This window comes from Juglans regia, chromosome 11 (assembly GCF_001411555.2).
Source record: "Juglans regia cultivar Chandler chromosome 11, Walnut 2.0, whole genome shotgun sequence".
Lineage (NCBI taxonomy): Eukaryota > Viridiplantae > Streptophyta > Magnoliopsida > Fagales > Juglandaceae > Juglans > Juglans regia.
The window spans coordinates 25,591,750-25,713,645 of NC_049911.1; the positions used below are offsets into that span (position 1 = coordinate 25,591,750).

The window sequence follows — 121,896 nt, forward strand, 5'->3', positions numbered from 1 at the left end:
CATAGGGAGGCCCGGTATAAAGCTTTAATTCAATTAATATAATCCCATCCCATCTATTCCAATTTTACCAGCCACAGAAACCATCTAATGTGACAATTATGAATTATTCAAAACGCAAATAACACAGACCATTTGCGGCTCATGCTATTGATGAAACATAACATTAACATTTCCAGTGTATTCATTTATCCTACATTGTTCTTGTCTCCGCACACAAACCAACAAGAACGCGCCCAAACTCGAAACCCCATTACTTACTCTCCGCATTACTAAGAGTCTCCGTCAAAGAAATCTTGAACCCTCCCTTACAAGTATCCTGGCCACCACCGCCATTCTTGCTCTTCTTAGTAGACCCAAGCTTCTCTCCCTCACTGACCTTCCGCTTCCTCGACCCGCTGCCATTCCCTCTAAGTTTTCCTTTCGGCTTCGTTAGCCCTTCATTCTCTTCATCCTCCTCCAAATGCATATCCTCCCCCCCATCCTCAATCACCTCTTCCTCCATATTTTTTCCCCAATCTTCATCGCTAGAATCATCATCACCACCGCCACTAATATCATCAGTCTCCTCTACATTCTCCACCTCCTTATCTTCGACCACCACCTTCGTACCGCGCTGCCGCGACCGCTTATATCCCTTAACACCCTCGTCCTCCTTAACGATCTCTACCTCCTCGTTCAGAACCATCGCCTCCCTCGAATTCGAAGAACCCCGCCGTAACCGCTTGAATTTCTTCTTCACGCTCTCTTCGACCCACTCAATCTTCTCTTTCCCCAGATCCAACAATTCCTCCTCAGCATCATCGTACTGAACTAAATGCTTATTAGCATCTCTGTCGAAGAATTTCACGGAACCCTCGTACCAGGACTTATCCAACGGCCAAAAGACCTTGATCCTCCTCCCCACAGCATCCTCACCGTAGGATTTATTAACGGGGGGAGTTAATGGAGACGAGCCGATGACTAAGAGGGGCTTCTTGAGCTTGGATTGGAGAGGGGAAGGGGTGGTAGGGCTAGGGCAAGGGCAAGGGCTTGGAGTAGAATCGGGATTGGAATTAGGGTTTTTAGGGAAAGAACTGGAAGCGATTTTAGGGCTTCGCTTGGAGTTGGAGAGAGTGGGAGAAGGTGAAGGAGAAGGAGACGCTTTGGAGAAGAAGGAAGTGATTTGACGCTGTGGGTTAACGAGTGGCGACCGGCCACTGCTCTGTCGGCGTGACGGTGCCATTGCTGCTAATCACTCTGTGTGTTTGTGATCGTGCGCGAATGAGAGTGTTCAGGAGAGAGCTTTCTGGGTATAGAATTGTGATTTGTGAATGAGGGGTGGCGGGAAATGCACCTAGAAAGAAATTCCCGGGAAACAGATTTTTGGGGGTCGGAAATGTTGTTTGGCGGGAATTTTGCTGCGTATCGCAGTTCGCATCCCTCTGAAGCCTCTTTTTTATTATTATTATTATTATTATTATTCAAAAACTATATACACAGTAACTTTTGTATTTTTTTTTATGTTGAACCTAATACATATATAAGTTTAGTTTTGCACATTAATTATGTTAAAAAACAGTTTATGCTTTTATTTTTTTAAAATTATAATAGATTACAGTGCTAATTCTCCAATTTATATGTTGCAAAACTTATCTATAATAGTATTATTCATTTTGAGTAAAATTGTAAATCATGCTATTATTGCTATATTCTGTATTTATCTAATTTTGTACTATATTAATAACTTATTATACTAAATATTATTAAAATAATAAATCATTAATGACTTTATGCAACATATGAAAACTCTTAAAATCGAATAAACGATATTTATTTTTCATGAGTTAAATTCGTCTTCTAATCTTGCACTTGCATGTAAATGTTAATAGCTCAATACCATAAAAAATGGTCGAACAGCATGATGAGAGGTCCCGTAGAAGAGCAATAGCATTCAAAGGAAGAGTGTTGCTAGTTAAAAATTTCATATTTTATTTTTTTTCTTTTATTTTTTACATTTTTTTAACATCTTTAAATATATATATTTTTTAAATATATCAATATATTAAAAATAAAATTTTTAACTATTAAATAAAAAAATTAAATACATAGAACCATCAAAATAAACTGACAAACTCGTGAGCGTAGTAACATTTTCCTAAAAGGAGATATGAATGGTGTTGTGTATGGGTGGTGCGTTACAGCGGTCCATGGAATCTCCTTTATGCATGATGTCATCAATTCCGAGAACCTTGAGCTTCCATGATTGCAAAAACAACTGTTTTTTTCTTTGCCAACTCATGGATCATTAGGATGAGAAAACCTGTGGACCAGTCAGGCTTGTTTTAAGCAAATAGTAGCCCACGAATAAGGTTGTGAGATGTAACGATCTACTAAATGTATTGTGTGGAAGTCCTGCAGCAAATTTGGTCTCCCATTTTTTCTACAGATATGTTATGCATTAGCTTATACTCTCCATATATCATAATTTTAAAAAAAAAAAAATTTAACTCAACACATAGACTGATGTAAATAATTTTTATTTTTCCTAATTCCTTTCCATTTCGCAAATAGAACTCTCACCATTTTCGCACTCCCTCCTCTCTCTGGTTTCCCTCCCCCTCTCCCTGATTTCCACTTTGCAAACCCTCACCATTTCGCACCCCCTCTCGCAGCCTCTGCCGCATGTCCCTCGACGCTGCGACTTCCAGTTCTCATCATATTTCGGTTTTACATGAAAATAAGACAATATTCCAGCAATACTAGTCTAGAAACATGACTATTTATTCATTAGCCATTGAGCAAGATCAAAACTTGAAAAGAAGTCTTAAACATGGTGACCGTTGACATCCATATGTGTCTTTCAAACATTTTGTCAAACACCTAATCAGTCATGAACAACCAAAGCATATAATGTAAGAGAAATACATGCGCAACACTAAGGCCACTAGACTCAGCCATGAACAACCATTAGTTTGTGAATGTCGTGGTGGGCGACGGACCGGTAACGATAGAGTGGTGGTGGAACTGAGCTTGCGTAGTGGGCGGAGAACTTGTGGGCTGATCCTTTTGATGTGGGGATGGATGGAATCGGTAGCGGTTGCATAGTGGGGGCAGATAACTTGTGGGCATGATGCACTAGTGGCAGTTGCCCCTGGATGTGGAGGTGAGTTTGGCGTTTTGGAAGCACACGGACCATAAGTCTGAAGTCTAGAAGAGAAACAACTAAAGGAAACAGCTGAAGAAGCACAACCCATTCCATGCGCACGAGTCTACCGTTAGTTTCCTATATTTGCTGAGATGTCAAGACATAAGTGGAGGGCTGTTATTCATCTATTATCAGACCGACCGCTTAGAAGCGGTTCTCCATTAGGATTATGCTTTGACAATCTATTTGATAAAAATAATTTATATAAAGTCTAAATAGACAAGTCACGCACATGATTTTATAAAAAAAGATATATCACCTTAAGAAAATGTAAAAAAAAAAAATATTTTGTATTAGTAGAACCTATTGTTTTATAACAAATTTATACGAAATTTATCTATTTGAGATTTATATCTAACATTACTCATTCATACGATAGTGGTTAACCATTCATAACAAATATTATTGGGTAGGAAAAAATCTGTTTGTCATCATTGTCTTAACGTAAATAATCGATTATATTCAAAATTATAATTAATTAGTAAGTTTTGTTAGGCGGAATGTTAATAACAGAATTAGTTACAAAGTAAAGCAAGGAGAAAGAGACATTAGGTACCAAACATTGTGCTATGAAAAAAAGCCAATTATCTTCACATTTTCAGTGCAACCAATAAATGCATAATAAAATATAAAGAAATGAATCAAACAACTCCCACGAACTAATCCAATGGTTCTTTTTTTCCAATCAAAAATCCAAAAAATATTTAAAAGTGGAGGAATTTCAAGACTACTGCTACATCAGCATGCCAGTAAAGACGATTTGTTCGTTTTGGCATTTGCTTGTGTTAATTAAACAAGGGTTAATGATATTACAATTATAATTCTTCGTAATTATTTTACAGCTCATTTTACAATCAATTAATAAAAATAGGCTCTTTAATTATAAATAAGAAAAATATTTTAATCATAAAATAATTTTACAAAAATAAACTCACGATATGTCATATTGTAAAATTATTTTTATTATAAAATAAATATAATAAATCATATGAGCTACGCAATTTATAAATTTATTTTTATAAAATCTCATAACATTTCTATTAAAATAAATCTCGATTTTATAAAAGGAAAAATTATATTCATCATCTCCATACACTACATTTATTTTTTTCTTACAAAATATATAGTTTATGGATGATATGTAGAAGAATTCAATAAAATTAAGAAGAATAAAATAACAAAAAAATCTAAAAAAATAAAATAAGAAAAAAAATATCGTATGTGGTGTGTGAGGATGATAAGTAACAAAACTCTTATAAAAGTATCCTCTATTTAATATAGGAACGTGCTATACAGAAGTCTTACACTCCTACATATTAATTAAAAATATGTGATTTTATTTTTTTATCTTCATATTTTATATTTCACGTGTTAAAAAATATGAAATATGAGAAAAATAAAATAAAATCACATATTTTTAAATAATGTAGAAGAGCATGATGCTTATCTCTAAAATTTTTCTTTAATATAAAGTTATAAAATAATTATGAACACGGTTATTACTTAGAAAATAAACTTTAAAAAAATTGAACACCGGCCTTTTAGACGGTGCGTCTCTGTCTCACCCGCTGCCGCTATCTCCATTACCAACCACCGCAACCGATCCTCCGCTCTCCCTCTCTCTCTTATATATGGCTACCCGATGGCTCTGTGTCTAAGAAAACCCTCCAAAGCCTCGATCTTACTCAGTCACAGCCGATACCTTAAGCCCCATTCCACCGTAATACCCAATCTCAATGACCACTTCACCACCCAGCTACGCGCTCTCGATCAGGGACGACGACAAGAACGGCGTCGCGGAGAGCAAGTGTGGCTTCCCAGTGGTAGCTCTATGCCCTTGTCTCGTATGCTTCATTCTCCTCCTCATTGTACTCTCTATCGTTCTCCTTATCAAGTTCCATTTATTTTGCCACACTCCACTTCACTCTCTGATCTACAGGAAAAATTGTTAATTCCCAGCTGTAGGATTTTCAATCCTGGAATTGAATCATTTCCCATTATTACTTTACGAGGAATAATGCTAGATTGGAAGCGTAGGAGGTTTTGTAGTCTCACCAAAGAAAATGTGCTGAAAACAAACTCTAGGGTCATTAATGTTAGATTTCCAGAGTTGCTCGTTGGTAGTTTACCAAGAAAAGCGTTGGCTTTTAGCTTTAGGGGGTTTGCTAGTGTGACAGGCAACGGTACAGATTCTGATGCTGATTATGAGAGTGGGGAAGGTGATTATGTTGATGATGACTGTACCAATGGCGATGGGGTTAAGTCATGTGCGAACCCGAATGAGGTTGATAGAGTATGCAAGGTGATCGACGAATTGTTTTCGTTGGATAGAAATATGGAGGCGGTTCTAGATGAATGTGGGGTTGATTTGTCGCACGAGTTGGTTGTAGGTGTGTTGGAACGCTTCAAACATGCTCGAAAACCAGCCTTTCGGTTTTTCTGTTGGGCAGGGAAGAAGCCTGGATTTACCCATGACTCGAGGACTTATAATGCGATGATGAATATATTAGGGAAGACAAGGCAGTTCGAGACCATGGTGTCAATGCTTGAAGAGATGGGTGAGAAAGGCCTGCTGACGATGGAAACTTTTATGATTGCAATTAAAGCTTTTGCTGCTGCAAAGGAAAGTAGGAAAGCTGTTGGGATTTTTGAGCTAATGAAGAAGTATAAATTTAAAGTGGGTGTTGATACGATTAATAGCTTGCTTGATACTCTTGGGAGGGCAAAGCTTGGTAAAGAAGCACATGCACTTTTCGAGAGGTTAAAAGATAGATTTGTGTATAATTTGCAAACTTATACAGTATTGCTTAATGGTTGGTGTCGAGTAAGGAATTTGCTGGAAGCAGGGAGAGTGTGGAATGAGATGGTTGAAAAGGGATTTAAGCCTGATATAGTTGCACATAATATTATGCTTGAAGGGTTGTTGAAGTGTAAGAAGAGGTCCGACGCCATCAAGTTGTTTGAAGTCATGAGGGCCAAGGGTCCATCACCCAACGTTAGGAGCTATACAATTTTGATTCGAGATTTATGCAAGCAAACCAAGATGAAAGAAGCGGTTGAATATTTTGATGAGATGACTGGATCTGGATGCCAGCCTGATGCTGTGGTTTACACGTGTTTGATCACTGGCTTTGGGAACCGGAAGAATATGGACGCTGTATTTGGATTGCTGAAGGATATGAAAGAAAAGGGTTGCCTTCCTGATGGGCATACCTACAATGCCTTGATTAAATTGATGACAAGTCGACGAATGCCAGATGATGCGGTGAGGATATATAAGAACATGATTCAGGGTGGCATTGAACCATCAATCCACACTTACAACATGATAATGAAATCCTACTTCCAAACAAGAAACTATGAAATGGGTTGTGCAGTTTGGGACGAGATGATCAGGAAGGGGTGTTGCCCCGATGATAATTCCTATACGGTTTTCATTGGAGGGCTCATACGTCAAGGAAGATCTGGAGAGGCTTGCAAATATTTAGAGGAAATGATAGAGAAAGGAATGAAAGCACCTCAGCTTGATTATGACAAGTTTGGAGCTGATTTCTCTAGAGCTGGGAAACCAGGCATACTAGAGGAGTTGGCTCGGAAGATGGAGCTTTCTGGTAAGTTTGAAGTCTCCAATGTTATTGCGAGGTGGGCTGAAATGATGAAGAAAAGGGTCAATAGAAAAGAACCTGATGAGCAGTACACCTGAGTTACTTGCCAAGGCCAATGATACTGTGATACTCTGCCCAAGATTCCCACCCCCAAGTGCTTTAATTTTTGGTATAATTTTAGTTTGTTATTTGGGACAGGGCTTGCTTGAGCTGTGTTGTGTTGTGTATTTGTTATAGTTATTACGTTTTGTATTTTCAACTGTTATTATTTACTTGGTTCAGTTTGTAAATGACTTCTTTAATGTTGGGAATTACAAGTCATGATTTCACCTTCCTATTTGCTACTACAAAGGAAAGACATGCTACTTTACTAATTAGAATAAAAAAACCTTAAAAAAAGAAAGAAATAAAAGACATATTTAACTTCAACAAGGAGCCAGAAGACTTGCTTAAAAAACATTTAGGCAATAATTTGCATATTAATGCAGTATCTTTTTGGATCACCAGAGTTTGATTCTTACCCTACTTGCCTATCTTCCATTAAAAAATTGGGGAGAAAACCTAAACACTCAAACCTACTGTCTTTTCAAACTATTAATTCAAAAAATATAAAAACACCCTTTTAACTTAGAAAATTATTATTTTTGTTAGTTTGTACTTTGAGGAGATGATTATCAAAATTGATAGATTATCCAATTGAGAGGTAGTTTAAGGGGTATTTAAATATTTTGTCCAAAAAATAAAAATCACTTTATAATGTGGTAGGAAATACCTGGGAAAAACTCACAACTGTTACTCAGTCACAACAGTGGGAAAAACCACCCCACCATCTAGTAAATTAGTAATCGTTTCGTTGATGGAGCGTGTGTCGTTTGGATTTGAAGATGAGTTGAGATAAGTTGAGATGGGTTGTGAATAATAGTAAGATGAGTTGTGAATAGTAATAAGATTTATAAGTTAAAGTTGATGAATAGTAATAAATAGTAATGAGATGAGTTGAGATGGACACGAGACAATCTCATAATTTTATGAATAGTAGTTAATTGATTTAAATTAAAATATTTTATTGAATTTTAAAAAATAGGAAAGAAAAAATTTGAAAATTTTGTATTGATTTTTATATTTTGTTTATAAGTTTGAGAAAATTGTTTTGAGTTTTGTGTTTAGCTAATGATTAGGTAGTGATTAAATGAAAATTTTGATTTAAAATTAAACTGTATTTTATGTTTAAGTGATATTTAAAAATAAAATTATGAAAAGTTTTTAAAATACCTGAGAATATCTAAATATCATGCTCTAAATATGAAGTTTTATAATATTAAAATTAAATACCTATATTTGACGTGGACAATGCTAGCCTAGCCTACTAGGGGGACCGAGAGTGGTGCTCCCGCATTGTACCAATAGGTGCAATTGCATTTTTCTTTTTGTTCTTTTTTCAAAAAAAATTTTAAATATTTTTTTGTTATAAATTTATTAAAAAATATTTTTTTAATCATTAAGTGAAAAAAAATGTATTCATCAATTTAGAAGCACCATTATCGGTGCCCTAACATCTTCCATTTGACCTCAATAGTCGCTTGATATGCATTTGCAATTGAGTTGTAAGACTATCGGTCCAGACCAATGAAATCAACAGGACCAATAGTCTTATTGGTTAGTCTCAAGGTGAATTTTTTTGGATTGGACTGAGACCGACTTAATGTACGTGTATATATATATATATATTTAAATATTATATATAATATTATTTTATATAATAATTGTATAAGTTAATTATGTCATTTTCATCAAAGAGATCACTATTAATCATATATTCAATGAAATTATTTAATATTTATTTATCACATATAAAATGTTAAAAGAGATCAATTAATTTTAATTTTATTAATTTTTCTGTCAAAAAAAAAGAAGAGGGAGGAAAAAAATGTCCATAGACCAAATTGGATCAATAGATAACAGTCTGATAAAAATAATGGACCGAAATTTTTAATGTATGTCCCTCCTAATCAGACTGATTACACTCCTAACTTGCAGTAGCGGGGAAGGGAAGGAAGGCTTGGCCCATGGCCCTCCCATGCAAAGTTTTGAAACCCCACCGATAAAATTCGTTATAATCCATATTTTCTTTTTCCAAAATATAAAAGTCAAGATTTAGCCTAAAATAAAAATATATGCCTTCATTAAATCTATTCAATCTCCCTTAATCTCGTTAGTTATTTTTCTTTAGATTTATGCTAATATATTTTTTTTTTGTCTTGAACGATATACATAAAATTTTTAAAATAATACTACTCATCATCCTATAATGTGCTATTAAATAATTAAAAATTATTTATTATGTTTTACTTGTAGGCCTATCATTTAATATCATGTACCTTAAGAGTTTAATGATAAAAAAATGAATAATGGATTTTTCCAATTTTTTATATTACTCTCTCTCTCTCTCTCTCTATATATATATATATACACACGCCGGCCTCCCAAAAAATGAAATCTTGGTCTTGCCACTGATTTCTTGAGATGCAAATACACATTATCCACACCAGGATGGACATATCAGTTATATTGTATTGACATTAGCGTTATCATATCAATTTAGTATTGATACAAAACTACAAAATACATGTAGCATGACTCAGACCCGTTAATTTGTAAATGGACGTAGTTTTGAACTACTTTTAGCATTTGAATTATTTTATTCTAAAACTGGTTTATAGATCAGTGCACACTAACCATAATTTAAATAATAAGATTTGATTTGTAACATTCAAAATTTAAAATTTAAATTTATATCATATAAACACTTTACTAAGTGTTATCCACGCCGATTTATAAATAGAAGTTTTCTTAGCATTTATTTCCCATATTTTTAGCTACTCGATCAATTTTGGCAATTAATAACTTCCCTAGATTGGAAACATTACCACGAAATACTAAAGAATCAATTTCTTTAAAGATTTGATTGAAGAATCTCGACTTATTATGGAGAGAGATTTTGATATCTTGGCATGCTTTAATTGAATTAATGGACTTTTTTTGAGTTGAGGGAGGGGAGTTTCGAATAATATTTGGAATACTGTATCGGACGTCGTACTGGTCAAAATACTGGAACAAAATATTTCAGTACTGGTATCGTTTCGAAATAGCGTTTTGGGATAATATTTCTGGATAGTCGATATATAAATAAATTATATATAAATACATATATATAAATTATAAATAATCTAGTCTGAATTGAGAGTTAAAAAATAAGCTTGTAGTTTGAAAAAATGAAAAAAAAAAAAAACTGGCCGAAATATCGGCCGGTACAAGCCGAAATTGAGGCCGGTACGGCTAGTATTTTGGCCGGTACAAAACAGATACTGGCTGGTACGAAAAATTTTAGTCGTACCGACCGGTACGGTACGAAATTCACAACACTGGTTTCAAAGTCCAGACCTCCATTTTAGAGGCTGAAGGTTATACCAATTAAGCCGCAGGGCTTTGGCAATTGAATTAATGCACTCACTATATATATGTATATTAATTCATGCATAACTTCTTTCTCTATACTTTCTCAATGCAGTTAAGGTGCGGCCATTAGCTTTTGGTGATCATTGATCAGTACTCGATCGATCGAAGTCCTGCATCCATGAAGCAACTTCATTCATTTATAGGGTTACGACCTTTGTCCTTTTTCTTTCTTCTGGTAATCCTTCAGCTTTCAATGAATATACTTGTCTTGAGACTGACATGCATGCTTTATTTTCTTATATATTCATAATGTGTTTGGATTTATAAACCCTCATTCCTCAAATATGCAGGCATTTGTAATGATGCTCCTACTTCCCATTCTACTGATCCCATGTTGGTATGCTATGGTCAATCGTGTTGAGCACCAAGTGAAAAACTGGAACTCAAACGAGTTTCATTCCATGCTGATGTCTGAAATTGAGAACAAAGCAAAGTTTCTAAGTCCAATAAATTCATCTGCAACTAATTTAGCAAGAATTTTAGGTTCCTCCCTCAATGGAACTGCACTATCATTCTCTGAGATTGAGACCAAGGTTTGTATCTACACACACACACACACACACGATTCTCTCGTGAACATTCTGATTAAATTATTGGATTAATCATAGTAAGAAACAGCAAAGGATTTTATGTTTAATTTACATGCAGGTGGCTCCTGTATTGTTTCAAGAGTTGTCTACAATTCCATACTTATCTCAAATTTCTTATTTTGGATTAGACGGACTATTTTTCTCATACTATACCGACGGCAATCAAACTCTTGCCATGTACACCAACTCCTCATTCTTCTCTGCTCCAAATGGAAGGGAAAACTACATCTGGCTTATGCAAGATGTGGACATTGAGACAGGAAAATTGTATGGAAAAGCCATTGAATCCCGTCCCTGGACTATGGCAAATGCAAGTTGGTTTCAAGAAGCCTTGAATAATAAACATGGATCTGCCTCGTTGGAAACTGGATGGAACAATGCTCAAGACCTTCTATTCCTTAACTCAGCTAGACTTAATAGAGGAGTTCTCTCTCTCGGGTTTCCAGTTAAAACATTAACTACCATTTTTACTGGTGTAGATTATCACGGCGGGAGCTTGTATTTGGCTACCCAAGATGGGAAAATGCTAGTAGAAGGGCTCCCAAAGACTCATACGCTTCTTGCTTCTAACGTTTCCTGCACCATGAAAGATGGTACGTCGAGAGCTTCTACTTTGACCATTCAAGAAACAGAATACACCTTTTATTGTTTGCCACTTGATATAGTGGGAGTGCAATCGGTACGTTTTAAGTTCATCCCACTATCTTGCATATATGAATTATCTTTATTAGTATTTATCTATATTCAAATAATTCTTCCATCTGTAGACCATTTATTTTTTTGTTGCAATCCTTCTTGTTGCCGTGTACATGGTGTACATGAGATATATCACATGTTTTCTTTCCAATGGTAGAACATAAACTAATCTAGATTTCGCAACCCCCAAGTCCATATACTTCAAGCGTGCAGTACTCATGCTTGCTAAGTTGATGATCATGGACCTCACTTCTGTGCATCTCTCTCTCTCTCTCTCTCTCTCTCTCTGGTATGTTTTAGGCTTGAGAAAGCTATGAAACATTTCTGTTTTCGAACAGGTCAAAGATGAATGCAGGCTTCCCCCACTTCCTTGACAGGCCAAGAGAGAAAAGTGTGCTCTTTTGTATTTGCTAGGCAAAGAATTAGTGCACATACATGGCGGAATGCTCTATGATCATATTTCATACCCATATATGCTAGATAGATTTGTGTCCTTTAGTTTGTAGCCAACTGTCCATATTACTGATCCAAAACTCCAACCATACAATTACTTCTATGTACAATCGATACATAGATTAGTTGGGTCAAACAGTTCATACATAGATTTATTTTTCACTTTATACTTTTTTCCAGGTATATGTGTTGGCTGTCCCGCAAAATAGATTAGTCAGCCTTGTCCACAAGAACAAGAAAGTGGCATTGTTGCTCCTTCTGGTTGTGATCGCTACAATGATTGGTTCCTTCCTAGGTTTTGTGTTTATAATCGTTAGAGCTGCCAGAGGAGAGATGCATTTGTGTGCTGCGCTCATTAAACAAATGGAAGCCACTCAGCAAGCAGAGAGGAAAAGTATGAACAAGAGTCTTGCCTTTGCTAGTGCCAGTCATGATGTTCGTGCTTCACTAGCTGGCCTTACTGGTTTGATAGAGATATGCTATGTTGAAGTTATCCCTGGTTCCGAATTGGCTACAAACTTAAGACAAATGGATACCTGTGCAAAGGACCTACTAGGTAAGTTTGATGACTAATAATTTTTTCATCATATCTTACCAGGAAATTGTTGATGCAAGTATTTAGCATTCTCTTTTACAACTAATATATGTATGCCTATACTTGTTTAGATCTACTGAATTCTATTCTCGATACAAGCAAAATCGAAGTGGGAAAGATGCTGCTTGAAGAAGATGAATTTGATTTGGCCCAACTTCTCGAGGATGTAGTTGATTTGTATCATCCTGTTGGTATGAGAAAAGGAGTAGATGTAGTGTTGGATCCTTATGATGGTTCAATCCTCAAATTTTCCCAAGTGAAAGGTGATAGGGGAAAACTTAAGCAGATATTATGTAATCTACTAAGCAATGCAGTTAAATTTACTTCAGAGGGGTATGTAACTGTTCGAGCTTGGGTTAGGAAAACCAGTTTGCAGAATACGATGATTGCTTCTAAAAGGAACTGCCTGCCGTGCTTGTTTTACAAGAACAGTCAAGCATATAATGATTTTGAAACTATGGATGCTGCCCTAAAAGATCCAAATGTTATGGACTTTGTATTTGAGGTGGACGATACAGGTAAAGGTATTCCAAAAGAGAAGCAAAAATCAGTCTTTGAAAACTATGTTCAAGTCAAAGAAACAGCTATTGGACAAGGAGGCACTGGCTTAGGACTCGGCATTGTTCAGTCTCTGGTACGTGAACCAACTCTGGCACAATCTGTCAAAATCCTTTTGTCCTTGATTAGCTAGAGTTCCAAATAATGAAACTCCAGTGGGTTATGGTATCTAAATTGCCATTTGATAATTTATATATTAAACACTGGATTCACTGGCACTAATAGGATGGAACTATCTATATCTTATACCATGTGGTTTTTTCCCTTTTAGAGCTATTATCCTGTGTTTGGATGGGGCATTTGGAGTGTAAGCTTGATTACATTCATATAATTATGAATAAAACCTTAGCTAAAGTGGCTTGATTATCTTAAATTTAGTGAGTCTTTCTTCATTCTATCGCTCAAGTGATTCCATTATGGTTTTAAATTGTGTGCTAGGTACGTCTGATGCATGGAGATATAGGAATTGTGGACAAGGAGATCGGAGAGGAGGGAACTTGCTTTAGATTCGATGTTCTACTCACTATATGTGAAATCGTCTCTTGCAATAATGTAGAAGCAGAACAGCTTGAAATGGGAGTTGGCACACATCTACTGGGGCTTAGCAGTCAGACCCCTAGCCCTGAGATGACTATTAGAACTCCTAGTCCTGGATTGTGTGCTCGGACTGCTAGTTCAAAGTCGACAATTCACTCCCCTAGCCCCAAGCAGAAGGCATCCCATGTTGTTCTCTTGATTCAAGATAATGAGCGTCGGAGGATGTCACGCAGATTCATGGAGAACTTAGGCATAAAAGTATCAGTTGTTAAGCAATGGCAACATCTTTCTTCTACTCTCGAGACGATCACACATAAGCAAAACCATTCGCATCACAACTCTTTGGTAAAATCATATTTTTATTCTCCAAGTGAATACTTAAGCAGGTCTGCTACTAGTAACTCCATCACTGTAGAAAAGGATGTGCCTTTGAGTACCATGGATGGATCAGACTACATACTATCAGTCTTCAGAAGAACTACTCCTAGATGTGCATCAAGTTTTATATTAGTTGTGATCGATGCCTGTGCCGGACCATTCCCAGAACTGTGTAGAAGTGTGACCGAGTTCAGAAGAGGGCTAAACAATACTTGTTGCAGGGTTGTTTGGTTGGAGAAACCAATGATGCGGATCATCAATTGCAAAGGTATTGCCGAGACCATGATGGAGCCAAATGATATTATCATATCTAAACCATTTCATGGTTCTCGTTTGTATGAAGTGGTAAGACTTCTACCTGAGTTTGGGGGTACACTGCTAGGGAATATGGGAAAAATGAAAGAAAGTCTGTCACAAGTTGGGAAAATGCCTAGAGATCCCAGTTCATCTCAAGGACCAGTAGAGTTACCAGACCATGGTAGCAGCAGTGAGATTCCTAGGAAAAAAATCTTGTCACCCATTGAAAATCTATCTCATTTCAAGCCCAAATCAAGAAGTCCTCTGAATCATGGACACCTACCACAAGAGCAAGAAAGCAAGGAGTTGTTCTTGAGTGGGAAGAAAGTCTTAGTCGCAGACGACCAAGCACTGCTACGCAAGGTGACTGTGTCCCGTCTTTTACGGCTTGGAGCAACTGTTGAGCTCTCAGAAAATGGACAGGAAGCTTTAGAGCTGGTTTGCAAAGGTCTAAGCGATCAAAGCAAATGTGGAACTTCCAAGATTCTTCCCTATGATTATATATTAATGGACTGTGAGGTAAATGAGCTATGATTTTTAAAGACGAGTAATGTTAAGTACAGTTGTGAAAAGTGTAAGTGTCGTGTAGTCGTTTTGAAAAAGAGTGAGATTTACTATTAAAAAATTAATTTTCTTTTAATATGGATCCCGTATTTATTCACTTTTTTCAAAATGATTGCGTGACACTTGCACACTTATAACTGCAACTATCATTTCTCTTTAAAGATAGATATGGGGCATCTTTTCAACATGGTTTGTCTACAATTTTTTTTTCAGTTAAATCATATACGATTTTTTTTTGTTTGACAGATGCCTATCCTGGATGGATATAAAGCAGCAGAGCAAATAAGGAAAATTGAGAAGCATTACGGTGTCCATATTCCAATCATTGCATTAACGGGTCACACAGGAGGTGAGGAAACAAAAAAGATAATCGAGGCTGGAATGGATGTTCATTTAAGTAAACCCCTGGAAAGTGAACATCTGTTGGAAGCCATTAGATACATCGATAATAAATGGAGTTGTGTTTGAGCATATCATACTTCTTTTCTGATCTCTCAAGATAATATATTAATGGTGGCTATTTATGGTAGTTTGGACATTAAACATACATTTTGCAAGGTGAAATCTTGCTTTCTATTACACAAATCTTTCTGCTTTGTGTGTTAGATGCCAGGTGTTGAAGATATTGCTTGACAATATGCAGTCCTGTATAGTTTTATCTGTTCGCCAAGTATTTCAAAGTGGGTCAGCTTTCGTTTGATTATGCAGTTCAAATGAGATGAGATATTTTATTAAAAGTTAAATATAAATATTATTATAATATAATTTTTTAATATATTTTTTATTTTATTTTAAGATTTAAAAAAGTTAAATTGTTTATAATCTTTTACGTAAAAGTTTAAGAAAGTTATAATAATTATATAATATGAGATGATAAGAGATAATTTGATTTTGTTTAATCTAAACCAGATCTGAAAAACAAAAACTTCAGTAATGCTGTTCCTGTATAATTCAAAACAGGACCTGCTGACCAATGCTTGTATCTTACTTGGATACTACAAACTGGGTTGCACATAAAGATCCGGGTCACCTCGAAACTTGAAAGATAATTAGGAAAGTTAGATGCATTGAAGAATTAGCAAAAAATGTGAGCCGGATTCTTTGCTGCAGAATGTGCAAGAAATTGGGTTGTAAATCAAAGCCCATCTTAGAACTTAACGTTATGATCAGAACTTTTGCTTTTGTACCATAAATCAAGAGAAATTGAAAAGAATTGTAGCTGATAATTAAAAACGATCGGATTACATGGTCTTCTCCATGTATAATTTAGACAAGCTTTTACTTTCACAGCCTGTTGGACAATATTTACAGAGTTTCCAGCCTCCTTGGCATTTGGGATGTGATCAAAGTTGTCGAAGAACTTTGATCACATCCCGTTTGGATGTTGAGCTAAGTTGAGTTCTTTTTAAATAATAGTGAGTTGAGATAGTGAAATGAGTTTTGTAGGACTCACCTAAATTGAGTTTAGATGTGTTTGGATGTTAAGATGAATTTAGATATATTTATGAGAAATTAAAAAAGATTCTAGATCTCGCGTGTAAAGAACTGTTGAGTTGAAAAATGTTATGAGTCCTATGTGTAAAGAGGTTTTAAGTTGAGATAAGATGAATTTAGTGATTTAATAGTTAAATATTTGGATTTCAGTTCAGTTCAAGTTCTATTTTAATTGATTAAATGCATGGTTACTTAAAATATACTATATATGTGATAAAATCAAGAATAAAAACATCATTTCTCAAAAACATTAACAATTTTATGCTTAAACACACATTTGTTAAATTTCATTGTTTCACTGGAGCTCACCCACATATTCGTTCCAATAGAGCTCCGATTACAAAAAATAAAAGAATGGACCAAAGCACAGCCGTCCGATTTAAATACCGAGCGGGATTGCCTGCATTTGGTCAACTCAATTATACAATCATCAAGGTTATTGAGTAAACGACAACGTATGCAATTGAAATGAGTTTTTCACTTACAAAAACCTAGCACCAGGAAATGACTGTTTCGCTCTAAATCCACTGACTTCTTCAATTCCGGTTGCACGGTGATACCCGGTGTAAGTCTCCTCCTCTTCTTGACTTAGCTTTCGAGAAAATAAGGTCAATTCACGATTCATTTTCTTGTTACTTTTTTTTCTTTGATTAGTAATAATTTCTTTTAAAATACCTAAGATTTAGGGCTTCTACATGCAAATGTATTAGCTGTCACAGACTCACAAGTACAAAGTTTCTCAGAACTGATGAAGAACTTGTGGTCCCTAAATTTGAACTCATCAAGTAAAAGAAGGTCCTTTCAAATATCAAATTGGGACACACAACTGTTTTGGGTCAATGTGTTAATATAGTTGTTAATTCATCTTTAATTGTTTGTGGATTTAAGCCCATTTGAAAATGCATGTGCATATATGTCCAACTAAAGAGAGAGAAATTTGCCATTGCTGATTAAAATGCAGCATTTGAAGGTTTTCATGGAGGCAATCTCAAGATCCTAGACCTCGGGTTAGAGCCACATTTCGCCTTGAATCAGAAACATATTCTGTCAATGCAAACAAGGGTACTCTTTCTGAGCAATTGATTTCAATGAAAGTAGAAAGTATGGGCATATTGAAGGAATTCATCACCAAACATAATGTTCCTAATGATGTCCCCAATGAACTTGTTGAAAGCTCTTCAGAAGACAATACCGAAACCCCTGAGAAGACCCATGTGAAGTCAAAGAAGACGAAATTAACATAATAGTTAGTACATTAGATGTCATGCAAGATGAAGCACTTGTGCCCTTTTCCATCTAAATTCTCTCTAGTTCTTAAGACTTTGGTTGTCACGGAATCTTTGTTCAAGTCTTTCGGCCGTGTGAATTCTAACCACAGAGGATCAGGAATATTGCTTTTTAAGTGTTTTACCAACTTTGAGGTAAAAGACTCGAGCCAGCAGTTGGGTGTTCACAGCAAGAAGACAATAGAGTTTGTCGCTGGAATTAGCAACTGGTCTCATTGCACATCTGAATGCCAGTTGGTGATTCAGTAACTTGAACGTGAGAGGAGAGGGGAGGAGATTTGATACGGAATGCTTGCAACACATATCAATATAGGGGGAGGTCAGTCTTGAGAGCATTTCCTTGTATAACCTGTTGACACCAAACTAACTCCAATTCTCCATATGAACAATATAAATGGGTGTTTGATAAACTAACTTGAATTCTCTACAGATATCACTGGATTAAACAAGGAGCTCCGGATGTTGAAATCAGAAAACTAGAGTGACTTCCAAAATAAAAAATTGAAAAAAAATGGAGAATGTTATCATAGATTGTAATTAATTTTTGTTACTCATTTCATAAATGAACCATTCTTTTTTTTTTTCAAAGTCAATTGGTTTAAATCAATTCTTTTTCTAACCCCACACAGGCCACGACACTGCAGCCTGAAAAGCTAAAATCAGTGGACTAGAGAATTTAGAGCTCTTCAACCTTGCTCCATTTTCCTCTTCACAAAGTAATGACATCAATCAAATTGACACATATATGCAAGAAGAATAACCGAGGACAACAAACTCGCTTATTTCACCACCTCAGGCATCTCCTTTCCTAAGTCCCAGATACAATGTTGTAACCCCCATCAATCCAATTTTGGAAAACAAAATCCTGCTGTCAGAAATAAGACTTACTACAACCTCGACAATTTCCTTTTAAACCAATCTGACAGGCGCCTCATCTTACCCAGCTCAGGGTGTGAGAAATAAGACTCTGCATTTGACAACATAACCATTATGTCATGCTTCACAGCCTCCAAGCTCCGGTAGTACTCATTCTTTAACCTCGAACAAATCAGTTCCGGGTACAATGGAACTGGAAACCTGAAACCACAAAACCAGGATCACAAATTGTTTAAATCCCAGCTTTACTTGGAACAATGAATTATATAAAAGATTACTACCCCTACAACCCCTGCCTCCTACACAACCAAGATACCCTGTATGATATGCTATTCATACAATGCTAATTTGTCCACAGGCTCTATGATACCCTGTAAGTTGTTGAATGATGGATTATGTCAAGTCATTTATATGGCCTTCTAAGTGATATTTAGGTATAAACAGTCATATGGTTTAGTCCATCCTCATGCTTTCAGCAGGCAACACATTAGTTACTAAGGGATTCGCAGGTAAGCACATATTCGATATAAAGAATAACGACAGCCCACGTCCAGAATTTTTCTACCTATTAGAGAAGTCTGACTTCTGGGCAGCATGATTCAATTTTGCAAGTCCAAAATAATCCTGCAGGATGCACAAGCGAGTTCTGAGTAAGTAGTGTTTCTAAGTGTCTCCCATAATCATAATTTAAGCTCCAACATGCCAAATTTCTACCAAATCAAACACGAACAGGAACGAGAAGTTTGTGACAAAATCACCTTGTTTCCATCCACTGGCCGCTCCAATTTAGCAAAAAGAGACAGGAGCTTATCTCTGCTCTCATCATCAATATGGGGGTGCTCCCATAAAATGTCAGGATCATGCAGTTCCCAAGGACAGTGTAGATGGTTATCTCCAGGATCACTTCTGTAACTAACAGTATATCTTTCCCAAGGACTGTCAGGAAACTCTTGAGATTTGGGCTTTGAAGAAAGAATTCGACCTTCCCACCATTTACCACCTTCCCCATTTGGATTTCTCCACCAAACTAGGCATTTATCCCTATGTGTCCAATTTCTCCTAATAGCAGCATCATACCGTGTTTTCTCAACAACAAAATCAGGGAAATCAATCAGTTCAGGCAGAGTCAATTCGAATGCTTTACCAAACCCAACGGAGGGATTTGAAAATTCAAGTTTGATTTTACAGCAGCTATCCCCTGAGCCTGGTAATGTGGCATAATCAAAACCTTTAACTTTGCAAACTTCCACAGCACTTAAGTTTCTATTGATTGATCTCCAAGGACCTATTTCCGACAAGAGACTTGATTCTATAAACTCTTCATGGCCCTGACAATAATAGAAAAGAATATTACTGTGAACAGAATTACAGAAAGCTGAACTCAAAACTGAATTACAAAAGGACCAGGATCCATTGATTGAAAACAATAGGGCAGTACCTGTCTCAAATATACAACTTCATCACCTAGCTGAGGGATGTAACGGTAGCCCTCCTCATGCTCTGACAACATAAGCCACGACAGTTTTCTTCCGAAATGATTTAATTTCCTCCTAGCAGAAGAATTTGGTTCGTAATCATTATACCCACCATGCTGATTTCTTGTAGACCTTGATCCTTGAAGAAACTGATCAGACAATTCCATGGAGGATTTTTCAGCATTTATAGATGTCCCCATCGATGCACGGCCACTTCGCAACTTGAAGCTATGTTTCACAACGTTTGGCTCCCATGACGTTGCCTTTATCTTAATGGATCTTGTTCTATGTGTTGCATCATTAGAAGCTTCAGGGACAGCAGCTTCCACATCATGATGGTCATTAAAAGTTGCAGTATTTTCTTCCAAATCATTATCAGAACCTTCTAAATCAGTTTTTGCCTTATAGAATTTCTCACTTCCATAAGTAGCATCAGACATCCTCATGTCTGAATACAAATGCTGTGACCTCAAAGAACTTGATGTGCCAATATTTTCACCTCTAGCACTTGACAGGTCCTCCACAGTTGTAGTGAATTTCAGTTTGGAAGGACTTTTAGGGTCTGTTGCTATCCTTTTCTTTGTCCTAATTATTAACTTTGTTGGCTTAAGTGGAGCGTTCTCATTTAGTCTGTTTGAGTGGTTAGCGTCTACGACTTCATATATTTTTAGTGACTTGTCTCTGCATTGATCAGATCTAGACGAATCTTTGTATCCCATGTCAGAATTTCCATCGTATGGGGCTGCAGAAGCATCAGTGCCAAACTGCTCCTCATCCCTGCAAGACAACATAACTCCATGAGAATCGATTAATCAATTAGCATACAACTTTCCATATGTTATCAAATATGTGCTTTTCAAATGTTATCAAGTTTCACATACCCATTCATATCATTCTTGTTTTCCTTTTGAACATCAAAACTTGCAACCGATTCACTAAATGCATCTCTCGGCATGAGATCTCCTGATCTTGAACACTTGGATGCGCATCCATTGACCTCTTCCCACCTATGCTTACTCTCCTCATCACCTGCAGGTGCCTCTGAATGCTCCCTGGCCTTTCCACTTTGCGCTTTGTCCATGCAATCACTCCTGATCTGGTTTTGGGAAAGCTCCACATTAATTATATCAGTGAAAGAGGACATTGGATCTATGGAGCCTTTGTTAGTTCTGTCTTCTTGACTGGTTTCATGAGGTCTAGAGGATGGAAAAACTGGAGCAGCCTGATTCTCACATTTGGATCTTGCGTCTTCTGGAGACACATGCTTCTTAGAATCACGAAGTGAAAACTTCAGGAGTAATCTTCGCTTGCTACCAACATTTGGATGAGGTTCAGAAAGTTCTGGAGGCTTGGGTACATCTGTAAACTCACCTACATATGAAAGTTCCTCTTTACCACTTTGCCACTGCATATTCTGCAAGTTTGCATCAGTCCTGTTGATTTTGAGGTTTGAATCTTGCAGCAGCAACTCACTATCTGAGGAATCATTTTCTGAGTCATTTTCATCTTCTCCATCTGAAGACGTTCCAGTGATTCGAGAAAACATATTTAGCGCATTGAGTGCAGCAACACGCTGGGGTCTCATAGTCTTAGCTTTAGAAGACTTCCTCTTGGAAACTTTCTGACTACTTCTTGATTTCTTCGTTCTGTTACTCCAAGATACAGTGCCATCACACTCATTCAGATTCCTTTTCTTCACTCGCCTCCCTGAAGAAGTCATTGACTCGACCTGAAAAGCAATCAAATCAGTCCACATAGGCAAAAGTACCCCCCCCCCCCTTTCCCAAAAAAAAAAAAAGTAAAGGTGAAGGTTTCACTTACTTCAGTTTTGTGTTTTTTCCTTCTTGATCTGCGAAGGCTATCTCTATGGCTGCGTTCAACCTCACTGTCTTCTGCAGTGGACTCTAGATCACTAGAAGAGCTGGCACTTATACTGGCCTGGTCACCTTCACTGAAATTTTCCTCAGCAACATTGTACTCTGAATCATTATCATCACTTATTATGACTTCATTTTCTGGTTCCCAATACATGGCATCTACAAACTCCGGTAGTGGCTCAATCATTCTTTCCAAATCAGCCAAGGGGAGCATCTGATCATCCTGGCCTAGACCAAAATCCAGACCAACAGCATATTTTACGGATGAAGGCTGCCACTCAATGCCCAATGCACCAAGTCTACGTTTCTGATACATACTCTGATAGGGTTCTGGATATGGCATCATACCTGGCATTTCACGTCAATCTTTGACATTAGTAGTGTTTCTCAGAGATATACTATAAGCAAGATATATAAACAGGAGCCATGAACATACTTGAATCACAAAGAGGATCTTGAATGTTCCTGCGATGTGGGGGAAGTTGTGACTCCTGCATTAGATGTAATATATTTCAGAATACCACACACAAATAAGATAGGCACTGAAGATCTTTGCCCAATAATAAGCCTAGAGATTCAAATATAATGTTTCTGGAATTTAGTTAATGTGTTTTAAATCTGGACAAAAAATGACAAGAATATTAAAAACAAAACTAGTTGCCTCAAATCAAATAGGATTTTCCCAACTATCACATAATGACCACTTCTGACCTTGCACATGATGAAGGTAAGGTATGCATGGCATTTGACCAACTGAATTTCTTCTTATGGAAATGAAAATAAATTTACCAAACAAGAATCAAATAGTAAGGGGTGACTATTACCTGATCAAGAACATTTCCCATGGCATCCCGAATGAGGGGACGATAGTCCCCTAGGAAGAACTGTAGTAGAAATTAGACAACATGGTCATAAGACAATTGCATACTACCAACTTAGGTTGCAAATGAGGGAATAATGAGGTTTATTTTGTATGTAAAATTTTGTGGTACCTGATCCATTTTGGCATCTTTTTGGGACTCGCCTTGACCTGTGTTTAGTAAATATATTTGGCCAACATCATCTGAAAGTACTATTGATGTCCCATCCCTTTGTTTAAAAAATGAATCATCACAAAAATCTAGCAAGAATAAGCAATGGGAAAGCAACATAGGATCTAAATAGCAAAGAATTTTAATATCAAATGCACATAACAAGAATCTTTGGGTAACTGAACTGAAAATTGAAGAACATAATTACAGCTATGTACTGCTGGAAGGAAATCAAGCTACATAGCAGAAATAGCTTAAAAAGATTATTCAGAAAGAAAACTACATGAAGCAGAAATTCCATCAAGCATATGATTTAGAGTGATGACAAATGGGTTAAATAGTTTAAATAGGCAAAAAATGTCAATCAAACCAAAATAATAAAGCAAAAATTGAATACTAGAATAGTCTAGAGGTTACTTACGGGGAAAACTTTCCATCGACCAACTTAAAACGTCCAATATCATATGTCCATATAGGTGTGCCCTCCCAAATCTGGAAACACGAAGAACCAAAGACCTCAATAAACAAAGCAATTTGAACACAACATATCATCATAGAAAAATTAAAATCACAAACTTACATCCCAAACTATAGTCCGCCCATCATACCCAGCACTCATAGCTATCCGCGGATTGAAAGGATGAACATCCAAGACATAAGACTAGCAAGCAGCCAACAATTAAACAGTGATCCATGAAAGCCAAAATAAGAATCACAAACTATTGGATGGCAGATAGGACTTAAGATCAAGAAACCTGGACCTCATGCATGCCAATCATCAATAGGGTTTAAAAATTTATAATTTTTTAAAAACTCAGCTTGATCAAGTGAAAATTTAAGAGTCATGTCAATGTGGAGGACACACCATCTAAACTGTTGATGTGGCAAGACTTGATTTGGAAATTCAAATTTTTAAATTTCTCTCACAAATCAAATCAAATCATGTCATGTCAGCAGTATGTAAAGTGTGTCCTTATCTTCTAAAAAAATCAAGGGAAGCCATGCTAGAAGGCACAAACTTTGTGCGTCAAGTTAGATGAGAAAATGTAATAGCAGAACGCACATCAGAAGAGAATGTTGCTTGAAATGTATCATTTTATCAAGTGTACGTAACAAATTTAGGGAGGGGGGAGCCTTGATAATGATGAGTTTCTACAAGCTTAGAAGGAAAGAGTAACTTCCCCTAGATTGGTTTATTTAAGTCAAGCACAAAAGGGTAATGTCTATGCAATTGATACCATGTTTACTAAAATCTGCCCATGGTAGGTTCAAACATTAGACAATACTTACAGATTCACTATGACCGGTTAAAGAATGTACTAAGCTACCATCAACAGCATTCCAGACACATATTCTGCAATCTGCACAAGCACAAAAAATAAAATAAAATAAAAAAATTGACGATTCATAAGCCAAAATATAAATGATAAGATGCAACATCAGATTCTGTAAATTAAAAGTTGTGTAAATCCTTCATAAATATCCATAACAAGTGATTTGGCCCAGGATAAAGCAAAATGACAAATATTGAGCTAAGATGCAGGAAACTAGGAATACTAAAAATAAGAGAATCCTATATTAATGTAACTTTTCTCCCATAACTACATAGTTAACTACTTTAAGTACTTTACCCATGATAGCTGCAAGCACAAACCGATTATCCAGACTCCATACAATCATATTAACACCACGGGGGGTTGGAAGAAATCTATGACGTGGACCTCCTCGGGGAGGCTGAGGAGGCAGTGGAGGAGGTGGAACTTTTAAATGATAGGCCCGTGTCCAACGTCCAACTTTTCCCTAAAAAATGGGAGAAAGAAGAAAACAGGAAATCAAATTGAACAGGTCGATTACATATTAAACTGCATAAAAAAGGAAGTGCAAAATAACCCGGGAAGAGGAAGTAGAACATGGTATCCACCAAACTTTGGAATATCTAAAGGAATCTCTTGGGAAAGAGCTCACATGGGATCTACGTGATCTTGGAACCCAAATAATTGCACTGCCGTCACGAGAACAGGTGACGATGTTGTCATGACAAAACCTGAGAATATTACAAGTTGAGGTAGGACATTTAACAACATAGGAAAGGTAGGTGTTAAGTACATTTGAGGAGGTGTTAAGCTCATTGCAATGACTATTGTCAAAATATTAATTAGATGATTGAATTTTCCCTCTTCTCATCAACATAAATATGTAGAACAATTGGAGATTTAAAAGGGAATAAAGGTCCTAAGTTCCAATCCAACGTCTGAACTCCACTATCTAGCCCCCACTTCGGTTAAACATTTCTCAAATTGCAACCACTTGTTAAGGGAAGTGTTAGAATATAAATTTAAAAAATCAACTTACCTCTTCCTATAAACTTTAACTTTTAAGACACTCCAAGATTTAACATTCATTAATGGACAGCATCTGACTTCAACTTTAAATATTTAAAGGAAAATAGATCAAGGGATAATATCGTGTTACTTAGTAGCATCTGCTCAAGGTCCGTACACTTTGCGAAAACTCCTCACGTTGATCCCAACGATGATTCTGCTAAGTTGATGGTGCAGTAGTGTTGCGTTGAGTCTAATGGGCTTCACAAGAGAGTTTGTGATAGATTCGAAATTATTCATACTTGTGAAGGAAAGAGATCTGCTACGTATTATAGAGAGAGGGTGGAAGAAAGAGCATGAGCTACTTGTGGAATCAAGCACAGTGATGTGGCTTGGGAAAACACTGGAGGAATGCTTGAGAGGGGAGAAGAGGGAGTTTTATAGCACCACCAGAGAAGGCTATCGTAGCTTTATAGCACAGAGGTGCTTGAATAGCCATGGACGTTACATGGTGGTTGCAGAATATTGTGAGGGAGGAAGAAGAAGCTTTATTTTCATACCAGAAGGGGAGGGGGGGAGGGGATGGAGGAGGCTGAGGGAGGCTTTGTGGGAGTGGATGCAGGTAGGGAGAAATAGGGGAGGCTCTCTCAGAGGAGCCCAACTGAGGCCACAGAAGGAGGTGGAGAGGTCGTATGTGGGGTCCTATAAGGAGGCCCTCATGCTGGCGATGGACCACCATGATACGAGTGGGATGGTGACTGGTTCACTAGCAGAAACATGCGTCAAGCCCCTCTTGGTGTACTAAAAAAGGGCTCTGGCAGGGAGGCTGTCGGGCAGGCTAAGTGGGACGTGTGCAAGGTGTTGGTGGAGATGCAGGGCCAATTAAGGAAATTGCAATTGGAGGTGGCAGAAATCCTCTATCCTGTTGGGAGTAAAAAGGAAGAAGACAGGGTTAAGGGGTTTAAAGGAAAGGGGTCGGGCTTAGAGCGAAGGCCCATTCAGGCCCTTCCTGTGCATTATCGTAAGTCTACGGTGAGGGATCAAAGGGTGGGCTTAGCAAAAGGAATGGGCTTCAATGGAGGAAGGTAAAAGGAATGAAGGCAGATCACTCAGGCCATTTGGTTGGGCCTTAGCCCACGGGTCAATCGGGAAGGAATGTTGGCAAGCAACCCAAGGATGATGGGCTTCAGCCCAGGGCCCAACAGAAGTGGAAAGAATGCCCTTAGGCTTCTTCCAGCGGCGACTCTCGTGCGCATCCACCAGAGACCACGCCGCAACGCTCATGGACAAAGGTGGAACTATCGGCGGGCACACAGAAAACGTCAACGACGACGTTGGAGCACTCTGATGATGGCCTACACGTGGTGGGTACGTGGAAATCGATGGTAGAACACGTGAAGGGCTCTCCGACACCTCTGGGTGGGGTTTCTCCGTCATATGGTGGCCAGATAGTGCCGATGAGGTGCGAGGGTGTAGGTGTGACTCCGACAAACCTTCCAGTTCAATTCCTTGAGGACTCTAAGCCAGATGAGAAGGATGGGGTGAGTTCAGAGGATCTTTCGCACTCTGATAGTGAGGAACTGTTGACCTCTGATGAAGATAAATCCCGAAGACTTTTCCAGACTCTAAGTGAGCATATTGGTTTGGACGAAATTTATTTGGTGGAGGAGACCCAAGGTCCACCAAAGGACTGTAAGGTGGGTGAACCTATCCCCTTGAATTTTATGTTCCCTGTTCATCCTGAGGTTTCAGACTAGGTTTTTGATAAGGTCAAGGAAATGCAAAAATGTGTGGGGTTGGAGTGTGAAGGCTTTGAGGAACAGTTTATGGCTTTGCTTACAACCATTGAAGTGGGGCACCAACAACAAAGAAAAGCTGGATAAAAAAAACAGAGTGAGCTTAAAAGGTTGACGTGATCGATGAATTCTGAGGGCAGTTTCAATAGGGGCAGGTCGAAAGGGAAGGGGCTGGCCATCCCCCAATGAAACCCAAAATAGTGTCGTGGAATGTTCGCGGGCTCAACGAAGCCAATAAACGTCTTCAGATAAGAAACTTGCTTCGTGAATGGAAGGTAAACATTGTTTGTTTACAGGAGACTAAGATGAAATTGATTAATAGGAGAATTGTGCGAAGTTTATGGAGTTGTGTACATGTGGATTGGGTATATATGGCTTCTAATAGGGCGTCAGGAGGGGTAGTGGTGATGTGGGATAGACGGTGGCAGAGAAAATGGAGGAATTCATTGGGATGTACTCAGTTGCATGCTCTTTCAAGAGTGTGCCCGATAAACTTTTTGTGGGCTTTTGCAGGTGTTTATGGACCAAACTTAGATAACAACAGAGTATTATTGAGGGAAGAATTAGCAGGGGTTCATAGTTGGTGGGACCACCCTTGGTGTATTAGGGGAGACTTTAATGTCACAAGATTTCCAAGCGAGTCTTCCAGAAATAGAAGAGTGCGTCCAGCAATAGTAGAGTTCTCGAAATGCATCTTTGATTTGAACTTTGGTGGATTTGCCACTAGCTGGGGGTTCTGCCACGTGGTCTAACAATCAGACATGGACTCGGTTGGACCGATTCTTAATATCTCCAGAATGGGAAAGTCACTTTCCGGATGTTTGGCAAAAGCGAATGCCTCGTCTTTGTTCGGACCATTGGCCTATCATGCTAGATTGTGGTGGTCTCCGAAGAGGTCAACGTTATTTCAAATTTGAAAACATGTGGCTGAAATCTGAAGGTATTGTGGAAAGGGTTAGACAGTGGTGGTCCTCGTATCAGATACAAGGTACCCCTAGCTTCATCTTTGTGGGTAAACTGAAAGCTCTAAAAAAGGATTTTGAAGCTTTGGAATACGCAATCTTTCGGAGATATAAGGGAGAATAAGAAAAGCAAGATGAGGGAGATCCAGGAGTTAGAGAGGCTCCAAGAGGCTCAGTCTCTTACCCGGGAAGAACTACCTCGAAAGACAATGTTGGGTGCGAATCTTGAGAGGATTATTTTATTAGAAGAGATGTCTTGGCGGCAAAAATCAAGAGCTTTGTGGTTAAGGAAAGGAGATCGAAGAACGAAGTTGTTTCATAGAATTGCAAATTCCCATAGGAGAAACAACAACATAGAGATGCTGAAAATTGACGGTGCCGAATGTAGGGAAGAACAGGTAATTCACGACCATGTAGTTGATTTCTATGAGCAACTACTAGCTGAGCCAATGGGGTGGCGGCCTTCCCTTGGTGATCTTGTTTTTTATTCCATTGGGCCAAGTGATGTCTCGGATGGAGAGGGCCTTTGAGGAGGTGGAGGTTTTCGAAGTAGTGAGGAAAATGGTCAAGGACAAGGCACCAGGGCCTACCGGTTTCTCTGTGGGCTTCTTTCAAGAATGCTAGGATGTCTTAAAGGAAGATCTTATGAAGGTGTTTCAGGAGCTTTTCTTGGCTGGAAAATTTGAGAAAAGCCTTAACACTACTTTTCTTGCATTGATACCAAAGAAGGTGGGGACTATGGAGGTTAAGGAGTTTCAGCCCATTAGCTTAGTTATACAAGATAATATCCAAAGTGCTTGCAAACCGTTTAAGTGAGGCAGCGGGGAAGATCATTACAAAACCTCAAAACGCTTTTGTAAAAGGTAGGCAAATTCTTGATGCGGTTCTTATTGCTAATGAATGTCTTGACAGTAGATTGAAGGCTGGCACAGTAGGGATCATTTGCAAGCTAGACATGGAGAAGATGTACAATCATGTTAACTGGGACTTCCTTCTCTACCTTCTTGGGAGGTGCGGTTTTGGAGAGAGGTGGCAATCGTGGATTCGTTGGTACATATCAACGGTGAAATTTTCTGTGTTGATAAATGGTAACCCAGCTGGTTTCTTCCATAGCTCACGAGGCCTAAGACAAGGAGATCCATTGTCGCCATTGATGTTTGTTATTGTTATAGAGGCGCTAAGCAGGATGACCTCGGCCTTGGTTATTAATGGCTTCGTGGATGGATTTTTTATTGGAACCCCAAATAGGGGAATCATTAGTATCTCTCATTTGTTGTTTGTTGTTTGCAGATGACACACTTATTTTTTGAGTCCGATCAAAATCAGGTTCGAGCACTAAAGGCCATGCTTCTTCGTTTTGAAGTAGCATCCGAGTTGAAAGTGAACTTCGACAAATCAAAGATGATATCAGTTGGAGATGTTCCTAATAGACCGACAGCTGGCTAGCACATTGGGGTGTAAGATAGCCTCCCTTCCTTTGACTTACCTGGGACTTCCGTTGGGGGTAGCTGTGAGGACGTCCTCTTTATGGGATACAATGATTGAGAAAGTAGAACGGAGACTGGCGGGATGGAAGATAATGTACTTGTCGAAAGGTGGTAGGATTACCTTGATTAAGAGTACATTATCTAATCTACCAAAATATTTTTTATCCCTCTTCCTTATACCTACAAGCATGACATTTCGAATCGAGAAACTCCAACGTGACTTCTTGTGGGGCGGAGTGGGGGAGGAGTTCAAATTCCATCTAGTCAAGTGGGAGATGGAATGTCGTCCTATCTCTAACGGTGGTTTGGGTATTAAAAATGAGGACTTTTAATCGAGTGTTACTTAGAAAATGGTTGTGGAGATACAATAAGAAACTAGAAGTCCAGTGAAAGTTGGTGATTGAGTGCAAATATGGAGGCTTATAGGGGGGATGGTGTACTAAAGAAGTTAGAGGAGCCCATGGAGTGGGGTTGTGGAAACACATAAGAAGAGGATGGGGGGGCTTTACTTGACATACTCGACTTCATTTGGGTGAGGGTTCTAGGATTAAATTCTGGAAAGACATTTGGTGTAGTGACAACACTCTACAAGATTTATTTCCTTCACTATTCCAAATTGCAAGTGCCAAAGATGTTTTTGTGGCAGAAGTCATGGGGATTTCAGGTGGGCAAATCCATTGGAATATCAATTTTAGTCGGGCAGCACAAGATTAGGAAATGAGTAGCTTTGCTGATTTTTACAACCTTTTGTACTCCATAAAACCAAGCAATCAGCAAGAAGATGGGTTGTGGTGGATACTCGCAGGGAATAGCCCAATAGTCAGTTTCCTTGGAGAAGGCTTTGGAGACATAAGGCGCCCCCCAAAGCTGCATTTTTTGTGTGGACAGCATCGTTAGGTAAGATCCTCACAACCGACAACTTGAGGAAATGGAGGATAATCATAATAGATTGGTGTTGCATGTGTAGAGGAGGGGGCGAGTCGGTGGACCATCTCCTACTACATTGCGAGACAGCAAGGGTATTATGGAATGAGGTGTTTAGTAGATTAGAGATGGATTGAGTTATGCCGGAGACAGTGGTGGCAGCGCTGGCCAGCTGGACAAATATAAGAGGCATGCAACATATTAAAGCGGTTTGGAAGATGATCCCTATATGTATCATATGGTGTTTGTGGCAGGAGCGAAATGAGCGGACGTTTGAAGACAATGAGAGATCATTGGAGGAGCTCAAAGCTTTATTTTATAGAACTCTATGTACTTGGGTCATTGCTATTGACTTTAATGGCATGGACCTACATGATTTTCTTGTCTCTATTGCGCCTTCTTAGTTAGGGCATACAGTTGTTTTCTTCTTGTGTATTGTACTGGGCTATGCCCATTCATTGATCAATAAAATTTGTTTACTTATAAAAATAAAAAAAATCATGTTACTTAAATTTTGAAATGAAAAGAAAATGAAAAAGAGCATATGGTCAGACCAGGAATTTTTGAACTTTGGAATGTTCTCCTCCTTCAATGAGTCAGACATTGAAGTTTTTGAAGCCACAGCACAGCCACTGCACATGGAAGTAACACATAAGATATGAAATATCTGAAAGCAGATTACTTCCTTTTCCTATTCAGTCACTAACTGGAGCTGACTAACCTGAATTGCACATAATTGACATCGTTCTCATGGCCAGATAACACATCCATCTCATGCATTGGTTGATCAGAGTCATCTGGGCTAGATTTAAAAGCATTCCAAACCTGCAAAGTAACTGTTGTTGATGAACATATCCAAAAGATCTATAATAATAGCAACCAATACAAGTAAGCTAAATTTAGGTAGATGAACTATAAGAACTTAATTTTAGGGTGTATGTTTGAATATACCCTCGCAAAAGTGTCAGAACTACCAGTAACAAATACGGTTCCATTGGCATTGTAAGCACAACAAAGTATTTGATGGCTCTGCAGACCATTGCTTGAGGAGGGTCCATTACTCGATGGACCACTGCTCTTCCCTGCAGTAAACTCCACAGTCCTACTTAAGTTCACATCACCCAGATTCAAACGAACTAGATAACAATGTAGAAGCAATCATCTAACCATTTAAGACATCTGAAGGCTTTGGTGTGTATATTCGAGGCTTGCACTGGGAATACCTAGCATCCCAGATTCTACAAGTTCCATCATCCGATGATCTACAAATGTTATAACAGCAGATGTAATATAAAAAGAAAAGAACTCCAGCAAATCATTACTAACACCAGAAAGCTCGCTGGGAGTTAAAAGTTCCTAGAATGAATAAACTACTTTACATGAATACATAAAAGTGGTATTAAATCAGGTTTTTCAGATTAAACAATTATCACAGCCGATCAACTGCACAACTAGAAGGAAGCAACCAGGAGTAATGACTCAGAAAATGGGGCTCACGATAAAAGCTGGTAAACAGCACTTGGCCTGGGACTAAATACAATAGCAGTGACAGCGCCAGTATGCCCCCTTAAAACTGAAATCGGCATTCCATCTGGCAAACGCCACTGGGATAGAACAGAAAGAACTAATCATACGTCACAGAATTTGAAAGAATATGAAATGCAGGATAGGGGTATACTTACAACTCGAATGACAAAGTCATTTGAAGCAGATGCCACCAAAGCGTTATTTGAACTCACAGCCAAGTCAGTAATGTCACCCTTTAATTCAAGAGTAGAGAATAATAATAAGATATGAAATACAAAAAGAGCAACATGCATTATCAAAGTATTACTTTCACTCAAGATATGTACAATCCTAACTCACTTCATGTCCTCGACAACTGGCCAGGGAAAATGCTGTTTCCATTGACCAAATCTTGACAAGTCGATCATCAGAACCCGTGATAACATATCTTCCTAACCTATCAAATATAGCTACAAGAAAGAAGCAAATTTGTTAAAATTGAGAGCTACTTCATGTTGTAGGAAGGTACTTCATATGGCGTAAAATTTTCTCTCCGTACACATGCATTTTTTTCCTGGTCTGTTTCTGGTTTCTTGGTCTGGTTCTTGATTCATTTTGCTTCACCAAATTGGGTTGTTTGGTGTTAGTTAGATGGGTAGTGTTATAGAGCTAGTTATTGAGTCCAAATGCTTCACTATAGCATTAAGTGGAGGTGGTGTTCTGAGAATTACTGAGAGAAGCTGGAAGACAGAAAACTCGGTGTTGCTGGGCTTCTCCTCTATTCATTGGCTTGGGAAGGTGTTAGAGGAGAGCTTGAGCAGAAAAAAGGAGGTTTACTCGGCAACACGTGAGGGGTATTGTAGTTTTATTGCTCAACGTTGTGAAAATAGGAATGGAAGATATGTTGAAATATCAGAGTATAGTCAGGGGGGAAGAAGAAATATGTTATGTATTCCAGAAGGAGAGAATGGGTGGGGATGGAGGAAGATGAGGGAGGCTTTGATAGTGAAAGGGAAAGAAAAAACCAATGAAGGTGGTCTGCATGGAGGAAACAAACCTAGTGAGGGAAGAGGGAAACTGAAACACTATGAGCGATCGTATAAGGATGTCCTTGCCAAGTCGATACCGAGAGTTGCTGGTGCGAAGATGGCTGGTGAGAAAGTTTTGGACAGAGGTAAGGGAAGTTGGCTACGTGAAGGTATGGTGAACCATGCCCATGGCAGGGCCTCTGTCGAGTGTCAGTCATGGGAAATGCAAAGGAAGTTGTTGGAAATGCAGGGGCAGCTACGCGCATTGCAGAAGGATATGGCTACTATAGTAGCATTTGTCGGCTCATTAAAGGAAAGTGAAGGTGCCGAGAAACTAAAGGAAAATGGGCTGAGGTTCACACGGGAGAAGACTCAACAGAAAGGAAAATATTCTAAAGGCTGGAATGTGTGGCGTCGGGCGAAACAACAAGAAACCTTTGGGGCTGGGCCGTCGAAGGTTAAGGCCCAGAACTTCGAAATCCAGTCCAAGGCCCATACAGGCGGGTCGGCATTCAAGACCCAATTAAACGGGTCAGAATCCAGGCCAACAGAACCCGCGAAACCGAGTTCTAGCCCGAGAGGATCCATCGAGCTTCACGGGCTAGGGTTTGTGCCGGAAAGCAAACAGACGGCGCCGATAGAGGTTGAGGGGCCACAGACGACGCCGACGGAGATAGTGGGGGTCGCCGGTGTGGTCTTGCCGGAGTCCTGTGCTCACCCACGGTTAGGCGTAGAAACCCATCTTCATTCGGCGCTGGAGAAGCAAACCTCGAGGATGAGGGAGGCAGTTTCGATGGGTCCAGTGACAGGCTCGGGGAGATCAGTAGAGAACCTCGAGTTGGCTGAGGTTGAAGAAGACTCAGATGACTTCATGCATTCTGTGGAAGATGAACTTTTCATCCCTTGTGGATTGGAGGATTTTTCTATGGGAAGTGAATTTCAGAACCAGAATAATAAGATGGGGAATCCTATTCCATTAAATTATTATTTTCCAGATCAAGCATCAGATTGGGTTATACATAAAGCTAAAGAAATTCAACATGTTGTTGGAATTGAGTGTGTTGGGTATGAGGAGCAGTTTATAGCCTTGTTAACGGCTATGGAAGCTGGCCATCATCAAGAAAAGAGGGGGAGCACAAAGAAGAGTCGGGAATTAAAAAGATTAATGTGGTCGATGAACTCGGAAGCAAGTTCTAGTAGGAATAAGGCCAATGGGAAGGGGCTGAATGTTCTACAATGAAGCCTAAGATTTTATCTTGGAATGTCCGGGGTTTAAACGAGGTAGAGAAGCGTCTTCGGATTCGTCGTCTACTTCGTGAATGGAAAGCGGACATAGTATGTTTACAAGAGACAAAGTTGAAGTTGATTAGTAGGAGGATTATTCGGAGTTTGTGGAGTAATATTTATGTGGATTGGGTATATTTGGCCTCATCAGGGGCTTCGGGAGGAGTAGTGATAATGTGGGATAGAAGGGTAGTAGAGAAGGTGGAGGAGTACATAGGGAGATATATGGTAGCTTGTTCTTTTAAAAGTGTATCAGATGATTTTTTATGGGCATTTGCAGGAGTGTATGGGCCTAACTTAGATGCTGATAGAAGTTTATTATGGGATGAACTTGCAGGGGTACAAAGTTGGTGGGACCTCCCTTGGTGTATTGGGGGGGATTTTAATGTGGTGCGCTTCCAGAGTGAAAGTCTGGGAAATAGAAGATTGAGACCAGCAAGCCTGGAGTTCTCTGAGTTTATCTTTGATTTAAACTTGGTAGATCTCCCATTAGCCGGGGGCCCAGCTACTTGGTCAAATAATCAGACGTGGTCCCGCTTGGATCGTTTTCTGATTTCCCCTGAGTTTGAAAGCCATTTTCCGGACGTATGGCAAAAGCGTTTGAGTCGTATAACTTCGGATCATTGGCCTATTCTACTGGATTGTGGAGGTGTTCGTAACAGCAGAAGGTATTTTAAGTTTGAAAATATGTGGTTGAAGTCAGAAGGATTTGTGGAAAGGGTTAAAAGATGGTGGACTTTGTATCAATTTGAAGGAACACCCAGTTTTATTTTTGCAAACAAACTGAAAGCCTTAAAAAGGGATTTAAAGGAGTAGAATAAACAAGCTTTTGGAAATGTGGAGGAGAACAAAAATGCCAAGTTGATGGAAATTCAGTATTTTGAAAGGCTACAAGAAGGGAGGTCACTTAATGAAGAGGAACAAGCACAAAAAGCTTTATTAGTTGCTGATCTTGAGAGGTTAATTTTACAGGAAGAAATCTCATGGCGCCAAAAATCAAGAGCTCTTTGGTTGAAGGAAGGGGACAGAAGTACGAAGTTTTTCCATAGAATTGCAAACTCACATAGAAGAAATAATAACATTGAAGTGCTGAGAATTGAAGGGGTTGAGAATAGAGAAGAAGAGGTTGTCCAAGACCATGTGGTTGTTTTCTTTAAAAAGCTTCTCACGGAAGAGGTGGGTTGGAGGCCTACGTTAGATGGTTTGGCTTTTGACACTATTGAATCAGGGGATGTTACCAGATTGGAGAGGGCTTTTGAAGAGGAAGAGGTATTTGAAGTGGTAAGAAAGATGGCAAAAGATAAGGCTCCCGGACCGGATGGTTTCTCTATGGGTTTTTTTCAAGAGTGTTGGGAGGTGATCAAAGTGGACCTTTTGAAGGTATTTCAAGAGTTTTTCTTGTTAGGAAAGTTTGAGAAAAGTCTTAACACTACTTTTCTTGCACTAATCCCTAAAAAGGTAGGGGCCATTGAGATCACAGATTTTCGGCCTATAAGCTTAGTGAATGGTGTTTATAAAATCATTGCAAAAGTGCTTGCAAATCGATTAAGTGGGATATTGGGGAAGATTGTCTCCAAACCACAGAATGCTTTTATTAAGGGTAGACAGATTCTTGATGCGGCTCTTATCGCTAATGAATGCTTCGACAGTAGATTGAAGATGGGCAAAGCAGGGATTATGTGCAAATTAGATATGGAAAAGGCGTACGATCATGTTAATTGGGAGTTCCTCCTTTATTTACTGGGTAGGTGTGGTTTTGGTGAGAGGTGGAGGTCATGGATCAGATGGTGTATTTCTACGGTACGGTTCTCGGTGTTGATTAATGGTAGCCCAGCGGGTTTCTTCCCAAGCTCTCGTGGCTTGAGACAAGGGGATCCGTTATCTCCTTTACTTTTTGTCATTGTTATGGAGGCACTGAGTAGGATGATCTCAGCCTTAGTGTCTAATGGTTCCATCAGTGGATTTCAGATTGGAGCACCGAGTAGGGGTATTACAATTGTTTCTCACTTGTTGTTTGCAGACGATACGCTTATCATGTGTGAGGCTGATCACGCTCAGTTGAGGGCGGTGAAGGCTTTGCTGCTGTGTTTTGAAGCAGTATCTGGCTTGAAGGTGAATTATGATAAATCCGAGTTGGTACCGATTGGAGAAGTTCAAGATATAAGGGCTTTGACGGGCATTATGGGGTGTAAAATTGCGTCTTTACCTATGACTTACTTGGGATTGCCGTTGGGTATAGCTCCGAAATCTCGTTTGATATGGGATACAGTGATTGAAAAAGTAGAGAAGAGATTAGCAGGGTGGAAGAGAATGTATTTGTCGAAAGGGGGTCGGACTACTTTAATCAAAAGCACACTTTCCAACCTTCCTACTTACTTTTTATCCTTATTCCCTATACCGGCAAGTGTGGCGTGTAGACTTGAGAAGTTACAGAGAGACTTTTTGTGGGGGGGCTTGGGAGATGAGTTTAGATTCCACTTAGTTAAGTGGGAGATGGTATGTCGGCCTATCTCCAATAGCGGTTTGGGTGTCAGAAATTTGAGAGTTTTTAATCGGGCTTTACTAGGCAAATGGTTGTGGAGATATACCAAAGAACCAGAGGCCTTATGGAAGACTGTGATTGCAAGCAAATATGGTGATTTAGGGGAGGGGTGGTGTTCCAGAGAAGTTAGAGGAACAGCGGGTAAGGGGTTATGGAAATACACTAGATTGCACTTGGGGACAAGTGCCAAGATCAGATTTTGGAAGGATGCATGGTGTAGTACCAGTGTTTTACTCGATCTGTTTCCGTCTCTTTTCTTGATTGCAAGTAACAAAGAGGCCACAGTGGCGGAGGTTATGGAAGTCTCAGTCTCAGGTAGAAACATTCACTGGAACATTAATTTCAACCGGGGGGCACAGGACTGGGAGATGGAAAGTTTTGCAGAATTCTATAGCCTCTTATATTCTGTTAGACCGAATATCCAGCAGGAAGATGAGTTGTGGTGGCATCCTGCAGGAAAAGGGGTATTCTCAGCTCGCTCTTTTTTTAAGGTTCTCACACAAGAACCAGAGATACAGTTTCCTTGGAGAAAGCTTTGGCGTCATAAGACTCCTCCCAAAGCCTCTTTCTTTGTGTGGACAGCGTCTTTGGGGAAGATCCTCACTACGGATAATCTAAGAAAGAGGAGGATAATTATTGTAGATTGGTGTTGTATGTGTAAAAGTGGGGGTGAGTCGGTAAATCATTTACTTTTACACTGTGAGGTAGCTAAGGCTATTTGGGACGCGGTGTTTATAAGGATGGATATGGCGTGGGTGATGCCGGAAACAGTTTTGGATGTATTGGCTTGCTGGAATTCTATCCGTGGGGTGAGACAGATTAAAGCAGTATGGAAGATGATCCCTATCTGTATTATGTGGTGTCTATGGCAGGAACGAAATGAGATGACTTTTGAAGACAAAGAGAGATCTGTGGAGGAGCTTATATTGTTATTTTTTAGAACTCTTTGTACTTGGGCCATAGCTGTAGACTTTAATGGCATGGACTTTCACGAATTCCTAGTTTCCAATATGCCTACATAAACAGGGCATTTTCTTTGTATCGTGTTACTTTGGTGATTTAATAAAGTCTTATTTTTACTTATCAAAAAAAAAAAGCATTAAACTTTGTTCTAAATTTGGCACTATGACAGTATGAAACACAGATTCATATAGAAGAAAATGTCATGAATCATGATGGACGATAGATATGTGGCAATATAATGCGTGTTAAGCAAATCAAGCTCAGCAATATTTTCAAGGAACAATACTAGTTCGAGAAAACACTGTCCATTTCTTTTTTAAATACAGTTATTAATTTATAGAAAAGAAATGCTAAAATCATGAAAATGCTGGGAAAAAGTCCACATCAGTGGCCCAGTTACTGTATCCTTTTTCCAGACTATTTACTAAGACATATAATATAACATGATCTCTTAGAATGGGATGAGAAACCTTACCACAATAAACAGCACTACGATGTCCCCTTAGCTTCATCTTATTTTGCATCTTTTGTACCATAGTCAATGGTTTAGCAACTGCATAACATGCAGAGCGAATGGATGGAGCACGATGATGCTTGGTGAACCCTCCTCCAATTTCCCTTAAACTTAGCCCGCGAACCTGATCAGCCTGCATGTGAGGCCAACGCAGATAAGCTTGTAAAGGCTTAACTTGCTTGTTTCCCATATTCCTCTCACCTGAAAAGGACAAGGAAAGTTCAGAAATAAGAAAATCAATAAATAAATATCATTTCACTAGAAATGAATAATAACACTTTTTTCGTCAATAAAATAAAGATTTTACTAATGATGAAAAAGGGTGTTGTTACCCCAATACACAAAAAGTATACAAGAGTTCCACCTAACAGGCAAAAGGAAAAAAGAAGTAGAAATTCTTGAAAAGTGGAAATTGAAAGAGTTACACCATCTTAGGTGATTGGCCAATTATACAGGATGGTAAGGAAGAAAGATTTGAGCTCTGATGCCGATTTTTCGCAATCCTCAAAACCATAAAAAAATGATATCTTCTAGGCACTGGTGGCAGTTAATGGTACTTTCTATACTAAAAAAGTACCTCTCCATAATATTCCACAAACTATGTAGGTGGCAGTTAGGAAAGAAAGAGAAAGACGGCTAGCTATTTGCAACAAAAAGATAGTCTAAAGTTCTCATTCAGGGACAAAGCTGCAGAGATGGAATTTCAATGAGTATTAGATCTCAATAAGGGAATGAAGATATGATTTAAATCCATAAACACCTTAAATAAACATAACCGTGGAAAAAATAAATAAACGCTAAACTATTTATTCTCATGCATGTTCTAATAGCGTTGTGTTTAAGTTTATGATACTTGCATTCAACTGGAAAGCATCTTCAAAGAAGTACAGGGTGAAGATGGCTTTGAAGATGCTATCTAACAAGTTAAAAAACTTGCTGACATTTCGGAATCGTCTTCTGGCTCTCTATTTGAGAACTACTGACCATATACTAGAAGTGTTTGGACACAAGCTCTAGGAGTAGTTGTGCTTTAATTTAAATCATCTTAGCAGTTTCCTTTGTTTCAGGAAAAATGCTTGAAATTTATAATGATACTATATATTATGAAAACAGTTCACTATGTCAATCTAAAGAGAAAAGTTTGCTGTGCTTAGGATCTGCCAAATAAAGGTGCTAGCCTCCAGATAAGCAATAATGCAAATTCTTTCCTAATTCTAATAGTTCACCATCCACGTCAGTATAAAAGAGCCTAAGAGAAACAAAACCATATACAGAAAAAGAAATTCATTGCTAAAAGCTATTTTCTCCAAGATATAAAAAACTCTGCAGATAAAAAACACATACAATCGAGAAGCGAAAAGGATCCAGATCCCAGTAGTGTGGGAACATCAGCTGCATTGGGAGTACTTCCTCCAACCTTGAGATGAAAAGGAGGGGCTACACTTGCTATCAGTTGCTTCAGAAGCCTTACCAAGTGATCCTTCTCAATGTGGGGATACCTAGGGGTTATAAAAATGACAAATCAATTCAATCGTATATGGCAGTAACACAAAAAGATGCACCATGTGAAATTCAATAAAAGAACATAAATGGATTGGAGCAATTCAATAAAAACTTTGGTAGAACAGAGCCAGCAAGCCCTGTGATAGTCCAGGGGATTGCATCTGAGCACCAGGATTAAATCCACAGTCCAGAGGTCAAGTAGGTTACGACAACAGAAAAATCTGATCGAAAAAAAAAAAACACTCCCTGTCAAACTCAAAAAACAAGGACCTCCCTTCAAGTTTCGCATTAACTAAATCCACATCCTTGTATTATGGGATACATTCAATTACCCACTCAACACAGTTTGAATATTTAATATCCACTGTCCAGACTTTATTCAGTCAGTGTCAGGAGATAACTTTTAATCACCCAAACCGATGACTCCCAAATCCATGCTAGAGGAAAATATATATTACAAAGCAAGGACGTGTGATATTTCAAAAGCTATACAGGAAGTGATAGCAAATAGGTTACGACAATAACAATAAGGGCAGAAAGTAAGATTTATGGTATAGAGAAATAAGGTAAAGAGGAAAAACAAACCAGTCAGTCAATGTTATCTTCATAACAAACAAAAGAGATTTCCCATCATATGCTCATTATTCAATACGCTTCCCTTGAGTAATACTAGTTTCCAGGTGAGGGGTTTTCAAAATGAAAGAAAGGACACATGATATTATCTTGGAAAAAAACAAAATATAAATTAACGAGCATAAGAACAAAGTTTCTCATTCTTTTTACATACTTTTTACAAGGTAGAATTTAGAATTTGACTAGGTAGAACAATATAACATGTATACCTCTCCACCAGATGATTATAGCTCAACGGGAAAGAGATGCCATCATCGTCATCGTCATCCTCATTATGTGCACCACTACTTGAAAACCAAGCATGATATCTTCTAGGCAAAAGCTGATGTTCCAAAAGCTCATTGCAGAATTGCCCAAAAGTCCTTTGGCATGGCCCAGACGACAGGAAATGTAAAATTAAAAAGTAAACTTCTCTAAGGTCTATATCAACCTCAGTCTCAATGTGACCTGTAGCTCCTTTTTTAGATTGATCTTTTCCATGCACCTTATTTGAAAAATTTAAAGGCGCCATAATATGAGAAGGTGCATCAGCAGAGGATACGCACTTCCAACTATCCATATTATGAATCCAACCTGACACGTTGCAAAAATGCTGATTCAAAACCATATATCACTTAGATGGATCCAAGGGTATATGCATACATAACAAAGATAATTTAATTCCTAGTATATGCTTGAAAGCAAGGAGTTATGGTCCACGCAATAATGTGTACTTGGGCTTTGCCTACTTCTATGAATAAAAATTATTTATTACCTATAAAAAAAAAAATGGTCCACACAATAATGGCAAGGGAAGATCTGTTGTTAAGAAGGTATGTCAATCCAAAAAGTCAAGGATCCCTATTGGAGCTAAGGTCAAGCATCTTGGCCATTTCTCCTCAATTTTTTTCCCTTTATCTCTTATTATTAATGCCCTGAGTGCATCAATGTCCGTGATATGATGCCTGACTTTTCACTGAGTACAAATGAAATTGAATCCCATCACTTAGTGTAGTTCTAAATCTATACTTACCAAAAAAAGAAGTTATTAAAAAAATTAGACCTCAAAAGAGAGAGAGAGAGAGAGAGCACCCCAACCCCCCCCCCGGCGCCCAGATAAAAGATAGTAGATTATTAGATTATATTAGCGGATAGGAGTCAGCAAATGTGTAAAGGAAATCATTAACATTAACAAGAAAACTAATCTTTCAAAGATTATGAAGGTAGTTGGACTTTCCTGTTTTGTCAACAAACTGAAGCTAGCAAGGAAAACATGAGGTGTTTATGTCCTGTTATTGTATTTCCATATTAAAGAGTATTGTTTCTCTTTATAAACGATGTGGTTATATTGGTACGAATTACTATTCAAGGTAAACAAGACAGTATTTCCACCAGATGTATGACAACTACATATAAGCTTTTGGTGCTTTTTCATAATTTCATCATCAAATACATATAATTTGGGTCAAGGATCCTTCAACACAAAACACCAGCCTAGGGGAGGTGTTGATTTGTTAAAGTTCAAACTCCTTAAGAGTTTTCATGATATAAGGTATATTCTAAGTATGAATCATAGCCTTTCGAGATACAAATGGCGAATATAAAGAATATGAGAAAGTTATACAAATATCATATAGCTTTATTATTAAATGAATTTAACGTGCCGATTATCAAATTAGTTCATTTACATGGCCAAAGGTCGTAAAAGCTAGTTGAAATCCAACATGCCATAAAGACAAAGAGGTAAGTGTTTAATAAAGATGAGCAAAGCACTGGGCCGTTCAAAATTGGCTTGTTGGCTGAGATTGAGCATGTTCACAACCCAAAAATTGAGCTTAACCGACCTATATGCAAGCCCGACACAAATAATCATTGAACTAGTCATTTGAAAAAAAATGAATAAAGAAAAATAGATCAATGAAGTATAAAAAGAAAAGATCAAAACACCCAAATACATATGAGACACTCATTTCATTGCTTTCCATCAAAACAGGTAATTAGGCATTACCTATCTGTTGGAATTTGCAGAGTTTAGTAACATCTTATAATGCACAGATAAAGATTGCAGGATGAACCTCAACCATTAGTAAAAGTAATCCTGCTGAATTCCATTTCTTGTCAAGCTTAAATACATAAACTGGAGAATGGCTCGAACAACAAAGCTACATAGTTATCATGTTTTGGTCTGTATAGTTGGGCTTTAGCTCTAGACTGAGACACATGGCCAAAAGTAACTAAATAACCAATTTAGGGATGTAAGGGTTGCATGGGTTATGCCAAAAAGGATTGTAGATCTCTTTGCAAACTGGAAAGGGTTATATAACATCCCACAAATTGCAGTAGTGCGGAAGATGGTCCATATTTATATCGGGTGGCATATTTGGTAGGAAAAGAATTAGAGAGATTTTGAGGATCAAGAGCGGACAATGGAGGAGTTTAAAACTTCCTTTTTCAATACTTTGTTCCTTTGGGTAGCTTCTATAAATTTTAATGGGTCGAGCTTGCATGATTTTCTTGTTTCTTTTTTATTTTTAATTAGGTGTTCCTCTTGTATACTTCCTATGTACCTAGACTATGCCTTTCGCTTTTTTCTAATAAAATCTTTGATTACTTATCAAAGAAATGGGATGTAAGGTGCACATTAGCAGTCAATCAAAAGAATTTTATTAATGAGATTCAGCACTCTACTCAATTGTGCCCCTTGAGTGGGCAATCCATGAGACAACATATGGACCCCCATATATTTTTTTGATAGGTAAACGATAATATTATATTAATAATAAGAGGCTTAGCCCAGGTGCACAGGGGTATACAAGAGATAAACCTATACAAGAGTGCTTGCATAGATGATAAGAAACATGACATCCCATATATAGACAGCGCATACCATGTATGATCAGGGTAGGTATCCGTATTAAATATCTCTGTCCAATTAAATACCCAATTACGCTTAAAGTTTTCGATTTTAGAAATTAGTCTACCAAATTTTTTCAATTTAAAGCTTTAAAAGTTAAAGCAATCCTTTCTCATTTGCTAACAGCCTAAATTCTCATCTACTACCACTTTCAAAGGTAAGGATCACATTACCTTTTTCTTGGAATTTGGCATTTGCAGAGTTTAGTAAAATTTTATAATGCACAGACAAAAGATTGCAGGATGAATCTCAACTATCAGTGAAAGTAATCATACTGAACCCCATTTGTTAAGCTTAAATACATAAACCGGAGAATGGCTCAAACAAGAAAGCTGCATGGTTTTCATGTTTTGGTCGGTATAGTTGGGTTTCAGCTCTAGACTGTGAGACACATGGCCAATTTAGGGATGTAAGGGTTGGCATGGGCTATGCCCAAACAGATTTTAGATCTCTTTGCAAATTGGAGAGGGTTATATGACATCCCACAAATTGCAGTAGTGTGGAAGATGGTCCCTATTTATATAGGGTGGTGTATTTGATGGGAAAAGAATTAGAGAGATTTTGAGGATTGAGAGCGAACGATGGTGGAGTTTAAAACTACCTATTACAATACACTGTTCCTTTGGGTGGCTTCTGTAGATTTTAATGGGTCGAGCTTGCATGATTTTCTTGTTTCTTTTTATTTTTTATTTTTAATTAGGTGTTCATCTTGTATACTTCCTATGTACCTGGACTACGCCTTTCGCCTTTTTCTAATAAAATATTTAATTACTTATCAAAGAAATGGGATGTAAGGTGTCATGTTAAAAGTCAATCAAAGGAATTTTATTAATGAGATTCAGCGCTCTACTCACTCGTGCTCGTTGAGTGGGCAATCCATGAGACAACATATGGAACCCCCATATATAGACAACACATACCATGTTTGATCAGGGGAGGCATCCGTAATAAATATCTTTGTTCGATTAAATACCCAAGTATGCTTAAAGTTTTGGCTTTTAGAGATTAGTATACCAAAAGTTTTTCAATATAAATATTTTTTTTGTTCAGTAAAAAGAATTTTATTAAAAAGCAAAGCCAAGTTTTCAATATAAATCTTTTAAAAATTTAAAAGATTTATATTGAATTAAAAGATCAAAATAAGTCTTTTAAAGTTAAAGCAATCTTTTCTCATTTGCTAACAGCCAAAGTCTTCATTTACTACCACTTTCAAAGGTAAGGATCATAAGTCCTCTGGCATAACTATATTTCTATAATCTAAGATTCCAAACTTCTAGAAAAGCAAAACTATCGATCAATTTACTAAATTTATCACCATATAAACCAGAACTCTATCGCGATTCAGAAAACTATATGGTGTGTTCTTACTTGCAACATTGTCAAATACAACAACAGTAAAGGAACTGATTTTCCCAGCATCTTTTTCGTTGTTTACGCAAAGAAAACTAAGGTTTTAGCTTAAATTATAAGAAATATCACAAATAGTGCACTCCCTTAAAGAGACAAACATCGAAATGAATCCAAGAAATTGATTTCGTGCTCCCCAAAGTGTTACATGTGCGTATAAATCAAGACACTGGCAGTCATGGCATCAATAATAGAAAATAATAGGAAAAAAAAACCCGATTTCAACTATAAATACAACTACGGCCAACAGATAACAACAGGGAAAGCAAAAAAAGAAAATTGAAGAACCTGTGGATTGCTTCAACGAAGTGAAAGACATGCACAGTTGGATAGAACGGTAAGGTCGGCCGAGTCCATAAATGCAGTTCCTAAGACACAAACATAAAAGCCCAATTAAAATTTTGTTTTGCAATATATTGTACATACATGCATTTGGGGGGGGGTGGCAAAAGGCATAAGATCTAAATCAAAGGAAGGCATGGAAAACCGCTGAGAAATCAGTAAGTCGTATGTATCCAAACAAGACCTCGTTACGCTGAGTAGAGTTGGTTGTAGCTGTTGGAGATTGATTGAGGAAGAGGTTGTCTGAAAGAGCTCGTGTTCTGTTCTCTCTCTTTCTCTGTTTTTTGGTTCTTTTTTTCCGGGATTTTCTTGTAGGGACCAGGGTTAAATGGAAAACGAATTTGGTTAATGAATTTTAATTTTTCTTTTATATTTTTTAAAAGCAACAACGATGAACGCTGGTTTTCCTCAAAAAATATACAACACGTAAATAATCATTAATTCGGAACAACGATGTAAATTAATTATTAAATGGCGTCGTATTTGGTTGGGCTCCTAATGCGAAATGACCAAAGTACACCCGTGTTAAGTTCCCGAGCTGTCGTTTAGGGTTAAACCCACTGTTATGAGTAAATTAGGGGTGTAAATCGGTCCGGTTTAGTTTGAGATGATTTTCGGTTCATCACCCCCCAGACTGGACCAAACCGAACATCCATTGGGACCGGTAGCTATCAGTTCGTTCGGTCTAGCCTAATTATTTTTTATTTTATTCTTCTTCTTTTTCAAATAAATTAATAAAAAAAATATTTAAATGACTAAATTAGAATTAAGTGAATTATTCATGTGTATTATATAACTAAATCATTAAAAAATATTTATATAGTTAATGATAATAAATTAGATAAAAATTACATCATTAACTTATATAATTACTATATAAAAATAATATCTTAAATTATTAAAAATATTTTTAAAATATATATAGGAGTTCGGTCCAAAATTTATAGATCTTGAGACCAAACCAAATTTTCTTGATCCATAATTTATGTGACTGAAACCGACCAATCTGGAGTTCAGTCTGATCCGATTGATTTTCCGATCTAGACCAACCAGCTTACAACCCTAGTTACGATAATTTTTTTTCCCATATTCTTATTAAATAAAAGACACTCTGAATGTGTCACCCATCACTCTGAATTGTGAGATTATTTTTATTTATTTTTTTACGAAACTTATATATTTTAAAATTAAAAAAAAATGGTTACTTGCGTATCAAGTGACAATATGAACTGTATGTAGTTTTGGAAGATTTTAATCTTTTATTATAGGATTTTTAAAATTATATGTTTTTCATCCATGAAAAATGATGGCAAAAAGCAGTATTTTCGGATCGTTTTTAGCAAGGATTGAAAATGATGCGAAATAAATCTATGTAATGGGTGATATAAACAAAAAGAAAATTATTTGACATTAATTTCTGGCATTATATATAAGGGATAAATAGAATTGTGACAACTTTGATCATTATTTTAAATAATGTAGTTCCCCATTATACTAATGATCGTTTTGGAAGTATTTTAATTGTTTTCTTAATTATAGACATAACAGTGAAATGCTCAATTGGCTTTCCTGTGACGGGACATAAAAAAAAAAAAACCCATGTGGCCTGTACAACCAATTGGCTTTTTAATGTCAATTAATACCTGAAACAATAATCATGGATTTTGCCAACTTGTCCATTTTTTTTTTTCTCCAAAAAGTTAAAAATAGATATATACTCTAACCACAAATAGATCACACAAAATAATCTCACAAATTGATATGACTTGATATGATTTATCAAATTATAAAATTACTTTTATTATAAAGTAAATATGACATCATATGAAGTCATAGTAATTTATGCCTTGTGAGTTTATTTCTGTATAATACATTTGTGGTTGTAGCACTCCTCTTAAAAATAAAAATAAAGACAACAAACAACACTTGGGGTTGTTCAAATGAAAATTCGATTGATTCCTGGTGCCTTGTTTACCTTACCACCAAACAAACTAATGACTACTACATCCATTCTCAAATTTCAAGTCAGGTACTTTTGCAACTTATAACTTAAATAAGCTAATTCTAGCCCGCTCTAACAATCACAAGTACCTCAGAAATTCTGTAAAATCAAATTACAACGTAATCCAGACATTAATTTTGAGGTTTCCACCAACTTCACCTCAAGTGCTTGGTTAATCAAAGCCATATTCCTATACAAGCAAGGGGCACACATCAGGCATCGATAAATCGGATGTCAAAGGTGTGGGGATGTATCTGCCACACATTTAAGGCTGCGTATTCCTCCAAACATTCTTTCAGTTGGGCTTCACTGTATCCCTGTTCAGAAGCAAACATTCGCACATTCAGAGGCCCTATTGTCTTCCATATATAGGACAAGCATTACTGTAATCCATGAAAGCTATAAAGAAATAGAACAATCTCAAGTTTGAAAACCCATTATTTCAGATACTGTATCCTCTCGATTGAATCCAAAGCAAGACTATAAATCACACCGTATCTCTTAATTCAGACATATTTTGATTGTCCTTGAAACCTTCCTGAATTTCATAGGAGTCAGATTTAACTCCTTTTATTTATGTTTTATTAATATATATATATATATTTACATGATATGGCTGGTTCAGTCTGGTCACTTATTCCTGTAGTTTCACATCCAATTCACTTTCAAAACCAATACCCAATTGCAAACAGAACTTTAAGTTTTTGAAGTCCTTGCAAATAGGACTCAACACTGGAATTCCGAGAACAAACCTTCCGAGATATCCAGTTGAGTGCATGAGCATAGCTCACATCCATCCTGTTAGTCCTTGCAGCTTCATCTCGCAAGATTGAATAGATATCTGAGACAGCATCCAGTCCAGATTTTTGACGCTCGTCTGAGTACAAAGAGAACTTCGACATCTGCATTAACCTAAGTGCTTCATCCACATCACTCTGAGCCACAGTATCAGAAAAACGGAGTCTTGCTAGTGCCTGTAAACAAATGAAATCAATTCCAAGTGATGAACTAAATACAAATGAGCCCTTCTATCCAGCTGCCTACACCGCACACCAAACTTGATTTTATTTTTTTTTAATTCCTACTAAACTAAAGGAATTCTTCTACTCATCATCCTTATACCACACACTTGCCAAGGAAAAAAAATAAAGAGGTAAAAAATAAAAGTAGGTGTGTGGTGTAGGAATGGTGAGTAGAATTTCCCAATATAGATAACTATTGCTTGCTTCACCCTATGCATGCCATTCAACCCTTATAATAACCAGGTAAAAGCTTGTTCAATCAATACAATCAAACTTACTATAATGATATCTTAGGGGTGGGCAGCAGGGCCCCACCTGCATCTAGGCCCCCCAGGGGGGGGCGGGGGCAAGATGAGGGTGGCCCCCGCCCTGCCCCCGCATATATAAGGGAACCCCCCCCCCCCCTTTTCACTTTTTCAATAGTTACTAATTTTCTCATTTCTGTTCTCGAATCTTCGAGGCTTCACCTCTTCTCTGTCGATCTCTCTCCCAAACTAAGTTTGCGCCTACTCCAAGACATCGTAGCCTTCATCCCTCTTCTCTCTCGATCTCTCTCCCACAGTTTTATGATATCTTTATGATTTGTTAGGGTTCCGACAGAAGGGATGAAGAAGAAAGACAAGGACTTGGGAACTGAGAAGAGGCTTCTAGACTCTGGAGGATCTGTTGAACTGTGTGTTGCAAAGTGATGAAGTTTGAAGAAGAAGAGGTCCAGAGGATACAACGTCGTGGAGCAATTTGTACCTGGGTAAAAGTTGTCGTTTAAGTCAGGGTGCTGTGCACCGTTTCTTGTTGAGGTGCTGCACACCATTTCAACACTTTCAATCACTTTTCCTTGATACAAACAGCAACCAAAAACGAGGTTCGTTTGCAGTCTCTCTTTCAATTGGAAAGGCTAGCCTTTTACTATGATCAACTTCGTATTCTTGAAGCTTTTGTTTTGCTTGTGGAGTTGTTTTCTTCCATACGACACCAACATGTCCGTGAGCTCCACAGTGGGCAAAGTAGTTGGGGGCGGGGGGGCGAATGGATGGGAGGTCCCCACCCCCGTGTAGCGGACGGGGTACTCCGCCCCCACATGAACGGGGGCGGATTGCGGGGAAAAATTCACTACCCCCGCTCATGCGGGGCCGGGGGACGGAGAAGGGGTGGCCCTGCCATGTAGGGGGTGGGTAGCACCCCTATGATATCTATATAAAATGGATGTACTTCGCAGATATGTATCGCTCCATTATGGGGATGAAACTTTAAGACAAGTTATCCAACTAACCCGGTAAAGCTTTGAACAAAGTATGCAAATTTCTACCCTACATTTTCAAATTGAAGATTTGGCCCTAGTCCATATCTAGAAAAATGCAAGTTGAAAGCATAAAATGCTGAGATCCAGATGTAATGAGGCTGTTTGCTTCCGCCTGGACCTAATATCCTGTCAATCTAATTCTATTTTGATAGTAGTTGATATAAAGTGAATGAAGCCGGTACTCACAGCTGATATCCGGAGAATGCTGAGCAGAGTTCTGACAGTTGTATAGGAATGTGGAGTATTAGATTTGGCTTCTTCTTGCCGAATGCTGGAATAAGCACTAGCAACATACTCCTCCAGTTCCCTTGGGACACAAGGAGACACTCTTCTGGCTGCTGAAATATAAGCACTAGGGAAAAACACATATTAAGTAGTGCAATTATGTTGCTTGTACAATATAAATAGTGTAGATATTTGCAAAAGAACCAACCACAGGCAGAAACTTTTACTCTGAATTAAACACGTGAAATTAGCTGACAAAGCCAAAAGAATTTTAAGAAAAAAATATGACAAGTCACAGTCTCTCTCAATGGAGAACCTGAAGAACGTGGTAGCAGGCATTGTAGCAACAAAACTTGGAAATACAAATATGTAGAATTATTGTCAACCATGAGTCACTAAACTTTGCTACAATCTAAAAAGAAAGCAGCCTAACAAAAAATAAAATACGCACAGCTTTATAAGAATCGCATCCACACAATTGATAATGAGGGTGATGTGAAAACCAAAAGCATGGATATATCCCATAACTTTCTGACAGCATAATTCCATAAGCAATAGAACTTTATAGGAGAAAACTCTCAATTTGGCAATCACTCTACTAAACTACCAAAAACTTGCAATGTAACCCCTCCATAAAAATTTTAGCATCAACCTTGCAAAGAAAATTTAAAATATTAAAATATATATATAAATGCTGAAAATTAAAAAAAATTAAAACATAAATTAAATAGTTTTTTTAAAATAAAAGAAACACGAGTTTTTTAAAATTAATCTAAAAGTTTGAAAAAAAAATTATGTTTAAACAAATAATGTTTTTGAATTTAATAAGGGTATTTTGTCATTGTTTGAGAACTTCTAGTGGTGTCTTAGAGATAATATATTGAAATCTTTTTGGTAGATTCAGGGGTTCTTGTGAATTGAGGGGGGTTTGTGTATTTCCACAACTTTACATAATGCAAAAGTTACTTGACCAGGTAGATATATCCGAAACAAATCATTTCTAAAATTGTCGGTAATAAATTTATTTTAATTATAAAAGTTGTGATATATACCGAAGAACAGATGGATCGAGGGGAGTGAAACCAAGAGCAGGAGATTCTCTATTCTGGTGCACATAGACCACATGCCTAGCCAATTCAAGATCACTATCAAGATCTGCTCGATCAAGGATCAGCCATAGAAGGTCAAATCTTGATAGAAGGGCTGGAGGAAGATTAATGTTTTCAGCTGGAGTTCTTCGTAGGTCATATCTTCCCCTACACAAAATTATGACCTTACTGTAAGTGTTTGCATTGAGGACCATTTGAATAAAGAGACATAGATAATTTTGTCTGCACTGGAAAATTCACTCATGCGAGCAGGATGTGGTAAAAGACCAGAAAGGGTAAAAATTGACTATGAAAAATAGAAAATTTGTACCAAGCTGGATTGGCTGCAGCCAGAACAGCAGTTCTTGCATTCAGGGACGTAGTGATTCCAGCCTTGGCAATGCTGACAGTTTGCTGCTCCATAACTTCGTGTATCGCAGTTCGATCTGATTCATCCATCTTGTCAAACTCATCAATGGCACATATACCCATGTCCGCTAGCACCTGAATATAGTCAATGCTTCTGTATTGAATCCAAGAAATCCTTGAAAAAAAACTAGATTGAAGAATTTTTATTGTAATGATGACTTAAAGCTTCAGTTGTTTTAATGAAGTGTCAACAGCAAAGGCAGCATGTTTGGATACAATAAGGTGCGGTTTGGATAGTGAGTTGAGATGAAAGTTGAAAATTGAATAAATATTGTTAGAATATTATTTTTTAATATTATTATTGTTTTGGGATTTGAAAAAAGTTGAATTGTTTATTATATTTTGTGTGGGAATTTGGGAAGGTTGTAATTATAAGATGAGATGAAACAATTCTTGTATCTAAACCGGGCCATGTATCTTAGATGCACACATACAACACAAGTATCCAGAGATTGTCATGCTATCTAATGCTAGAATAAGCATCCAGTGAGTGTCAACTGGCATGGAAGAAAAAATGTAGTGTCTCACCAAAGCTCCTCCTTCCAGGACCATCTCATTTGTCACTGGATCTTTCTGAACGGCAGCAGTTAGACCAACTCCACTGCTTCCTTTGCCAGTAGTGTACACGCCCCTGGGAGCTACATTAATTATGTGCTTAAGAAGTTGACTCTTTGCAACCCCAGGATCACCCATCAAACATATATGTAAATCTCCTCTAATCTGCAGTGAAGGGAAAAATATCACAACTTTTGGTTGTACCAGCTTGTCATATCTGCATAGCAGTTAGCATACTTAATTTGAATAACTAGTGTGGGAGCAGAATAGCCAGGACACAGAGGACTGTGGTGGGAGTGTGGGTGGGGACATGAGGGAACTAAGATAGTTTCAATCTTATCAGTTGATGCAGTACTTCTGAAATGACAAGGAGAATATAGCCTGCCAAACTTGGCTATTTTAATCAGCTCGCAACATGATTCGTTTACCTTCATTCCATCTTTCAACTTTCGGTGAGGAGCACCCACAAGGAGAAGAAGTAGAGCTTTTTTTATATCTTCATGTCCAAAAATTTCAGGTGCCAATGATCTGGACAGCTTATTATAAATATCACCATCCTCAGCTAAACGTGCAATTTGTTCTTCCTCATCTCCTCTAAGTTCATACCTGCAGTACAATACAACTGAGTCACAGGAGTCCTTGATCCCCTAACTATTGACAACCTCATCTTATCAGGTAAAAAACAGCTTAAAGTTAGGCAACTGCCATGAAAAATATATCTATAATCAAAGATAGAAAACAGAGAGAAATGAATAAATTAATATACAAATACTCAGACAAATACTTTTCGATGAAGACAGGAAAAAAAGGGTGAGCAAAGGGTATTTGAAAGGATGATTAAAAATTTTATCAAACCATTGATTTTTTTTAGGGCTTTTTGGTAATTAAGAACTGAAAAGGAATAAAGAAAAAAACTGAGAACTACTAATGGCTTACTCTTCATATTTTTTCTTGAAATGTGTGACAGACATGGCCTCTAAGTATGTATCTGCAACTAAGCCAGCACGCATTGCTCTAAACCCAGTGTATGGAATGGGGAGAAAAATCCCAGAAAATTCAATAACATCACCCGGGGCTACCTGATTATGTTCAACAAGACAAAAATAAGGATCTAAAAAATTAGTAGCAGACAACATGAAAACTTAAAGGAATCATGATATCAAGATCTGCAACAGTGCATTTTCTATAAGGAAAAAGAGAATACTCTAATCAGAGGACGCAAACTTGAAAACTGAAATTTGTCACCACTTTATGAGTCACTTATTTCCATGTCAGTTTACATTTCTATGTATGCTTCTAACTTATACAGATAGTCAATTCAAACCTCCTCTGGAGCATTTTCACCCATACTGAACTTATGGTTTTAATTAAAACTTGTTTCACCATACATGCCACTACTAAAAACGTAAATTAAATATTATCCCACATGAATATCAGCGGCAGAGGTGAATGTCATTTTATTACTTCAAGAAAAAAGTAATGTTCGCCCGCTAAAGAGAGTACATGAAAATTGACCCAAGGACAACCAACCTTTCTTGTGAGTTCTCCCCTCAAATGGACAGTCATTGTTCGTGGAATATGACCTTTTGGAACATGTTCAGCCAACTCTTGAATTTTGGCCTGCAATTGGACCATGTCACAAAGGTGAAGGGAAAATAAATATTATTGAATGAGAATACCAAAAAAATGAGCAACCATGTTAGAATAAAAATATGAATATAGAATGGCTATTTGCTATGAACATGATAATCTCCTTTTAGCGAATGATTCAGTGTATAGTAAAAACCTCTTGAAACTTCAAAAACTTTGATGCCCTGAGCTGCAGAATAAGGTTCCCCTTTGTTTTGTTTGTCACACATCGCTTGGATGGACACTCAAACAGGGGCATGAAAACTCGAGCAGTCACTTCCTGTAAGGCACAACAAAAAAGAATAAATAAATCAACTAAAGCACTGTACAAAAAAGACCCAAGTGGATTTCCAAAACACTCTGCAACATTGGAAAGGAATGAAAAAGAAAGAACAACTTGGAAACGTTTGGGTTTGATCTTGCTGATTAAAAATTTCAAATTGAACAATATAATATTGATAGAAGGGGAACACATAGACGTGAGAGACCCTCAGTATGGCAGTGAATAAATGTCATGTAAGATAGCTGAACAATGTAGCAAAAGAGACAATTACCTGGTAAATTTCAAAACCGCAGTCTTCACATGTATACACGGCTACCTGCATTAACGGTTTCACATCTGAGCAACGCGTGACAATACCAGATATCCTCACAAGTTGGCCAATGTATGAAGCCTTGACCTCCCTGATAGTATATGGACGTCCCTTTGATGAAGCTCTTATATAAACTTCACTGGAACACAAACAAAAAGTAATTAACAATATCCGCAGTATCTCACAGTAGAATAGTAGATACAGAAATGAACATTATAGTACCAATATTTACTAAATCAATGTGATTGGTACTGGAATAACAACTGTATAAAAATTAGAAAAAGATGTCACAAAATCATATCAGAATTAGAATTTAGCCTCATATATGGACCTAACAAGACTTTAATATACTCCAACCATGAAAATTTTTTCTTCAAGAAATGTGTTGTAGTCATGTAATCCAAACAACAAATAGCTGAGATTTTTTTAAAATTGGTATAGCTTTAGTATTATAGTCCGGAAACTGCATCCTTAAAAAAGATTCATTGTTCGTATATTAGTCAAACTATAACAATTTCTCCATTTGCGTACAACAGCCAAGGATTATCCATTTGTAATAAAAAAAAAATTGGATAATCGCCTTGAACTTACAAGTAGCGTTTGATTTCTGGAGGCATTTTCTGAAGTGGATCAGAACCGTCCATATTCTCCGGCCCTTCATCAGACCTTTGTGTCATCAATATGTCATGATCATCATCCGTAAAGGCCTCCGTGGGTTCTGGCATGAGCTCATCAATTGCCTCGGCAAAAATCCCAATATACCTTCGGGTATTCTCAGTAATGCGTCTGAGAAATTCTTCATCCAAGTCCTTGTACTGATAATAAAAATGAATCAAGGTTTCAAATATAAACGTATAAAATTCAACTATTTCACGAGTAAAACAAAAGGGAGAGAATTTTACATTAAACAAGTCCTCGAGATCAATCTGAACTGCTCGGATTTTACGGTTCGCGACTTCTTGCTGAAATTGGGTAAAAATTAGGGCTAATCTTCGTGCAAAACAAACTACTTATCACTCTTCGGTGAAACTCCTGAGTTCTTTTAGTTGCAAGCTCTATATGGTTGCTGAGGCAGCTCAGTAACAAAATAGTCGTAATTTATAATATACAATTCAATATGCCAATAATGCTTGAAGCTGTTGTACTCCATGTTCGAGATAAAGACAAAATGCGAGACTAGATTTCAGCTTCGTTGTTCTGCTTCAATTTACCAGCAGCCAAACGAAGATCTAGGGTTTTAAAATCGTGTTTTCCTGTAAACGAGGAGAGAGAGAGAGAGAGAGAGAGATCTTACAAGGATGTTCATGTACTTTGCTTCGCCAATTGCATCAGCAAAGTTAGAAAGGAACTCTTTCGCCAGAACTGTGAAATAAATTTAAATAATTAAGGAAAAAAAAACAATGTGAGAAAAAGGGAGAGAACAATGAGAGGCGTTACCTTTGTCCGTGCTGAAATCGAGGCCCTTCGCCATGTTCATGGTTTACCTGGTGCGAGAGAGACAGAGAGAGAGAGAGAGAAGTGGGGGGTTTGCCGTTTGGCGGCAAAAATGAAGAGGAATGCCTGGGCTAGAGAAGAATTTAGGCGGGAAAATGAGCCAGGTAAGATGCTCTATAGGATGGCAATTTTTCTTTTTTTTTTCTTTTTTAATGTGGGCGCTGTAACATGGCGGGACAGAGATCGGGTCTTGATTGAATCTTAGGGTATGGCCATATGGGACCCAAAAATACCAACAAAAATGTGGCTGCTGGGATTCGAGCCCAGGTCTCCACGGCCACAACGTGGAATTCTTACCACTAAACTACAGCCACCGTGTTATGCTAACTTGAACTCTTTTTAAATATACCTCTTCATTATATGTATGATATTCACCATGCCTTCAACAAACCCAGTTCTTCATTTGTAAAACCATTGACGCATGAGAACACCCGAAGTTAAAAGTTTTCGATACTCTATTCCTAAAGTTCCAGCTGTTTTAGTAAGTTTCTATTTATCTTAACACAGTTCGAACCATTCTATTCTTTGTACCCGGAGTCAGTTATTCATTTCTTGTTTTGATCATGATTGCTGAATTTGTACCCAGTGAATAAAGGCAAGAGACTGATAAAACTCAATTTCAAACAAACCAATGCAAATCTCAATTGATTCGACAACCAAACCAAATCATACGTTATAGCCTGATTCAGTGGGATTAATCTGCAAATACAGAATGATAGGAGGAGGAAGAACAGAAAATAAAGCTGCCATATCCCGAATATATAGCGATTGCTTTCAACTATACAAAAGTCATGAGCAAGAGGGCTATCAAGTTATCGAAGGTTGAAAAGATTCCCCCCCTTCTCTTCACATAGTGAATTACAGCAAAAGGTACAAGCAGCAAAAGGTACAAGCGAAGCTTACAATGTGCTTCTCACGTCACATACCAAGAGAGACGACTCTTTTTTTTTTTTTTTTGCTATAAAGGGTGCATGTCCGACTGAAGAATACTTGCACTAAATTGCAGACTGAAACCACTCTTCTCGAAGACATTCCATATCGACACGATTGGAGAGCAACTATAGGCCTTGAAAATGAACTCAACTGACCCCAGTCAAAGAAAGATGTCAGTGACAACTATGGATAATCATTCTTTTGTTTTTAAGATGTATGGTTGAGACATCAATGAAGCAGAATATGAGGAAGGAACGCAGTCCAAGGAATGGAGAATTAAAGGTCATTACAATCATCGGTCTTGCCCCCATCAGATGTTTATGGAGTGACTGGATTCTGATGCCTTGTTTTGGCCAACTTTGCCTGTATGAGTCTGTCCAAAATGGGGGGCTCCAAAGGAATTGGGTCAAGACAACGCTCTGAAGCATTAACAATCACCTGCCAGACAGAGCAACCCCAAGACTATGATTTATTGTCTTCATAAATTATCTTACATTAAGTTCTGAACTAACAAGTAAACATACAAAGATGGTTTACTTCATTTCTCTTGATATTTATCACACGAATGAATCTTATACTCCAATAGAGAAATGAATCTTATACTCCAATAGAGAGTAATGGGAGGTCAAATATTCAGAAGCTAGAGTCAGACTCTTTTTTCTTTTACCTCGTCGAGAAGAAAGTCAATCACAGCTTGATCTTCAACAATTTCCTTCACAGGAGTCCGTAGGAACTGAATATCTAACTGAATCTGTTGGAATCCACTCCGATTGAAAGTCTGGAGTCGGACAAATTCTTGCAAACTTTTAAGACAAAGTTTTACTATTGTTGTCACCACTGACTCCTGCAGTTTACAAGCAGCTCAGTTCATGTTGTCTATATGCCACCATAATTATTTTCTTCACCAGTCTGCGAGGATTCAATACCTGTGTATATTCCACTTTTGTGAAAATTTCAATTTTTTGCTTAAACAATTTTGCTAGATGGGTTTCCAAAAGCTGGCTCCTGGCCCTTTGGGTACTGGACCGACTCAACTTTTCCTCTCGTAACGGATTGCTCCTTGATGAGTTAGTGCTTCCATTGCTGTCATTGCGACGATGCCTTCGCAGCCCTTCAGGCAAAATCTGCTTTACTTCACATCCTGTCGCTTCAAGCTAGTAAAGGAGTCAAAGTCAAAAGGTGTGGTTAATTCTACTCTCAATTAATTTGTATGCATAGATTCATGCAATACAAACTCGGATGGAATAATTTAACAAAAACAGGCAGCCATGCATAGCTTCTCCAATCTTAACATTTAACTGGAAAATAATTAAACACAGATACATTAAAAATGAAAAGCTAAGATATGCTGACCTCTTGGAGAAATAAATCAACAAACATATGAACTTCTCTGGGCTCCTTATGCTGTGCAAATTGTAAAAATATCAGTGAAGACAAAAAAACCAAACCATTCCAATGCTGGCCATTTTCTATCGAAGAAACAGAACATAGTCAAAAAGCACACCCACCTTGACCCAATTTGGTGTCGTAAACCTCTTCTTCAGGAGAAGGGATATCCTTTGAGTTCTCATATTAATATACTGAAAAGAAAAAAAAATGATTTGTCTCTAGTCAAATTTTTGAACTATATATAACATAATCAAAACAGACCAAAGCCCAAGGCACACATGGAGAAGATAAACGAGACTGGGAATGGGAAGTGACAACACCAGGGTAACATTCATGTCGAACTCTTAATTAACATTTAACCCAAATGGCAGGAACACATTTCCAATTTCAAAGTGGATTTTGCATTCTATAAAGACGCAGATGGACATAACGCCAATTTGCCATCTGCTATCTGGGAACCATTATTGGTTTCAAAAGAGAGACAGCAATGAGATTATGAAGATATGATGTCATCTACTAATCCAAAACCTACTTTTTTGTTCCCTTATCTAATATCATAAATGAAACAACAAACCAAACTACAGAAGTTTTAAATCATACAAGGTGCAGAAACTTCTCTCCAGCTGAACGAAATATTCGACAAATTTCTCCAGGAACAAATGCAGGCCCATGCTCATAGCCTCTAGCACCACCACCAGAAAAGGAAGCCGCAATTTCCTGACAAGTAGAACATGAAACTTCAACACAAGCCCCTGAGGACTAAGACAAATAAAATTGCAGAAATCAGTGCTTCAAAAGCAAATGTTACAAAACAATCAAACGGCTCCTTGCCTCAGTGATTTTTGGGATTGCAGTTTGTTCAATGAAAACAGAAACTTGAGCCAGAACCAGGACAAGGCCAGCAAAAGCTTTGTCAACTTGTGTCCCCTCCACAAAACCTTGATCTTGACTGACTGCATTATTTCCTCCTGAGAGCAAAAGGAAGTGATCATCAAGGGCCCCGAAGAAATCTTGAAATCCTTCTTGAACCAAATCAATAATCAAGGGTTTCAGCTGAACTAGTAGCTCCAAGTTGTCTTCTATAATTTGGCGGAAGTCCTGGGGGAAACACAGATGAGGACAACTCAAAACCCAAATGACTAAGTATGCAAACATATAACAAGAAGAAGGTTTCACAGCAATGATGTATAAAAGGTGAAAGTACTCAAAAACAAACCCAATGAAAACTGGGGATTTTTCCTCACCACTTGCCAAACAGTTAAATCATTGTCCCAAAATCATTGGATACAGTTGCCAAAGTTTTTTTTTTTTTTTTAAAGAGAGAGGGTGGAGTGGGAGACAGGGGAAGAGAGAGACCACAGCATGCATGTTGAAATATTGGATGCTCGTTTATAATAATATCATTCACCAGCAGAATAGAACTACCCATGACACCTGCATGTGCATGCAAGTGCATTTCTTCATTTAAAAAATATGCAAGTACATTTTTTAAAAGCATCTATATTACCACTAAAACATCCATACTGCCTTGAAGCACTGCTCTTTTGCTGGCCTCCAGGGCAGTCTGCAATGAATACTCCCCCACCCCCTCCTTTTGTTTAACATGAACTTCTGTAAGGGAATCTGCCATCTCAAACAGAAGTTAACTCAGAACTTTGAGCCTCTTGGATTAGAAGATTGAAACAACATGAATCAAGCTATGATTTTCAAGTTCTTTTCTGTTTGGGTCAAGTTAAAACTATAAAAAAAGCATCAGAAATAACCTGAGATATCATGTAGAAGATGAGAAAATGTGCTGGCAACATACTGTTTGACAGCAACCTTTGCAGCCTGAAACCATATAGGGACAATCAGCGTACTAAATACACCCATCAACATGAAACTATTGATAATATTCAAAATCAGGGAGCATGGAAGAAATGCACGTAAAATTAGCATTCAGTAAATAGGCCACACGATTTAAAAAGAAAACCTCCAATGAATAGTTAGGGAGAGCAGCCTCATGTAACACTTCATCCATCAGGAGCACATCTGTCCAAATAATTCCTGCATGCAAATTGGCAAGCATCAAAACAAATCAAACTCAGTTTGCATAATGAGTGTAAACTTAAACCTAATATTGAATTATTTTCATCCAACCCACAATAAAACTGATAAGAAAGCTAGAGTCAACTTTATTCCATAATTAAATAATATTAATGTTTTGATGCATCATCCAACTTTCATAGACTATGAAATGGAAGAAGGTAAAGAAACCCTCATTCCTTTATTTGGTTTGCAGGGATTTCCATGGACATGACGATTAGAAACAACATTTAATATGGCCAACTAACACCGGATACCTTACCCTATATCACCCAGGTTAAACATATCCATAGGTAACACTGAAAAGCTTGGAGCTCCATTACACCCTATGAACATGAAAGCTAGCATCACCACCACCCAACTCCACAAACATCAACTTCGACATAGCAGCACAAGAAAAGTTCCAAATGCTTGTTGTGGTCTGTCACAATTCAGTACGTCTTCCCTAATCCCTATGTCAGGACTCTGGACCCTCAAGTTCCCACCAAATGAATCTAGTGTTGGAGAAGCCAAGCCACACTCCTTATGCTAAACAAGGTTGTCACCCTCGATATGGGCAAACTTATCAATGAAGATGACTCCCTCTATGTCATCAAATCCATTCAGCATCCCTCCCTTATCTCAAATTAAATAATCGCCTTATACATCAAAGACATTGTCACCAAGCTGGCTGACGTAAAAAATTAGTCAGCTCACTAAATTCATCACATTGGCCCAATGAAATTACTGGATGCATTCCCATCATGCAAATTCCACCCCCATCTCTTTTGCAATGATCATACTTTTGATCCCCCTTGAAACCCCCCGCCCCTCCACCACTTCTCTTGTATTGCTAAAAGAAAACACTACACCAAGCATCCAAAAGGGAATACGTCATGCATAATCCGAGTCGGTAGGCCTTGCAAATTAGCCCAAGCAGATGATAACGCTAGCATGAATAGAATTGAAGCTACTTATAAAAAAAAAATGAATAGAATTGAAGCTGTGGATATTGCCACAAGGCCCTTCTATAGAGCTCTGTTGGTATATTTTGATGCATTTTTACACAATGAGAGATGGACCATTGGATGAAAGCATTTGTGCAACCAGTTTGTTAAGCGGGATTACATGTACTGGTTCAAATAGCTATTAAAATATATAATGGTGTAGAAGTCAGCGCAACAAAGTTATGTAGGGTTAAAGATAATGCAAAAGCATGATTGTTTGTTCCACTTACGAAGAACATGCAGCAGATCTGTAGAACAAATACGTTTCTTTACATATTCCTCAACTGCTTCAAAATGCCTAAAGAAACAAGACCCTGTCACATTCCTTGAGAAAAATTTTGCATGCTTCTATGCAGTTCAATCAGTCCAAAGAAACAATGAGCAGAGACCATAAACAGTTTGGAAATTAAAAAAAGATACTCCCTTACTTGGTAACCACGCCTTGTGAAAGTTTAATTAGTTGGCTTTCTGAATCAGGAAATATTATCCGATAAGCACGGATAGCCTCTGCAAACTCGCGAACTGAGGCCTATATTTAGAAAATCATAGAAATATTATTTCATTAGTGCAATAATTGTTTACAGGCAGCTAAGAAAGTGAGACTCACCCTAACTACAACTAGAGAGTCATCATGGAGCACATAAAACAAAGAAAAAATGTTTTTAAAAAAATCCCAAGTTGCTTCAAAAGAACAAAGAATAAGGAATTTCTATTCAATGCCATAAAATTGACTACTTCATTAGAGAAAAACTGTCACAAATTACCTCATGAGTAGCAGCAGGAGCCGATCCAGGATTGCTTTCTTCTTGAGAAAGATCCTTAGGATCTACTGAAGCATTACTTATTTCTTCAGTCTTAAGCTGAAGGTCTGCAAGAGATTGTGCCAACTTGTCCAGTAGTCTAGCCTTTAAGCTTTCCACCTGCCAGGATATGAGAAATATGTTATCCTATGCACACTGATATATCAGAAGATTTTCATAATATTCGCTTTTTCACTTGAACAGGTAAAGCTCCACATTTATACCGCAAAAAACTACAAAATGAAGGCAATATAGGGTTTTTACAACAGTAACAACATGTGAACAGTCCTCATCAGTTCACCATATAAGTCTCAGTAAAATATCCAGAAATAGAACTATTCCATTATATATTCAACACTTCTCTTTTATTCAAAAGACAGAAGAACAGCTTATAATCAGTGGTCAGTACAAACCGGAAAATCTAACTTTTTAAGAAGCACTGCAGCCTCTGCTCTTGCTTGTATAGATTCAGAATCCGAGAATAGCTTTCCCTGAGAAAAGCAAAACATAAAATGTCAACTTAGGAGACATGTTTCCAGATATAGTGATGACTATCAGGAACCTGTGCAGCATGAAATACTTTTCTTTACCCATCAGTGCCATCACCTTTTTATGTACAACCTATGGCTGCTAACAGGATGGAATGGTTATGTTTAAAAACCTCGGGCATACAAGTATATCCATAAATGTAAGTCCTAATTTCACTCTTTTTTTCTTCTCTCTCTTGGGTAAGTGGAGAACTTGGGAGTCAAGAATTCTACGAAAATTTTGTCCAATGAACCCAAAAATACAAGTCATGCAGATTAACCATGACGTGAGAATTTGGCCTATTCAGATATAAACGTCCAAAACGTATTGGATTCTCTTTCAGATGGGCCATGAAAGGGGATAGAAGTCAGGATTGCCAACAAATTTATGAATGGGTTTTTTGAATGATGTGAACAAATGTGTCTGTCTTCACTCATACAAAATTAAAGCAACTTGTAGGGCTCCCTTTCAACAGATTTTCAATCTTCTTTTCTTCATTTGTGGGTGCGTATGAGTGAGTATGGGAATGGGAATGAGTCTGTTATGGGCTTGCCCGTGGACAGCACCTCAAAACTCCCAAATCTCATGTGATTTGATTCAAGAAGCTCTACACTAGTGTAATGCTACTTCCAGCCAGTTCACTTGAAGAAATTCTCCACCTTAAGAATCACATTCGATTTTAAAACAACCATATACAATAAATCCTCATCCCGCATTCTAGAATGCCGGTACTTCAAATGTCAGATACTAATATTGGACAGGACAAATTAAGACTTCCTTCAACTATTCTAAGGCATTGTTTACACACTTACCATTGTTTATCATCCTATGGATTAACATATGGATATATGATTCAAATGCACATAAATACAGAAAGATCACTGGTAATTACATGATATCATCCAAATACAGAGAGCATAAGCACAATAGGAAATACCTTTAACAACAATCCACTACCAAAAATAGGACAACAGACAATCATATGAAAACTTTTAAATTCAGTAGAAGCTGATTGGTAGCTTATCCAATTACCAATAAGATAGTTCTTTTTTATTGATAAGTTGCACATGCTGAGTGGGTAGTGAGCTGATGATGAGAAGAACATTAATCAATTCAGGTATTAACTATAAATCATCTATTTCTTGATATGAAGTAAGTGTAAAGTTTATATATATTTATCTTTGATATTGAAAATCAAATCCAAGGGAATGTTTCAATGACACGTGAAATAATGTCCCACTAGTCTCCTTTTATGGGTTTATTTTGACTTGGGGCTTCACCCATGACAACCTGACTGGCATAAAATGAAAGGACAATATACCTCCAAGTTCTTTATAATTATAGCCATGGCTTCTTCAGATGCTCGTTTACAATCCTGGAATGATGAATCTCCATATGCCTAGTAGAAAGAAAAAAGAGAAGAAAAAGGAACATTTCACCAATGGTGTAGATATTTCAATTGAATAGAAACTAAAGGAATTTGTAGAAAGATTGGTCCAAAAATCAAAACACCCTGGTGAAGAAAATATAACCTTAAAAATTGGCATAGCTCCAGTGTAGAACCTGACTGCATCAGCATAGGCCTCTGATTTGATGCACTTTCCAAGCCTAGCAGGTAGATCATAAATGAACTGCCCTTCATCACAATTTACAAAGATGAAATCTGAGTAACTCATATGCGGAGAACTCCAAAACTTACATACAAGTATCTAAATGAATCACATAAACATGCTGTGAGCATGGAGGAGACAACTACCATTTATTACCACTTACCACAACAAATTTCAATACAAGGCCCCCACAAATGATTAATGAGCTGCAACTAGCATTGCTGGAAAGTAAAATAGTAAATATTTAAACACATCACCCCCGCCCCCCGGTTCTTCCAAAACAGCAACAATGCATGATATCCAACTATTATTATCAACTAGTATGGCTTACAACACGTCATCACTGGAGAGCCTGTAAGTTCACCAATCAATTGGCTTGTATCAAGATGGTCACTATGAACTGGGTTATAGATTGTAAGGATTTTGATTTTCAATTATTTTTCCACCTATAAGAATAGCCGGTATACCTTTATAAATGTAGCATTGGACCATTTTTAAACTCTCTCTCTCCTAAAACTCTCTCTGTACACATGAACTTTTTTCTTTTTTGCACTGCATCCTATAACGTTTCTTCTTGTTGATGGTGCTATGATAACTGGATTTTGAGTTATTGTGGTGATTAAGATGGTTTGTCCTGTAGAGGTGGTGATTGAATCCAAATGTTTTATTTTGTCAAAGGCTGGGGGTGGACTGCTGCGAGTCACCGAAAGAAACTGGAAGACAGAACATGCGGTTCTGTTGGGTCCATCTTCATTGCAGTGGCTTGGGAAGGTGTTAGAGGAGAGCGTGAAAGGAGGTGTATTCAGGAACTAGAGAAGGATATTGTAGTTTTATTGCTCAGCGTTGCTCAAATCGTAGAGGGAGATATCTTGAGGTTGCTGAGTATAACCAGGGGGGAGAAGGAATGTCTTATGCATTCCAGAATGTGAGAATGGTTGTGGGTGGAGGAAGATGCGGGAGGTGTTGTTAGAGTCGAGAAAGGAATTTCTTAGGGGAGGTCAGTCGAGTGTTGTCAAGGGGGCGATGAGGCACCAAACACGGTCGTATAAGGAGGCACACTCTATGACGATGCCGAACGTGGTGAGGAAAGGTGACGGTGGTGTGAGGGGCTCTGTCAGGGGACATGGGCGTCGCGAGGCTCCATCGAAGCCGTACGATGCGTTGAGCCACTCCCATGGCAGAAGTTATGTGGCATGTCAGGAGGCATGGGAGGTCTGTAGGATGCTGTTGGAGGTGCAGGAGCAGTTACGGCTTCTGCAGAAGGATATGGCTGAAATACTTGATGTTGTCTATCTGTTTAAGGTAAGGGACGAAAATGGGGTTTTAAAAGGAAAATAGAAGGCAACGGGTGATGGGCTTAGAAAAGCCCAGAGTGAGGCCCAGCAGAAAGTTAAAGTGGGTAAGGAACGGGTTGTATGGCGTCAGATGGGTGGGCCTACTCGGACTAAGGCCAGACAGAAGGCATCGATGAGCTCGGGCCCTTGTGATGGGCCTGGGCAGTCTAAGCCCAAGGCCCATTGTGATGGGCTTGGGATCGGGGTGAGTTTTTCTCAACCCATGGCAGTTTCACGCTGCATTGAGAGCCCTAACCCAGCGTGTCCCGCCATGTTACACAGTCTCAGCTTCGTGCCGGAAAGCTTGCCATCAGCGGAGGATCAGGTGGAGGTTGCACAGATGTCACCGACGGAAGGAATGGAGGTCAACGATGATGGTTCGCCGGTGTATTAGTGCACAAAAGGCGTTGGTGGAGTTCGGTACGCGTTTCTCTCCCCCAAAGGAAGCTCAAACGTCGCCGATGATTGGAGGAGACGCGGGTTTGGCTCCGGCGAACCTGTCTGTCAATTTGTATAAGGATTTCGAGTTGGCTGAGGAGGATAAAGATTCGATCGACCTTATGCATTCAGTGGAGGATGAATTTTTTCTCCTTGAGGCCTGCGATCAGGTGGGCTTGGATTGGATTTCGGTGGGTGAAGAGTTTCAGAATTTTCAAATTAATAGGAGGGGGATTCCTATTCCATTAAACTACTGTTATCCAAACCAAGCCTCAGATTGGGTCATAAATAAGGTGAAAGAGATCTAACATTATGTGGGGATTAATTGTGAGGGGTATGAAGAGCAGTTCATAGCATTGTTAACTGCCATGAAAGCTGGACATCAACAAAAAAGTAAGGGGGACTCGAAGAAAATTCGGGAGTTTAAAAAATTGGCGTGGTCGATGAATTCGGAGGGGAGCTCCAGTAGGAGTAAGGTAAAAGGGAAAGGGCTGGTTGTTCCTAAATGAAGCCTGAGATTGTGTCTTGGAATGTGCGTGGGCTCAACGAGGTATATAAGCGCCACCAGGTTCGATATTTGCTTCGTGAGTGGAAAGCGGACATTGTTTGTTTACAGGAGACGAAGCTGAAAATGATAAATAGGAAGATTGTGCAAAGTTTATGGAGCGGTATTCATGTGGATTGGGTATACTTGGCCTCTATAAGGGCATCGGGAGGAATTGGGGTGATGTGAGATAGGCGGGTGGTGGAAAAAGTAGAGGAATATATAGGGAGATATATGAAAGCGTGCTCTTTTAAAAGTGTGTCCGATGATTTCTTATGGGTTTTTGCAGGTGTGTATGGATGATTATTGTGGGATCAACTAGTAGGGGTACATAGTTGGTGGGATCTTCCATTGAGTATTGGGGGTGATTCAATGTTGTGAGATTCCAAAGTGAAAGCTTCGGAAGAAAAAGATTGAGGCCTGCAAGCTTGGAGTTCTCAGTGTATCTTTGACTTGAATTTGATAGACCTTCCTCTCGCAGGGGGCCCAGCCACATGGTCAAATAACCAGACCTGGTCTCGCTTGGATTGTTTTTTAATTTCACTTGAGTGGGAAAGCCATTTTCCAAAAGTATGACAAAAGCATTTGGTACACTTAAATTCGGATCATTGGCCTATTTTGCTAGATTGTGGAGGCATTCATAGTGGTAGACGATACTTTAAGTTTGAAAATATGTGGCTGAAATCATAAGGTTTTGTGGATAGTGTTAACCAATGGTGGATTTCTTATCAGTTCAATGGTACACCCAGTTTCATTTTTGCAAACAAACTGAAAGCCTTAAAAAGAGACCTAAAGAAATGGAATAAACAGTCTTTTGGAAACGTAAGGGAGAACAAAAAGATCAAGTGGATGGAAATTAAGGAATTAGAAAGACTCCAAGAAGGGAGGCCACTTTCTGAGGAGGAGCAATCACAAAGAACTGTGCTGGTCGTAGATCTTGAGTGGATTATTTTACAAGAAGAAATGTCTTGGCGACAAAAGTCAAGAGCACTATGGTTAAGGGAAGGGGATCGGAGTACGAAGTTCTTCCATCAAATTGCAAACTCGCATAGAAGAAACAATAATATTGAGGTACTGAAAATTGAGGAGGTGGAGTGCAGGGAAGAGGAGGTTATTAAAGATCTGTTGTTGATTTCTTTGAGAAGCTCCTTACTGAGCAGGTGGGGTGGAGGCCTACTCTTGATGGGTTGGTATTCGACACTATTGAGACAGGGGATGTAGCTAGGATGGAGAGGGCTTTTGAGGAGGAAGAGGTGTATGATGTAGTAAGAAATATGGTAAAAGATAAGGCTCTCGGACCTGATGGTTTCTCTATGGGCTTTTTCCAAGAATGTTGGGAGGTGATAAAAGAAGATCTTTTGAAGGTATTTCAAGAATTGTACTCGGTTGGAAAATTTGAGAAAAGTCTTAACACCACTTTTCTTGCATTAATACCTAAAAAGGTGGGGGCTAATGAGATTATGGATTATCGACCTATTAGCTTGTGAATGGAGTCTACAAGATTATTTCTAAAGTACTTGCTAATCAGTTAAGTGTGGTGTTGGGGAAGATTGTAACTAAGCCCTAAAATGCATTTGTAAATGATAGACAGATTCTTGATGTGGTTCTAATTGCCAATGAATGTCTGGACAGTAGATTGAAGGCTGGGAGTTCAGGGATAATGTGCAAGTTAGATATGGAAAAAGCGTATAATCATGTTAATTGGGATTTTCTTCTATATTTATTGGGTAGGTGTGGTTTTGGGGAGAGGTGGAGGTCCTGGATCAGCTGGTGTATTTCCACGGCAAGATTATCTGTGTTGATCAATGGCAGCCCAGAGGGTTATTTTCCGAGTTCTCGTGGTCTGAGACCGGGGGATCCGTTATCTCATCTATTTTTATTATTGTTATGGAGGCACTAAGCAAGATGATCTCGGCTTTGTTGGCTAATGGTTTTGTAAGTGGTTTTCAGTTTGGATCCTCGAGTAGGGGTTTTCCTACTATTTCTCATCTGTTGTTTGCAAATGATACGCTTATTATGTATGAGGCCAATCCAGATCAGTTGCGTGTTGTGAAGGCGCTGCTTCTTAGTTTTGAAGTTGTGTCTAGCTTAAAAGCGAACTATGATAAATCCAAGTAGGTGCCAATTGGGGGAGTCCAGAATGTCCGAGAGTTGGCTGGGATATTGGGTCGTAAGATAGCGTCTATTCCTATGACGTACATGGGACACCCGTTGGGTATCAATTCGAGGACGTGCTCGATTTGGGATACAATGATTGAAAAAATAGAGATGAGACTGGCAGGATGGAAGAAAATGTACTTGTCGAAAGGGGGCCGGATTACGTTGATCAAGAGTACACTTTCTAATCTACCCTCTTATTTCTTATCCTTATTCCCTATACCGGCAAGTGTGGCCGGTAGACTTAAGAAGCTAAGAAAGATTTCATGTGGGGTGGTTCAGGAGAGGAATTTAAATTTCAATTAGTCAAGTGAGAGATGGTTTGCCGTCCTATCTCTAGTGGCGGGTTGGGTATTAGAAATTTGAGGTTGTTTAATCGGGCGTTACTTGAAAAATGGTTGTGGCGATATAGTAAGGAACCGGAAGCCTTATGGAAAGCAATGATCGAGAACAAATATGGTAGTTTAGGGGAGGGTTAGTGTACTAGAGAAGTTAGAGTCATCTATGGAGTGGGGCTATGGAAACATATAAGAAGAGGGTGGGAGGCCTTCCATCATCATACTCGGTTTCAATTGGATACAGGGTCCAGGATCAGATTTTGGAAGGAAGCTTGGTGTGGCAACAGTGCTCTTCAAGATTTGTTTCCTATATTTTTCCTGATCGCAAGTGACAAAGATGCCACAGTGATGGAGGTTATAGGAATCTCGAGTGGGAGTACACATTGGAATATCGATGGGCGGCACAAGACTGGGAGATGGAGAGTTTTGATTTGTATAGTCTGTTGTATTCTTATCGTCCAAATATCTAGCATGAAGATGGTTTGTGGTGGAGTCCTGCAGGGAGAGGGGTATTCACAGTTCAGTCCTTCTATAAGGTTCTCACACAAGAACCTAAGACACAGTTTCCTTGGAAAAGGCTTTGGAAGAACAAGGCTCCACCCATAACCTCTTTCTTTGTGTGGACAGTTTCCTTAGGCAAGATTCTCACTACGGATAATCTCATAAAGAGGAGGATAATCTTTACAGATTGGTGTTGCATGTATAAAAGTGGTGGTGAGTTAGTGAATCATCTACTTTTACATTGTCAGGTTGCTAGGTCTCTCTGGCATGAGGTGTTTAAAAGAATGGATCTAGCGTGGGTGATGCCAGAATCTGTGGTGGAATTGTTGGCGTGCTGGATCTCCATTCGAGGTGTGCAACAGATCAAAGCGGTTTGGAAAATGATTCCGATTTATATCAAGTGGTGTTTGTGGCAGGAACGTGATGAGCGGACATTTGAAGACAAAGAGAGATCTATGGTGGAGCTTAAAGTTTTCTTTATTAGAACTCTTTGTACTTGGGCAATTGCTGTGAACTTTAATGACATGAACCTTCATGATTTCTTAGTTTCTAATGCACCTGCGTAGATAGGGCATAATGAATTTTGCAATTGGCAGTTGTTGCCCATTCTTGAATTAATAATATTTGTTTACTTATGCAAAAAAAAAAATTAGCTTGTATCAAAGCTGGTACAAAGAATCTGTTAACTTTGTTATATATTATATGTGTCCTTCTCATTGGTAAATACTTAATAAGCTTGGCAATGGATATTCTAGGAGCTTAAGTTCACCTCTAGTGATGGAAGAAATTTTCATCAATCAAAGATAATATATATATATATATAACCATGCCGATCCCGCCATAAAAGATTTAATTATATCTGCTGCTATAATACCTGAACTTTACGAAGAAGGTTACGAGTGCGATGCAATTTCTCTACGTGTTCTCTCTTTTCAAAGAGCGAAGTGTTCACCCCATCACTTCTCGATTGCACAGACATTATCTGAATCCACAAGAAAAGTATATGTGATTCCAAATCCATGCTTCTGTTCCAACTTTACCATAAAAGAAAAATGCCATTCAACAAAAATGCAAATACAGAAAACTTCTACATACCTTCTCAAGAAGCTGTTCCATATTTGACTCCATGCCTACGATATTACTATTCATCCTGTACAAGATACGAAGTTACGCTTGAGATTTCATATCAAGGGCATTCGGGACCCAAAAGAAATAGAACAAGAGAAATCAGAGATCCACACCACCAAATGTGGCATCAACATCTCGGAAACATTTTCCACAAACTGGATAGCAGGGGTTGTAGCCACAATTCCACAATCACGTAGAAATGGAAAGAATTACCTCTTAATCGTATCGGTAGCACTGATGAACTTGTTATAATTCTCATACACTAACATTTGTAGGTCAGTGTCAAGATTCTTTATCTCGGCCGCCATTTCTACATGCCTCTGCAGAAGCCTTTCTAAATTCGACTTGTGCACCTGCGAATTCGAGAGAAAACATATCAAGGGATCAAGACTTCCCATTATCAACTCCAACTAAATCTTCAATAACATCACAAAATGCATCGCAATCGGACAGATTAACCTCCCTAATTCAACCGAATACCCATGATGTGAGACTACCAAAAAGTGGTACAATAACAAAACAACTCTATCTCATTACACCCAACAGATGGCACTTTTTAGCATCCATTCCCATGTGAACGGCGCACTCTAGCTTCTGAACAAAAGCAGTAAATCACAACGGCAACGTTCAGGTATACAACAGATCAGAGAAGGATAGGGAGTACCAGGAGATTCATGTACTGGTCGGGATCGAAGGAGGAGGAATTTATGTCGTCCAGAGTGGTTCGTTTGGACGACGAGGACGTCGTATCGGAGGAGGAGGACATTGAAGGATCGGGGGAGTAGAAGCTCGAGAGCAGATCTCTCATCCGCTTGGCCTTGTCGTCCAGGGGAACATCGTCGACCCCCATTTCCGCCTCGGATTTTCGGTTGCTCAGAGTTGGTTCTTTCTAGACTCCCTATCAGAGATTTGGTTTGGACGGACTGGAGACGATGTCGTTTGGCTACTATCCAGAGTCCAGACTCCAGAGACGGGTTAGATTCGGCGAAGTTACATGGAAGAGTTGGGAAGTAGAGTTAATACAGCATGCTTTACTCTGTAAGGCCCCAACTTCGTCGTATTTACTCGAATCATTTTTCGTTTTTGTTTTTATACGCTTCGATTCGAGACTCATTTTATCTTATCATATTATTATAATTTTTATATAAAATATAATAAATAATTTAATTTTTTAAAATTTTAAAATAAAAATTATATTTAAAAATTATATTTTAATAATATTTTATTTAATTTTTAACAAAACATATCATCTCATTTAAACTGCGTAATCAAACGATTTTGTTGTTACACTTAGAGCCAATTTGGATTTGAATCTCACTACTATTCACTATTATTCATAAATTTCAACACATAAATCTTATTACTATTTACAAATCATCTAAACTAATCTCATATCATCTCCAAATCTAAACGGAATTTTTTTTTAATAAAATAATGATAAAATCTTAAATAATAATAAATAGTATGTAAAAAATAATAATAAATAATAGTGAATTGTTCTCAAAATATTTGAAAGTATCTTGACATCCAAATTAGGTCTAGAGGCTTGTTTGGTTTTCAAGATTCTCTTATTATTATTATAATTTTTTCAATTTTTATATAAAAAATAATAAATAATTAAATTTTAAAATTTTAAAATAAAAAATTATATTTTAATAATAATTTATTTAATTTTATCATTTCTTTCTTTTCTTTTTCATACTTAGTAAGTTCTCTTATTAACTTTGACTATATTATTAAAAAAAAAAGAATACAAAAACTTTGACTGTAACTGTCCGCCCGACCCAAGTCAAATTTTCGAAATAGTTCCGAACGGAAAAGTTCCTGCCAAATTTTTTGACCGGAATAATTTTTCAAAATATTGAGACTTTCAATTATATTTTTATTTTAATCAAAATTTAATGATGTTGTTTAACACATCTTACGAGATTATTTATAGAAATAGAGGAAAATACTAATTGATTAAGGAAGAGAATATTAGTGAATTAATATTTTTGTTACTTTTAAAAAATATTTAAAACTATGTAAAAAATGATTAAAAATAAATAAAAAAAAGTGCATTTGCACTCATCGGTACACTTCATTCGATTAAATATCAGTCCCAACAACATTGTCCAAAAATAAAACACAATTGGCTTTCGATCTAGAGTAATAATTGGGTATCAGAATCTTAACAAACCAAACCCAATAATTTTTATTGTTCGAAGTTAACTTGTCTCTCTCTCTCAGCCGTTTCTTTCCAGCGCCCATCGCCTCTCCTAGAAAGTTTTTTGGTTCACCGGGGGGAGGGTGGAGGGGGGTTGATGCTTCAGCTCCACCCACCTCCCCTCCATGCCGGCCATGGCCTTTATTTTCCTTTATCTATGTTTTTTTCTTCTTTTTTTTTTCAGTTTTCTAGTAGCATTGTTTATCTTTGTCGATCTGCTACTTTACGACGACCTAGGGTGGACACGCGCCCCTTCTTTAGCTTCCCCAGGTGCTAATCGTCAAACTAGCATAATAAATTCGCCTATCTGGGCAACCCGTTTGCCTCACGCACGGCTTATGCTGCGCTTGATCCTCACATGCCGCGGCACCTCGGAAAGCACTCTGCCACCACGCACAGCAGTTTCGGGATCTACAGCTTTGGATCTTCCAAATCCAATTATTCTCTTCACTCCAGCTGTGGCGCATGGCCTGCACGCGCCGCCACAACCAATAACGCCCCTTTACTAGCGATTCGTCACAGTTTTCAATTAATACACTATGTTCCCGCTTTTCCTAACCAAGAATCGAGTGAAAAGTGGATGTGACAGTTCCTTCCAGCCAGTCCAAACCAACACGTTGCAGCACACCCCTTTGTTTTGCGGCTTCTAGCAGTTTTATAGTCTGTTTATCAGACTATTTAAAAACCGTCACCAAGCGGTCTCCTCTTGTGGAATTGGGTGTGAGTCAATTTTTTGATTCCGATCACCTCCTTTGTTTTTTTTGCTTTTTGTATTGTAATGTGTGTTAGCTTTGGGAAGACTATAGGGGACTCACATCCCACCTAACTCGTGTATTGTATCCGTTAGTTTATCTATAACTGCTTAACTTGCCGAGGAAAAAAAAAAACCAACACCTTTTTAAAAATTATCCAACTTTTCAATTTTCGACTTGTTTCTCATTCACAACCGTATATAAACGTATTATATACTCCCAAACTTATCTATTACTAATATATAACTTATATTCGATGCTATCAAAGCTTATATGCATCAACAATTATAGCAAGTCGATAATGACTATTTCTCTCATTTCATCTTGTTGTGCGATTTTTTATGCATCAACAGTTGGTATCGTCTGTGAGATCTGATTAATTTTCTACATTGAAGGTAGGAGAAGAACAATTTTTTGGGGCGCTAAATCATCTCAAACTAAGCATATAAACTTTTCTCCGGATGAGTATTCTCAACTCCTCCATTCTTATTTTTATTAATGACGCAATCGTAAAAATGGGACAAGTAAACTCTTTATCGCCCATGTAATTATCGATATTGTGCACATAAGTGCCTGAACATGACATCGTGGCTCAAGTGACCGGGTAACTCATATTCCCGACTAGTGGGGTGTGTATTTTATGCATGGGACAAATGCACTGGCAGGCAAATACTATACACTTAATTGCACAGTTCTGGGTTTGGTTCGGTCTGGTACCTCAAAATCGGTCAAAATCAATCTGGTTCTGGTTCCGGTTTTCATTTTTCTAACATCAGACCGAACCGGTTCATTTTTTTTTTTTTTATATTGTCTAAAGTATTTTTTTTATGATTTTATATATTATATATAATTTTTATATATAATATATAATTATATATAAAATAATTTCATATTATATGATAAATTTCAAATTAATATAATATTAAATTTTAAAATCCTATATCACTATAGTCTACTGTATTAATAGTTATACTAATATTATATCACTATATATTTAATATACTATAATATATCATTATATTACATATTATAATATATCACTATAGTCTATAATACAATTATAATATATATTATAATGTACTATATAATATACCAAAAAAATCGAGAAAATCGAACTAAATCAGACTAGAACTGATAAAACCAAAAGTACTAGTTTGGGAGTGTAATTGGTGCATTATCGATTTTTCAAATCTCAAAATCGATATATACCAGTTTAGTTTTTAAATATTTCAAAAACTGGACCGAACCGGACCGGTTACACTCTTAGCCACAGTACTAATGGAAGGCTCGGTGGGCCCGAAGTCCCTGCCAGTGGCCACCACTTGGGGCGCCTGAGGGTTATGTATCAGACCGATTCATCCCCGCCTTCGGGACCGAGCACGATGCACCTAACGAGTGCACGACAACGTGCACCCGAGAGGCTCACCACCCAGCCACCACATGAGCCCACTGAACTAAACTTACCGGCAGCCACCACGTGGCCCGCTGACAGTCTTTGTCCCCATCCGGTTCATTCCCTCTGCCGGGAACTGAGCATGACATGTCTAACGGGTCCACGGAAACGTGCACCCGAGAGGCTCACAACCTAGCCGTGAGATGAACTGAACCTGCCAACGACCACCATGTGGCTTGCCGGCAGTTTCTGTCCTCGTTGAGACTTCCCTCACCGATTGCACGCTATGTGTCGTAGGAGGCAACATGTGCAAGATGTCGTGCACCCCGCGGGCCCCCTCTCACGGCACCCGCGAGTTGGCGGGATCACCCCTAGAACTACCAAGCCCGCCAGTGATTTCTGTCGCCGACAAGACGTTCCATAGACCAAGTTCCTCGCCCTTCTAATGGTGGGCACCCCAGCCCGATCTGAGATATTGTTCAACCACCAAGTAGCGAGCAACCAGTCCCCCAACCAAAGATCGTGCTCGGCCACATAATGGTGGACACCCATTCTCATCAGCCATCACATGCACCGTCACATGATCATCGGTCATGCACGATCACATGCACCTTGCTCGACCACATAGTGCATGGCGGGTGCCCACTTTTCTCGGCCATCAGATGCACGACCATTTGATCCTCGACCATGAACGAATACATGCACCTTGCTCGCCCTCACAGTGGCGAGCACCCACTCTACTCAGCCACCCCATAGGTTGCCCGACCACAGACAGTACAGACGGGAACGTCATGACCAACCCAAAGTTTGCTTGCCCAACATACTCTCCCAACAAGCTCGACCAACATACTTGCCCAACAAGCGCACCCTAGTTTGCTTGGGTATGAAGTCCCTCGCCTCAACTGCTCATGTAACAAAACAAAAACTACAAAGCCTTTGCCCAAAAAATGAAGCTAGTCGCTCACGTTCAACACAACGAAACTCACTCAGTGGTAATTAAAAAAAAAAAAAGAGCAATAAGAGAAGAAACGGTGACCGACATGCAATTTCAGTCAAATAAAAATTGATTGTAGCGACAAAAACTCCCTAGTTTGTCTCTCTCAGAATTTGTATGAATTTATTTTTACGGACAAAACTGCTCTCTATGGTGTAGAACATCGGCCACGTAGCCTCGCTCCGGCACCGCCCAAACATCCCAATATAACTCCGCCGAGATAAATTATTTGTCACTAACGCGCATGCGGGGACATCGAACCTTAGTCATCGCCGAAACATGAAAATCCACAAGCCTCACCGGCACATCTCCAACCTTTGTCGTACTCGGCAAAGCAATTTAGGTTTACAACCTCACTTTGTGATTGGGGTATTTTTGCTAACTGAGTTAAACTTTTTTTGGCATGGACAAGCGTCTCCTTCAGTAAAGTCGAGTTCCTTGACTCTCCGTGACACAATGGTTGGACACAAGTCCCTTGACTTTCCAACCCTCGACTAGCTAAGCCACAATGCATTGGTCGGGCTAGAGCCCTAGGGCTCGTCCACACGATCAATTAGACACAAGTCCATCGACTTGCCGACTTTCGTACCACCAAACCGGGCCTCTTGACTCACCACGATGCATTGGTTCGCCCACACAACCATTCGGACATAAGTTCCTTAACTTGTCGACCTTCTTGCTACAAGCCGAGTCTCTTGATTCGCCACGAAGTTTAGGCTGGACACCAGTCCCGGAACTTGCTCAGACGACCATTCGAATACAAGTTCCTTGACTTGCCGACTTTCATGCTACAAACCGAGTCCCTTGATTTTCCAGGAAGTCAGGCTGGGCACCAGTCCCAGGACTTGCCCAGACGGTCAGTTAAACACAATTCCCTTGACTTCCACCAAATCGAGTCCCTTGAGTCACCCCTGGACAGCAACACCCGCATGACATGTTCTCCAATAAATGCCAAGTGTTACACTCGTGCCACGACAACAGCCTTAGACTTTCAACACACGCTAGCAAGACAATTCAAGTCTAAAAATTTCGCACTTGTGATATGAGATTATTTACACTAACCAGTTTGATTTTTGTAGCACTGCCAAATATCTCTTACTTACCTTCTCATCGAGGGTCAACAAGTAGGTATAGTCTTATGGCGGCCCGATCTGCCTCACGGTGAAGTATGGACCCAGTCTTTCGGTTGTCCAACATTACTCCTAAAACGACATCTCCTACAACAAACGTTATGTGTTTACACTTATGCCACAACCGCCTCTCCCGAGTTATCTTTGGCAACGAGTCAACAAACAAGAAAACGTCAGGGACCACCCAGGCGACCTACGATCGAGCAAGTCACTTGGCTTATCAACCCTCGCACTTTACACGGTCGAGCCAGCCTCCCGCTTATCTCGCCCAGACGAGCTTTGCGCTTCCATCTTTTGCAGTCGAGTACACTTCTTGACGCATTGGAGCTCTGCGCTCACATATCATATGTGGTCGAGTACACATCCGAGCTTTGCACTCGCATCTTATGCGGTAAAGTACACCTCTTGCCACATTGGAGCTTTACACCACTCGCATCTTATATTGTCGAGTACATCTCCAGCCACATTCAAGCTTCGCGCTCTTACATTACGCGGTTGAGCATGTCTCTCGCCACATCTAAGCTTCGCGCTCACATATTAAGCAGTCGAGCACGTCTCCCGCCGCGTCCGAGCTTTGCACTCACACCTGATGCGATTAAGAGCATATCTCGGCGCATCCAAGCTTCGCACTTAAACCTGATGCGGTCGAGCGCACCTCCCACCTAATTTCACCCTCAGAGGTATTTACTACTCAACGCAAGAGAAACAGAGAATCGGGGACCCACTCCCTAAACTTATTTTGTCATAGATCAATGCGTGTTGTCTCTGTCGTATTTTTTATCTTGAAAATTTTCAATACCTTCTTTCGGAGCGAATTGACCTTAAGAATTGTGGGCAACTGTAAGAGACAAAATCTCCGGACCTGAGTCCAGCCCTAGCCCTAAAGGCCACCACTAGAAGACAAAAGAAGAAAGAGAGAGATGGGACAAGAGAGTGGAGGTGTCAGGAGGAAAAGGGCGAGAGTGGAAGGGAAAATGAAGGAAGATGTTAGACACGCAAAGCGATCGTTCCTCTCCACTATCGAGGTGCATGCAAAAAAGGGGTAAGCTAAAAAGCAAACGACCAAACGACTTGGGGACTTCAACTTCTTCTTCAACCTCTCGAAGGGGTGCTCCAGCGAAGTGGTCTTTTCCAGCAAATATATTTAAGATCTCTATTGTACAATGAGAAATTAAAGATTATGAGAGACTGTAAACAATCATATTATAGTGGATTTCTCATCCCCAAATATCCTTTGACATAAGCATTATGCCGAACTACGTAGAATTTTGTATTTCAATCTCTTACTTTCCATGCATTTGTTTTCTATACACTGTCATGGATGTACGCACTAATACCGTACGACTGTACCGAACTATTGTCGGGGGTACTAGACAAAACCGATCGAGGCCCGAATCATCATAACAGGTCGAAAATGACTATTTCTCCTCTTCATGCCTATTGTGAGATTTTTTATGCGTCAAGAGATTAGGCTTTTGATCTTTAGTAATAATTGGGTACCAAAGTCTTGACTAACCAAGTCCATCAACTTTTTAAATAATGTCGAAACTTTTACTCCTGTATACCGTATTGGGTACCAAAGTCTTAATTAACCAAGCCCATCATTGTAAATTTGTTATACATACTTCTGATATACTCCTAAACTTGTCTATGACTCCTGTATACCGTATATTCGATGCTATCATAACTTATATGCATCAACAATCATAACGGATAGGGAAAGATTTTTTTTTTCTTACCTGTTTTGCGATTTTTTATACATCAATACATTAAACTTTTGATCTTGAGTAATAATTGGGTACTAGAGTCTTAATTGACCAAACCCAATAACTTTTTAAATCTTGTGATAACTTTTTAAATATTGTCTAAATTTTTCGATTTTCGACCCGTTTCTCATTATAAATTTGTTATATAAGCTTATTATATACTCCTATATAACTTATATTCGAGGCTATCAAAGCTTATATTTGTTACGAGATTACAATATCTCCATATGAAGCTAATTTCAGGTTTAGTAACAGTCTAGTTCTCAATTGATCAAAATAATGCTATATCAACTTGACGCCTAAGGAAGTTAAGTATAAAGTGCCCGTGTATATATGGGTCTTTAATTATGAACCATCCCTAATAAAAAAAAAAAAAAAGGGTAAATACCATCATATTGCAAATACATTGGCATTTTACTGGCAACTGCAAGTTAAATTACAAGACATAAAACAATGCACACCATAGGATTAAAACATTATTCTATCATAAATTAAAGAATACAATTGGCCGATAGGTCATGTTGTTCTCCATACATAACCCATTGAAAGAGTATTGCTACACAACCTCCACCACACTTCACACTCCACACTTTATATTTTTTTTAATTTTTTAATTTTTTAATATATTTTTAAAATTTTTTTTTATTTTATTCTTTTTAAATTATTTCAAATTTTTTATTTACTATTCATATAATAAATATTTAATAAAAGAAAAAAATAATAAAAATTAAAAATAATGTAGAGCGTAGAGTGTTACGAGATTGCTAAGATTTTTTTGTTGACAAAAACATGCAAAATAGAAACATAAATTATTCAACTCTTGACCATGTAAACGAATATTCCACGATAAATTCGAATTTAAATAATAAAAAAGGAATAAAATGAGCTGTCCAATTGCCTTAAACGTGTCCCAGCTGGCGTCACCCCTGACGCCAACCTTGTCACCACCGCCCAAAAAACCATACAATATTGCCTTACCTACTCACACCTGCACACGTTTTCCCCTATAAAACCACCATCCTCTTCCCTTGTTAACCTTCTTTCGCCTCACCTCTCGCCCATTCGCTTGGTTTCTGCCTCCCCTACTCCTTTCTTCCCCAAATTCCTTTTAAGCTTTAGGAGATCTGTTTTCCCAGCCCCCTGATTATTCGATTCATCTTGCCATAGCTATTCGTGTTTTCCGATTGGGGTTCTGATCTGAGCCTAATCTCTGGGATTTGATACAAACCATTCGGGTTTAGGTTTCGATTACGTCGATGAAGTTAGATTTTATATGACATTTAACGTCCTCATGCGTCGCGTTCGTTTGCTACACTCGTTCTCGGTTGTGTTTCTCTACTGGTTCTACGTCTTCTCATGAATTAATTCCCGATCTGGAGAAACATTTCTATCAGATTGACTGTCATTGATTTATAGGTAGCCTAACTCTTAGAACCCTAATTTCTGTTTGTTTCACAAATTTCTGATCCAAATTCGTTCAATTAATAAGAAAGAGCGCCGTTTTGGTAATTTCCTTTTGAGGGGGAATATATTGATGGCTTCGGTTCAACGATCTGCGAGTTCCGGATCCGATGGTGGTGACCCTCGTTTTGCGGTCGACGAGAGGAAGAGGAAGAGGATGCTGTCGAACCGCGAATCGGCTAGGCGGTCACGGATGAAGAAGCAGAAGCAGATGCAGGATCTGACGAACGAGATCAGCCGGTTGCAGATGGCGAACAGCCAGCTGGTGCAGAGCATCAACGCTAAGGAGCAAGCCTACGTGGCGATCGAGTCCGCGAACAATATCCTCCGGGCCCAAGCCATGGAGCTTACCGATCGCTTGCGGTCCTTGAACTCAGTGCTTCAGATTATAGACGAAGTCAGCGGGTTCTCATTGGATATTCCGGAGATACCAGATCCGCTGATGAACCCGTGGCAGCTCCACCATCAGATGCAGCCGATCGTGGCGTCCGCCGACGTGTTTCTGAGTTGATAGAGAATGATCACAGGCTCGGCCCTTTGGTGTGCGTCATTTTGTATTCTAGCTTGATGCGTGTCGTTTGGACTGAAATAATGGAGTGCATCGTGTAGCGCAAAGCTTAAACATGTTTGTGGGTGTTGTTTAATTTGGTTTCTTGTTTGGTATGTAAAAAGAGTTGTTATCGTTGTGTTCATGAAAATGTGATGTTTCTTTTTCAATGATATGTCGTTGTGCACTTTGAACTTTCAATTCAATATGCTTGTCTAATCTGGCGTTACAATTGGTATCTTATTCAGACGACTCGAGCTTATTACACTAAAATTATTTCCTTGAAGTTCAACTCAAGCTCAAAATTTGGTCCTATTAACTGATCCTGAAATTCCAGAATGAAAGTTTTATATTGGCATAATTTTAGAAGAGGGTTTGTAACTTTGAACCCAGATGACAAAAGGATAGAGCCAGTTTCCACTTTCCACCATGTTTCCCTCGTCGGTTGGGTCATCCGATAGAATGTAATAATGATGCCAAATAGAAACCATGAACCCAACCTAGCCACTTTTGGATTCAACTGTTCTACTATGTGTGAAAGGACAACTACAAAACCTTATCTGCATTTTTGACTTGTGGGTAACCACAACCTCAATAATTGCGTAAGCGACTTCTTCAATCGTAGCTGTGACGCATCAAGTCAATATACAACATCCCGATCTCCATGTAAGCCAGTTTGAAATTGTGGAAAAAATGTCCCATCATCTCATTACTTTATCTCTTTTCCAGAATCTACAGAAGAAATCCCACAGGCCGCCCGCCAAATATGGGATTTGGGTGTGGGAGATGGGCGAGGATAATGAAAGGCTATCATTCATTTAATTATTTGAAATTTTTATTTTTTAAAATATTTTTAAAATATCTTTAATTATTAATATATATATATAATCATTTTTTTAGAATCGTTTAGATAGCAAAATAAAGTGAGATTATTTTAAATAAATTGAATAAAATATTTTTAAAATATTATTATTATTTTAAAATTTAAAAAAATTATAATAATAAAATAAAATAAAATGAGATAATTTTTATATTCAAACAAATTTTTAATTATTAAGTAAAAAAATTTTAAAAAATTAATAAATGAATGATAGGAGATAAGTGCCTATCATTATGCTTAAACACACCCCGCGTAACATTGTAGAACATCTAGAACAGGGGGTGGGGATTGGTGGGGTCGTAAATTGTCATGACATCTAGATCACTATAGCGTTGACATACTCTGATGCGATTCAGGTTAAGATTATATGAATTAAGATTAAAATTAAAAGTTGATTAAAATAATATTTTTAATAATATTATTATTTTAAATTTTAAAAAATTAAATTATTTATTATATTTTATGTAAAAAATTTTAATAATAATATAAAATAAGATAAAATGCTTTAACTATTCATACTAGCCTAGTTCTGCATTGACAGGTAATAAGAAACGAAGATAGAAATATCATATCCCTTCGAGAAGGATATCTCAACAAGAGAAATAACACATCTGCAGCAATCCAAATTTCAAATTTGATTGAAGAACTTGAAAATGAATTTTTTATTATTAATCCGTAAATAGGAACTTTATTGATGAGGAAGATAGGCATAACTCAAGTACTATTAAAATTTATTAGAATCCGTTTGAAGAATAAAGTATTATAGAAAGAGAAGCACTATACAAAAATTTTATACTTTGCACACCACTTAAAAATATATAATTTTATTCATTTATCTTTAAATATGAATGTAAATAAATAAAATCACATATTTTTAAATAATGTACAAGAGTGTGAAACTTATATCTATAATTTTTCTTATAGAAAAACATTTTAAGCTCGCGATCTTGAAAACGTCTCTTATTCCTCTCCTTCCGAAGGCACTATCATAGGCAAATTGGAACTATTTTCTAGATTGCTAGTTGTGAATTCAACCACGTTTCTCGGAATCGCCTAAACCAACCCCATTCTGACAAAGAAATCACAACATAGGATCTTGGAGACTTCACAATTAATAAATGGTCAATAACTAAATATACTCTTTACTCTTTCTTCACATGCAAGAGGATCCATAACAATGGTAATGTTTCGTTATATTGTCTGAAGGATCTTTCATAACGAGGCCGACCATACCAAAAAAAAAAAAAAAAAACTTTTTAGGAACTTTATAGCTCTTTTGGACATTTATAATATCTCGTAATTCTGTAAATAACAGTAAAATAATTTATAAATAAAAGTAAATTGATTTAAGTTAATAAATTTTATTGAGACTTGGAAAACGAGAGTCAAAATTTGAATAAAAATATTATAAATTTACAAAGTTTTATGAATATAATTTTTATTTTGAAATTTAAAAAAATGTGTATTATTTTTTGTGTTTTATTTAAAAGTTTGAGAAATTGTATTGAGTTTTTGTATTTGGATAATGATTAGATGAAAAAGTTAAATATTTGAAATTGAAAATTGTTTTGTGTTTGAGTTAGGGGTGGGCAAAAACTCCGACTACTTCAACTTCGGCCAACATCCGCTGGAGTCGAAAAATTCCAAGTTCGGAGTTGGAGTCGGAATTCGGAGTTGGATAGGACTCTGTTACTCTATAGTAATATCAAATTTTAAACACCCCCTCCCCCCACACATGCGTTCGAGCCCCCACACCGACAACAACGATTTCTCTCTATTTTTTTTTTTTCGCTTTCTTAAACGATGTTGTTTTTCTCTTAATATATATATTGATCATTTTCTTTTCACTAACCCTAATCCTCATTTTGTTATACTCAGTCTCTTTCTCAACTTAGTCTCATCTCTTCCCTTACTTCTTCTTCTTCTACAAATCGTCTGACCTCAAGAAAAAGTAAGAGAAATGAAGACACGAGATCAAGAAAAAGCCTTGATCAAGAGAAATGATCTTTTTTTTTCATTTCGACAACAGCTTCATAACGATGCCTTCGTTTTATTTCTTTTACAAGCTTCCTTTGGATCTCATCTCCACCCACTTTGGATCTCATCTCTACCGCGAAACTTCCTTTAGATTCATCCCTTGATGTCGTTTGGATGCTGGGAAAGCCTTTTCAATCCAACCCTTAAATCTTGATCTCGTCTTTGATATTATTTTTTGATTTGTTTATTTTTTTCGTATGCCATGTGTTATTTAGAATCTTTGGGTATTTTTTGGATCCCACGAAAGTAGTAAGAAAATTGGGAAAAAAGAAAAGAAAAGAAAAAAAGCCTAGCTTCGAGTTGGGCTCTGACTCCAACTTCAGCAACTCCAATCGGAGTCAAAGTCGGAGCTGAACTTTGTCTTCAACTTTGGTCGAAGTTGGAGGTTGGAGTTGGGTATTCCGACTCCGTTGGAGTCGGGTATTCCGACTCCGTTGGAGTCGGGTATTCCGACTCCGTTGGAGTCGGGTATTCCGACTCCGTTGGAGTCGGAACCCACCCCTAATTCGAGTAATATTTGAGAATAAAATTATGATAAGTTTTGAAAATATCTGAGAAAACCTTGTTACCCAAAAAAACCCTTAGGGGAATGCTTTGTAAATGATATGATATAATAATTTTGTGAATAGTAGATAAATGATTCGTGAATAGTAGTAAAATTGTTTGAGTCAAGATGTTTTATTAAATTTTGAGAAATGAGATGGAAAAAATTGAATAAAAATATTATAAAGTTAAAATATTGTTATAATATTATTTTTTTTAATATTATTTTTATTTGAAATTATGAGAAATTAGTATTATTTTTTGTGTTTTACTTGTAAAAGTTGTAATGATTAAGTAATCATTAGATGAAAAAGTTGAATATTTGAAATTAAAAAATGTTTATGTTTAAGTGATGTTTTGGAATAAAATTATGAGATATTTTGAGATGAGATGAAATAAAATTCGATTCTTTCCCAAATAACCCTTTAGAGCCTGAGAAACATAACCGTTCTCATATATTCTTAAACTATTTTATTACTAGTTATTATCATTCACAAAATATTTACTATTATTTTATTATTATTCACAAGTATTCTTAGTATTCAAATTAGTTCTTAGATCCTGTATGGACGTTGAGATGGTGATCTTAACCCATCTCAATATCTAAATAATATTCAAACATAAATACTTTTTAATTTTAAATTTTAAAATTTTTTATCTAATAATTACTTAATCATTATAAATTTTCCAAACTTACAAATAAAAACACAAAAATTAATTTAACTTTTTCAATTTAGTAAAAGACTAAACTCGGTTGTCTAACTATGAAGGTGGCCTTTTGAACAACCGGCCGAAAATGGGTGAATATGGCCGATGTTTGACCTTAGAAAAGAATAGGCCGAATAAGCCACAATGGGCTTGCGGATGAATTTGAAAATGAAGCATAGGTTGGGAATATGTTGAATAATAAATTATCTATGTGCAAAATGTTTTGTAAATTAGATGATATATAAAATAATAAGAACAAATTATAAAGAGAAAATTTAGTGTCGAGGTACGTTATGATAGACGCTTTTCTTAGAATAAATTTTGCCGCCTCCAAATTTAAACATGCACTAAACTTTTTGACAATCTATTTACAAGATACAACAACGTCGATTCTATTAATCTCTTCACATAATATGAGATTTTTTAACCCAATATAAAATAGTCAAAGTCTAAATAAAGAAAGACAAAAAGAGAAAGTGTTTCTCTATCTTTTGTAGATAATTTTAGAATGAGCAAATTTGCAGGTGAGGTTCCCTATTTATAGATAATTAAATGACACTTGTGAAAAGTCATAACTGAAATAAAATAACATTTGTTGAATGAGTGTTTTTGAGAAATCACAACTTCTCAAATATTAGATAATATATTGAAAATATTTCTAATTCACAAAATGACACAACCTTTTGTTTGGTTGGCAAGGAATTAAGGCTCATATTCTTAAGATATATGCATTGCTTCAGGTCACCATGACATATTTTTATTTAAATCTACACAATTGAACCGATACATTGAACAATAATAATGATTTACATTATTTTTTATTTAACATTAAATATTTTAATCATTTTAAAGTTTAAAAACCAACAGTATATTAAGCAATCTTAATCTGACATCTTATGTTTTAATTTGGACCATTTTTTTCTTCTAATTGAAGCTCTTATTTCTATATATATTTACTAAAGAAAGTTGATAAATTGAATCTATTTATTGAAATACGTATGATCTGTTCTTAATTATATATAAAACGGAAAATAATAAGAACAAATTGTGTTAAAAGTTGAAAAGATAGATCGTGCGTAATTAACAGTTAACGGTCAAATGAGCCATTGAGAATCAAGATAATTAAGGTTTCGTGGATGAATGAGTAATGATTTATTCAAATTTTAATTATGTAAGCATAACACAAATCTGATGTAAAAAATAGATCCTATAATTTTTTTTTTTTTGCTATGTTATAACTTATAGTTGATAATTTAATAGTTAATATTACTCTTCATATGTATCATTGAATTCCCTGCATGGTATTGTCTGGGAGCTATAAAATATCTTCGAGGCATGTTGACAAGATTGTGCTACGTGTCGCTTCTTCTAAAGAAAGAAAAGAATGGCATCTTTCTTTTACTCAACAATTTGGGTGGCTTGCACGCACCACTTGTGTCACTTGTTTTTTAAGCCAATTGGCGCGCTTGTTTTTTTTGTTTTAGTTTTAGTTTTTTTAAGAAAAATTGTCATAATTAAAAACTTAAATCTATAACGATACGTACTGGAATATCTTAATATCAATCATTATTTTATAAATTAATTAGTGCATTTAGAATTCTCCTAATATATATTTTTTTTGTGACTGATCTAATTTTTACTACTGTTGATATTCTCTGTAGACAAATATTAAAGAGATAATATTCTACTTAAATAGAGATTCAATCTCATCCTTTATAGGAAGAGAAGACTCGACCTCATACAAGCATATAAGAGACAAACTCATTTTCTTATTTTTATTAAACAATAAAGAAAATAATAAAATAAATGTGAAAAATGACGAATTACAATTTGAACCAATTCTGTTAGACTTCAAAATCTGTAACGATGTATGAACGTAACACGTTTGTCTCATTTCAACCACAATAGTCAGATTTGAAAGATTGATGATGGCGATTTTGATTATTCGACGTGTGTGGCGAGAAAAGTTGACGGAAGGGGTGACACGTGAGGATCACTTGTAATTGTGAATGGTGCTTGAGGATCACGTGCGGTGATCTTTGCAAAACCGCTATTATCTTCAGAACTATTTGTAATTTAAGAGTTTTCTTGTATTGTATGTGTCTCTTGAAAATTGTCAAAAAATTATAGAACTAATTTTTTTGATATTAAAAAAAATAAATAAATTAAAAAAAAAGAATTATCTTAATAGATAAAATAAAAAAATAAAAAAATATGAGAATGAAAGAGAGCAGAGAAAAAGCCTCCAATAAAAATCAGATTTGGAGGCTTTTTAAAGAGAGATGCCTCGAGGGAGAGATTCCATCGAAAAGGTAATCGGCGCACTTGTTTAAAGGGTTATTTTGGAACTGACATTTCACATGTAGGAAAGAAGTTGTCAACGAGTGATTTGGATTTAGAGATAAATTGAAATGAATTGAGATGGTTTATAAATAATAAAATAAAAGTTAAATTATTTATTATATTTTATATAAAAATTTAAAAAAATTATTTTGATATTTAAAAAAATTGAATTATTTATTATATTTTATATGAAAATTTAAAAAAATTATAATGATAAAATTAATTGAGATGAATTGAATTGAGATTAACTTTTTTTTTTTTTTTTTTATTTAAATTTTGTTTCCAAAGTCCGATTGGATATACCGATATACTGAACAAGTGCAAGTAGCGATATGCCGAAAGGTGCAAGTAGCGATAGTACGACACAGAACCAAAAGTAAAGAAGAAGAATAAAGTGAAGTACAAACTGCGCCGCTCAGTACTCTAAAAACCGATGATGCACGTTCACAAAGTCTATCATCGTAGCCTGTCTCTCCTTGCTCTCTCCGTCTCTGCTCGCTCCCCTCCCTTTTCCCCTTCATCTCTCTCCCTCTCTCCTCCCGCATTCCTCGCTCTCCGTCCCTTCAGAAACGCCTTTTCTTCCCTCAAAACCGCCTCCACCATGACCGCCTCTCGATTCACCAATCTCGTCCCCATCAACGCTTTGGCCGGTGAAGACAACGGCGCCGTATCTTCTTCTTCTTCTTCTTCCAATACTGCTCCCAATGGAAATGAAGGTAATTTGAAATAGAACTTAGAAAATGGGCTTTTGGTTACTTGCTTTCGTTTCATCTTTTTAAGCAGTGGAACTGTTTCCGGGATGATGATAATTTGTTTAGTCAATTAAAGAATCTCGTTTTTGGTAAACACAAGAGCTTTTGAACTTGAGAATCTTTCTTGCTATACGGGTCTGATTGTGGAAGCGATATTTTTTTTTTGAGTTTCTAATTCCTTGAGTTCGATGATTTAATTTGGAACTTTCTTCAGCTCGCAGTCCCTTTGAACTTTTATTTCTTGCATTCTCGAACTAGTCTTGTTACTGTATTCCAATGGAATCCAATTGATCAACTATCAAGTTTGACTTTAAATTCTTTGCAAGGAATGCTTCTTGCTATATGTGTAGCCGATGATTGTATCTAAAGTGGCTGACTTGTATTTTGGATTCAAATTATGCAGACGAGTCGACACTGGGAGTTGGATATTGTCTTCCTCCACCGGAGATCAAGGACATCGTGGATGCTCCTCCGCTTCCTGCATTGTCATTCTCGCCACACAGGGATACGATACTGTTTCTTAAGCGGAGAGCTTTACCTCCGTTGGCAGAACTAGCAAGACAGGAGGAAAAGTTGGCTGGTATTCGTATTGATGGAAGATATAATACTAGGAGTCGGATGTCATTCTATACGGGTATTGGAATTCATCAGTTAATGCCTGATGGTACCCTAGGGCCAGAGAAAGAGGTACATGGTTACCCCGATGGTGCGAAGATCAATTTTGTTACGTGGTCACTTGATGGTCAGCATTTGGCATTCAGCATCCGAGTTGATGACGAAGAAAACACTAGTAGTAAGCTTAGAGTATGGGTTGCGGATGTGGAGACTGGGAATGCTAGACCTTTGTTTCAATCGCCCAATATCTATCTAAATGCGGTTTTTGACAATTTTGTTTGGGTAAACAATTCTACTCTGTTAGTTTCCACCATCCCCTTATCCCGTGGAGCCCCCCCAAGTAAACCTTTGGTTCCCACTGGCCCAAAGATACAATCCAATGAGCAGAAAAACATTATTCAAGTTAGGACTTTCCAGGATTTGCTTAAAGATGAACATGACGAAGATTTGTTCGACTACTATACAACTACACAACTTGTATTGGCTTCTATGGATGGGACAGTGAAGGAAATCGGCCCACCAGCTGTCTATACATCAATGGACCCCTCCCCAGATGGGAAGTACCTTTTGATTAGTTCAATTCACAGACCATACTCTTTCATTGTACCGTGCGGAAGATTTCCTAAGAAGGTTGATTTGTGGACAACTGATGGGAAGTTTGTTAGGGAACTCTGTGATTTGCCACTTGCTGAGGACATTCCCATTGTATCCAATAGTGTGCGAAAAGGGATGCGCTCTATCAATTGGAGAGCAGATAAGCCATCAACACTCTACTGGTACATATCTGAGATTCTATTAGCGTGTCTGGGGAAAAAATAGCTGTACTATTTTGTGTTCCCACTCTATTTGGTAATTACAGATTATAAATTAAAATCAGTAGGATTTCGTTTAGTGTTGTATAAAATAATGCAGAACAAGTTACAGGGATTTTTTCCACATCACTGTAAACATTCAGCTACTTGTTTCACTTTAAAATGCTTGGGTTTTTATTTTACTTTTTAAAAAAATGTTTGAATTCCTCCTGACTGTTTTGAGTTTTTTTAGGGTAGAGACGCAAGATGGAGGTGATGCGAAAGTGGAAGTTTCGCCACGTGATATAGTTTATACACAGCCTGCTGAGCCACTAGAACGTGAACAGCCAGCGATCTTACACCAACTTGATCTTCGTTATGGGTATGAATATGAGCTACATGATTGATGTTTTATCCACCGTTATCTTCTCACAAATGTCTGAAGCTGAAGTTGCTGGAAGAATTCTGACATTATTTGACCTCTGTTTTATTTATATGGCTATGATGTTTATCAAGAACTTGTTTTAGAAGACTTGCCAACCTCAAGAAGGTACTAATGTAGTATGAATACGTGATGATAGGTTTAATACTTGTTGGAGATGTATTATGGTCCACATCAGTGAACTCAACTATTCCATAGTTATGTGTATGTTTGCATGTGTTTATAATCATGCCTTAACCTGTCATATAGAAAAAAGTTTGATAACCATACATCGGCCGCTCATTCATGTTAAATTCTGGACCTTTACACTTTCTGCCCAGGATAGTTGCTTGATGGTGTTTGTATGTACCTATACTATTGATGCGATGCCATAGGCACTTATTTTATTCCTAGACTTCTGGATCTTATAATACACACGAAATCCAATGTATGGTCAGATGCTAGGGATAGTTGCTTTTCATGTCCATAGTCAAAGTTTCTGTAGGGCACGATAAACACAAAATATGCAATCTTAAAGCTATCTGTGCCCTTTTTTTAATGTATGTTACCTTTTCTATTATTACAGAGGCATTTCTTGGTGTGATGATTCGCTAGCTCTAGTTTATGAGTCTTGGTACAAAACGCGGCGAGTGAGAACCTGGGTGGTTTCTCCTGGATCTGAGGATTCTAGTCCACGTATTCTATTTGATAGATCATCAGAAGATGTGTACTCGGATCCTGGCTCTCCAATGCTGCGGAGAACTCCCACCGGAACTTATGTGATTGCAAAGGTAAGTAAGGAAAATGATGAAAGCACATATATTTTACTGAACGGAAGTGGTGCTACACCTGAAGGGAACATTCCATTCCTTGATCTGTTTGACATGTAAGTTTCTTAATAATTCTTGTTTCTGGCATGTTCCTTTCCAAATGTTCATTGTTGCTGCCATAGGGTTCTAAACCAAATACTAACAGAAATACAGGCAACAAAGAACGAATATGGCAAAGTGACAAAGAAAAGTATTATGAGACTGTTGTTGCTTTAATGTCTGATCTGAAAGAAGGGGATTTGCGTCTTGATCAGTTGAAAATACTGACTTCCAAAGAGTCAAAAACTGAAAACACCCAGTACTACATCCTGATCTGGCCAGATAAACAAGCATGTCAAATCACTAATTTCCCTCATCCCTATCCACAACTCACATCATTGCAGAAAGAGATGATCAGGTATCAGAGAAAGGATGGGGTTCAACTTACTGCAACATTATATCTGCCACCAGGCTATGATCCATCAAAGGATGGCCCTCTTCCATGTCTGATTTGGTCTTACCCTGGAGAATTTAAAAGCAAAGATGCTGCTGGACAAGTTCGTGGTTCTCCTAATGAATTTGCTGGCATAGGTCCTACATCACCCCTCCTTTGGCTGGCTAGAAGGCATGATTTATCCCCATTGTTTGCTTATACTCTCTTTGGGTGTCTTTGGCTTGTCGTCATTATTCTCTTTCCCATTGCTTCCATTGAGTTTCTGGTTTGTTGTGAACATGATATACCAATTTCTGATTGCTCAGATATGTACAGGTTTGCAATTCTATCAGGACCAACAATTCCTATTATTGGCGAGGGCAATGAGGAGTCAAATGACAGGTAACTTGATTGAATGTTTTCAAGAATGTACAAACCATACATGCTGATGTGTCAGCTATTGAAAATGATAAAAGTTTAAAATTTGAAATTTGAAATTCAAATTAAAATAGAAAATACTGATAAAATGGGATTGTCACTCAATATGATAAGACAATGGCAAAGCTCTAATTATTTGAAAGTTATATGGGTATTTTCACCCATTGATTTTTTTTTTTTTAAAGTGTAACTACGTTCCGAAAAATGCAGAAAAGTACGTTTGAGGAAAAGTATCAATTCTGAAATGCACTTTTTAGCTCTTCCTTAAACGTATATTTTTTTAAAATGTTGAAAAGTACTTTAATATGAATCAATCAAACAACATAATTTTATCATTAAAGTACTTAAATCTATTTAAGCACTTTTAAGACTCGTCGCTTTTAAGTCTATTTAAGCATTTTTTAAGACTCTTAACACAACCCCAAACAAACCCTAAGGCATCGTTTGGTTACATAGATGAAATGAGATGAGATAAAAGTTGAAAGTTGAAGAAATATTGTTAGAATATAATTTTTTAATATAATTTTTGTTTTGAGATTTGAAAAAGTTGACTTGTTTATTATATTTTGTGTGTGAGTTTGGGAAAGTTGTGATGATTATATGAGATGAGATGATATCGATCATCTACCAAACCAAACTAGGCAAGTGAGTATGAAAAAACTTTTGCTGCAGTGGGAAATAAGTGAAAACTGAAATTTATTTCTCACCGTTCTGACACCAAAAAAAAAAAAAATTATGACCATTAAAGGCTTGATCTTTCCCACCAAGAGGCACACTCTAAACTTAGTATGAGAAAGCCTTTGTAGAGAGTGATTTGGAATGAGGTGAGAAGTTAGATTTTCTGGTTTCTAGCATCTACCTCACCACATTTGCACCACCACTATCTTCCTCTTCCTCTTTTTGCCCAGTCCCACCATCATCTGTCCATTTCCATTGACGCTTGAACCTCATGTGCTGTGTATGCTGCTGTCGGGATTATATTTTTCGTCTGTTCTTTAAGGAATGACTCTTGCATCTATCCTCATTAAACATGGGATCCTTTGCCCTTTTTGACGGGAGTTGCCATTTGTTCATACTCCCCAACTTGAGGTAGTGGAGATATTTAGCGTGGTCCTTCTCATGGTGTTTTAAGCTATTGGACGTGATCAATTTGTTAACTCTAATTCGCAGTTTGTCTTTTGTTGGAACAAATGTTATTGACATTTATTGGGCCCCACCCCCGTTTTGCACCTTTATTATACTATGATGTTATCTTGCCTGGGGAAAAAAAACTGACAACCTTTATTTATATCCCGAGTCTCATGAGCTTTCATAGAAGCTTGGTTGTGTATGATTTTCTTTTCCAGCTATTTGAAGTTTCGATAAAAAAAAACAACATTATTAACTTCTAGTTTCATGATCTCTATTTGAAATACCTTGAGTAGGTATGTAGAGCAGTTGGTTGCGAGTGCGGAGGCTGCAGTCCAGGAAGTTATCCAACGTGGAGTAAGCTGATTCATTTTTTATAAGAATTTTGTTTTTGTAATTCGAGGGTGAACTTTTGATCCAAAGCATTCAAGTGCTTCCCTTGTTAAGGTGGCTCATCCAAACAAAATCTCTGTTGGGGGACATTCCTATGGTGCATTCATGACTGCAAATCTCTTAGCACATGCCCCCCATCTTTTCTGTTGTGGAATTGCTCGCTCCGGTGCTTACAACAGAACACTTACTCCTTTTGGTTTTCAGGTAGGACACTGATGCCATATATTTTTAACTCAACTGACTAGCTGCTTTTAGTTGAACCGTTTCTTTGCCCCTAGTGTCGTATCTAAATTCTTGATGGTCTAGTGACTTCTTAGCTCTATTTGTGTAGAATGAAGACAGAACTCTTTGGGAGGCCACGACCACTTATGTGGAGATGAGTCCTTTCATGTCAGCTAATAAAATTAAGAAGCCAATATTGCTCATCCATGGAGAAGAAGACAATAATCCTGGAACTTTAACGATGCAGGTAAAACAGGAAAAGATAAACCTTTCTTTTCCTCTTTAGTTTGTTGTCATTCATGTTTGGCTCAACATTTTTCTAGCAATTCTATTAAGAATTGAATTATCCAAGTGTCCTTAATGGATTTTAACTGATTAGTTTCACTTTTTAAAATTAGTTTTTCGTCGTGCTGAGATTGAACCTATTCTCTGTGGCTACTAGCTCTTTTCTTGTTTACCTACACTTCTTTACTTGCCACTTCTTTTTTGTTCACATTTTACTTGCACTCTTAATTTTGTATTTGGCATTCCCTGCAGTCTGACCGTTTCTTCAACGCTCTGAAAGGTCACGGTGCCCTTTGTCGCCTAGTGATTCTTCCATTTGAGAGCCATGGCTATGCCTCACGGGAGAGTATCATGCATGTCCTCTGGGAAACTGATAGATGGCTACAGAAATTTTGTGTGTCAAATAATTCTGATGTAAATGCAGATGTTGATCCCACATCCAAAGATGATTCAAGCAAAGGGGCTACTGATTCCAAAAGTGAAGCAGCTGCTGCTAGTGGAGGTGGTGGCCCAGAGGCATCACATTTTGAATGTGAAGAACTTCATCCAAGGTCATCATTATGGTAATTTCTTGAAATATATATGGGGTAAGAAGAAAATATTTGGACAACAAAAGTAAGATAACAAAACTTGATAACCTTCCAAGTTGTCAAGTTATTCATCTGTAAAAAGATCCCACCAAATATTATTTGCCAATTTATTCGATCTTGGCTACCCTTATCTGTCAAATATGTTGTGAGTTTTGTTTTCAAGTCGTGCAAAATATAGAGGAAGGCTTCCACATGTTTAACTCTGGATATCAATAATTTGTAGCCAATTGCATGATAATAATTTTCCATTAATACTTTTCTGCTCATACCTGGTTTGTGCAAGCATAAGCCTCAAATACATTAGGATTGCGTATAATTTATCCTAGTCCAATTTCGTTTAACCATTGTTCCTTACGTAGTTCTTTGAACTATGAGGTGTAGATTACATTGCCAATCATTGGCCACCGGGTGGTAAAGCTGGAGCATGACTATGGTGTACAATTCGAAGTTGGACGGCTTGGAACAGTGCAGACGGACATCAACTTCATGTTTTTGAACTCTGCTTCCAAAGTCTAATTCATAATTGAAACGCAAAATGTCATTTGATCCAAGCTTTACGGCACCGAGAAATAGTGAGTTGTCAATAACTACCTTGTGGATTATGGGATGTATTTTCTGTATTGGTTGTTCGTGCCCATAAAAAGCTTTTTGCACTAATTTATTTGTTGTCCAAGTGCATAAGAGCTCATTATTTCGCTCGAAGGTGTAATTTGAAGGATTTTCTATCGGTTGTAGCATTCATCTGTGAATTTATTGTACTAGCTAGATATGGCAGAATGAGCAATAATTTCAGTCTCTGTGTTTGTTCATATAAGTTTGGACATATTAGTATATTACACGTTGGGTTGGGCATAGCAGTTGGGGTATACCACCCAGCCAGCCAACTCCCAAGAAAGATAACGGGCGGATTTTGCACCACTTTTACTTTGGCAGTGAATTTCTAACTAAATTTACAAAAGATGGGCGCGTACCGAATGGGAATATGTCTATCCGCTAAACACTTATCCGTCCTTTTTTAACATGGAAAATGAAACTTTATAAAGCTTAAACTATGATATGAAACCAACCCTTTTATTCTTCTCCTCTCTAGGAAACATTGGCTGCTTGAACTCTGTTTGGCCGTTCAATCATAAGAGAAACCACAAGTAAAGACCATGAAATCTCATGTGCTTATTTAAAGCAAACACTGCAGTCTGCAAATGAGTACAGTATATTATTCGCTTAAAATCCAAAATAAGCTCATCTTAGAGTCGGGAGCCAGATGGAAGTGAACACAAAATTAGAAACAAACAACTGGATGTACCCATACAATCATGACAGAAACTAGGAAGATTTATTCTTCCTGTGCGATAACACTAATCTCACCCTTCTCCAACAAGTCATAAAATTGCCTCACTTTCCTCTGCTCATTCCAGTGATGCATTTTCCAGAGGCCACCAGCAGCCAAACCAAGTACTATTCCAATGCATATCTCCTTGACAACACTTGGTCCCTTCAAGGTGGCATGGGCAACCCTAGAACCAGCCATTGCTTCTTTTAATAGGAAGCTTGTAAAATCTGCAGGTAGAAAATGTAATTTTAATCTTTTTCCCCCTTCTTAAGAGGCCCGAAAGCACTAGTAACAAATCAATAAATTAAAACAAAAGCAACTAAACTATATCTCAGATTGACAATGGAATATTACAGAATGGTAATGGTCTCAATGCAGTCCATTAAAGAATATTGGGAATCTTGTTAATACAAGCTTCCAAAAGGTGTTAATCTTCATGCCCCATGTGCTGATAGAATCAATCTTATTTGCAACCAGAAGCATACCAGGCATTGAATTGTACGGTCAAATACTCAGTAACCAAGAAGAGACTTTAACAAATAAATCCAGAAATATTTGTTCATCAGAAGCGAAGTTTCTGCATTTCACGACATCTGGGAAAACTTCTTTTTTTGATAAGTCATAGCTGGGCAAACTTCTCAACTCCAGTCAACTACTTTGGCACACTAACATTTACATCCATCATCATAGGTCTGTGAGATTATGTTCACTATACAGTTAAATCCTTTGTGATCCTCTCAGCCCCAAGAAAATATATAGTTTCCTTTACATTTGGAATTCAACTCAACGCAAAGAACCAGCAAACAAAACAAGTGTCAAAAACCAAAGGCCCAAAATAAAGAAAATCACATTGTTATCTAAATACACTATTCAGTTTGAGTACAAAAGGACCTGGTAAAACTAGTTTTTGAAATTATCTAAATATAACTTGAGAGCAACATCATGCCTAGGAAAAATGAACAAAATTACACGTGATCTTTGTATATAGAAAAAAAAGTTAAAAACTCAACTTTTCACGAGAAAATATAAGTAAAAAATAATGAAATCTAACGCAACTCCTGATAAAAAAAGTTCTGAGATTTTAACTCTTAAGAAATAAAAAACCAACCTGTTCATTGTCCTTACCATTCGCAAAAATAATGACTGATTCCAGATCCAAATATAAAAGCGCGCGTGTTAGAGGCTCAGTTAGATGGGTTTTCTATAGAGCCATCAATGACTTATATCTGATACCTAGCACTTAAGGTTTCAGTTATTTCTAACGCTTTCTCACCAACCAAACAGACGATGAAAAAAAAAGAAAGAATCATTAACAAAATTAACCAAGCAGACTGTACGAGCAAACAGCTTACAATAACAAAAAAAATCATAAAACAAAATTAATATCGTTAACAAAAACTTCACCAGAGGTGTAGACAAAGGAATCTTTTGGCTGAATAATTGATCAGATTTCTGATCTGTGGCAAAAGCCAGAGAAATTGGGGAACCCAGTGATGGCTGCGACTTTTTGGTGGTATTGGGTTAAATCTCTGTTTTGCCCTACTCTTGTTGAGAAATGGACGAGTAGTGTGGCGTCCTAAAGCCCTATGTTTGTTTGTTGGAGTTATCGTATTCAGCACTCGGATTTGGGATTTCTGTTTTTCATATTTTTTTTCTTCTTCATTTGTAGGGCTTGAGCTTCAAGGTTTTCGGCCCAAAATGGATCATGATAATTAGTAGGGGTGCAACCGGTCCAGTCCAGTTCTAGACAAAATTTAGGACCGAACCGGTATGTACCGGTTTTGCATTTTCAAAAAACCGATTACGCACCAGTTACCTCCCTAAACCAGTACTTCCGGTTTTACCTATTCCGGTCCGGTTTTAATCATCTACCATAAAAAAAATCTGCCATAAAAAAACTGCTCCCATGTAAAAAATGTGCTGTAACAAAAAAAACTGCTATAAAAATATAAAATCTGATATAAAAAAAAAAAAAACACTGTAACAACAAAATAAACCCTAAATCAGAAGCTCATTAAAGTTTTTACACTATGCAGTTATGCACATATTGATACCAGTTCACAAAAAAAAGAAGGATCAACCAAAACTGACTTTTTAATAGTGTTCAATGGACACCAAATAAATTAATATAAAGGAATCTCAAGTACATGAATTGCAACGACAAGCCAAAAGGGCAAAGTACCCTACCTCTCGTTACATAGCACAAGAGAAAAAGCTTCTAGGTTCCTTATATCAATACACATAATAAAGATTAATAGAGAAAGAAAAATCATCAATGCAATAACAGAAAATTCAAATAGAGAATACACACAATGCAAGAACGATCATAAAGAATACACACAAAAAGAATACACTCAGAATACACATAAAGAAATTCAAGAAGAGAATACACACAATGCAATAAAACATTGTAATGATTCAAGAAAACACAGAACATACAAGAAACCAAAACAGTAGAATCACTTATTGACATCCATGCAACCCAAAAAAATTTATCAGGTTCAAATCTACTAACAGATATATATGAACAAACAAACAAAATTACCCACAAAAACAAAAAGGAAAGAAATCAAGCTATTTTCGGCTGGATGGGGAACTATACATGTTCATCCTCGATGGGGAGCTATACAACATATATAAACCCTAAATCCTAAAATATAAAATTATACCTTCCACAATTATAAAATACAGATTCAGTTTGATGGGGAGATATACAAAAAAAACTATAAAATATCAACCCTAATCAGATTTCGAAATCTGTTAAAAACCCTAAATCTCAAATCTGTAAATTCTATAAAAACCCTAAATGAAATGAATCAATTAGCAATGAATTGAAACATTGTAATGATTCATGAAGTAAATGAAGATTTTGAAAATTAAAAAGCATATATATGTTCACATACCGATTAGCTCTCCGAGAGAGGGGAAAACAATATCTGTGATTCTGTAGCCTCGGGAACAATTGGAAGTAGAGGAGAACAGAACGTACCAACAGTGTCGAAAGCGAGGGGCTGTTGACGGCGTGAGAGAGGGGATGAGCGTGAGAGACGGCTGCGGGGACTCAGGGACTCGAGAGGCAGAGCAGAGATGGTCGAGCGGGGAAGCGTGGGGGAGAGTATGTAACCGTAATATATATAGCCCCATTAAACGACGCCGTTTGGCCTTTGGGACTAAAATTTAGTCTATTATATATATATATATAATATATAGTATAGTATAGAATAGTATAGTATAGTATATTTCTCAAAAAAAAAAAAAAAGTATAGTGTAGTATAGTATAATCTTAATATATGGTATATATAGTATACTATATTATATATTATAATACTAACTATATATTATACTATTATAGTGATACTATCATGATAATACTATATACTATACTAATACTAATACTAATACTAATACTATAAATAGTTATATATATATTTTGTTATAGTGATTTAACCTATTAAAACAAACTTATAGTGATTTAGTATAACAATATTAGTATAAGTCTAACTATAGCTATAGTGAGTTTGTTAATTGTTATGGTGAGTTTAATTTAATATAACTATATTATTGATAGTATTATAGTGATGGTATTAGTATAGTAATTTATTATAGTGATAGTATTAGTATTATATATACTTATATACTACAATATATTATACTTATATATACAACTATATAATTATATACTACTATAATATATAGTTATACTTACATATATAGTTATAATTATATATATATATCTATTCACTTATATTATAGTTAGATATACAACTATAACATATAATATACTTATATATTTATAACATCAATACATGTAATTAAAAAAATAAGATATACCATATACTATATCTATATATAATATATCGGTATTAGTTATATATTAGTATAGCTATAAATAAAATGTTATTAATAATTTAAATATATATATTATGTTTAAAACACATGATAAATTAAATTTTCATATTTAAGATTAAACTTTTATTTTTTTAAATTATAATAACATTATCTTATATATAATTATATTAATAAAATATGATCAAACAAATTACAAATATTCATATTTAAGATTAACATTTTATGTTATAATTTATAAATTATAATATGAAATTATTTTATATATAATTACATATTATATATCAAACTTATATATAAAAATTATTTTGTATGATACTAATTTTGTATAAAACTTATATATATATAAAATATTAAATTTTTTTTCCAACTGGGTTAGTTTGGTCCGGTCTGGTCTGATATTGGAAACCATGGAACCAGGATCGGACTTGATCCGACTAGTTTTACGATTACAAGAACTGGTCCCGGACTTAGAGGTGGTAATATGTGACGCGACCCGTTAACCAAACACGAACACAATACGATAAAAACGGTTTATGGTTTAGCCTTAACGGGTTCGAGTCAAAACAGATTGACCTGTTAAGACACGATTGCTTAACGGATTGATAATGGGTCAACCTGTTTTGACCTGTTATAACCCTTTAAAAAAGTGAAAGTTATAATTATACCCTTATGCCTAAAAATAAATTGTTGATATTTAATTTCAATATTTTTATTGTTTGAATTTTAATTTTGGACTTATAATTTGTTATATATATATTTTTATAGATATTGTGATTTTAACATTTATATAAAATTATTTTAAACTTAACTAGGTCAAACAAGTTAATTTCGAATCTGTTCAACCTATTTATATAAATGGGTCAAAATGAGCTGACATGACATCACTCGTTATATTAATGAGTTGTGGTATGTTTGAGATTTTGACACAATAAACTTAACAGGTTGAGTTAGGATTGATCTATATAGTATAATATATATGTTTTAATACGACACGAATACGATCTGTTAATACGATTTGACACCCCTAAAGACTAGTCCGATCGGTCCGTTTTTCTGATTCAAATTTACACCCCATTAATTAGAGACCAATTTCGTGCGTGAGGTATATCAACACCTGAGAACACTTTGGGTCTTGGGAACACATGTGGATCACACTATAAAGAAAACACTTGATTCTTGGGCTTAGTAAAACTCTGATTTTTTAAAAGCCCACCGTAAATGGACAAAAGGGATAATTATTTTGTTAAGGACATGTTTGAAAATCATCGTTTGAATAGTGAGATGAGATGATTTATAAATAATAATTAAATTATTAATCGAGATGAGATAATATAAGATGAGATTATATCTGTATCCACACAGGCCCTAACTCTTATCAGAGAGGATGACCTTCTTAAAAAAGATATAATGTTTAGTTTCTTGCAATTTCATATAAGAATAAATAATTTTACTCTATTTCGCTTTTAAAAGGGTAGTATATATTTAGAATAAAATATGGGATATTTTGATAATTTTATATCATATTAATAAGTGAAATAATTTTTTGTTTTATATAAAATGAATACTATCCTTTTTATTTGAAATAATAATAAAATCTTTATCTCTTTAGAGCATAATTACACGTGCTTCTGTCTAATATTTTAAGCCTTATCCCGCTTAATTATTTTAAGAACAGTTACATGCACTTGATCTCTCTAACACTTTATGTAGGTCGAGGATTATTGTCATGCATTTCATGAGGATGGAAGTAGTTTCTTCGACCCATTTGGTTGGATGAATCTCTACAATAAAGAAAGAAGAAAAATTATACTCATCTTCCCTTAACACACATCACACGTAATTTTTTATTTTTATTTATTTTTTCTTATTAAATATGTGGTGGTATGGATGATAAGTAGAAAAATTCAATTAATTTATAAAGAATTAAAAAAAAGTATAATATATGGTGCGTAAGATGATGAGTAACAAAACTTAAAAATATATATATATATATATAAAAGCTCTCTCAAATGCAAATTTTAAAACACAAGTTAAATAAACTTAGGAGGGGGAGAATCTCAACCAGTCCTCCTAAAGACCACATAGTTTGAACCAACCAACCAACGCCACTTGTAAAAGAATGGGTATTTTTTTTTTCCCCACATTTTAGGAGTATATTTTTTAGATGTTTTTCAACAAAATCAAGCCAAAGGAATGAAGATCCAAAGACAAAACCAATGTTTCCAATTCATTGTAAATGGGTTCCCATTCCACATTCAAAGTCAATCGCTGGTTGGTGCAGTTGCCACTCATTCACATCTATTTCTGCCATTTCATTCCTATTTTTCATTTTTCATTTTTATTTTTAAAGGTTATCAAAGATTCCTAACTGCATTCAACAGTCCATGATAGACCCAAGTCTTCTAAATACTTTCCGAATTAAAAAAGAAAAATTAAAAAGCGACCCAATTATATAATATATAATAATAATAATAATAATACATATATATTTGAACAATGATACATAACTTTTCAAATTTTGCATATCATATTTTTTAAAATTTTTAAAATTTATTTTTTTAAAATTAATTTAATTATTAGTTATATATTAAATATTTAATAAAAAATAAAAATAAAATAATATTATGCGTAAAAATTACGTGAATAATAAAAAATTGTTTAGATTTTTTTTCATATATTTTGGATACATATATTGCATTTATTTTTCCGTCGTCTACAAATAAATTAAGCACCCGAAAAAGTCCATGAAAGAAACTCCTGCAAACAGTCCTGCCGACTCCTGCTAGCTGCTACTACACCTCACCCACCCTCATTCGCTCACAGACTCGCAGTCAAAACTATACGTCTCTCTCTCTCTCTCTCTCTCTCTGTATCTGTATCTGTGATGGCGTGTTGCTCTGCCAATTCCCTGCTCTTTCTCTTCCTCATCTCAGCCATACCCATCGCCTACCTCATCTCCCTCGAGATAGCCAGGCCCTCTACCCACGTCTACCACTACCACAGCTCCGGCTGGTTCCGCGAGTGCGCCAAGTGGGACGATCTCAACCGTCGATTCCTCGTCTCTTTCCTTGAAGGTGGTGTGGGCCAGCTTTCAGTTCCCGAGGAACTGGACGGGAAGTCACCCGAGACCGTGATCTTACAGGAGGTCCCGTTGGTCAAGGACGTTGACTTGGCCGGAAATGGGTCCTTCGGCCTCGTCGTTGACCGGCCGAGGAACCGGCTTTTAGTGGCGATCGCAGATGCCATCGGAAACCGGTATGGTGCGGTGGCGGCTTATGATTTGTCAACGTGGAACCGGTTGTTTCTGACGCACCTCAGTGGCCCGAGTAAGTTGAGAACTCAGTAAAGAATATCATTTATTTGGGAGGATGTACTCGTCATGACACGTCAAACCCTTTACCTATTTTAAAATGAATAAATATAGATAAAAATTATTATTAAGAGTATCTATTTTATACATATAATATGACATAATTAATATGACATAATGTAGATTATATATCTAGTGTTGAGAATAATCAATTTAAAACAATCACATAACAATGAGTACAAAATATACACTATTATAATACCTTCTCTCTAACGTTACCCTATTTGGTGCATTCGAGGTTTGCTGTTACCATAGTTGTCTCACCGACTATTTTCTTTCTTTTGCTCTAATCAAACAAAAAATCTAATATGGTCATGTTCTCTTAAAAAGGATGTAACCGTTAAAAAGATGCAAGTTGCTCAATACTGTAACCAGAAATTAATTTTAGGAGTAAAAGAATAGGAACATGCCCGTTAAGAATATAATATTGAGAACGTTTATTTCAAAAGTTTAAGTAATAAATATATTTAATTATTTATATTATATTTTTATCACTCTCTTTTAAGTGTGCGTCAGACTCAGGAGTTGTTTGCATTCAAAATTTACCTCAACTTAACTTATTTCATCTCATCTCATCTCATTATTACAATTTTATCAAATTTTTATATAAAATATAATAAACACTTTAATTTTTTTAAATGTCAAAATAATTTTTTTAAATTTTCACATTAAATATAATAAATAATGTAATTTTTATTCTACTATTCATAGGTTATCTCAACTCATTTTTAAATCCAAACCAGTCCATTCGTAATGAATCAACAAATATGTAGAATATATAATTAAATAGAATAGAGTGTAGAGTCAAAATCTCTACTCTAATAATATGTGAGATTACTAATTGTCTAAAAATTTAAACTGATAGAAAGATATAAATTTAATTATTATATTATATTGTTTTTTTTTTTTTGATAACATTATATTATATTGTTAACAATGCCATTTGCGTGACATGATAAAATAAGGTATAATATATGCTCAGTGTCAAGATGGGGATCTGAAGTGAAACACCCAAGAATCTTGTGGTAGCTATAATATTATATTTCTCGAGGTCAAACCAAATGTATATCCATCCACTTGTCAATTTGTTCATCTCACGATTTTCCAATCTTTTGAATGGATGGAGTAGGTGATGGGAAATCTTTCGCGGAGGATGTAGCAGTGGATGCAGAAGGAAATGCATACGTTGCTGATGGAAAAGGTAATAAAATCTGGAAAGTTGGGGTTGATGGAAAGCTCCTATCCATCATAACAAGCCCACTCTTCTCTCCAAAAGAGTGGCACAGAAACTTGGTTGGACTCAATGGAATTGTATACCATCCGGACGGTTTCTTGATTGTGGTTCATACCTTTAGTGGGAATCTGTATAAGGTTGATATAGCAAAGGGATCAGATCAGGAAGTGAAGTTGATAAAGGTAGTTGGAGGGTCTCTGATCTTTGGAGATGGTTTGGAGTTACTCTCTCCAACAAAGCTCGTGGTTGCAAAGAACCCTTCTGGGAGATTAGTGGAGAGTTCTGATGGGTGGGAGACAGCTTCCGTGGTTGCGACATTGTCGGGGCCGACGCATCGTCTGGCAACAGCAGCAACTGTGAAGGATGGGAAGGTGTATCTCAGTTACCTGCTTGGCATGGGATATCCTAAGAAGAAGCATGCCATTGTCGAGGCTGTTTTTGCTGCTTGAAATTAAGGGAGTGATCATTGTAACAGTGTTTTGTTTTGCGTTAATTTCTTTTCCACTCTAATAAATGGTCTCTTTGAATTTTAGAGTTCGTATATTGATAAATAGTAATACACACTTTTTACTACTCCTTTAGTCCTTTTACAATCTTGTGTAATATGGATGACTGGTTGTATGAAATTTGAAATTCAAATTAGATGAAATGAGTTGTAAAATAGTTGTGTGCTCGTGAACTTTTAATTTGATATTTTCAACGTAATTTACATAGTTTTTTACTATACTATAATATGCGTTAATTCAAGCGAATTAGGAGAGTTGGGTTGGGTTGTATTTTGCCAATTTATTACATACATATTCCAAGACACGCAAAAAGACACAAGCGTTCACCGCGTGTTCTAGTTCTTTGCTGATGGTGCAGCATAACGTGATCCTGGATTCTCATTTATTGGAGTAAGTTATGTATTTTTTTTAAAATATTATTTCTATATACAAAATAAAATTTAAATTCTTTTAACAGAATGGGGATAAGGGATCCCACAAAAACTCAATATTAATTAAAAAAATAAAACGAAAAATAAGTTTTCCTTGAATGAATAATTAACAAATATGAAGAAAAATTTGTCCAGCAAAATAGACCTTTTTTTTTAAAATAATAATAATAAAAAAAAAAACAAGAAGATAGGTACATAACTTCTCAAAAAGAGAGAGCTCTACTTTGCAAATGGTCTTTTGCCCAACATATAGATAATCCAAACACATAACAAGTCACAAAGAGGCATGTTACCTCATATCAATAATTCATACATGGAAAAAAAAAGAAGAGAAAGGAAAGTGTATAAATATATAAATATATATATAATTTCAAACACACAACATGTCACTAGGAGGAATGTTAAATCATATCATCATTTCATTGATTTGTTATTGGCACACTGTCATCATGGCTCATGCAGTTTCAACACTGTCAAAAATATGTGCCAATAATAAAAAAAATGCTACAGATGTTCACGTCATTATTTTATTCATCCTGCCATGCCTATAAATCCTAATTCTCAAAAACTTATAGGTCATTAATTTCTCAAGAAAGGAAGTCCATGGCCCTATTGCATTGAATCCCTTCTGCCATCACTAGCAGGAGAGGGAGAGGCAACTCCTAGTTATTGGAAACAAAAGTTGAACAAAAAGAATAAGATATTATTTTGAGCAGAAGTTAACAATAGATAACTACTGTAGTAAAGAGATTAACAGGAAACCATAGAAAATAATTTATGATAGACTCTACAGGATATAAAGTTCTTAAGATTACCTGAGTCCGAGTGTCATTTGGCATTAAACAATACACACATAGCACTGTGCTTTGTAAGGAGCTGCAAGCCATATGAAAAAGAAATAGGAAATAGGTGCTACAATTTTCGACAGGCAATTAAAATTTTGGAGGTAAACTACTGTAAACAGCGGTAACAAATTTATATGAAAAGGAATATTTACATCATTAAAATAACAATAATATCTGCCTTGACAATGCTCTCTATCTATTGCCCTATTATACTGAACTGCTAGAAGGATTTCTTAGCTTATTTTTCAACAATTATGTTTGACCTTATTAGTACTATAGAATCTTATTGCTCGACCTTTATAATTTCTCGAAGCAAAATCGAGCACAAGAAGGTTCTCTGCTTTTAAGAAGTGTCACTCGTAGAAAAAGAACCTCTGGGAGTAGCCAGAGAAATGGACTACTATGTACATCTTGAACAGGGCCCAATGGCTAATGAGATTGGTGTTTCTTTGCTCTGCCTTGGGAGACTGATGAATCCTCCCTCTTGGAACCCTCCGGCTTTCGAGCCCATGCGGGTGCTTGGTCTGGTCCATATCGATAATCATAGAAGAGCTCCTCACTAGCTTCAATATGCTCCTTGGCAAAAATGCCAACGCGATGATCTCCTGCAACCAGCATTACCTATACAAACCAGTGTATCAGCTCAACGAACAACTAATTTGAGAGGGAAGTTACAGAAAGTCACATACCTTCGCATAGCAATTAGGGTTTGATGAGTGGTTTGCAAATTTCAGCTTGTCTCCTTTGCGGTAAGCATCAAGAACAAACTGTAAATAAATAACTAGCTGCTTTCAGATTTCAGACAACGTAAACTAAGAGGTTGAAGCTACAGTGCATTATATTTGGCCATGCATGGCATGCTTGTATAAGAAGACACCAAGCGGGGCAAACAGAGATGAAGGAATTGGAGAATGAAACACAAAATGAAGCATTCACTTTTCATTCGAAACTAAATGTTTGTTGAATGCGAGGCATCCTCAGGCCAGAACTCCAATTACATGATCCAATACATGTGTTCTGATGTAAGTATCTTGTTAGGCGGCACTACAAGCTTTAAAGGAGTAAACACTTCCACACATTATCCTAACAAAACATTTTTTTTTTCCAATTTCACCAACTTCCTCTTCTCACAACAGATACTTTTCCCTAAAGGCACTAAACACATTCACAATCTCAAAAGTAAGCTGATACAAAGAGTACTGATAGAATATTTCAAAAAACTAAATATTCATTTTATTTCCCTCAAGAATTCTTTCTCTATCACCATATTTTCCCTTCGTAGATCCCTACCTCCTATATTAATTGGAAAAAAAGCATAATGAGTGTACATGTTGATCTAAAAGTCTGCACCAAAACTTTTCAGCTAAAGTGACGGTATGTTGAAAATAATATTCTGCGAGAACAAAAAGCCTCAGACCTGTTGGTCAAGTGCCCATTTGGTTTTGCATCAGGGAGCTTAAAAAGTGCTTTTAGCACCTTAAAGCACTTTCATAACAAAAAGTGAAAAATGGCGTGTAACCTTTAACTTGTGATGAGGCAGCCTGACAACTCAAATTTTTAAAGACTAGTGGAGAAACTAAACAATGAAGGTCACTTGCCTGATCATTCAAGTCAAAAAGGAAAGATGAATTTGCCCGATCATAGATTTTCCCCCGCTTATCTGCTTCTCTATGGGATATCAATTCGCCAGTATACTCTCCAAGATAGTCATTTTTGTTCACAGGGTTCTGTAATCACACCAACCAACTCAGTCAGAAGACTTAGCTATATATTTTAGGGGAAAACAAAGAAACAATTTGTCTTCTACCTTCAAAAAGGCTCCCCATCCAGCAACATCAGACTTTGCCAAGAGAATCTAGTGTTCAGAAAGGAGAAAAAAAGGAGGTTATGATACAGTTTTGATCCTTGTGATGGGAACACTATCAATTTGGTTCTACTCATAAAAAAAACATTATCAATTTGGTTCTAAACACAAGGAATTGCTCACTCTCTGTTGTTGCCTTAGAAGCAGCCTCATGTTTCCACATTGGGCATCTCCTCGCCTGGGTGGCTCACCTAATGAACCGTCTCCACAACTGCATTAAGCAAATGACTTCAAACGCAACACTATAGATAAATGAAATCACAAAGAATGAACAACAAAATAAAATTTCATTTTAGACTTACTGAATTCACGATAATTCTTTAATTCACAATAATTCTTTAAATGTGGTGAGAAAATATCAAAACATCTTTAAGAGACATAAAAAATTTCATGACGTTTAATGGAGAACTGTCTAGACAAATGAAAGACTAATGAATAAGATTATAAGATGGGATTTACCAACACCAACGTAGTTAGTATCCAACTCAAATATATGAAACTCCTTACCTAACCCAGCAATTTCGGCAAACATCTGGGTCACATTCACGTCCGGCAGCAAAGCATGGGCATTGCCTACTTCTGCATTGACTTTTAGCACAATGGCATCCCCTGAATCGGTTTTTGCAGCTCTTTGAGCACCTGAAACATGTTTAAAAGTTCTATTTCATATTGTGTATCGGTTTCATAAATGGACAATGCTAGATGACCCCATGATTTTGCCCCCTCAATCTTACGGTTCATGCATTTTATTTTATTTTTATTTTATTTTCTTAATGATTAAGAAAGTGATTATTAATGAAGTTGTGTGTTTTTATTTTTACTTTTTTTTAATGATTAAGGATACTAAAAAAATGTTTAAAAGAAAATAATAAAAAAACCAAGAAATTTTGAACCAGCGCAACGCCCAGAGGTAAAAGCCGGGCGGCCTGCTAGCAGGATCCTTCATAAATATCCAACCAGCTAAACTTTTAGTCAGCAGAAAAAAGTGTGATATCCCATACTAATTGATAAGAGTAGCTGGGGTATGAAATCCCACATTGTTTGAGAATGAAAAATTCTTGCTCTTTTTAATGGTTCCAATGAGGATCCAATTATATCATTGACTGGTCATTTTGGAGTATAGGCCCAAATGTGGCTTGAGCCTCATTTGGGATGTTACAAATGGTATCAGAGTATATTCCAACAAAAAAATGTGGGACATGAGCCTTGCCACCTATGATGGACTAGCCTAACGAGGATATCAGGAATTTAAGGGGGGAAGATTGTGATGCCCTATATCTATTGATGAGGGTAAGTGATGTATGAGATCCCACATTGCTTGAGAAGAAGAAGTTCTTGCTCATTATAATGGTTCCAATGAGACTCTAATTGTATCATTGACTAGTCTTCTTGAAGTATAGGCCTAGATGTGGCTTGGGCCTCTTTTGGGGTGTTATAAAAAAAAAAAAACCCAAGCAATTGATTCACCTAAGGTTTAATTGGAAATTTCATGTGACTAGATATTTTTAATAAGCACGGGAACTCAAAAAGATTTCTTTAGCATCTCCATTCGAGTTTTTTAAGCACGAGAACGTATTCTGAATATTTTTATTTTCAAGTTCTATTCCTCTCAAATTTGTGTTTGGATTTCAATGTCTAACTTTTTTGTTTTGCTTCTGCTAGGCCATTACCACTCCAAGGCATATAAGCAATTTGTTCGGTCCAAGGGCTGCACTAACAATTATTTAGAACCATCTAGTGATTTCACTTGGAAGTATATGAATTTACACACATGTTGTGCACATTGGGTGGCTCCAAATAACTTGCTGGGCAGGTCATACATCACAATTCATTTGAAAGAATCTCTAGTGACTTTACCAAAAAGCTATGTATTGTCTAGTAAGTTCACTAGCGGAATAGCTGGCACCTTCTATGCATCACATATCTTATATTTAACCAGGAGTATTTATTGACCATGATAAAACAAAAAACATCTTCACCACTTGAACAGCTAATATTAAAAACCAATTGAACATACCCACAGTACTTCTCGCAGCAAGTTCCATCCTGTAGACAAGGGCATTGCTTTCCACACATCGACTGGCATCCACAAGGGCTATATTGCTTGCAAGACTGGTTTTTCCCATCAGCGATTCTTTTCCAAATTGATGGGTGGCCGGCAGATTTCCAAGAATATTTAAACTTCCGTGTTTTGCCCCTTCTACGTAGCAGCCGTGACCTTGCTGGCATATCTTGGTCCTAACACGAGAATACAAAAAGTAAATCAAGGCCCTATGTTTCATAGCCAACTTAAGGCTACAATTGCCACAGCCCATTAAAAAATAAAGGCTAATTAACAATACTGGTTAACAAGCAAGTGGGGAATAAAATTTTTTTTTTGATAAGTAAAAATATTATATATATCAAAAGGAGTAACCAAGTATGTATGCAAGTGGGGAGTAAAATTCCAAAGTCAAAAGATGACTTGCGGCTATCAAGCCAGTTCGATTATCTGGACCCATACCACTGAAGCTCAAATGTAGTCACTACAGCAATCTTGATTTTTAAGTCGGTTGAAGCACATGGAGCTCCTTTAAGATTTACCAAAAAAATTTGTACAACCTTCCAACGAAGGAAGAATACTACATAGGGAAACATGATTAATTTGACCAAATTGTAAATTCCCAAGGTTGAACCTTGATAGATGCGCGCTTGGAGTTGTGGATAGTCAAGCCCCATTGTGCTTGAAAATTTCATAAGAAATCATCAACGAAACAAGCTTTATGTGAAGGGAGAAGAATATCCCCATTGCTCAGCTAGTGCGACAGGTAATTCCACAATCTTGTTTTAAATCTCACTGGAGCTACAACAACTTCACCTACTAACTAGATAAAAATCAAAAGAAAAATGACAATCAAGGAAAAAAATACTTGGAATGCTTACAGTATATTCTATATCAGCTTTCCCCTTGTCTTCAGTAAGCGAGCTTGGTACAACAATGGCTCTGTTTGGCATTGAAGCTCCCCCGTCATGCATGTAAGTGGATACCTCTATGCAAGTCTTCAAACCAGAAAGTAAGTTCCTGGCTATGAGGCAGCTGCAAATCATGAGTCCTACATTAAGTGCAAACCGATAAACAAAGATACCTGTATCCCACCTTGAAAACAAGAAAAAAGATCCATAATTGCAAGAAAATATAAATTAAATTGATTGAGTTGGGCATCTACCAGAAGAAAACAGAACCTAATATGCACGTACCCCAACAAAAACAAGAAAAAAAGTTATCAGATGAATTAGACTAGAATCTCTGGCTCTGGCAGGTTTAATAATTTTTTTAAAATTCAAGCCACTTGTTGCCATTTGTAAGGCCATTTCCTCTCTCACTCTCACTCTCTCTCTCTCCTCAAATTTGTGTTTCCATCGAGAAAGATAACAATTGACCAAGGGAAACTTTGGTCACCATGATGCTGTTAGAAAAACACTGGTGTCCATTTATCTAGAAAATCATGGACACATCTATGAGCAAATAAAATACATAAATAAACAAGTTATTCAAAGCAGAAGTAACAATGGAAGTCTAAGCTCATACTCATACAAAGAAACTGGAAATATTACACATATAAGCACCCATCCAAAACTAAATTGGATGCTAACTTCAAGTTCTTCCCTTTGACACTGGATTTTTCTTAGTGACTCAGACTGTGGTCACTTATACAAATATACTTTTTATTGGTACACAAACGTTTGTAAAAAGTATGCAAAGCAGAAGGCTCCATACCTGTTTCTTCCAAACATCTCTATACCCTTTAAATACAGTTCTATCTCAATCGGTTTCCACTCAGAGCTACTTAACCCTTCGGTGCTTCGCCCTATAGAATTGGATGAGTGGTTCAGCTCAGGCACTTCTCTAGTGTCTTTTATTTCATCTCTGACATTGTCCTCAAATCTATCACAAGAAGCACTAACACAACTAACAAACTCGTTTAAAGTATGTTCAGCAGGTTCTGTTGGAGAGTATTTGGGGGTTGAAGTGTGATCCAGAGTAGGTTTCGCTTCACTACTTACAATTCCTATATCCAAAGCTGATAGTTTCTTCTGTTTCTTACCGGAATCCTGGAAATCATCAGAAACCAAGATTGAGTCAGGTCTTGTCACGTCTGTGAGCTCCATGACCTTGCGCTTCCCCATCCTTTGGTCGTCTACCGTCGTGAGAGAAGTAACTGAAATCACAGCAGCGACTTCTGAACTACAAATAGCTTCAGAAGTAACAGGTTGAATTTTACCAGAAATACATCCTTCATCTTGTATAATGTTTTCACTATTATGTGTACCTAGCTCTTCAGCATTACAGGATACAGGAGTACCAACCCTTTCTTCTAAAGTTGTACCTTCCATCCTTTGAAAATCATCAATAATTGAAACTTCTGGCAAGTCCTTGGCAACTCTTAACTGCAAGAATTTGATAGACTTCAAGTATTTCATGTGCAAGAGTGGCAGAAACCCTCAAGTAAACATGAATGGCAAATGGTGACTATGAAAAAAAAGGCCACTAAATTTAAAAAAGAAAGTGAAATGAAGCAGATTGTGTGGCCTGAGATTTGTTGAGTTGAGTTGTGTAATCATTCATCACAGGTTCAGAAAACGCAGACAGTTTCATGGTTTTTTTTCTTGGGTAGATAATTTGATTGTAAACTTACCTCTAACTGAGCAGAACCATTTTGAGAGGGATGGAGCTTTATTGGAAAGAGAAAAAAGTGTCATTAATACAAACACAATTGGATTAAAATGTATATTGCACAGAAAATTATGTGTCTCTCATAAACAAAACCCTCCTTTCTGATTACTATTAGCAAACTACCCCTCCAGTCAGATGCTAAGCATTCACAAGAAGGAACCAATTGTAAATAGGTGGCTGCCACATCAACATAGACACCACACACAAAAAAACACACATGAACACGGGGATGATCCAGGTCTCACAAAAGGAATGGCAGCTGGTTAGGAAAAAACAAGAGAACAGAAAATCATGTCATGGATTTTTCTGGTCCAAGTGGTAGGGGTTGGGTGTTCGGGTAGAGTTTTAGTTCTACGGGAAACAAGGGGTTGGGGTTGGGGTTGGGTCTGGTGTTTTTTGGGTCATTAGGGGATTTTTGGGTCATTTTGGGCAAGGTGTTTTCTTGTATACATTCAGTGTACTTGGTTTCTCCTTTTGATATATATAATATTTGTACTTATAAAAAAAAAAAAAAATCTGGTCCAAGTGTATCTTGTTTTTACTAAGAAATAAAACCCAAAGCCCCTTATCGGATTTGAACTGAAGAATTTCAAGAGGGGGAAAAATCCTTACCTGAAGATAACACTGAGCACTGCAAGGTGTCCTCTCTTCTTCGTGTTCAGAGCAGTATGACTGCTTTTCAGTCTGTCAAGAAAAGCCTCTGGTCAAATAAATGGATGAAACAAACATCAAACTAAGTCAAAACTATAAACAGTGCTGCTTCTTACAGGATAAATTAAAGCTTGAGAACAGCCATGTAGCCGGCAGTCAAATAGCTGTTGGATAGATGCAAATAGATAAGCATTTATATAGAAGCTTTTAATGAATTATATTGGGCACAGCCAGTGATTCTCTTCACCAAATAATAAAGATGAGAAATTTTCTAAGAACACATACCATACAACGACGACAGAAAAGGTTATCGAAAGAATCTAAAGCAGCACTAAGGCTCTTGTCCAAATATAAACCCCTGTCAGGTCCAAATTTCCAGGAGTCTTTGGAGTTCAGGTCATATTTCTCACAATACTTCTCCTTAAGTGTGTCATACCGCTCCTGCAATTTAAAAAACAAAAGCATTCGGCAATTAAAAAAGTGCTTAGAAGAAATCCAAGCCAATCATGTTTCAAATAAAGAATCAAGAAACTTCTACCATCCTCCTGAACATAATAATCAATATCATCTGTTAATTAAGATTACCTGCATTTCCAAACTGGTGCCTCCAATAAACTGGCTCAAAATGTTCACAACTTCCTCGCCTAGCCCATGCTCCTGAAAAGCCAACCTGAAAATTTCAAAAGAGAGAAGATTTAAAAGAAAATTCTTATAGTATGGAAGAACTCAATCCTCCTTAAGATTGGTGATAAACACATAAGCAAAAAAAGTATATAAGACCAAAGGTTAAGCATATTTCATGGCCATTTATGCTTGTCTGGACAACTTCTGAAGTAAGTCAAGCACCATCTAAGTTCCATGAAGTAGAAGCCAGCATAACTAGGAGTATCAATATCACTGTATGTAAGGATATTGACATCACGGCATTTAGGCTACCATTTTTTTATTTTATTTTATTTTTATCTCAGTTCTCCCTTTGATATATGTTTATGCCTAAAACATTCTCTCTGCAGAAGGATTGTCGTTATCTGAACAAGGTAATGCAAAGGTCTTTCTCTGACAAGAGTTGTACCACCAAACACAGAATCGATTTCTGTTTAAAAACACCATATCTACTTTGCAAGTATAGCATCTCATTTAAACTTACCACAGAATACGATCTTCACCCTCAGAAAAATCATGCTTCTCTTCCTCAGGTTCTGTAGTATCATCCTCACTGTCACTACAGACCAGTGCTTCGCCACCATGTTGCTCATAGTAGATACGCCTTCTCCCAACCACAGACTGATCTTCAGCCATTCTCTGGTTTCTGTGCTGTGTAACAAGTTTAAGATAGGAGGGAAAGAAATAAAATCTTCCTTTGAAACAATGGAACAAGAAGACGTATTTATTTTGCATTCCCTATCATTCCATGTTTCTCGCTTATAAAGTAAAAAAAAAAAGCATTAAAGAAGGGCACTGGACAAGTTCACATCAATGAAATGTCCAATTTGGTAAACCGAAATGGAGAGGACAGAGGAGTAACTCCATACCTGTCCAAAAATATCCAAGTTGTATATGGTGGTAACTTTTCAACATGTGGAAGTTTGGTACTTGTTGACAATAACACTTCGTGACTGTTAATATGGTCCTTTTCTCCAAAACCTTGTGCAAGTCCATTAAACTTGCAGAAAGGACGTTCAATTCTTGAAGAAAGCATTTTTCCAACCCCATTCTCCGTGAGTGAATCCTCTTTTCTTGATGTCACCAATATAGCCTGAGAAACATGACTTTCTAGCTTCCTTCCATTCTTCACAATTTTTTCCTGTGCAAGATATATGTAGGAGTTAGATGCAATAGGATAGCAACATGTGCCAAAGCAGGCTTCTCACTCTTGGTGGATAAGGTGTTGCACAGAACCAAATCCAAAGACATACTTGTAATGATTATGGTGAAAACGAGCAAGAGCTAATTCCATTCAAAAACTCCCGGTCAGGGTTCCAATTCAACCAAGCTGTTTGATTGCTTTATAGTTACAATGGATAAAGGAAAATGATTCCCTTACAACTCTCCTACATCTATTTTACAACTCTACACAAAATTGAGGGCAGTTTTGTACAATTGAGAATTTTTTTTTTTTTAATGAAGTGGTTTAATTGCATTGGTTGATTGTAAAATGATTACTAAAATAGTTGTAAATAATTTGTAGGTGTATCACTGCTCATGGAAAAATGCCAATCCTATAGATGAAATATTTGGCACAGAAGATGGTGCTTGCAGTATTCCAGAATCATATGGAGAATTTAAATTACCACAAAGCAAAGAAATGCACTTATAAAAAAAAAAAAACAAAGCAAAGAAATGTATGATTCACTCAACTTAATAAATAATATAAAAATTAAATAATAGGGCTCTGTGTGTGTGTGCGCGCGGATGTAAAACTACAAATAAAAGGGCATCAATGGGATGCAATTATTGAAGAAATTGAACTTGTGCAACTTTTAGTAGAAAATAGAAAGTGGACTACTCTATACTCCACAAAACCTACAAAGATAATCATGCAAGCAAAAAGGTGAGCATTCTAATACTGAGAATTGCATCGGCCTCAAATATAATAAAATATGAGACCTTGTTTTTAATATGTCATGAAATATGAGACTTACTTTGATTGAAACAATTCTCTCTGCTTGAATTTGCTTCTTTAGCTGATTTATCTTATATGGTAAGGCTCCAAGAGAATCACTTGACTGTTCTCCGCTTGATTTCTGTCAATGTATACAACACAAACTATATAAGATAATTTTTTTCAAACAAAAATTGCATGCACAATTATCGACGCCTTTATTAAGTCCTAAGTAATTTCACTTTGAACTGGATGTTTGATGTTAAGTCCTAAGTAACTCATTAGTTTCACCTAATGCCCCCGTTTGCTGCAGAAAAAATTAATTTCTCGACAAACAATTGGAGGTTGAACAGCTAGAGTATTGCGATAAAAGCGCTACTCCTAAACAAAAAATTTCGAAATTTAAATTCACGAAAATGGGGTACTGGATATCAAATCTACGATCTAAAAATCCAAATCATAAGAGAATTAAGAGTTCCAGGAAAATCATGGGTATATACAAAAACAAGAACCGCTGAAGGAAGTAGCGGATTCAATAATCGGGGGAGAGAGAGACTGACTCTGATTTTGATGGCAGAGTCGCTTGCTTTGGACACCATGGCTGCTCTGCTATGCAACTCCGAGGCCCGAGGGAGAGATGAAAGAAGTAATGTTGGCCCGCCGAAACGGGGGGGAAGGTTCGGTGACGTGGCGTACACGATGCGAATGAGACCACCTGAAGGTCTCTGACCGAAACCACCACTTTCTTTTTCTCTCTTCTTCTCCTCTTGAAGTGTTGTTAAATCTTTCCGTTTTATATCTAATCACCTTTTTCAACCATTTATTTCTGTTTTATATCTAATCACCTTTTTCAAGGTTCCAAATGCGTAATCTACTTTTCAGTTTTCACCACTTTTTTTTCTTTTTTTTTAAAGTGTCTCGTGAAATGAGTCTTTTTATTTTGAGTCTCGTTACGGATTCTGAATTTGAGATTCAAAATTTGTTACGAAAAAAGTAAATTTTTTTTTTTTATTTTTTATGTATTTTTTTAATCATTATAAATATTTTTTTTAAAAAAAAAAAATTCACAATACTATTAAAAAATAATTTTTTAATCATTCAATAAAAAAAAAAAAATCCCATTCAGAATATTTTTTGAATCCCGAATTCAAGACCCAAAATATTTATCTTTTATTTTTATTTTTTCTAAAATGCTCGAGAAATGAATCTGGTAACTTTAATATTTAATATTAAATATTAAATAATAATAAAAAGTAGGTGATAAATAATAATAAAATAATAAATCATAATAAATTATTTTTAGAATTGAGAATACTCTACAATGCAAATTAGTTAGGTTGCGTTTAGGTTGTGAGATGATTTCAGATATTCTGTGAATAGTAATAAAAAAGTAATGATAAAATATTGAATAGTCATAAAAAGTAATAATAAAATAATGAATAATAGTGAAGTATTCTCAATTTTGAGAATATTTTACTATCCAAACTAGATTGTGTTTGGATAATGAGTTGATCTCATATATTTTGTGAATAATATTTAAAAATAATGATAAAATATTAAATAATAGTGAATAATAGTAAAAATAGATAAAAAATAATAATAAAATAATTGACTACCCAAGTGAAACCTAAGACACCACCAATTGTCAAGAAACCTTACAATAAATTGCTCTATTGATACTCTTTGTAATATATATATTTTTAATTAGATCACATTTTATATTTGTCTTTTTTCACTAATGAAAATGTAATATCTTAAATTTAGTATTAGGGAGTTTGCGAAAGAAAGAAATTCACACTAATTATAAGTATTTCACAAGATTTAAATTTCAACATTGATGAGATCTCTTGGACTATAAAATAAATATGACTTGAGAGTTTTTATCGGATCATTAGTAGGTTATAAAAGGCATCATATTTCAATTTAAAAAATAAAAAATAAAATCTATTATTAAAAAATTAATTTTTTAAAAAAATACACGAGACTTTCACCTATTAAAAATACCATTTCTCAATCTGATTTGCCAGCGCTTAAAGCCGGAAGTGTGCGAATCTACTTGCAGATTACAAGTCTTTCGTTACTCTGTTCATTAAGCCTTTGTTCCCGTTTCTTGCACGGGCATGAAATATAACTCTTTAAGGAATCTTCCTGGCTAAACACTGAAACCACATTCGATGCCCATAAAAGATTGAACCATAATCCAAAGGTAAATGAAATAAACTAGTCAAGAAGAGGCAACTCTTAATATTTGGAATCATGTTTAATAAAAGAATAGTAGACTTGCTTTGTTCTTCAGAGTCTACATACTGCATTTGTTTCACAAAATAAACAAACATAGACAAATTGTCCAAGACATGACAATGCTCCATTTAGAGATCTCCCCGGGAAAGAGAGTGTCAAGTCTAGCTCTGGGTTGCCCCAAGTATTGCACATACATATATATATATATATATATATATATTTATGAGTAATGCTACATACAATCGTGGAGTGCGCAAACGTCGTATAGTCGCTTTAAAAAAGAGTAAGGTCCACTATTAACAATTTATTTATTTTTGGTGGTTATAGTATTTATTTATTTTTTTCAAAGTGATTGTACGACGTTTGTACACTCACGACTGCAACTATCATTTATTTATATTTAGGGTACTATATCAATATGTTACTGCGGAAATGGTAAACCCTCGTTCAAGCCGAATAGGGTTTATACCACGAATAAGATATTCGAGACACATAATGATGAAAATTGAAAACCTTTGAAGTTGTTGAGAATGAAACCTGGCAACTCCACACAAATGCTGCGCCTCTCTTTTAATTAAACTTCCAAACCGAAAGGGAATGAAGTGGGGTTCCCTTCCACCCAACAAGTAGACTTTTCCCATTCTTATCCAATGTGCAATAATTTGTACAAGAGAACCGTTCGACAACCAAACTGGCTTGGCGTAGGGATGACTCACTTAACCCAATTTCCACCATTTTAAACCTCAAGAAGAACGCCCTCCAGACATCCATGGTGACATTCCGATTAGTACTTCCTCGACCCTCTTCTGCTACAAGGTTTCTGATGTGTTCACCCAAAAATGCTTCCGTTCTCATCCTCTCCTCATCATACTGTTTCATGCAAGTCTCCAGGCTATCAAAGTATGCACAATAAAAGAACAAAGCTTCAATGAAGCGATTCACAAATGAGGGTGAATTATGGTTTGCTTCGACTTCAAAGACAACCATTATAGATGGAGAGAGATTTCTGATAACACTCATAAAGTTTTCAATGCAATTAGGCCTTGAAATCATTGTTCTCAGTACTAATGGAGCAAAAATGATCACTTCTTCTTCATCTTCAATTTCGAATAGTTCTTCCTTGATATCTTTCATGTCTGATAACAAAACAGACTTAAATGTAAAGGGCAAGTTTAAGGACTCGGCAACAATGGCTAACCTCTTACCGGTCTTCTCTATACTCTCGTTGCAGATTGATCCAAGTCCAATGGCAGTTATCTTAAGAAGCTCAATGGGGAAATCTCTTCTCTCTGCAAGAGCCTGCATCAAGAGTGACCAATGCACTCCAGACCTGATTTCGATATCTATCAAATGGACCTTACGCTTCAATTCAACGTTTTCAACTATGGCTTGGATTCCCGTGAATAGCGCTATCTGAGGGAAAGGAAGTTGTTGGTAAAATTTAAGCAATGCACTATTGCTACCCAAGTGTGCATTGTTTTGCTCGAATCCCGTTACTCTGACCCTTCCTGATTCATTTTGAATCCTCTCTCGGAGCGCTTCAGCAAAATGAAAAACAACTCTCTGCACTGGACTACCCCTTGGAGAAGAAATCCAATCACAACGTAAAAGCAATCTGCTTGCACGATCATATTGTTGGTAGCCAACCTTCTCAGCCACAGAGAGAAGATAGTGGGCAAGTTCCACATCTTTTTTTTCATCGTCAGACAGACCCGAGAGAGCAAAACCAAAAGGATGCATAGGCATGTGGTAATTATAATTATACATCTGAGTAGATAATTGTACATACCTTGCTCCAGCCACCCTTATGATTTCCTCGGTTGATAATTTTCGGCTAAGAGCACGAGTTTCAGCGCTTATCTCACTTAACTTTTCCGAGTTTTCTCCCTGCAATCTCTGGAACCCACTTCCATCATCTTGTAGGAGCTCTAGAAAAGCTAACGAAGAAGGATGTGGAAATTGATTGTCGTTTTCAAGAATTTCCGAAACTCTGGTGGGGAGATGTACAAGCCCTGTACTTTCTCGGATTGTTTTTGTTGGTGGGAAAACAGGGTTGAAGTGAAATTCATCAAATGTTTGATATCCTGACTTGGGTTGTTGGTGCTGTAGTTGATCTTTCAAGAAATGAGTTCCTCTATTACCTCTGTCCCCATGATGAAAACCATATCGAGTAGAAATAGGACTACCCTCTCCCGATTCAAAATTAAACAAGTGGTCTTGTTTCGCTTTCTCAAAGCCTTCAAGAGAACCAAAACTGCCTTGGATTCCATCAAAATCAAATGGGGTTGAAGAGAAGAAGAAGGTGTTATCCATAACAGAGCAGGAAAGCCAGAAAATCTTCCTCCAAGTGAGTCAATATGGTTATATCTAGAAAAAGACCGACTACAAGACCTGTAATATCTGCACTCAAGCTCAATTACATTGATCACAGAAATGGTGACGTAGAAAACAAAACATAAAAACACAATGCCAACCATGATGCTGAGATCTCGATGTATCCATCGCAGCCAACGGCCACGAAATGCCAAGGACTGGATTTTGATGAAGAAATAAGGTAGGTGAGAAATCAAAGTCTGAGTGACGACGACACAATACTTATTGTATGCATAGTTGTTGTGTCTTCATCGCCTGAAACAAGGGAAAACATCCATACAGATGACTGTTGCTACGAACTAAATTAGTGCTATTATTTTTGTATGAAAAACGACAAAGTCCAGCCTGCGTGATCCGATATTGGCGTTAACCAGAAAGGCTAATATTTATCTGGATGAGTAATGTAGAGTACAATGACATGTCTCGACTCTCGATCATGTCTACAGTTTTATTTTGTGTCTATATTATATTTATTTTTTTTTGGCCTACCAGTATCTATCTTATTCATAATTCATGTATGCATGTATGTATGTATCATGCATGTATGTTGTTAAGAGGTGGCTTGAATTCAGTTGAAATAGTACTATGTTGTATGTTTGCTCGAGCGGAGGTTCATTCAGCTCGAGCGAAATGCAGTCCGAGAGCTTCTCTCAACATCACTCGACATTCAGCTCGAGCGATATGCAAGTCCGAGAGTTTCGCTCGATGTCGCTCTTCTGTTAGCTTGAGCGAAATGTCAAAACCCTACGCTCGCTCGAGACTCGCTCGAGAGTTCGCTCGAGCCAATGTTCTCAGAAGTGAATTTTCACTGTTTCTATAAATATCAAACGGCGCCTCTTTTATTTTTTACACTTCAGAAATCACTTTTATTTGTTTTAGTGATTTTCTTGAGAGAAGTTAGAGAGCTAGAGAGATAACTTCTTTGTGAAAGAAGTTTTTTATTATTTTTCTGTACTCCATCTTTGTTGATAGTGAAAGCTCTGATACCGACCCCACCAGTGGACGTAGGCTCACTTTGAGCTGAACCACTTAAATCTTGGTGTTGTTTCTGTGTGATTGTCAGTATTTTATTTTGCTTATTTCCGCTACTATACTTCGAGTTAGTCTTAGATATACAGTTATTCCCAACAAATTGGTATCAGAGCTTGGCTCAGTATGATCTGGTGGGATGGCTATGGCTAAGTTTGAAGTGGAGAAATTTGACAGTCAGAACAGTTTCAGTTTATGGATCATCAAGATGAAGGCTTTACTGCGACAACAGAGCTTGTCAAAAATATTAGAAGAGAAGGTATCTGATGATTCTCCGGCTCCTTCAAAAGAAGAAGAAGAAAAGGTACATAGTACTATTCTTTTGTCATTATCTGATGGAGTTTTAAGGGAGGTTGTTGACGAGGAGATTGCAACTGGTCTTTGGTCTGCACTTGAGAATTTGTACATGAAGAAATCTCTCACCAACCGTTTGTATTTGAAACAACGGTTATACACTCTCAAAATGAAGGAAGGTACTCTTATTTCTGAATACCTAGATGAATTTAATAAAATCATTATGGATCTGAGGAATATTGATATTAAGCTTGAAGAAGAGGATCAAGCGTTAAGTATTTTGTGTTCATTACCCAGTATTTTTTGAGAATTTTGTGAATTCCATGTTGTATGGTAGATGTAAAATCTGCTTTGAATTCTAAGGAATTGAGGAATAAATTGAGTGTGAAGGGCACTAATGAACAAGTTAGTGGCTTGTTTGTTAAGGGGTCCTCAAGCAGGGGTAGATCAACTGACAGGGATTCAGAGAAGTATAAGGGTAAATCCAGGGACAGTTCACAGTCAAAGTTTAGTAAGAAAAATGTCAAATGTCATTACTGCCATAAGTTTGGTCATTACAAAGATGAGTGTCCAAAACTAAAAAACAAAAAGGATGGCACTAGTTCCTCTAATGCCGTTAGTGTTGTTGATGAAAGGTCTAACGACCCAGATATTGTTCTAGCAATTAGCGACTCCAGTAGTCACTTTAGTGACAAGTGGGT

General features: G+C 37.0%; 12 protein-coding genes and 1 non-coding gene across 27 annotated transcripts in view; 5 read left to right on the top strand and 8 right to left on the bottom strand.

Annotated features, from left to right (window-relative positions):
- Positions 1-1,409, bottom strand: part of LOC109009934 (DNA mismatch repair protein MSH6) — a 9,332-nt gene extending 7,923 nt beyond the window's left edge. Inside the window, exon 1 of the mRNA XM_018990605.2 lies at positions 259-1,409. Coding sequence (XP_018846150.1) covers positions 259-1,222 — 964 coding nt within the window. The 5' untranslated portion in view covers positions 1,223-1,409. The remainder of the gene's footprint in view (positions 1-258) is intronic.
- Positions 1,410-4,691: 3,282 nt separating this feature from the next.
- On the top strand, positions 4,692-7,126 carry LOC109009936 (pentatricopeptide repeat-containing protein At3g62470, mitochondrial-like). Its single transcript, XM_018990607.2, has one exon. The coding sequence runs from the start codon at positions 4,827-4,829 to the stop codon at positions 6,885-6,887; it is 2,061 nt and encodes a 686-aa protein (XP_018846152.1). The 5' UTR covers positions 4,692-4,826; the 3' UTR covers positions 6,888-7,126.
- A 3,481-nt stretch (positions 7,127-10,607) lies between these two features.
- Positions 10,608-15,441, top strand: LOC109009927 (histidine kinase CKI1-like). Its single transcript, XM_035682583.1, has 6 exons — positions 10,608-10,838; positions 10,954-11,574; positions 12,225-12,600; positions 12,711-13,273; positions 13,636-14,928; positions 15,220-15,441. The coding sequence occupies exons 1-6, from the start codon at positions 10,608-10,610 to the stop codon at positions 15,439-15,441; spliced, it is 3,306 nt and encodes a 1,101-aa protein (XP_035538476.1).
- Positions 15,442-18,354: 2,913 nt separating this feature from the next.
- LOC109009937 (bromodomain and WD repeat-containing protein 3-like) lies at positions 18,355-45,409 on the bottom strand. Its single transcript, XM_018990608.2, has 26 exons — positions 45,302-45,409; positions 45,064-45,143; positions 40,685-41,048; positions 39,684-39,838; positions 38,301-38,540; positions 32,369-32,478; positions 32,185-32,262; positions 32,000-32,106; positions 31,670-31,764; positions 31,454-31,584; positions 31,224-31,327; positions 31,057-31,134; positions 24,978-25,056; positions 24,644-24,812; positions 24,303-24,373; positions 23,593-23,673; positions 23,434-23,504; positions 22,974-23,070; positions 22,806-22,865; positions 22,418-22,472; positions 21,926-22,329; positions 20,986-21,833; positions 20,068-20,881; positions 19,388-19,957; positions 19,195-19,253; positions 18,355-18,830 (listed from the first exon to the last, which is right to left on the bottom strand). Exons 2-26 carry the CDS (start codon positions 45,092-45,094, stop codon positions 18,641-18,643), a joined length of 5,061 nt encoding a protein of 1,686 aa, XP_018846153.1. The 5' UTR covers positions 45,095-45,143; positions 45,302-45,409; the 3' UTR covers positions 18,355-18,640.
- A 1,697-nt stretch (positions 45,410-47,106) lies between these two features.
- On the bottom strand, positions 47,107-55,584 carry LOC109009939 (DNA replication licensing factor MCM7). The gene is made up of 15 exons (XM_018990609.2): positions 55,398-55,584; positions 55,255-55,322; positions 54,863-54,922; positions 54,552-54,775; positions 53,922-54,099; positions 53,525-53,647; positions 53,269-53,358; positions 52,675-52,817; positions 52,167-52,344; positions 51,712-51,903; positions 51,086-51,258; positions 50,719-50,922; positions 49,628-49,793; positions 47,872-48,093; positions 47,107-47,436 (listed from the first exon to the last, which is right to left on the bottom strand). Exons 1-15 carry the CDS (start codon positions 55,435-55,437, stop codon positions 47,332-47,334), a joined length of 2,166 nt encoding a protein of 721 aa, XP_018846154.1. The 5' UTR covers positions 55,438-55,584; the 3' UTR covers positions 47,107-47,331.
- A 112-nt stretch (positions 55,585-55,696) lies between these two features.
- Positions 55,697-55,768, bottom strand: TRNAH-GUG. The gene has a single exon. It is a non-coding gene; the product is annotated as a tRNA-His (tRNA).
- A 355-nt stretch (positions 55,769-56,123) lies between these two features.
- LOC109009940 (vacuolar protein sorting-associated protein 51 homolog) lies at positions 56,124-71,231 on the bottom strand. Its single transcript, XM_035695689.1, has 20 exons — positions 70,890-71,231; positions 70,439-70,578; positions 70,193-70,247; positions 69,972-70,079; positions 63,708-63,806; positions 63,497-63,574; positions 62,061-62,138; positions 61,612-61,767; positions 61,276-61,376; positions 61,078-61,145; positions 59,749-59,822; positions 59,540-59,606; positions 59,284-59,399; positions 58,608-58,874; positions 58,377-58,493; positions 57,896-57,967; positions 57,741-57,791; positions 57,314-57,541; positions 57,055-57,231; positions 56,124-56,825 (listed from the first exon to the last, which is right to left on the bottom strand). The coding sequence occupies exons 1-20, from the start codon at positions 71,073-71,075 to the stop codon at positions 56,706-56,708; spliced, it is 2,358 nt and encodes a 785-aa protein (XP_035551582.1). The 5' UTR covers positions 71,076-71,231; the 3' UTR covers positions 56,124-56,705.
- Positions 71,232-79,456: 8,225 nt separating this feature from the next.
- LOC108981706 (bZIP transcription factor 53) lies at positions 79,457-80,680 on the top strand. Its single transcript, XM_018952953.2, has one exon. The coding sequence runs from the start codon at positions 80,001-80,003 to the stop codon at positions 80,436-80,438; it is 438 nt and encodes a 145-aa protein (XP_018808498.1). The 5' UTR covers positions 79,457-80,000; the 3' UTR covers positions 80,439-80,680.
- A 6,677-nt stretch (positions 80,681-87,357) lies between these two features.
- On the top strand, positions 87,358-94,659 carry LOC109007311 (probable glutamyl endopeptidase, chloroplastic). Of its 7 annotated transcripts, none has more exons than XM_018986927.2 (11): positions 87,358-87,701; positions 88,141-89,128; positions 89,397-89,525; positions 90,151-90,450; positions 90,540-90,998; positions 91,143-91,208; positions 92,669-92,729; positions 92,820-92,969; positions 93,097-93,234; positions 93,525-93,835; positions 94,244-94,659. In XM_018986927.2, coding segments are annotated over exons 1-11 (2,886 nt in total). In that variant the 5' UTR covers positions 87,358-87,418; the 3' UTR covers positions 94,245-94,659. The 7 variants fall into 7 exon arrangements, with proteins under 7 accessions (XP_018842472.1, XP_018842470.1, XP_018842471.1 ...); XM_018986925.2 differs by having other exon boundaries at positions 87,386-87,701; positions 94,222-94,659; XM_018986926.2 differs by having other exon boundaries at positions 87,386-87,701; positions 93,525-93,823; positions 94,222-94,659.
- A 349-nt stretch (positions 94,660-95,008) lies between these two features.
- On the bottom strand, positions 95,009-98,355 carry LOC109007317 (cytochrome c oxidase subunit 5C). 2 transcript variants are annotated; one of them, XM_018986947.2, is made up of 2 exons: positions 98,096-98,355; positions 95,009-95,419 (listed from the first exon to the last, which is right to left on the bottom strand). In XM_018986947.2, the coding sequence occupies exons 1-2, from the start codon at positions 98,334-98,336 to the stop codon at positions 95,196-95,198; spliced, it is 465 nt and encodes a 154-aa protein (XP_018842492.2). In that variant the 5' UTR covers positions 98,337-98,355; the 3' UTR covers positions 95,009-95,195. The 2 variants fall into 2 exon arrangements, with proteins under 2 accessions (XP_018842492.2, XP_018842493.1); XM_018986948.2 differs by having other exon boundaries at positions 98,182-98,293.
- Positions 98,356-101,756: 3,401 nt separating this feature from the next.
- On the top strand, positions 101,757-104,287 carry LOC109007316. Its single transcript, XM_035695423.1, has 2 exons — positions 101,757-102,367; positions 103,541-104,287. The coding sequence occupies exons 1-2, from the start codon at positions 101,926-101,928 to the stop codon at positions 104,092-104,094; spliced, it is 996 nt and encodes a 331-aa protein (XP_035551316.1). The 5' UTR covers positions 101,757-101,925; the 3' UTR covers positions 104,095-104,287.
- Positions 104,288-105,534: 1,247 nt separating this feature from the next.
- On the bottom strand, positions 105,535-116,030 carry LOC109007312 (histone-lysine N-methyltransferase EZA1-like). 8 transcript variants are annotated; one of them, XM_018986932.2, is made up of 19 exons: positions 115,819-116,030; positions 115,299-115,400; positions 114,189-114,460; positions 113,804-113,965; positions 113,242-113,326; positions 112,942-113,097; positions 112,773-112,820; positions 112,618-112,689; positions 111,968-112,003; positions 111,659-111,719; positions 111,049-111,490; positions 110,214-110,367; positions 109,309-109,529; positions 107,799-107,930; positions 107,415-107,502; positions 107,235-107,282; positions 107,026-107,154; positions 106,117-106,194; positions 105,535-106,048 (listed from the first exon to the last, which is right to left on the bottom strand). In XM_018986932.2, the coding sequence occupies exons 1-19, from the start codon at positions 115,855-115,857 to the stop codon at positions 105,857-105,859; spliced, it is 2,517 nt and encodes an 838-aa protein (XP_018842477.1). In that variant the 5' UTR covers positions 115,858-116,030; the 3' UTR covers positions 105,535-105,856. The 8 variants fall into 8 exon arrangements, with proteins under 8 accessions (XP_018842477.1, XP_018842476.1, XP_018842480.1 ...); XM_018986931.2 differs by having other exon boundaries at positions 111,602-111,719; XM_018986935.2 differs by having other exon boundaries at positions 111,049-111,139; positions 111,377-111,719.
- Positions 116,031-117,862: 1,832 nt separating this feature from the next.
- Positions 117,863-120,105, bottom strand: LOC109007314 (DELLA protein RGL1-like). The gene has a single exon (XM_018986942.2). It carries the CDS (start codon positions 119,810-119,812, stop codon positions 118,070-118,072), a length of 1,743 nt encoding a protein of 580 aa, XP_018842487.1. The 5' UTR covers positions 119,813-120,105; the 3' UTR covers positions 117,863-118,069.
- Positions 120,106-121,896: the final 1,791 nt, after the last annotated feature.

Bases quoted from the DNA above. Each gene is read 5' to 3' on its own strand.
- LOC109007311 (XM_035682821.1), top strand. From the start codon at position 87,419: ATGATGCACGTTCACAAAGTCTATCATCGTAGCCTGTCTCTCCTTGCT. The intron at 92,970-93,096 runs GTAGGACACTGA...CTATTTGTGTAG, and splicing joins TTACTCCTTTTGGTTTTCAG to AATGAAGACAGAACTCTTTG. The intron at 93,235-93,524 runs GTAAAACAGGAA...CATTCCCTGCAG, and splicing joins CTGGAACTTTAACGATGCAG to TCTGACCGTTTCTTCAACGC.
- LOC109009939 (XM_018990609.2), bottom strand. From the start codon at position 55,437: ATGAACATGGCGAAGGGCCTCGATTTCAGCACGGACAAAG. The intron at 52,345-52,674 runs GTAAGCCATTAG...ATTGTACTGCAG, and splicing joins TTCAAGAAAAAATATGAAGA to GTATGAACTTAGAGGAGATG. The intron at 48,094-49,627 runs GTGAGTACCGGC...ATTTGTTTACAG, and splicing joins GCATTCTCCGGATATCAGCT to GCACTAGCAAGACTCCGTTT.
- LOC109007312 (XM_018986928.2), bottom strand. From the start codon at position 115,857: ATGGTGTCCAAAGCAAGCGACTCTGCCATCAAAATCAGA. The intron at 115,401-115,818 runs GTCAGTCTCTCT...ATACATTGACAG, and splicing joins ACTCTGCCATCAAAATCAGA to AAATCAAGCGGAGAACAGTC. The intron at 110,368-111,048 runs GTATGGAGCCTT...CATGATTTGCAG, and splicing joins GAGATGTTTGGAAGAAACAG to CTGCCTCATAGCCAGGAACT.
- LOC109009940 (XM_035695689.1), bottom strand. From the start codon at position 71,075: ATGGGGGTCGACGATGTTCCCCTGGACGACAAGGCCAAGCGGATGAGA. The intron at 61,377-61,611 runs GTAATTTGTGAC...TTCTAAATATAG, and splicing joins CTCCTGCTGCTACTCATGAG to GCCTCAGTTCGCGAGTTTGC. The intron at 57,232-57,313 runs GTATTGAATCCT...TGTAAACTGCAG, and splicing joins CAAAAGTGGAATATACACAG to GAGTCAGTGGTGACAACAAT.
- LOC109009937 (XM_018990608.2), bottom strand. From the start codon at position 45,094: ATGTCTTTCACTTCGTTGAAGCAATCCACAG. The intron at 23,071-23,433 runs GTAAGTAACCTC...TTTTAAACAAAG, and splicing joins GTCGATGGAAAGTTTTCCCC to GGATGGGACATCAATAGTAC. The intron at 22,330-22,417 runs GTATGTTCATGG...GTGAAATGCCAG, and splicing joins AGATCCTCTTTGTGATTCAA to GTATGATGCCATATCCAGAA.
- LOC109007316 (XM_035695423.1), top strand. From the start codon at position 101,926: ATGGCGTGTTGCTCTGCCAATTCCCTGCTCTTTCTCTTCCTCATCTCA. The intron at 102,368-103,540 runs GTAAGTTGAGAA...TGGATGGAGTAG, and splicing joins GACGCACCTCAGTGGCCCGA to GTGATGGGAAATCTTTCGCG.
- LOC108981706 (XM_018952953.2), top strand. From the start codon at position 80,001: ATGGCTTCGGTTCAACGATCTGCGAGTTCCGGATCCGATGGTGGTGAC.
- LOC109007314 (XM_018986942.2), bottom strand. From the start codon at position 119,812: ATGGATAACACCTTCTTCTTCTCTTCAACCCCATTTGATTTTGATGGA.
- LOC109009927 (XM_035682583.1), top strand. From the start codon at position 10,608: ATGCTCCTACTTCCCATTCTACTGATCCCATGTTGGTATGCTATGGTC. The intron at 12,601-12,710 runs GTAAGTTTGATG...ATACTTGTTTAG, and splicing joins CTGTGCAAAGGACCTACTAG to ATCTACTGAATTCTATTCTC. The intron at 14,929-15,219 runs GTAAATGAGCTA...TTTGTTTGACAG, and splicing joins ATATATTAATGGACTGTGAG to ATGCCTATCCTGGATGGATA.
- LOC109009936 (XM_018990607.2), top strand. From the start codon at position 4,827: ATGGCTCTGTGTCTAAGAAAACCCTCCAAAGCCTCGATCTTACTCAGT.
- LOC109007317 (XM_018986947.2), bottom strand. From the start codon at position 98,336: ATGGGGCTATATATATTACGGTTACATACTCTCCCCCACGCTTCCCCG. The intron at 95,420-98,095 runs GTATGTGAACAT...TTCTACCTGCAG, and splicing joins CTCTCTCGGAGAGCTAATCG to ATTTTACAAGCTTCCTATTA.